The 144,179-nt window shown below is 39.0% G+C and overlaps 3 protein-coding genes across 11 annotated transcripts; all 3 read right to left on the bottom strand.

The window, feature by feature from the left end:
• Positions 1-50,701: 50,701 nt before the first annotated feature.
• CEP135 (centrosomal protein 135) lies at positions 50,702-88,774 on the bottom strand. 2 transcript variants are annotated; one of them, XM_057414138.1, is made up of 26 exons: positions 88,650-88,774; positions 83,355-83,519; positions 82,656-82,846; positions 81,976-82,143; positions 80,620-80,761; positions 78,906-78,990; positions 77,984-78,112; positions 76,150-76,365; positions 75,517-75,582; positions 74,367-74,517; positions 73,218-73,411; positions 72,580-72,723; positions 71,933-72,076; positions 70,869-70,946; positions 70,558-70,709; positions 68,605-68,720; positions 68,380-68,534; positions 67,864-67,919; positions 66,748-66,916; positions 61,103-61,213; positions 59,111-59,296; positions 57,972-58,181; positions 56,791-56,993; positions 53,826-53,930; positions 53,273-53,419; positions 50,702-51,296 (listed from the first exon to the last, which is right to left on the bottom strand). In XM_057414138.1, exons 2-26 carry the CDS (start codon positions 83,465-83,467, stop codon positions 51,275-51,277), a joined length of 3,453 nt encoding a protein of 1,150 aa, XP_057270121.1. In that variant the 5' UTR covers positions 83,468-83,519; positions 88,650-88,774; the 3' UTR covers positions 50,702-51,274. The 2 variants fall into 2 exon arrangements, with proteins under 2 accessions (XP_057270121.1, XP_057270128.1); XM_057414145.1 differs by lacking the exons at positions 80,620-80,761; positions 81,976-82,143; positions 82,656-82,846; positions 83,355-83,519; positions 88,650-88,774 and adding an exon at positions 80,042-80,153.
• A 1,613-nt stretch (positions 88,775-90,387) lies between these two features.
• On the bottom strand, positions 90,388-128,164 carry EXOC1 (exocyst complex component 1). 8 transcript variants are annotated; one of them, XM_057414157.1, is made up of 21 exons: positions 128,007-128,164; positions 123,360-123,493; positions 122,386-122,516; positions 112,298-112,457; positions 111,425-111,445; positions 110,485-110,672; positions 109,312-109,539; positions 108,942-109,074; positions 108,640-108,749; positions 108,074-108,127; positions 104,690-104,839; positions 103,160-103,265; positions 100,214-100,258; positions 98,925-99,088; positions 97,420-97,530; positions 96,879-96,955; positions 96,107-96,335; positions 94,773-94,956; positions 93,552-93,751; positions 91,840-92,034; positions 90,388-91,050 (listed from the first exon to the last, which is right to left on the bottom strand). In XM_057414157.1, exons 2-21 carry the CDS (start codon positions 123,481-123,483, stop codon positions 90,898-90,900), a joined length of 2,763 nt encoding a protein of 920 aa, XP_057270140.1. In that variant the 5' UTR covers positions 123,484-123,493; positions 128,007-128,164; the 3' UTR covers positions 90,388-90,897. The 8 variants fall into 8 exon arrangements, with proteins under 8 accessions (XP_057270140.1, XP_057270190.1, XP_057270157.1 ...); XM_057414207.1 differs by lacking the exon at positions 97,420-97,530; XM_057414174.1 differs by lacking the exon at positions 100,214-100,258.
• A 6,107-nt stretch (positions 128,165-134,271) lies between these two features.
• On the bottom strand, positions 134,272-141,184 carry EXOC1L (exocyst complex component 1 like). The gene is made up of 3 exons (XM_057414230.1): positions 140,831-141,184; positions 136,990-137,120; positions 134,272-135,112 (listed from the first exon to the last, which is right to left on the bottom strand). Exons 1-3 carry the CDS (start codon positions 140,949-140,951, stop codon positions 134,849-134,851), a joined length of 516 nt encoding a protein of 171 aa, XP_057270213.1. The 5' UTR covers positions 140,952-141,184; the 3' UTR covers positions 134,272-134,848.
• Positions 141,185-144,179: the final 2,995 nt, after the last annotated feature.

Genomic DNA, 144,179 nt, shown 5'->3' with positions numbered 1-144,179 from the left:
TTGGATGTTAAGAAAATCATAGAATCATGGAATAGTTTGGGTTGGAAAGAAACTCAAGATCATCTAGTTCCAACCCCCCTGCCAGAGGCAGGGATGCCTCACACTAGACCATGTCACCCAAGGCTTTGTCCAGCCTGGCCTTGAACTCTGCCAGGGATGGAACATTTACCACTTCTTTGGGCAACCTGTTCCAGTGCCTCATCACCCTGACCTCACAGTAAAGAACTTCTTCCTTATATATAGCCTGAACTTCCCCTGTTTAAATTTAAAACTATTGCCAATGCAAAAGATCTGTTACTCTCAAAAAGTAATTTCAGGATCAGGAAAATAAGATTTCAAAACAGGAAGGTGTTTTCAGAATGCTTAACAGGTTCTTAATCACCTGCACAAAAGATATCAAAACAAACTTGACACTGGGATCTCCACATCTTAGATGATGATCAGGACTTCTGCTGTTTGGCAAACCACTAATTTGATTAATTAAATCTGACAACCAGCACACCACCTTATGCCAACAGTAAAAAGCATAATGTATTTTAGATGTCATAGGCTTCTTTTTTTATACACTGTACTGCTTCTATACCAACACCTAGCAAATGTCTGCACTTGTGTACAGATCTTCATCTTGAGTCACTGATTAGTATCTTTTTTTTTAAAGACAGAACAGTGTTCCCAAACAGTTGTGCTTGAGCAATAGCCTTTTCTGATGGTGTCTGTGGCCAAAGAAAGCTGTCGACAGCAAGTAAAGGAATGTAAAGCATGTTTAGCAATACTGAGATCCTTTGCTCCCAAGCCAGTGGACCGCAGAGCAGTTTTATGTCTGTGTCAGCACTTCAGACATTCCAGTGAAGCAGTTGTTTGACAATATTACCGATTTTTCCCTGCACAAATAATTTGAAAAACTAAATGCCCCAAAGCATCCTGATTCCATGACTCATCACGGCCTGCTGGACCCAAGGACATCTTACTTAGCATCCAATGACAGTGCTTTAAGATACTCTTTAGCAGCTCTGTTATTTTATAGAGTTCTTTAAAAAATGTGTCAATAGTATCTCTTGGCATAGCAGCAAGTAACTCTGATGTGACAGATCTGTGTCTTTCTACATAAAGCAATTTGGTATGTTGCAAAGAAAAAAACAAGTCAGCCTTCTCTGGCTTACCCCGACCCTTTGAGGCCTCGCATTATCACAGCTGGGCAAATAGCAATAAGGTAACCCTACATTAAAATTGAGAAAAAACCCTATGTAACTTTTCAAGCAGGTTACACAGGAGGTCTATTTGTTTTTCATGCATCCAATTCCATTTGCCCTCTTGAGCAAATAGATTTTCCACATTCTCTTATGTGTAAAGTCTCTGAGCAAACAAAGATGAACCATGAACAATGAACAACCCCTTAAAAGAATAATGCATTTTCATTTAATCTTGGGATTCTAAATAGAGGTTAGAATATCTTGAGTATTCTTAACTGCCCAAATGACTGAACTCCAGGAAATTTTTAGCTATTCAGCTGCACGTATTACAGACGGAGGCTGAACACCACAAACTGGGGGAGGCTTGGGAGCCTGGGATTTGCTCCTCAGAAGAAGTAAAGAAAGACTGTGATCCAGAAATTGGGGATGTACCAAAACCGTGGCTCAAACTTCAGCACTCTCTCAAAGAGGCCCCCCTAGCTGAGAGAATTTCATTTGTTAATCTGTGCTGAAACAGCCATTGACATGCACCTTCACAAGTGGCAGACACTATATTTTAAAAGAGAAAGAAGAAGAAACCAGACGCCAGAGGAACAGATTCCTAGCTGAGTGGGTGGCAGCACACAAGCAGCACAAGCCTCTGCTGTGGAAGAGAACAGAGCGATCTTGTGGTAGCTAAAGATGTTCTGCTTATATACATTGTCAAGAGTAGAGAGAACACATAGGATCTGATCAGCAAATTTTGGTGTTGCTTGTCTATACAAGAGCTTTAACTGCTGTGTGCTCACAGCTCTAAGCACAATTTAGTGTATCATCCAGGTTTGCGGCAGTCCCAAGTCAGTTATGAAACTACAATCTGGCCACATCACTAATCCTCAAATTGCAGGGCAGGATTACTAACCTAAGGATGACGTATCTAAGCATCTAAAAGGTGATATAATAAAAAGGAAGCAAATGTAATCCTCATATTAGAAGCCTAATTACTTTTAGGAGAACACATCCTTATGCTGCTGCTGTGTCTCCTGCATGGAGACACCATCTCATATCCTAAAAGAAGTGGAGTTACATTAGCATGACCATATGCTTTCAGAAAGGCTTGTCAGCTGAGCCACAGAACTGCTGCTTTGGGTTCTGGAGCTAGATAACTCCGTGCCAGCCAGATTTTTGTGTATGTGTCTGTTCTGCACCACACAGTGGGACAACAGCAAAGAAACCCCAGACTCTGTTGTACAGTCAAACTAAAGCAGAAAAGGAAAGACAGGAAGATTTTCTAGAAATACATCAGAGAGGTAAATGCCATAAGAGAAAAGTGAATTTAAGTTAACGGATTGAATGAATACCAGTATGTATGCATTGATTATGGGGAAAAAAACTCCCACAAACAAAACACAAAGCTTCTCCCCTCTCGCTCCCATACAGAACTGTAAGAATCTGTGAAAAAAACCACAATATCTGGAAGCAAAAATCCTTGTGGCTAGTTTTAATGATGGAATGTGATAAGTTCATGAAAACAATGCATTACATAATTGCCCATCTTAGGTATGGACTACAACTCAAAGGCTAAGGAAGGCAAAATGTCACACATTGAAACCTAAATTATTCCAATAGAGCACCATCCAAGTTGTGTATTGAAAACATGTAAATAAAAACCAAACAAGCATAAAAGCAAACAAACAAAAAATATGACTATAGACATTCTTTAGCAAAAGTTGGAATTTGAGCAGCCTCCTAAAGGAACCACCATTAGGAAATCCCAACTACATTGAATAAATACGTGCCATTTTCTTGGCATACACTCCAAGACTGGCAAAGTGGTGGCTCATGACACCAACAATATAGTAAGGCAAAAGGCTGAAACTTCTCTGTATGTAGCAACCAAACGCCCTCCTGAACAGCAAGAGAAACCCTTCTGCAGGTGACCACTCTGCTTTTATACTCTACCTTTAATTGCCTAACACTGAAATACTTCATATTCTGCACATACATATTCACTGTATTGCAGAATACTTAGAGCTTAATCTTGCTCTGATGCTTATTTTGAACCTTAAAGTAACTTATTCAGAGAGTTTTTGTGTTCTTCAGTTACCAGCTAGACTAAGCAACACGATTCTTAGCTCCTCCTGCAGACCCTGCTTAGGCAAAAGGAGACTTTTCCCATCTCCCGGGGCTCTTTATCAAGCCAGAGGATCATTACCTAAAACATTCTGTTATTTGCTATAATAACAGGGGAAAGTATAGTCATCATGCACAAATTCTATATTCTTCTCTATCTGTTTGAAGGCTAGAAAGTCAAGCTATTTTAGAGTGGCAATTGACTTCTATTTCAGCAGCATAAAAAAAAAAAGAAATGTCATCCACTGTGGGTAATTAATTGCATTACATATTCACATACACCCACATTCGTTTGGAGCAGGAAAATACAACTGACAGCTACACTCTCCTGAAAAATAAAACCCCACCAGATATATTTAGAGTTTCCAGATCATCCAAAAGAAAACAGAACCTAATTTTATGTTACCGACTAGTACTGGAAACAATAACCTTTAACTAACAGGTTTCTTTATAGAAGTTTTTTGGTGAGCACAAGCCACTTTTTGTTTCCTGACTTCACAGAGGTCAGCTCTTCAATGTCATTAAGATCCCTGTGCTTCAGTCAAGAAGAATGTTGCCTATTCTATGTTTTGAGGGACTGCTGTCTCCAGTTCATTTGAAAGAGCTGCTCAGGAACAGAATAAAAGACAGTTTTCACATCCAGAGGGAAGCAGCTCTTAACATTTCTTACGGTTGGGAAAGAAGGCTTAGAATTAGAAATATTGGTTAAAACATCAGCAAATAAACAATGATGTCAACTATTGTTACAAAGCTAAACTGCCATGCCATGTCCTCTTCATCTTTCTTATTTTTTGGAAGGGGTAAAATGTGTTTGGTATGCAAATTTTAAGACAGTAGAATTGGCAATATACTGGCAGTTTAGATTTTTTGCAAGACTTTCAATACTACTGTATTAGACTCAGAGTCCTGTCATTAACCTACATTCTCACTAATATTAATCAGGCTTCTTCCCCCTCCTCCCTAACAGCTACCACAAAACTAAGTTAACTATAGCCACAAATGAAGAACAAAAGCCCTGCTGCTCTCTCTAATGAGCTGTGACCTCTCCAGACTACGCATAACTTTCTGCAATCTCTGAAGCACACCGGACCACCATAAAATTCATGCTCAGAGTAAACCTGTGTCTGTAGAGCCAACACTCTGAACAGCGTCTCACCTGCAAAGGGGCAAGGAGTTTTAATACTATTAATTTATCATTAAAAATAAGTCAAAACATAATAACAGCAAGATCCACTTTTTAACAACACAGATGACTACTTCTTTTTAAAATTCTCAGCCTTGGTCAGTTCTGCACTATTTACACTGACTGGTACGTAAAGGCCAACCCTTTTGTCTGCTCAGCAGCAGATGTTACCATTTTTCTTTTCTCTGGGTGAAGGGCCAGATCATCTATTCCCAAACCCTTAATTTACGAAGTCAGCTATTTCATTTTGAGCAATTAGACATTTAGAAAGACAACCTGTCCAAACTATAACATCTAATGGAACAGTAAATTTATCACATTGAAATACAATTAAAATTCTGGTTCTTAAAGCAGCCCAAGGAAAATACATGATCCTGCACAGCTTTTTCTATCCTGCCTTAGCCAGCTTCAAAGGGGAGGACTTGGAAGGGCCACAGCCCTGGGAGCAGGCATGCATGGCAGTCCCTGTCCTCCTTTTCATTGCTTCCCCCTCTGTTCAAGAGCCTGAGGTTCCTGAAGTGCAAGGAGAATCTAATCTGGTTACTGAAGAGCAAAAAGGCATTAAATCCTTGAGGCTAATTCTCTCTACTTTGTGCACAGACCCGGTCAACGTGTTCTTTTCTTTCTGTGGGGTCAGTAGCAAACAGCTGCAGGTTCTCCCTGGCCACCACTGTAGGCACTCAAAATATGCAGTAAGATTTATATGGACAAGTAGTAGCATCCAAACCTTTCCAAGACTACTTCTTTAGATGTATTTCGTTCTTTCTATAAATCAAGAAAGTGTGTTTTTTTCTGGATTTTCTTTTATTTGAAGGAAAATATTAAAGTCAAAATTCATGCTAAAATTCCTTACAACAAATCAATCTTTCCTTCAAGGAAAGCCATCTAGTCCTTAATCTCATCACTACTGAGCCAGACCACAGAGGGCACACAGATCCAGATGGCATTCTTCAGCGTGGCAGAGCCAGACAATGTTCTAGGGAATGCCAACACATACATCACTGTTTGCTGCCCAGCTTCTCTTTCACTGAACCTCTGTGCTGAGTTTCCCAAGTCTTCTATGGCACAGGTCATGCTTTGTTTGCCTGCCTAAAGAAACCTCTCATGCCAGCTGACCTATAGAAAGCCCCTTCTCTAATTCCTGGAAGTCCATAGCACATTTTCTGAGAATAAATGGAACGTTAAGGATCAGAAAGGCAGCAAAACCCCATGTCCTAATATAAGGATGAGGCCCAGGTAATTACATTCACAAAGAAGATAATTACATTCACAAATTTCTCATGAGACCTCACTTAGAGTATTGTGTGCAGTCACCTGGAGTATTGTGAGCAGTTCTGGTGTCCTCAACATAAAAAGGACATGGAACTGTTGGAACAAGTCCAGAGGAGGGCCATGAGGATGATCAGGGGACTGGAGCACCTCCCGTATGAAGACAGGCTGAGAAAGTTGGGGCTGTTCAGCTTGGAGAAGAGAAGGCTGCATGGAGACCTCATAGCAGCCTTCCAGTATCTGAAGGGGGCCTATAGGGATGCTGGGGATGGACTCTCCATTAGGAACTGTAGTGATAGGACAAGGGGTAATGGGTTCAAACTTAAACAGGGGAAGTTTTGATTGGATATAAGGAAGGAGCTCTTTACTGTTAGGGTGGTGAGGCACTGGAATGGGTTGCCCATGGAAGCTGTGAATGCTCCATCCCTGGCAGTGTTCGAGGCCAGGTTGGACAGAGCCTTGGGTGACATGGTGGTTATCGTGAGGTGTCCCTGTCCATGGCATGGGGGTTGGAGCTAGAGGATCTTAAGGTCCTTTCCAACCCTAACTGTTCTATGATTCTAAGATATGCAGACCTGTTTTGCTGCTCAGAGACATCAGTGCTTTGGAGAAAATCATAATACACCAAAAAGGCTCAACGTTCAATACAGGGAATACAGAATAATTTGGAACAACTACCTTGAGAAGCTGGAAAGGAACCTGTCACCAAGATAGATGCATTTATAAAATGCATCTCAGGAGACAGATTTATGTAGATTGAAAGTGTCAGATTTGAATCAAAAGCATCAGATCTGAACAGAAACCCAACGTAAGACTTAAAAGGATACTTTTTCACTCACCCATGTATTACCTTATATTTCTTGCTAGAGAAATGAATTGCAGAGCTTTCACCAGCATAGAACTGGGTGGGAGCTCTAAGGCAGTTTAAAATAGAGTAACCAGGATCAAAGCCATCATATTTAGAGAGATGCAATGATTGTGACTTGCCTAAATCCATTTGCAGGTGTAGTCCTGTATGCAAATGAACGCTGGCCAGGAAAGCAGAGGAGAAACGGAGAATATTTAAGATTCATTTAGTTGCTGGGCACGATTGGTTTATGATGCCTTTTAGATAAGCCCAGGAATGTTAAGAACAGAGCTACAGGAAGGCATAATCTTTACACATCTATTTCTGTATTTAAGAAAAAGAGCCCTGCATATCTGTTTAACTACCCAGTTAATTATTGCTACACAATGTCCCCAGCCAAATGCACTCCCATTAAAATGATTTTTTTGTTCATAATGTTCCATTTAAACAGCAGTCAGCTCCATTCAGTCTCAGCCTAAACAGTTTCTCTGGACGATAGCCCAATTAAACAGATTTTCTTATTAAGCACGCCCCAATTAAGTGATGTACATCCCTATCAGCTCAGTTTCTATGTGAGTTTTACTACTGAGCAGAGTACAGGGAACGTTCCACATTGTTTTTAAGCCTGGTAGTCCTTGCACAAAGACAGTACAGGTTTACATTAATTTTAACAAAACAACATCAAACGTGCAATATGTAACCTAAATAGGAAGACTTCTACCACAGTCCTCTGTGGAGTTTTGGGAAGAAACCACCCAATCCTCCCTTTAAGCATTTTATTCAAGCAAGTCTCTGAAACTGACTTCTGGCATCTCAGCACTTTCAAGAGTGCGTCTCTATCAAGGTGGAAAGGGGCTCTGCTTTCCCTGGGTGGCTTGTAATCAACTTCATACCTCACTCTGCGTTCCAGAACTATATAATACTTTTTTAATATTAAATTAAATTAAGTTTAATTAAATTTAATTTATTTATTATTTTCCTGTGGGGAAAAGATATTCCATAACAGCCCCACAGTAATTTCTGAAGGTTAAATTCCTGACACTTGGCAAAGAACCTGAAACAAGTATTGGACATGTGTTTTATTTCTACAAGATGATTACACTTAAAGTCAACAACACGCATGCATTTTATTAGATTAGATACTAGTTCATCTGGGGTAATAAAATTAAAAACAAACACTGAAAAGATAAATTAAGTAAAAGCTGTCACATCAGTTAAAAAGTGTTCAGGTGTGCCCTGAGCATTACTCAAGCCCTTACGTGTTGTTTTAGTACCAAACATGACTTTCTAAATCCATTACAAACAACAGGCAAAACAACTGCCATCATTTTGCAATCCATGTCTTTTTTCATTTTTTCAAAACAGACATTGGAAATGCTGAATCAGTTACCCGATAAAACAAACTTTTGACTTGACTTTTGTCAGCTGCAAGTAACGTGGTGCTGGGGAGGAAAACCCAAATTGTCATTGTTTTCTGAAGGGGGTAACAGGTTCCAATTTAACATCATTATGTCCACTTTTCTCATTTTATTATAATAGATCGAGCTTTAAGCATTATTTCCCAGCTTGAAAAGACACGGGCCTTGTGCCAAAAAGTTAAATGAATTACTTTTGTACCATCAGAGGTTGAAACATAACCATCTGGCCCATCAAAATTGCTCTGAATTTTTCAGTATTCTTTAAATGGCACATGCTGAGAAAAATCCTGATCCATGTGAAGTAAGTGGCATGACTCCCACTAATTTACATGAAGCCAGGATTTCATCCAACATATCCTGGTGAGAACATTTTGCATTTCTGGACTAAGCACAAATTTTGTCCTGGCTATACCTGTGTTGGTTGGGTAGAGATTTTTTTCTTTCTACAGTAACAACAGAATCAACATTACAATTTGTGAAGAAATAGTCAAGGTGGAAAGAAACAAACAGTGGCAAGCAGCACGCTTTTCTTACTCGTGTTTGCATAGCAGGAGATGGAGAATTATTCTAGTGAAGGTACACTGAAAGGAAGACACATTTTTTACTTTTGTCAAGTCCAAAGGATTGAGAAAACACAGAAAAACCTTGGTGTAATATAATATCTCATTGACTGTCAGCAGTGCATGGTCCTCTGGTATTCTGAACAGGACAACTGGTATACCACCCTTCTGGTAATTAATGAATGCACATACAGGCACCCACACATTGCCCAACGATCACAGTCTATGAAAGCAAATTATGTGTTCTAAAGTAAAACAGGTAAAGTACTCTGCTGCATAGTAATGCTTGCAGTTGTTTCAGGTAATTCAATTTGGCTTTACTTTATTTACAGACAAAACTCTCTAACTCTCAAAAATGTTACATAAGCAATAGTTTCACATGCAGTGCCACCATTTCTAGAGACTTTATCCCATGCTTCACAGTGAGGTGACACAGGCAGGCAACTTAGCACAGAATTCTTTTTGTGGTGTCACAATAAACAGATGAAGACAGAAAACTGCTTTCCATGGTCAGTTGTGGTTTATTGGTCAAAGATATAGGCTATTTAAAGATTATTTATTTTACTGTTTATAGTAGAAATAAAGTAGCAGCTGTTTAAATGTATATAAGCATAGACACATGCATTTAGAAGTATATTTATACAAGGAAGGTTGTTTTGTAAATAAGGTTACCGTGCATATTTTTAGATGCAAATCAATTCCATTTTCCAGTCTACTGGTAGGATTAAATTTCTGACATTGGTGAAATCAAAGACTCTTAAATTTAACTTGGTGATTCATAATGAAACCCTTCATTTTAATAGCAGTGGGATGCCACCTATTTTATTCTGATTTGTTCTGAAGATAGACGTTAGAGTGTACCTATGATGAGTGCTAATAACAGATTTTAGTAAGCCTACCAGCTAATGATACTTAAGTTGTGCTCTGGGAGGTGGGGAGGCTAAAACTTGTGGCCACAGGAACATCTCTCAGCCAGAGTACCTTTCTTGCATCTAATGCAGAAGCACAATGTGAAAAAGCTTACTTTTACATGCATACCTTTTTGACATTTCCAATTTCTAATGAAAAAGATCATTGAGTTTCTCAGAGAAGAGAAAAATAGATGTCTTTAAGCATCAAAGAACTACTGAATAATAATTTTCCTCAAAGAATAGAACAAATGCTGAATTTTGAGAAGCAACCTGACTTTTCCTCACAGTATTCTTTTTTTTCTTCAATAAAGATTTTTAGTTGCTGTTATAAACCAAAAATTCCAGAGATGTATTTAACATAGTGTCATGGGTCCGTAGGCATTGGTGGAGCATCTCATAATGAATACGCCTACTGTTGCCTAGTAAGTCTAAGAATGCGGCACATCTGTATGTCATCAACAAACACATAAAGCTGATAATTATATTACTTTTTTTTACATTTTAAATATTTTTATTTAAGCTTTTATATGCTAGGATTAAACATTTCTTGTAATTTCTACTTTATTGCTAAAGATTAAAAACAAGTGAATTTCCCTCAACCTGTCAGCTAAAGCCTGGTTCAACCTGTTTTCCTTGAGGGAAAAAGCTGTTAACAAATGAAACAGAGAGATTCCTATAAACTTGATTAAAATAGCAAACAGTTATTTTTGCTGCTAGCTTTACATTTTAGCAGCATTATATTTCTCTGCAGGTTGATATTGTTGATATTTATGGTACAAGAAAATTCAGCCTATAATCATGGAAACTAAGGGCTTCCAGTCTTTCCTCCCGAATAATTCTTTTCTATAAATAAAGTTGACATTTATTTGTAACTTATATAAATGTGCCTATAGATATTAGCATATCTATACACATATAGACCACACTCCTTTTTTAGGATCTGGAGTTCTACAAATTAGTGCGTACTATATTAGGCCAGTTTCCTATGCTTAATCAAGATACACAAGAATATCTTCTCATGTAAAATATATGGCAGTCCTGAATAATTAAAAAAGGCTCAAATGCTCTGCTCTCTTTGATATCCAGATATTCCTGTCAGAGGAAAATACAAAGAACACCTCTTCCCCTCTTTAGATTTACAAAAGAAAAAAATCCTAACCCAAAACACTTCTGTAGAATCTGAATTTTATTTAAACCATGTACAAGCAATCTGAGGGGGAGAAGGAAAGAGGGAGCTGCTCCGGAGTGTTGTGGTTATTCCCAGAACAAATATTATGCTTCCAGAATTCTAAAATAGAGGAGACCTTTAGTTATGGTCCAGCCATATTAGGACAGAGATACAGATAACTTTGCCCTGAAATGACACAGTAGCATGAAAATTAAGAGGTAGTTGAATTAGTGCTTGATTTAAAATATATATTTTCCTTTTTTCAGTATTGTGCAGTATTCTCCCATTTCATGGTTTTCACCTAAATCTCAAATTTTAGATTTTCTTCCATCTATAGAATTATGTCATAGAATCACAGAAACACAGAATGGTTCGGGTTGGAAAGGATCTTAAATATCATCTAGTTGTACTCCCTCTGCCACTGGCAGGGACATCTCCAACTAGACCAAGTTGCTCAAAGCCCCTGGCCATTGAGCACATCCTAGCCTTGAACACATCCACAACTTCTTTGGGCAACCTGTTCTAGTGTCTCACCACCCTCATAATACAGAACTTCTTCCTGGTCAATTGCTGAGGTGAGTAACTCGAGAGAGGATGCCTGCAATACCGGAGTGGTGCGGGGAGAGATCAGCGTCCAGGAGCCTCAACTCAGAGCGACAAAAGCCATTGAGGAGGGAGCCTCAAGTCCTCAACAGGACTTGCCCAGGAGCCGGCAGCTCAGCTCTCGCGAGCAGCTGACTCACCGGGGGCAGAGCCAGCAGGCTCGGCAGCAGCTGCGAGTGGTTAAAACCTGCCCGGGGAGCGCGGGAGACCAGGAGCGCGGCGAACAGAGCGGGCGGGCTGGCGAGCAAGCGGGGTGACCGCCTGATCAAGAGGACTCGACTGGAGTGCCGGAGGAGGAAGAACTGCTTGCTTGTGCGAAGAGACATAGGCGGACCGATGGACCAGATAGATCATGGTCACCACTCAGTCAAAACCTGTAGTGAGGAATAACGTGGGTACCCAGACTGAGCCTTCCTGCAGACATGCGGCCGTGCAGGTCTCCAGCTGCAGTGAATGCCTGAGCCTGGCACTTGTATCGGAGAGAGCCAGTGACACCGCTTGTGTGGGATGTGAGCAAGGAGATGACCTGCTAAAGCAGGTGGTTGAACTGAGGGAGGACGTAAAAAGGTTGAGAGCTATCACAGAGTGTGAAAGTGAAATTGACCGGTGGAGCCACAGCCTAAGGCAAGGGCAGAGAGAAGTGGTTGAACAAGTGATAGATCCCCTTCCCTCCTACCATCAGACAGAAGGAGTGAACTTAAGGGACAAGGAAGTATGGAGGGAGGTCCCTCCTCGGAGAGGTAAGCGAAAACCCCCACAATCCCTTCCTTCCTCCCAGTTGCCCTTGAGTAACAGGTATGAGGTCTTGGAGCTACAGGGCCAGGTTGTTGTGGTTTAAACCCAGTCAGGTAATTCGTTCGCTCACTTCCCCCCCTCTTTCTTGCCCTCCCCCTGCTCTCGGAGGGACGAAGAGGAGAATCGAAAAGAATGCAACTCCCACGGGTTGAGATAAGAACAGTTTAGTAACTAAGGTATAACACAAATCACTACTGCTACCACCAATAATAGCAATGATAAAGGAAATAACAAGGGAAGAGAATACAACACCTCAACACCAGCCGACCGATAACTCGCCCCCCCCAGCCCCGACCAAGCTCCGACTGATACCTCCTCCAACCCTGCAGTCTCCCAGCCCTTCCGGCTAACTCCCAGTTACATCCTGGGCATGATGTGCTGTGGTATGGAATACCTCTTTGGTCCGTTTGGGTCAGGTGTCCTGTCTCTGCTTCCTCCCGGCTTCCCCTCCTCCCTGGCAGAGCATGAGGCTCACAAAGTCCTTGGCCAAACCAAAAACATCGCTATCAGCTCTGTTCCCGAGCTGAAAGTCAAAACACTGCACTGCACCAGCTACCAAGGAGGAGAAACATGACTGCTACTGCTGAACCCAGGACACAGGTAAATGGTGATGAAGGGGTAGATCCATCTAGTAAGTCACCTAGGGCTTGTCACTCACCCCCATGCCTTAGAACTTCCTCAATGAAGAAGAGTAGTAATTGTGGGTGACTCCCTTCTGAGGGGAACAGAAGGGCCCATTTGTCAACCTGATCCATCCCACAGGGAAGTCTGCTGCCTACCTGGGGCTTGGACTGGAGATGTTAAAAGGAAGCTCTGATCTGGTGCAGCCCTCTGACTACTATCCGCTGCTGGTTTTTCAGGTTGGCAGTGACGAAATTATTACAAGCAGGGCAAGGGCAATGAAGAGAGGCTTCAGGGCCCTGGGACGGCTGGTTAGAGGGTCTGGAGCACAAGTGGTGTTTGACTCGATACCTGTTACAAGCAAAGGTGAAGATATAAATAGGAAGTGACTGCAGATTAATGTATGGCTATGGGACTGGTGCCAAAGGCAGGGGTTTGGGGTTTTCAATCATAGGCTGCTATATGAGACACCTGGTATGCTGTTGGCAGGTGCAATACACCAGTCCCAGAGGGGTAAAAGGTTTCTGGGGCAGGAGTTAGCAGGGCTCATTGACAGGGCTTTAAACTAGGTAGGAAGGGGGAAAGGGAGATAACTGGGCTGTTGGGGACAAGCCCAAGAGAAACATGCTAGGGCTTGAAGAATGGCAGACTAAGGAGAACTCTCAATCTATTGTTTCATTTGAGGGAAAGGGTAGTTGTTTAAACCCTGTCCTGCAGGGGAAAAAGGGTACCTGGGCAAGAGTTAGTAGAGCGCACTCACAGAGCTCTAGGTTAGATTTGAAGTGCGAGGGGGTTGTAGCTGGGTTTGAACTAGTGGGGCAATGTTCTAGTATGAATGAAGACCAGAAGGCCTCCCGCCTTCCAAGGGTGCCACTAGCGTGCTCAGCTCGCTCCCTGAAATGCCTGTACACCAATGCACGCAGCATGGGGAATAAACAGGAGGAGTTAGGAGTCTGTGTGCGGTCTAAAGGTTATGACCTGGTGGCAATTACAGAGACATGGTGGGACAGCTCACATGACTGGAATGTGGTTATGGATGGCTATGTCCTTTTTAGGAAAGATAGATCAGCAAAGCGAGGTGGCGGAGTTGCTCTTTATGTGAAAGAGCGACTAGAATGTATTGAGTTCTGTCCAGGGGCATATGAGGACCACATGGAAAGTCTGTGGGTGCGAATTAAGGGACAGGCTGTTATGGGTGGCAGAGTTGTGGGGGTCTATTATAGACCTCCTGATCAGGACGAAGGAGTTGATGAGGCTTTCTACAGGCAATTGAAAGCAGCCTCACGACTACATGCCTTGGTCCTTATGGGGGATTTTAACTACCCTGATATTTGCTGGAAGACTTACACAGCCAGTCATTCACAGTCTAGGAGGTTCCTCCAGTGCATTGATGATAACTTCTTAATGCAAATGGTGGATGAACCAACTAGGAGAGGAGCGCTGCTGGATCTGGTACTCACCAATAAGGAGGATCTGGTTGAAGTAGTGACGGTCAATGGCAGCCTGGGCTGCAATGACCATGAGATGGTGGAGTTTAGGATCTTGTGTGGGAGGAATAGAATACCTAGCAAGGCCACATTTCTGGATTTCTGAAGGGCAAACTTTGGCCTCTTCAATTAATTGCTAAGGGAAGTATCATGGCAAAGGATACTAGGTGGTAAAGGGGCTCAAGATAGTTGGTCAGCATTCAAGGACACTTCTTCAAAGCTCAGGATCAGTGTCCCAGTGAGTAGGAAGTCAAGTAGGGGAGCCAAGAGACCAGCATGGTTAAACAAGGAACTGCTGGGCAAACTTGTATGGAAAAAGAGAATCTATGGATTATGGAAGGAGGGGCTGGCCACTTGGGAGGAATATAAGACAGCTGTTAGAGGATGTAGGGAAGCAATTAGGACAGCTAAGGCCTCTTTGAAACTTAATCTGGCAAGTCGGGTCAAGGACAATAGAAAGGGCTTCTTCAAATACATAGTGAATAAAACTAACACAAGAAGCAGTATAGGCCCACTGCTGAATGAGGTGGGTGCCCTGGAGACAGAGGATATAAAGAAGGCAGAGGTGTTGAATGCCTTCTTTGCCTCTGTCTTTACTCCTGCAGACTCTCCCAGGGGGACCAGATTCCTATAGCCCCTGAAGGAGTCAGGATAAAGGAGGAGTTTGCTTTGGTAGATGAGGATTGGGTTAGGGATCAGTTAAGTAATCTGGACATCTATAAATTGATGGGTCCGGATGGAATACACCCGCGGGTGCTGAGGGAGCTGGCGGAGGTCACTGCTGACCCACTCTCCATCATCTTTGGTAAGTCGTGGGAAACAGGTGAGGTGCCTGAGGATTGGAGGATGGCAAATGTCACGCTGGTCTATAAGAAGGGCAAGAAGGAGGACCTTATAGACCTCCATCCCTGGAAAGGTGATGGAACAACTTATTCTTGACACCATCTCTAGACATATCAAGGATGAGGGGGTCATTAAGAGCAGCCAACATGGCTTTACCAAGGGGAAGTCATGTTTGACCAACCTTATAGCCTTCTATGAGCAAGTAACTAGGTGGATGGATGATGGTAGAGCGGTAGATGTGGTTTTTCTTGATTTCAGTAAGGCATTTGATACTGTCTCCCACAGCATCCTCATAGACAAGCTAAGGAAGTGTGGGCTTGATGATCAGCTAGTGAGGTGGATCAAGAGCTGGTTGGAAGGAAGAAGGCAGAGAGTTGTGGTCAATGGGGCAGAATCTAGCTGGAGGTCTGTGACTAGTGGAGTCCCTCAGGGGTCGGTGCTGGGACCAGTGCTGTTTAATATTTTCATCAACGACCTGGATGAGGGAACTGAGTGTACCCTCAGCAAGTTTGCTGATGATACTAAACTGGGAGGAGTGGCTGACACACCAGAGGGCTGTGTTGCCATTCAGCGAGACCTGGACAGGCTGGAGAGTTGGGTGGAGAGGAACTTGATGAAATTCAACAAAGGCAAGTGTAGAGTCTTGCATCTGGGGAAGAACAACCCCAGGTACCAGTACAGGTTGGGGGCTGACCTGCTGGACAGTAGTGAAGGGGAAAGGGACCTGGGGGTCCTGGTGGATAGGAGGATGCAATGTGCCCTTGTGGCCAAGAAGACCAATGGCATCCTATGGTGCATTAGAAAGGGTGTGGTTAGTAGGTCAAGAGAGGTCCTCCTCCCCCTCTATTCTGCCTTGGTGAGGCCGCATCTGGAATATTGTGTCCAGTTCTGGGCCCCACAGTTCAAGGAGGACAGGGAATTGCTTGAAAGAGTCCAGCGCAGAGCTACAAAGATGATTAAGGGAGTGGAACATCTCTCTTATGAGGAGAGGCTGAGGGAGCTGGGTCTCTTTAGCTTGGAGGAGAGGAGTCTGAGGGGTGACCTCATCAATGTTTACAAATATGTAAAGGGTGAGTGTCAGGATGATGGAGGTAGGTTTTTTTCAGTGATATCCAGTGATAGGACAAGGGGCAATGGGTGTAAACTGGAGCATAGGAGGTTCCATGTGAACATCAGGAAAAATTTCTTTACTGTGAGAGTGACAGATCACTGGAACAGGTTGCCCAGGGGGGTTGTGGAGTCTCCTACATTGGAGATATTCAAGGCCCTCCTGGACAAGTTCCTGTGAATGTACTCTAGGTTACCCTGCAGGAGTGTTGGACTAGATGATCTTTTGAGGTCCCTTCCAACCCTTAGGATTCTGTGATTCTTCCTAATCTGAATCTACTGCTACAATAATTCATTGTTTGTATCAGTCTCTTGCCCTTCTTATGCTGATCTAAAGAAAGCTGCAATGTCCATATAACTTTCAGGAACATTAGATAATAAACCAGAATAAGCATGAATAAGTGCCTGTTAAACATTTAATTACAGCTTAAAAAGGCAGAGGGCAAAAATATTGTTACTGGCTTAAAAAAAAAATAGGAAAAAAAAGAAAAAAGCCACAGGTATTCCCAGAAGTAGTGACAGAGTGCTCTGAATTATGGGTGTTTTGTTTTGAAACAGAAGCTCTTAGAAGAATCAGGATCTGACATCGAAGCAGCATTAAAATTCAGTTCAAGAGAAACTGGGTGAGCATTGCTTGGTGACCAGGCAGGTCCAGACAGCCTTCAAAACCAATTACAGCATTATCTGCATAAGCCTTTATCTCACTGAATCATAACATTTCTTGAAGAAAAAAAGCAACAAAACCCTTTGTACGCATCTGTTGACAGTCAATGAGGACTTCTTAAGGAAAAGGAAACATTCAGAAAAACAGAAATGCACAGAAAGGAAAAATCACACACAACCCATAGATCTGAATTTTCCCACAACATGTTCTAATGTTGGTAAGCTGTTCAATTCCATTACCTTGTGGCTCTTAGGACTGGAGGGTACCTGAAAACTAGAACCACATTTCTACTTCATTACATTAAATCTCTACCAGGGAGTTTGGTGGCATGCAAGTCAGAACTGTACTCAGCATCAACAGCATCTGTACCCAATGTATAGTACTTCATGTCCCTGCTGTGCAGAGGGGTTTGGAACTAAATGATCTTTAAGGTCCCTTCCAACTCAAAGCATTCTATGATTCCATGATGGTAAATTCAATGGTAAAGGGACACACATGTAGAATCATAGGTTGGAAAAGACCTTTAAGACCATCAAGTCCAACCATTACCCTAAGGCTGCCAAGTCCACCATCATTTTCATCCCATCCACTAACAGACTTGGCCAAAGTCAGATCTGATGTTCAGCTGCAGTTCCAGAACTGTAAGAAAAATCCTACATACAAACAGAAGCAAAGGTCATTTATTTGTAACTGTTTTTAAGCTAAACATTTTTAAGCATTTCAGCACTAAACATTCCCAAGCAAACACAGCCAGGATTACCACACCATTTAAATCTCATCTCTGAGTGGCAGCCTTATGCACCCTGCTGATCTCAGAGCTCTTTTCCCACCTTCCCCACTGTCAGCCAGCTGACAGTGCAGGCAGGCAGCTGGGCTGTAACATAGGGGTAGCTACCACTGGCTGCCAGCTCTGTAGGCACTGACCCCATCACCCAGCAAGACATCAGTCAAAATTTCCTAAGAACAGGCTCTTGTGTCACCTGATGGCATAATAACCCAAGGAGAGTCATAAGAGGCAGCAGCTCCTGGGCTAGCCTGCTCCAGCTGGGTTGCCTCTCAGCAGGTTCCCACGGGCTTTTGGAAAATTGCCCTTTCTTATCTCCAGTAAATGAGTGTGCTAATTCTTAAAAAGCCTAAAGGATGCTGTCCCACCTAGCGGGAGCATCTCTGACCTCTGCTCTGCCTCCCAGGCAGAACAGGAGAACCTGCTATGAAGACACATTATGTATTTCTAGTAGAGTTTGTAAAAGCTTTTAAAATATCCTGAGAAAGAGATCTGGGAAGGATTCCACAGGTGGTTTAAATTAAAACATACCAAGATCCTAAAAGCTTAGAAAAGTCTTTACTGGAGGGGAAAAGTATTAAATAAATGCTTCCTACATCTTAACTGTTAGCATGTGCAAATACTAGCTTGTTATCTATTAAATTATGTTAAGAAGATGTAATTGGAGGGAGAATCTGCAGCATGAAAAGATAAACCTTCTATCTTTAATGCAGTAATTATTTAACATTTATTGGCTGGAAGCCAGATGCATTCTCATGTTTATTCTAAATTCCAGTTTAAAAGGCCTTATTTAGCTATTTGAGTTGGTGACATTTGCCTCTTCCACACTTTCATAAATTTCTTCAGACCTGCTGAAAATCCAAACCCAAAACTTTGTCAGTTCCATGCAAGTAGTAAAAAGGTAAATTTGAAGTGTATCTGACTCCAGTCTCATTTTCACCTCCCAGCTGTATCCAGTGCCAGATCTATTACCTGCATGGCTGCACTCTTAGGGAATGGGAAGAAGGTATTTTTTCATCACATTTCCTTTGGTTCTATCTTTTTCTTTCCAAAAACCATAAACCCTCCAGAGCTGTTTATGTCTGAAAGACAAAACTAATACCTGTTTTTAAGTCAAAATCTCACTAACCACTCTATCTGGCACAGTGGAGTTGGAACCTCACTGACTTCAACTGCTAATATCCTTCATGCACAGCCTGAACAGATATTAATACCATATCTAGTTCAAGTCTTTTTGGACACTTTCAGTTTAGCTGTCCTATTCTTCAAAACCTACACAGCCTCTTTTGTAAGAGTCAATCTTAGTAACATCCTAAAACCTGATAAATTGGGAAATTTTGAAAAGTAAGTCCTTAATGGTCTATCTTATCCTCCAGAATAGTAACACAGCAGACAGAAAGGGACGCTCTCCCCTCATGTGCTCAAAGGTATGACAGGTCTCTGATGCAGTCCTTCAGCATGAGCACTTTCCTATAAAAGCAAGAATATGCTTTTTGAGTCCAGCCTTTCAGTTCTAAAAGACCCCCAATCAAAAAGCTACATTGAAGAATATTAAGCTACTTGAGTTTACCTGAACAGATAAAATGTTAAATACAATTTAATCACTTACCTCCCAGGGTTGCCTGTCAGCTTAACCAAAGCAATTTAATTAAAACCAACAATTTTCATTAGAAGGTGCTGTGGAAGTTCAATCACTTACTACCCTAGACTAACAAAAGCACTAAGTACTTTTTAAGATAAGACTGATTTCTGCTAACTCCTAATACAATTCATTGAAGCTCTCCTGTCTCCAAAGCACACCCTGGCAACTGACTGGTGACAAGTAGCTCGGGCCTCCAGAGCTACTTCCAGACTTCCAAAGGACCTAGTGGGTTACAACGGCTATGTTAGGCAGGTGTTCCTGTAGTAGGAGAGATTTTGGGTTGGACCTATCCCTCTCTACTTGCAATGAGAGCCAGGGTCATCTGCGGTTTCATGCTGCTCTGAAATGGGAAGGGAAAAGAGAGGAATATGGAGAGAATGGCACCCTGGGCACAACTTTCCAGAAATTTTTGTAACTGTGATCCTGCAAGCAGGAATACGAGACCACTCAAAGACTGCCACCAAGTAGGATCTGCATACAGGCTTTGCTACAGTCTCCAATTAGTCTCCCAAAGGGTTAGCATAATAAGATTATAAAAGACTGCACTGCTTCCTTCACTACACAAATTTCATCTCCCTTTGGAGTCATCATTCTTTAACTGAAGATAGTAACTGGGGGAGAAGAAAAAGCAATGTTAACTTTTCATGAGCATGTAAGCGACCTTCAAATCAGGACTTTGGAATGTGGTCTGATAAGATTGTTTTTTCCACATTCTGCATCTTCTGCAATTAAAGAATAGGTTTTTTAAGATAAACAGACTTCTAGGCAGTTAATTTATCTTCCTATAATCATTATTGTTATAAATTTCTGCTTTCAGAATAAGGGAAAAACATTGCAATTCTAAACCATTTCAAAGTATAAACAGATTAAATTCCCATGCACCTCTGAATTTCTTGACCTGTGAGCAGGTTTGTTTTGTATCCTACACAGTGTAGACATAAATGATGACTGCTGTTGCAGGTAATTGAAACTAACAGCATAATACCTCCAGGTAGTATGACATTCTTCATATATTTATTATCTTGGTGAAGACCCATCACGCTAGTAATACATTTCACATTTGGGTACAAAATCAGATATAACTTTGGACAAGATGATAATGACTTCCTAAATGTTCCAAAGACTAACTTCCTTAGTGAACAGAAAACAGCCTGCTTTTTCTAATCCAAAAATACAAAAATACAAAACAGCACTTGTTTAAATAAAGGATTTCCTACTTTAAACTGTGTGCACAAGTAGGTAGTGCACTAATCAAAGGCAAAGAAGAAGCAGGAAGAATGATTAGCGCAGAACAGGACACAAACTACATACTTCTGATGTATGCTTGTATTCTTTAAGCAGATTTTAAAGCTTTTGTAGATTTTGAGTAGTTTAGTATGCTGGTAGAGCATCATTCTGACACCTTGATTAACAAAATAAAGAAACAAAATACTCCTTATTGTGGTTGTTTTATCATGCATTCAAAAAAGCTTCTATACTCACAGATGGTGTTACCTGAAGTTAGTACATTTAGCACCCCCCAAGCATAAGAATAAACAAGATGTTATTTCAAGAACAGTTCCAGTTTTGGAACTAGGACTTAATTATTAAACTTCCTGGGCACTTTACTGAAAACTCCCACAGCAGACATAGAACTCTGATGAAAACAACTCACTGCTCATGGAAAGGGAGGCACAGCAATGTGCAGCAATATCAGCAAGATGATCTGAAAGTATATGAAGCCTGTGGTTTGGAAAAGGGCTCTCACATTCTGATTGTACCACTGACTCCCTAATGACGTGGGCAAGTCTTATTTTTACATTATTCCCTCTCATTTTTACTAATGGTTACGTGGATAAAAGTATTTGTGATAAAATATTGCTACCCTCGATATACTAAGGATGTGTTGCTTATCACTTATGTAACACCAGGATTATTTTTTTTAAGAGGATTGTGTAATATAAAGGATTAACATTCTTCAAAACAGAACGTATATGCAGTACAAGAGCAGCTAGAGGCAGACTGGTGGACTGATCAAACACTGTTTCTTCTGGCTAAGGTGTCATCATAAATCCCTTTAACACAGCCAGCACTGAGTAAGCTAGGGCTAAAGGGAAGTGCACAAGGTAACTGCTGTGAAAGACTGAAAATCTACTTGCTCTGCTAAAATAAATATTTAAATAACATTATTAAATATAATTAAATATTATTAAAACATTTATAATTTAAAATTATAAATTATAATGGAAAATATTTATAAATTAAAATTATAGATAGCAGTGTTAAAAATAATAATGATAATAATAAATCAGTGAAACATTTAAATTGGTTTTAGTGCGGTTTTTCTTTGAGTTGGTGTTTTCTTTTAACTGCTGCTGAAGCCACTAAATATTCTGCTGTGAAAACAGGGTTTGGTTAATAAAACATTATAAATTGACTTCTTCCCTCACGTTGCGTGTGGTTATTTCAACACCCTTCCTTTCTGCTGGGACAGCTGTCAGCTCTGTGCCCATGCCTTGCTGGAACGTCAGGAATTTCAGCTGACAGAGAGTGCTGCAGTGAACAAGGCTTTATAGCCCCTCTGAATTCTTCCACTTTCCAGCAAAAGCTTTGCACTCACCCACCTTTATTTTTGTCGCAGTTGCTAGGATGTCTTGGCGACAGACACTAGAAATATCTACAATTTGGAGACAAAGCCGGAGGCAGGTGTAATCCATGCCAACCTGACAGGCAGGCAGGAGGCTCGTGCCACTGATCCCTGCACCAGTGCAGGTCCCTTATTACAGCAGCGCAAGAGCTACCTGGGATAGAGTAAATCCCACTGCTACCATCTCAGCCTCTTTGCACCGTACCGAACCCCCACCACCTGAAAACACAGAACAGATCTCAGCCTCCCATCACTGGGGAGGGAGGAAAGGTGCCTCTAATTTGGGCACCCACCCCAGCCAATTGCGAGGAGTACTGGGTCTGCCCAGTAGGTAATTCCCCTCATTGCTGAGGGTCAATATATCAAAGCAATATAAATAGATCATCTCTACTGCTCAGGACTGTACTTGCTTTGACCACAAAATCTGTCTCCTGCGTGGGCTGCTGTGACCAAATATCACAACTCTTTGCAGAGGAGCAGAGGTGGCCAGAATCAGCTTCCAAACACTGCAGAGATGCTTCCTTGGTGAAACTCACACAGAGACTGTGCTAGAAACCAAGCACTAACGATGTATGCACTTGTTTAAAAAGCACATACAAAGAGGGCTTTTTTCTTTTAAATGTTGCTCAGACTTCTGCATTTTAAAAGGCAATCACAATAAGGCAATTATTTAGAATGAAACGATTTTTCAGGGTGATAAATTAAAATAGTTTCATTAAGTATTAAACATCTGTTCTGAAGGAACTGCCCCTTATTTACATAAAATCTGTGTGTCATTCTACAAAATGAATGCTTTTTGTGTTAACAGGGTTGTGGAGGAAGAGCTTTGTCATGTTGGATTCATACAAACAACCTTACTTGTTTTACTTTCTTACTGAAAAAAGTTTCATTGCCGGACTGACTGCAGTAGGAAAATTACAATGTAGTGCTACATCACTGTTAAAAATCCTTTTAGCTTCTAATATTTGATGGAAAAATTGTTCCGAGTATAAAAGAACAGATGCTGACAGCCATAGTGATTTTCGATGCTCATGCCAGTGAGACATATTTACTTGAAAAGGCTATTCATAATATGAATAGTGCTTCATCTGAAGAGAACTCCATTATACAAGCTAGTATATATTTGCAGCAAAAGGGACCCCCACACACACACCCATTCATTTTTTTCCCTTTGTTCAGCTTTACATGTTTTACAACCTCTTTTTGTTACATGAGCTGCTTTGCTGCTCTGACCACTTCTTGTTTACACATTGCCTAAAACAACAAACATTTAGGCAATTCATAATATAAATGGAGAAATGTATTAGCAGACTGGTATGAAACCCCACAATATTTAAATTTTTAGAAGATAAAATTCTAAGAAATCTGATCTATATATCCTTTTGTGGTATAGTTTCCTCCTTAAACGCATCCGTAGCTGCTGACCACCAATGTACAGGAAAGGAGCGTCAGCTGTAGGACTAGTGTAGATAGATCACTGGGGGCTTGACACAGTTCTTTCAGTCATGGTGTTCAGCTAGGCTAGACAGCAATGACAAAAATATATTATACCATAGTAAGCAGAGAAAAAAACCCACAAAACCTCATCTTTAACATGAAAGTTCAGAATATGTTCGAAATAATTATTGGCTAACAGGCTCCCGATTTAACTAAAAGTGTATTCCCAGGATGGGTTCAGTTCTTCTAATCCTGAGGTTAAGGATAGCTACAAAATCTGAAATGTACAGAATAGCATAATTAAATTGTTGTTTATCTGCACCTGTTGAAGATTTCTGTCCCACTCCTTATGTAAGTACACAGGAAGACTTAACAGAATGATTTTCCCCAAGAGAAGTAAAGTTGTTTTCACAAACATTTATTTCTTGTATTTTTTTGTATGCATCGCTGCACGTAAAAGGTGCAGCACCAATATTTTGGGTTTAAAAAGATTAGATTAGAAATTGGTCTTACAATTAGACTAAGAGCAACAATCATGGATCTAGTCTCTTCCATCACATGTGCAATACTTTATTTTGATGTAGGTATGATGAAAGAAGGAACTAAGAGGCAGATTACGCTATCAGACCTAAAATACTACTATAACACTATGTGGCTATATTAAACAAATTTTAAGAAGCCAAGAACTGACATGGTAGTGAAGCATGCTACTGGTAGAATAATACTTGACAGGTATTTGATTTGCAATATATGTATTGCCTTACTCTGTCCCTACTGAAGGTCGGTGACCTGGCAATCAAGAGCACAAAAGCAATTTTCTTCTCCTATTCCTGTATTCATCCTGCTCCTAAAAGGTGACTGCCAGCACTGCAACTAACCATACTGCAGTCAAGGCTGCAAAAAGCCCATTTACATTTGTCTTTGAGGTATGTGGTTCATGGTAAATGACTTCAGTTACATATATGGTGAAAATTGTGCAAATATGAATTCTAATATGAAGATATTCCCTTTTCTCTGTCATACAAGCACCCATTTTCAGCTGAAAATACAATACCCACTGCCAAATAGACAGCATGTTTCCTTTTTTTAATAGTTATTTTGTGGAAGAATACCCATTTCAGCCTAGTAATCTGCACCTGCATGTAATATTTTAAAAGGAAGCTATGAAAATCGCCTTGTATTTACGTGGATAGAAAACTCCCAGTGTTGGTAAATTATTGAGTAAGGCTGATCCCCTTTTAAAAAGCTTAGGGAAACACCACATTTGAATTACCCACTGTCCACTAAGAGTAAAAATCCTTTTTATACTGTACATTTTTGATGCCTGTACTGATATCCTACTCAAGTCAGCAGTCTCTATAAAAGGCATAGTGACTTTTTCCTTGGGGGGACAGAATACATTTATTTAGACTCCAGTTTGTCATACAGTGCAGTCTCGTGCCCCAGAGCGACTTGACTTATTCTGTTGTCTAGCACAGCACAATAGCTGCTTTCAAAACCAAGACTACTTTCTCACATTATATGTTGTCAACTGCTTTTGCAAACAGCCAACTTGAAATGCTGTGGATTGAAGGTCGCACGACAAACTGGGGCTGCTTGACTGCAAACCTAACTTTGAAAGCTGGGTCACTCCCAATCATCTAATCTGTAATGTGCAGAGCAGATGACTTAAGCAGAGAAGTTGTCATATAAAACCAGTAATGGCTTGTGATGCAAGCTACAAAGTCTGCTGATTCTTCCCACTATTTTGAAAGCTCTTCATGTGCAATGGGCAGCTCAGCTTTGGTGACTCTGCTGTTTGTTGTCTTGCATCATTTCCTTTTCATACCTTTGTCTTACTCATTACATACCTTAAATGGCTGTCTCAGGCATAAAAAAGCAAAAGGAGTGTTTTATTAGTCCAGCAACACTAGATGCATCATACCTGTGAAAAGACTCTGCTTATACTAGACAGCAATGCTGCTCCACTGAAGTCTTGGTGAGCACTGCAAACCTTTTCTGAGCAGAAAGAGGTCTTAGGAGACCAAGCTAAGGCACAGACATTTGAATTAGTCTTCCAATGACTGGAAGTTCTTGAGCAAGAAATAAATAAATAACTGACATTACTGTTAAGAATCCAAGGCTAAGACCCTTAAAGTATGACAGAATATTGTTCAGGCAGGAAAATATATCAGGCTTGTTATGGAGATATGAAGAGTGGATGTCTGTTCCCACATGGAAAATAATGGATAAGTGAGTTAGGGATTAGTTTTCTTAAACTCTGATGCTCTTCTGAGTTTAAGGCCCAAAGCTGGTACTCCAAATTCTCTGCCTTAATCTAGATTTGTTTACGCAATTTACTGAGTTCGCTCTTTTTCTGTTTCCTCCTTGTAAAGACAAAATCAGCTTGAGGTCAGCATAACTAAAACTGACTTCTTGCTCCCAGGCATATCACTGTGAACTCTTACTTATTTTAGACAGTAAATTTAACATCTGTTTTGGACTGTCATAACCAAGGCACCACTTCTTCCAAATCCTAGCAAGGATCAGATCCCTCTTCATCTGCAAACCCAGAATTCTTATCTCAGTCAAGCCTTGTTATCTTTCATACTGACCAGAGAAATCTGGTTTCTCTATGTGCTAGACCAGTGTTTTCCTGGTCTAGCACAATGCAGTTCCACCCTCATTGCTAGTAGTGGCTGGGGTGGTAGTTTTTTACCCTACCAGTACAAGTTTGTTATGTACATTAAACATGTGTATGTGCAGGCATATACAAACACGTAACCCAATATGCACAAATATCTTTAACGTCTGCTTTGTTTTTACATATGCTTTTTACATACGTCTTCAAACGAAATTTATTCCTGTGGACTCCATCTCTACACCACCAACATATCACTTTGTTTGGTCTGGAAGCACAAAGGCATTAAATAATGTAATCAAACTGTTGCGTTACCAGATGAAGTGGTACAGATATTGCTGCATATATTTTCACAGATAATCAAGCAGAAGAACATGTTGATTAACTACTAAGCCTAAAGTTACGCTATGTGTAAAAGCCAAAACTACAAAAAGGCACAGTTCTGCATTTGTCAGTCTTTGGTCACAGCCAGCCTGGTATTCCTCATTTGACAACTTAATGTCCCAAGTTATTTGACATCCCCTGCTGGGCATTAAGTCACCTGTATTGCTTTTCTTGAATCTACACATAGATAAGCTTTGTCTGCATGAAAAGGAAAAATGTATTAAACACTACATGGGCTTCAATTTTGGTGCAACCCAGATCAGCTGCAAAATAAATTCAGTAAGTGAAGGTAAAATAGAAACAACAACAAAAAAATAATCAAGTTATCTTTCAATTAAATCAGCTTTAAAATACCTTCAATACCTTCCCAGGTCAAACTGTCACTGACTTTTCTAAAAACTCTTTTCTAAAGCAGGGGAAGATAGATCTTGTGAGCATCATTCTTCAGGGTGCTTCAGCAACTAGTAGTTCCAGAAAAAATACAACTCCTGCTTGAGACAGCAGACCTATTTCATATGATAACTGTTTCACTTTTCCCTTTCTTAATGAGAATTTAGCTTTTTCAAGAATGCCATAGGAATCAGGAGATCTACATCTCATTAACAAATTAAATATTCTTCCTGGTTACGTTAGTAATGAGAATAAAAAAGGGTAATGCTTAGAAAACAGCTGTTTATGCACACATAAGCATAGGAGGACTCCGGCTCTTCTGCTAATATTAAATAATAGAATTCTATACAATTCTGCATTTTCTAATGCTCTGGAAAACTCTCTCCTTGATTCCAGATGTCAGCAACCTCCATAATTACTCTTCCTTACTCAGTACCTGAATCACCAGCTCTTACCAATAGGAGATCTGCCAGTTCAGGGAGAGCAGAGCACTGCATTACAAACGTGCAACCTGAAGAACTTGTGCATACTTTTCAGTAATGATGAGCACTGTAGTTTAGCCACACAGGAGGACCACTGAAAGCAATTAAATGCCCATTGCTTTCAATGCAGAGGAGTTTAGTTATAAAAAGGGACGTACATGCTTATGTTCCTAAAAGTAAATGGCTATTCCTGGGGGAAACTTTCTACCCAGGAGGAAAGGCTGACATTTTGCAATGGTATTAGCCTACATACAAACATCAAAGCCACCTCCAATGACTCAGAGAGGATGTGCAAATGAGAGACTGTGACCAGGAGGCTGGAGAGCCTGGCTATGGGGTACATGGCATCCCTCACACTGCCTCAGTCAACCTGCCCAGGCACCGGACCTGCAGAGAAAGGTTTTCTTTTTTGGATAGATCAGGACAGCCCATTGTATTTACTGTATTTGCTTTGGAGAACAAAGGTGTTAGATCAAAAGTGTGACTCAGCAAGTGTGAATGACATGGGTCCAAACTCCTCCACCTCCTGATGTAGTTTTTCAATGATCCAACACTTCAGAAAATTAGCAGAGTGCTACCCCAGAAATGTCTACATAGCCTTTAAGATCAGTCACCCATAATTGGGGCTGGCACGTCACCAGCCATCTGTGAACCAAGAAATGTGTCCTCCCTGAGCACAGCGCCCACAGCCTGAAGCCATAAGCCCAGATCCTCAGGAAGACTCTAAAGCAGTCACACATTTTATGGGCTGGAGGGCTTTTGGCTGTCCCTCCAACTTGCAGACCAGATAGAGTTCACATATACCTACAGGAAACTGGAAATAACCTGACAGGTTTAATTACCATCTCCCCTTTGCTAGCAATGAAAACATGGTTTATACTGCTGGGGAAAATATCCCTATATTGTTTCTTATATTGCATGATGACAATAACTGGAATGACAGTGATGCTGTATTCAACTGTGCGTAGTTAAAACCAGACATAAATGTAGGAAGAATAAGCACAGAGCAAAAAAAATCTGTTGCTTTCAGGAAAATGGGGGGAGAATCTGAATAGGTACAGCCTACTTGATTTTTTAATTAGGTTTATTAACCTTAGCAGAAAAGGGTTTTATGTGTTACAAAAGAAAAAAGCTGTAGAAAAAAAAGAAACAGAGATACCTAAACAGACGTAAATATATATATATTAATTTTACAAGACACAGTAATAGTTTAGGTCATCAGGAAACTGGTCACAAAAAGCAATGCTGACTAGTGCCTTTGGTAAATAGGTCTATTATACATTATCCTGACAATTATCTGAGATTATTAATGCCTGTGTCTTAAATAGCCTATGTTGACCAAAGAATGCCCTTCATGATATCAAAAAAGCGTGTCAAGGACTCGTTGTAAATGGCTTTATGATCAGGAAATCTGTCATGGTATGTGAAATATTAAAATGCAAAGTTAGTATCCCCTTAACAGATATTAGAATTCATACAGAAAAAATATTATTCTCTATATTCTACATTATTTTATACACATATTCTATGCATAGATTTTTCTCTATTCTAATGTCTGCCTAGCAGACATGCCTACATGTCTAGCAGACATTAGAAGTTATAGAGAGAAAAATGTTTCCTAAAGCAAAAAAATTCTTCTCCACTAAACTGTTATCTAATATAATGTACTAGAGTTAGAAACTTCAAATTGCTATACCACGTATTAGCCTACAAACCATTTCTTGTTATAATATTGAAAAGCCATAGCAGCAGTGTATTAAGTATGGTATTAATGAATTAAGTAATAGTTGAGCCAGAATACAGGCACTAGATAGATAATCAGTCAGAGCTGGATTTGCCTTAAGCACTAAATATACTTTATTACACCATCCAAAGTGTTTTTATATGAAGAAAAAAAAAAGAGCAAATAACCTATATAGTGAGAACACTTCATTTTTTTACCATGAACCAGTTTTGCATTCCCCCTTTAGATGTGTTTTTTATGCAAAAGAAAGAAAAAGTACCCACTTTGTAAACAGATGTCTATTTTCATTGGCCTTGATCCTTACTGTCTGCTGTGAGGTGCAGGGCTTATTTATACACTAAAGCACTGGGAAAAACCCAAGTTTCACAGAGTCAGTCCCAGTGTTTCCCCCATTAGAAAAATGGTTTGGTTTTAGATCAACCAGTCTCCCTAGGCATAGAATAGATGTACACATCAACAATACAAAGTACTAATGAAGAAGTTTGTATGGCAGAATTAATGACTTTTGATGAGCATTAGTTCTTTAAATATTTAGAAAATAAATAATATTTTGCAAGGCAAATGGGGGACTGTTATTTGACTGCCGCTAAACAAAAAAATAGTCATAATGTTGAACATTATGACACTGGAATCCCAGGAAAGATGCAAAATGTTACTGCAGTTTGTAGAAGATAAGACCACAAATACTATTTTTTGAGACAAGCCTATGCCGAATAAGATCAGATTATACTAAAGGTAAGAGAATGAAGAGGTACGTATTGCACATTAGAAAAATCTTCAGCATTGCCTCATCAGAAAAAGGAAAAGAGAAATCAGGCACAAGTTACAAGAATAGCAGCAACTCAGAGAAAGAATGAAAGCACCATGGTCAGTCAGGTGGAGACAACATTATGTGGCTGACAAGAAAGCAAATGTATGTGCAGCTCAGTGCTGCTGCTTCTTGTATTTTTTCATAAACTTAACAGAGCATTTTACAGGGAGGATAAAACCTGCTGATCTGTGGAGCCATCCCAGCAGTGGCATTCCCTCATACTCAGCAGGGCTTTACTGCCTTTTTATCAGATGGTTTGTCAGGGAACTGGGCCAGCAGCTGCTTGTGCCAGGACCTACACAAAGAAGAATGTATACCATACTTTATATACTTCATATAGGATTTTTTCCACTTCAGTGTGAAAGCCATCATGACATTTATTGCTGGCTGCATGCATTTTGCTCAAGCGTAAAATAAAGATATTTTTATCAGGAGGATCCAGGTTCAGCAGCACAGACCAAGAGGTTGCCTTGAGAATCACCTGAAGCTGGAAAATTCTATTTAAAAGCCCAGTCTCAAAGCCTGCACGCTGCTTTCTCCCCAGCCTGACCACACACATCAATTTCCTATGGCTAGCAATTGCACTGAGAAGCCCACATACTTCTCCCTTCATGGGAAGCAGCGACAGAACGTCTGAAATATATAACGTCTTTCTTGTACATCGCCTTGTACAGTGAGGTTGTCCTCCCTGTTTTTTAAACCTATTATCCAGCTGCAAGTTCATTTATTTACTTTTGGTATTATTTTAGCATAGCTACTGAGCAGACTTCCAGGTCTTGATGAAATATAAAAAAAAACAATAAAAAACATCTAGGAGCCAGATCTCTACCCAATTGCAGAATGCCCCCGAAACCAGGTTCACAAGACACTTCATGAGTTAAACTGAAGGCTGCAGTTCTGCCACCATCACCCATGTCTAGGATCCATACATGCAAGCTGTTGTACTTGACACCAGTATCAGCTCTGATACGTGATATATGCAAAATTAACTAAGGAATACTAAAACACTGGCAGACGTAATTACCAGGGAGAAAAAAATCATTGCAGTGCTTATGAGACATTCGAACTTCTTTAGAAAAGGGTGAAAGGGTCAAAATGGAAGCTGGAAAGTGATACTCAACTAAGGAACTGGCTACTCTGACTCTTCTTGTATCCATAAATTTAGCAGTATTCTGCAAAATTCCTATGACTTGAACATCCTTCCTGGCAATGTCACTGACAGTGGATGACAATAGCGTTTTGCTTTCTTAAAGCTAGAAATTGCCATAAGTCATTAATTTCTCTACTAAAATCCAAGAGATCACAAAGCCAGAAAATGCAGGCCATGAACACGTAGATTCACCGCATTGCTATTTCAGCACAGGGGATCTCTGATAGTGTTTAACAGAATATCAAGGGTAAGCATCACTGGAATGTTTTTGAAAGGCAACCTTTGAATTGCAAAAGAAGAAAAGAGTTCACTTTCTTCAGTTACCAACTGCAGAAGGTGTCAGCACACGGTATAATCAGTCTGTATTTTTCTGATTTAAATCACTCAATGAGAAGTCTGAAATCAGCCACTGACCATTTCATTACTCACATTTTTATTTAGTTTAATTATTGACATTTGACTGCTTAATCATTAAAATTTGATAACTCATTATTACAAGGAGTTTTTTTCTTCAACTTTAAAAGATAGTTTGGAAAAAAAGCCCAAGCTGCCTCTTTTCTGCTGATTGAGACCAACAATGCATGGTCCTACAAATGTAATTAACAGGGCTTAAATAAATCACAGCTGCAGTCAGGAAAAGGCATAAAACAGAAATCCAGGTGACCTCTTTGCTTGTAGATTGACAGGTTAACAAAAACTGCTGGGCTTAAACACACAGGAGAGAACTGAAACTTTTAAATGATAAGAGAACAATGGGTAACTGCAATTAATTGCTGAGAAGTGCAAAGCTGGCACCGCAGTCCCCAAGGGTGCAAAGAGTGGAGGCAGTATTCAGCACGAGCTCTATCCATAGAGCACTGAGACCAAAAGCAAACATAGAAAGCAGCATACACGAAGGTCACCAGATAACAATTTGAATGATTAAACACTGCTAGACACCTTCCTGGCACAAGTCCCAAAGCAAGGTTATCTTGTCAGCATTTGCAGGTCTACTTGTGACAGTACAGCTACCTGTTTCTCTTAAATTCTGGCCCCAGCAAGGTTCCCCACTGGACCAAACCTCAGACGTGAGACCACTGATGGCCTTCCAGAAACAGCAATAAATGCATGCACAAAAGAGTAACTCAGCTCCCCAGGTGTTGAGCTGACCCCACCACCTCACTTTCGTCACAGAAACACATCCTCCTTTTGCCTCTTTGCGCAAGCAAATGTGGCACAGCCCATGCAAGCACCAGTGACCATATAATGAAACCTTGCATGTACTGCCTCTGTTTCCCACCTGGTGAGTATCTCTCCCTGTCGAAATCCCCTTTTCCAGCACTAAAAGTCTGGGGTGGCAGAGCAGAGAGGTAGCTTTTAAGCAGTTGCTGTAAGGCTGATACTTGCACAGGGTCTGCAGAGCTAGGGTTAGGCAGGCTAATGCTGGCCCATGGAATCACAGTCTGTGGAGCCCTTTCCCTAACATATTATCCAGGATAATATTAATTGTTTATTACATTCTATTTTGTTAGACAGAGCCTTGGGTGACATGGTCTAGCATGAGGTGTCCCTGCCTATGGCAGGGGGGTTGAAACTGGATGATCTTAAGGTCCTTTCCAATTCTTACCATTCTATGACTTAACAATACACTCCTGTATTTATATATACACAGTATTTTAATAAATGCATTCTTATAATAATTTCATAGGTCCTAATAATTAGAACCACAAGTGTAGACTTTACATTTGGAAAAATACTATTAGTGCTAGAACTCTGTATTTGTATCTTTGTTGGGTATAAAAAGAACAAGCAAAAAAACCCCGCAGGATTCTTTGGGGGATGGGGATTGTTTGTTCATTTGGAAGAGAGGATAGAAGGGACTTACTTAAACTGATTTACTAAATGGCAAAAGTTAAGAGTTTCCTAGGGTGTTTCCCATATTATACCCATTTTCCTTCTGATTCATTTCTGTGGATGAAACAAATGCATAGTCTGAAAGTGCTGAACTTACAATGTTCTAATGCTTTAAATTAGGAACTCAGTATTATATCCTAAATTACACAGTCCTGCCAAGCTGCAGTCAATATTAAAACAAGCCTTGTCAATAGTTTTCTTGGAATATTTTTTGCTTTGCTTACTAGAAAACAAGGCTGAGAGTTGGGTTTTGCTATAAGAAATACTTTTTCTTTTGGAATCTAATCCAATTTCCTTCAAATTCAATTAGGGTTATCTAAAATATTAAATAAAAAATATTTTAAAATTCAGTTTTTCTGAAAATCCCAGACGTGTCAGTTTTAGGTATTTAGAACATCAGCTGGCTCTCAAAAATAAAAACTTTCATATTTTGGCTAAATGATTCCGAGACCTGAGGCTTTCGTGGCCCGAGTGAAGAAAATGCATGCGAGTAAAGTGAATTACAGACAACAGCTATAAACAGCAGGAGACATCTGTTTGACAGCCTCTGATTGACCAAAACTGCACAAATTTATCCAATGATAAACAAATGCATATGATATTGCACCCAAAACATTACTTAAAAATATTATTATTCATGAGATAAATACTAACAGGTTAGAGAATAGAAACACTGAAGCTGACTTAATGGGCAGTTAGGCAACATTTTTCTTCTTGTTTAGAAACAAAGGCTTGATTTGCCAGAGTAGTTGTGCTCTGCTCTGAAGACCAAATGATTCACTTCCTCACAAACCCAGTCAGTATTGTAACATCAGTATGCTTCATGCAGGCTGTAGCAGTGCAGGTCTAGCTGCAGTTCTACAGTATATAAATATTTATAACCTACATATATCTGTGTCTATGTAGAAGATACATAAAATTATGTTAATTAGCATAGCTGTGCAACTGAAGTAGGGGCAGGCTTAAGAATGACACTTTCTAGCAGCCACACAGCATGGAAAGACTTAATGGTGCTACTAACGCAGGGAACTTGCATTAGTATTTTGCATGAGGCAAAAGTAATGAATTGAAATTTTTAAGAGCCACACAATAAAAGACCATAATCAACAGCAGAGTCTGATACAATCTGTAAAGAACTGAGGCGAGGATGGTGAGGCACTGGGACAGGTTACCCTGAGAAGTTGTGGCTGCTCCATCCCTGTCAGTGTTCAAGGCCAGGCTGGACAGGGTCTACTGGAAGGCGTCCCTGCCCATGTCAGGGGGTTAGAACTAGATGAGCTTTAAGGTCCCTTCCAAAGCAAATCGTTCCATGATTCTATGAACTGACTGCATATATGTAACAGAAAATCACTGCTTGGGCTTTTGTGGATTTACTTGTTGGACACTTGGACTCCACTGTGCATTGCAGGATAATGTTACACTTGCCACATACAATGAATATCTGCAAAAAGACATATGCATGACAAATTCAATATGCAGCTCAGTTGTGTGGCTGGGCAAAACTCAGCAAGTTTGGTCCCTGGAAGAAGTGGGCTTAGACCTCTGTGGTCAGTTGTGCCCTGTGTCATGGGAAAGTAGAAATACCAAAGGGCGTAAAACTCAGAGACACGAAGGTTCCCAAGGGTAAAAGTGGCATGTGAGACAGACTTGTCTCTGGGACAAAGAAACCTTAATGGGAAGCGCCAGCACTGCAGTGGACCCTGGAAGCAAGGAGTATGTTTTCATCACTGGCAAAAGTACAGCCACACATGAAATGATGGAAAGAACAGTGTCACTAATTCCGGGTTCCCAATTTAAAGTATCTATGCTTTCTTTTTTTTGTGACTACTTAATGCTATGTAGTTATTCACACATTTAAAACATAACTGTCGTCTGCAGTCAGTTGTAATGTTAAGCAATTTTATTAACTGGATTTAATTAAAATTAATTAAAATCAGTTAAACTCCTAACTGAGGCACTACAAACAGAAGAACACGTGAACAGGTTAGTTAAAGTGAAGTAGAGGTACATGGAGATGGAAAGTCACTTACCAAGAACTGAAGTTTCTTCAAGGTATATAGTTTTCCATGCACAGTCACATACTCAGTGTACATATGTAAACAAACTCTTCAGTAAAAAAATCCTCTGACTCCAACATAACCCATAGGAAGCACACTCATTATCCCTGTGTGTCTCCACGGAAAAACAAGACTGACTTTAAAATCTCAGTTCCAAAATCAGTTCTTAAAATACTCTCCTACTCATGGTCCCTTGGCTTGAAGTGATTCAGATCATCTGCTGCACCAAGCAGGCCCTGCGAGACAAAAGTTACTGTCTAATGATCTGGTGCTGGATGAACAATACCAAGTCTCAATAATTTATTGACAAAAGAAGAGGGTAAAGAATAAAAAGGCCTTCCCACCAAAATATTGGAGGGGACTTCCCACAATCAAAAACAGAGTTCAAATCTGACTGCAAAATTGTGATCGGCCTGCCTCCAGGAGTCTTTCCAAGTCATGACAGTACAAAGCCACATGTAACACTTGCATATTTGTGTATATTGCAAGGACCACCTTAGTATGCAGTCATGTTCACATAAGCACAGACTCCTGTCTTATCCAGTGCTGACAAAATGTCAAGTGTAAGCAGAGTAAGCAGTAGACCTATCTGCAGGTCAGCTGCCAATTGTCAGATCTAGGACAATACTTGCAAAGCCTGGCTTGCAGTGCACAATTAAAGGAGATGTTTCTCATATTCAGTATGACAGCCAAAGAACAAAGTGCCAAAGCTAGAGTGAGCTGCAGGAGCAATCCTCCTGCCCAGGAGAACTGCCCTTCACTGACCAGTCTCTGCAGTAGGGATGAAGAGCCATCCCAAGCACCTGAAAATGGACAACTATTGTCACAAGAAGAGAATCTGAGAGCAGCCTAGAGCTGAAATGGCATTACCCCATACTGGCTTTGGATATGGACTACAGCAAATCAAAACTGACTTCCCAAACCAGTCAAACTGCAATTAGTAAATAAGCACCCTGCAGATTAAATGACGCAAAATGCAGCTCAACAGCTAATGCCACTGTTACCATTCTGTTTGGCAAATAAAAGCATCTGGCGTCCTATCAAGAGTCACAAATGGTTCTTCATCATCTCTTTTGCTCTGACAGTGTAGAATGGTTCCATGAAAACAGTGGGGATGAGAAAAAATGACTTGAGTGACCCTTCTGGCTTACAGGGCATCTGCCTCTTACTGACACAGCCCCTGAAGAGTGCCAGGAAAGGTGAGCTTTAACGCAGTGGGAATCCATCCTTTAACTGTTAGAAAGGGTGTTCCAGCAGGCAGGCATTGAAGGGGATGTAATCCCAGGCCACACGGAGCCTTTCTGAAGAAACATTTGTGTGTTTCAAAGCTTACCTACTTTTTGTTTGCTCCATCTTATCTGAGGAAACACAATCACCCGAAGCATGGAGTTTGTCAAATATCAGGTGTTGGTATCAGGATACAAGACCCCAGTAACTCGTGACAGTGTTCAGCAGGCTGTGGGGGTGGTTCAAAGATTAATCGATTTGCCAGGAAAAACAGGGGTTTTAGTACAACCCACCCTTGTGCTGTCAACAGGGGATGTTGGAACAGGGTGGCTGGGAAGAACATCAAAACCCACATGAACAAGCTGAGGGTTCCTGTTCTTCCTCAGAACATGAGTTCTGCATGAACCAATGACTGCCAAAGCTTCTGGGCTGAGAGCAGTATGGCACCATTCATCATTATAGTCCCCAGATGGACCAGCGTAGGCTACTGCAAAATATCTACCAAGCTGGGAACAGGATCCTGAATGAACAAGAAGAATCAGCCTCATTTTTTTTTCTTAGCAATTTACGTAATCTGATAATTCTGTAAAGTCCAAGATTTCTCCTCAAGAAAGGTATGAAAAAGTGCCTTATTATGAAAAGTGCCTTATTTGACACCAGAAGCAGAAATGGGAAACAAAAGCTCTTATCTTTCGATCTTCCTGGCATAAAGGGCCATGTCATTTGCAAAGGCTGGGGAAGTACTAACGCCCAGAACACACTGGGCTAGGTGGGAATTAGGACCTGATCTTTTATGCACATCTGTGCTGGTTTGGGCTGGGGCAGAGGTGATTTTATTCATAAAGCTGAGGGAAGAATCATAGAATCATAGGATCAGCTAGGTTGGAAAAGATCTTCAAGATCATCAAGACCAACCATTACCCCAGGACTGCCAAGGAGGAGGAAGTGGGGGACATTCAGAGTGGAGGTGTTTGTCTTCACATGTAACCGTTACACATGATGGAGCCCTGCTGTTCTGGAGATGGCTGAACAATTGCTTGAGATGGGAAGTGGTGAATGAATTCCTTGTTTTGCTGTGCTTGTGTGTGCGGCTTTTCCTTTCCCTCTTAAACTGTCTTCATCTCAACCCACAGGATTTCTCACTTTTACCCTTTTGATTCTCTCCCCATCCCACTGGGAGGAGTGAGTGAGCGGCTGAGTGGGGCTCAGTTCCTGGACAGGGTTGAACCACATCGCTATTAGCAACTAAAGAAAAAAAAAACCAAGTGTTTTTGAAAGTCAGGATTGCAATAGCAAGTCTTAATTAGCTTGTGGTGCCTTTAGCTAAGCTTTTCATTTGTGTACATGGAAAATGTTTTAGTTAAGCCACCTTCTGCCTCAATTTCCTCAGGTATCTTCCTGCTTCTGCAGAATATACCACAGAAGCCAGAGACCACGGCTTCCTTCAGTACAGAGCTGTGACTGACACTGAGGGCAGATCCACTCTGCACTCAGTAAAGCTTAGGTTATGAAAGAGAAAGAAAATTCAGTAATATCATTAAAGATTGAGTTAAAATAAATACGCACAAAGAGTCTAAATCTTTACAAGGGAACTTTCATTCTGGCACTTCCTTTCTTTTCACTTGCAAACTTGGCAATCCCCTTTGTCAAAAGGAAAAGCCAAAAAAAAAGGTGATGTGTTTCTGGGCATCCTGATCTAGTTCAAGCTGTCTGTGCTCATTGCAGGGAGCTGGACTAGATGACCTCTGAAGCTCTCCTCCAACCCAACTATTCTATGATTCTATTCTATGAAAAAAAGAAAAAGGAAAGATTGAATGATGATCCTTTTGCATCTACATCTTTTATTCTGTACACCCAACCAGGAACAATATGGTGCAGCATGGTCCTTAAGACCCCCGTGCCGATCTCTTTTACCAGTAACAAGTGGTCATTCTCCCCTTGGAAAGACCAAGAAATCACATACAATGCGTCTCCCACACATGAATGCTAAGCCATTACCATGGGCTCTCAGCTAAGGTTTAAGAATACCATATTATCTTCAGAAGAAAGACCGCCATTTTCCTCCAACTTTTAATTACTTCTGTCCCATAGTCTAAAACGTGAATTTCCCAATCATGTGATTCCATCTCCCTTGGCTCTTTGTCATCTTCTCCCTACTTTTGCAAATCCCAGTTTGCACTTGTCAAGACTTCTGCTATATTGGCAGTCTCTGCCAGCAATCTGACTTCTATACCTACTACCTTACTCCATACCCTACTCTTCACCAAGTCCCAGTCATCTGCCCCAAAGTTTTATCTCCCCTTCACCGTTCTCCATGTTCCTTGTTCATGTTCTGTCCTAATCATTACATTGTCCAGTTTCTTGTTTAATCTGTATCCATGCTCTTCAATCCTCCTCTTTCCTATGTTACTTGGATCTCAGGTTCCTCTCATCAAACCTGGCCCTTTGATCCCACACACTTCCTGCCCAAGTACCAGCAGAGGAACCACTAAGAAAGAAGAGAGGAGTGGATGTCAGATTTTGAACAACAGAATACAGGGAAAGCTCTGAAACTCTCCATTCACTCACCTGCTCTCTTTGGAGGCATAAAAGGTCAAATGCAAGCAATCCTGCCAGCCACAGCATTTGTTGAGGGGAAAACAACCTGGTCGACATCAGGGAGCATAGATGTTGTGGATGCATAAGGCTAAAAGAAACCTCAAATGGTAGTCTGTTCCACCATACTGCTCCAGAAAGAATTCAACTATATTTATGTCGTTCCTGACTAATATTCAAACAATTTTTAAGGATGTTATAATCTTGAAAATCCCAATACAATGGTCTATTCCATTGCTGCAGTTTCACTAATGCTGAACCCATTACATGTCATCTGGTTGAGCACAGGCATGGAGAGCATTGCTTCACACCAACTTTGTGACATTTGCAAGCTATCATGTCTTTTCAGCCTGACACCCTGCTTTCATTGGAGCCGGAACAATTGCAGACCTTTCAACCTTCCTTCAGAGGCAGTATTTTTTAACTATTTCATTGTTTTCATTCCTCTCCTCTGGATTCTCTCCAGTTCATCCATGACCTTATTGAAGTCTGAACCCCAGCTGGATGTGGTGTTACTGCTGAGAAGGTCTATTGCATGGAGTGGAAGTACCAATACTCTTGTCTTCCGTGCTGGTTTTGTCTTTATAGCAGAAACCCTGAAGTAATCTACCATAAACAACTTCTCTTCTAAAGAATTGCAACCAAATCCATTCCTTATACAGTTGATAACTGAAATATCTTTGTCCTGTTGTATACATTAATTTTAATTCCACCTCCAGTACATTCACAGTACCTCTCCATTTAGATGTCAACTGCAGCTGCAGCAAGCACCCCTGAGGCCACTGTTGAAAATACTCTGTGGTACTGGTTGCTGGATAAATGTGTATCATGATATCTCTCATTTTATTTCCACAGTTTTCACAGGTGAATGTGCAAAATCTACAATATTCTGAAGATGCGAGACAGAAAATTTGGGCAGGCTTTTATGAAGGCAGTAAAACCGCAGATCTTTAACAAGAGGACACTGCGTTAGCAGAATCTGAAGCCTTGGTACAAACTGGATTGACAATACTGTTTCCAAAAGGTCTTAGGATTTCGATTATTTTTTTTTTTTTAACAAGGCTAATTCTTCATCATTTAGCTGAATTATAATAAGAATTAGCCTGAGTCATAAAGACATGTGACAGATGACAACCTACATGGTTAAAACTTGGCAAAGTTGTAAGCAACAGACAAGAGGTTTTACAGTGGGGAAGGCAGTTCAGCTCTGTCGGCAGCCACTCAACCCAGCTCTATCACATGTGTGCCAACAGATACCCACAGACACTATGGATTCACATGGGTTTCTATCCCCATTTTTCTATTCTTGGCCAAAATGTTCACTGTGATTATAGCTTTTTGGGTTTTTTTCTCCATGCTAGAGAGTTTCAAACATGGGTTTATTAAAGGCCACAGGGAAAGACAGCATGTTACTTTGAAGAAAATCAACTTTCTTTGAAGAGCAACATGAAAGGCAGTATCTTGTATGGTTCAGTTTCCTTTAGCCCTTTCTGTCACACTTTCTCCCCATTTCAACTTAACAATAAACATAATCTCTTCCATGCAGCATCCTCCTACAGAGTATCAACACAAGTCACCAGACTGAGCTGCTTGATGAAGCTGCCCCAGTCTGACTGCTGACTTTCAAAGCATGCCAAGTAACGAAAAAGACGTTCAAGCAGGTCAGCAAAGGTGCACAGCATTTTATGCACCCAAACACTGAAGTCCAAGGAAAGCTTTTACTTATTTGGATCATTTTCATATTTTTTTAAGGCAATAAAAGTGAAGAAAATAAATTTTGCAGATGTGTTATTATTAAAATCATAAGTTTAACCTTTTCAAAGCATCATTGGGATGTGCAGTTTTGACTTACCTGATTTGACTATATGTGTTGGTTCTCACAAATGAAGGTAGTTAACAGAGAAGTCAGTTACCCTTACTTCAATACATCATTCAGTCCAATAAACTAAAATCAGCTGAATATGACAGTATTTTCTTAAATGGGCTTGTTGGAGGCTGTAATTTAACATACAGCATGCATATATGAAAGAGAAACAGAGCTAATAAAAGCAACCAACAGAGCAGCTTAAAGATTCATTGATGTAGTTCATACTTTTATAGTAGCATCTGAATCATCTTCACTTAATGTATGGAGCAACCGCCACATAAGCCACTTCCCCAGGATACCATGCAGCAAGATCTGTACATTTTCCTTCCCACCAAACATAGCTAACAAACCCCTGTGATTCAGCCCATGTGACACACTGGCTATTGAATAGTATTAATTGTTACAAGTTACTTTCATTTCTTTTTGTAAGACTGCATCAATAGAAGTATAAATGCTGAATGTAAAGTAAGGTTAAATCCTATAGGCTTCTGACAAAGTATATTTTAGTTCTTAAACAAAGAAATCATGTGATATGGAATGTGAAGGATCAAAAGGAGTGAAGTGATAGAAAACAATAAACACAATATCTACACAACAACTTGTTGTTTCCTCAAGACAGGACTCTCAGTGTCTCCATGGAAGCAAACACACATTTTAGTCATCATTAATTGATTTAAATAATAGATTAAAAAAAAAAAAAGGAATTTGGCCTTTCCAGTGGAAGCACTAATGTAACTAAAGATAACACTGTGACTTCAGGTTGCCTCCTGTCACATTATTCAAAACAAATGAATCCTATTCTAACGTGCACTTGATTGATAAAACTTTATTAAATCTTGTTCAAATACACGGGATCAATGACAACATATAGGTGTTTAGAGCATCTCAGCACTTACATCTGCTGATGGAAGCTATTATGCAACTACATTGCCCTGAGTCTGTTGACTCTAAGGAAATCGACTGTACTTTTCTAACATGCCAGTAGTAGGCTTATCCACATTTGCTGTAACTCTCTTGTTTGGGCCTTTATGGATAAAGGCTGTGCATTGATTTTGTGCAGGGAAAGAAAAGAAAAAATTCCTCCTAACAACCCTAGTCAGCAATTTTCAAATATGAATAATTCAGAATACAAAATAATATGTCTTTTTCTCCTCTTGGCTTGTGAGGAAACGTGTCAAACCAGCTATTTAAGCTTACACTGCCTCTATAAAAATTCTCTTTATGTTCAATTTCATTGCAAAACAACCACCAAATACATTCATACTCATAAGCTCATCACCACATTTCAGTCAACACTTATTATGCCATGTATTTCTTATTTAAAACAGCTTACCTGACATATCTACAGTAGGAATATATTGAAATAACCCTAAGCTACATTATTCATTCATATATATATCAATTTTCAGTGACTGAGATACCTGGTAAAACAGTATTTGGAGTGATGACGAGGCAAAGCAGAAGAAACCATGGAAGTTATTCTTATTGCTGTAATCAGACATGTGAAACTAAAAAAGCTGGTTTTCAGTACGCAATTAAAATAAAATATTACTGCCAATGTAACAGTCCCTTTTAAAAGTATATTTTGATTAAGTTTTTCAGAAACTGGAAGTTAAACAAAAAGGGTATTACCTAATGTATTACCAGTTCACCACTGCCACTACCTGCATAACCTCACAACAGACCAAAACAAGACCTATGAAGAACAAACTCAGGAAAAAAAAAGAAAGAAGAAACTCAACGTCACAGCACAGAACACAGCAAGATGTTCAGACTTTACACCAACTGTGCTTGCCACCGAAATGTGTTTGCAAATTGTTTGCACTTTTAAAAATCCCATTATATAGCATATAGGGAAAAATAACCATTGTTCATAAGCAATTCTCTCTAAAATGCAGGATTGCCCACGTGGATGTTTGAAAAGGATCCCTAATTTTTTAACAGGATGCTCTGAGATAGATTTTCCTATTGGAGGAATAAGACCCAATAACCACCCGCAGCAGTCTCTTTGCAAGTGCCATATTTATGAATAAAGATCTCAAGGTAATTCTTGTAGTTATCATTAAACCAGGACATAAATAAATATACAAAACACTTTCCTATGAAGCCTGGATACACTTCACAGTGTTACATTCAAGCTCGTCGTTGCAAAGAAATATTCAAAACTAAACGCAGCCTCTAATGCGATAAATTGGTAGCAGCCAGGGAAGAGCTGGAGTTGTCAATTTGGCAAGTTCCTGACCTGGATTCAAACCACAGAATGTAAGTTGTATGCAGAACTGCTAGCTACTGCCTGCATTAAAATATATCAATGCCTTTGTTAAAGAAACTCACAATAACATCTTTGGCCAATGATTAGTGTTTTGATATAGTTGAAAGACCTAATTGTCTATGCAAAGTGCAATTAGAACTGCTTCAGCACTGGGAATTTCTTGAACATGCACTGCCAAATGTGAAATAAAAGTCAGTTCTGACTCTAATTTATTATCTTTAATGTGTTAAATACAGGACCTGCTACGTTACTGCTGTCAGGTAGCTTAAATAGCTCGGGCTCTAAGGAAAGAGATCTTGTACAATTGCTGTACACCTATTTAGGTAAGTACAGAAAATCCATTTAGGAATACAATAAACTATATTATCTACATATCCATTAGTGACAGAGTATCTGTTATTAGGCCTTGTGGCTACAAATGACTCTTCCCTTCCTCAATGCCCCCATCCCCCAGCAGCAGATCACTTTCAGTGCCATTATTGTCAGGCATATTAAATTTTCAGGACACACAGTTGTGGTTTCCAGGTCTCTCTTTACCCCTTGATCTGTGTTTTTGACCGGGCGTTTTTACACTTAAGATGACAGAGCAGAGGCACAATAACGTTTTACGTACTACAACTACAAAGAAGCAGATTTGTCATTGATTCATGGCAACACCCGCAAAATTAATTGAAAAAAAAACCCAAACCTTCATTCATCAAAATTCTCTTAATGACACGGAAAAGATTCGTGTTAGACGCAGTTCTGTCTCTAGATCAGACATTTTCTAACCGAACACATTGTGCCAGACAACAATTTCCCACGCAAAACGATATTACCTCTGGCTTACCTGCTCCGGTTCTTAAGGAAAGGGTGAGAAAGAGGCGATGTACCGCTGCCTTTCAGCCGTGAAAAGCAGCAGATTTCCTAGCTCATCGCAAAGGGGTGCTGCCTTACGGGAGCTTAAACAAAGCAACGCTGCTCTGGAGCGGCATCGTGTGAAACCAAGACATCTTTCTGACAGCTCCTGCTTTCCAGCAAAGCTGAAAGAACACAGGACGCCCTGGGGAAACGCTAACAAAGGGAAAAAGGGGAAGAACGGGAAAGAACCAGCCCAGCCGTTGAACTCCCGGGCACCAGTAAGGCAGCACCTTCAGAAGGTCTCCCGCACGCCCGCTCACACCCCTCCCCGAACAAAGGCAGCTCACCGCGGCAGGTAGCAGCTCCCGGGGGTTGCCGGCTGCCCGCCCGCCCCGCCGCGGCCGCTGTGGCCCGGCGGAACGCCACATGTAGCGATGGATGTGCGCGCAAAGCGGCGGCACATCGGCAGGGCCCCGCACCGCGCCGCCGGCCAGCGCCCGGCGAAGCGCTGCCGCCGCACGGGCGGAGAGGCGGGAGGGGGCGTGCGGAGCTCCGCGGGAGCGGCGGGCTGGCTCCTTCCACTGCCAGCACCGCAGCCACCTCTGCCCGCGGCGGGGCGGGGCACGGGCTCAGGGCCCTACCTGCGCTCCGTCTCCCCGCTGCCAGAAGGGACGAGCCGGCTGCTGCTGCTGCTGCTGGCGGTGTCGGTGCCGCCGCCCAGCCCGTCGGATGCCGCCCCCACGGCGGCCGCCCCATGGCACTGCCGCTGTCGCTCACGGGCGCCCCGCAGCGCCGCGACCCAGCCCCAGCCTCTTCCCGAGTCCCTCCACTCTCGACCCAGCGGTGGTGGGCTCCTTTTGTTGGGAGCGAAGGGGTAAAGCTGGATTTATCCGGATTCACGGGGATCCCGCTGGTCTTGGCACCGTTTAGCGCCTTCGCTGCCCACCGCGCTGTTCGGGCAGAGGAGACCCGCAGCTCTGGATGCACCCGGGCTCCGAACCCGACTTTGCTCTCATCTCACTGCAAGACCAATGCCTGAATTCAGCACCTGGCTAGCCCTATAATCAGGAAAACACTTACCCCCTTCATTTACTAAATTACGGAACTACAAGGAACAAAACAAACTGTTCCCCAACAGCCTCCCATCTTTCCCATGTCCTTAAATCCAGCAGGTGAATGGGTTAGAGTGACCAGCAGGTTGAAGGATGTGACCCTGCCCCTCTACCCTGCTCTTGTGAGACCCCACTTGCAGTACTGTGTGCAGTTCTGGTGGCCTCAACATAAAAAGGACATGGAACTGTTGGAACAAGTCCAGAGAAGGGCCACGAGGATGATCAGGGGACTGGAGCACCTCCCGTGTGAAGACAGGCTGAGAAAGTTGGGGCTGTTCAGCCTGGAGAACAGAAGGCTGCGTGGAGACCTCATAGCAGCCTTCCAGTATCTGAAGGGGGCCTATAGGGATGCTGGAGAGGGACTCTTCATTAGGGACTGTAGTGACAGGACAAGGGGTAATGGGTTCAAACTTAAACAGGGGAAGTTTAGAATGGATATGAGGAGGAAATTCTTTCCTGTTAGGGTGGTGAGGCACTGGAATGGGTTGCCCAGGGAGGTTGTGAATGCTCCATCCCTGGCAGTGTTCGAGGCCAGGTTGGACAGAGCCTTGAGTGAGATGGTTTAGTGTGAGGTGTCCCAGCCCATGGCAGGGGGGTTGGAACTTGATGATCTTAAGGTCCTTTCCAACCCAAACCATTCTATGATTTTATGATTCTATAATCTGGTACTTGTATCAGCAATTCTAGGGCTCTTCCAATTCACTTTTCTATGTCAAGATTTTACCCGTACCAGCCACTGCTTTGCCAAATTTCCCAAGGAGAACTCAGTAAAATCAGATGATACACTTAGTTCTATCCACACTCTGCTGCTTTTTGAACCAGAACTAATTGTGATTTGTGATCTTCCACTGCTGAGAAAGATAATATGTTTTGCTAGCCCAGTCTCCTGGTTCAGATGCTCCCTAGATGAAAAGGTTTTGGGGATCCAGCTTTGGATCCTGCCTGCTCCCTATCTCTTTGCCCCAGTCAGCAGCAGTCCTTATGGTATTCTTAAAATGATCTGGGTCTCACAGGAAACTATCATGCATGCTGGGTCAGACTAAAAAGCCATCTTACATTCTTATGTCTCTGACTGTGTACAGAACTGGACATTTTAAAGGAAGAATGTAAGTCTAGGCAGGTATTTACTGATACTCTCCACCCCTTAGTGATTTGCAACTTAGTGAATTCCTGGGGCAGAAGTGATATTTGTGCAAAAAGCCAGTTATGTGCCTCTGGGATAAATAGTAATTTCCAGAAATCACTTTTTCTCCTGCAGCATTCTAGTGATGATCAGTCGCACGAGTCATGAGAGGTGCAGCCCATTCCCTTTTCAGTCCCCTCACAACTAAAGCCAGTACCCAGCGTGCAGATAACTCTGAAATGAAGCTCATGCACCAGATCCAGACTTAGATGGTTGATAAGTATATTGCTATCTTTACATTAGTAATTACATATATGTGTATCTATACCCAAAATGTAGGGATATAAATCACCTCAAATATGAGAGCTGATTTTTGCAGCACTCCTCTTGACAGATTCTGGGCTTGCGCTGCTATCACAGCACTTGCACATTTCTAGGCAGCAGAGTGGTACAGATAAAAAACTTCAAAAGCAGCCACCAGAAGAGGTGAATCCAGTCATTGCTTTCAGATCAGTCAAATTACTCAAAGACACCAGACCTCTCTTGACAGAGGTTGATCTTTTCACTTTCATGGAGAGGAAAATGAGCTAAAATGAGATTTATTTATTTTTTTCTTCATAACTGACAATTTCTGGAAAGCGATGCAGTCACAAACCTCAGGAGCCAAGTGAGCCAAGTGAGGCTTCAGGAATATGCGGCTTTATAAGAAATCCTTTCACTTCGAGTTTATTCGGGGTATCGAGAATGCCTGTGGAGAAACACGAAGCTGTTAAGCCTGTGCCACGGTCGCTAAAAAAGGCACGGTTCCACTAGGTGGCACAAGTACACCACTTAAAAGCAAGGAGAAGGCGAGGGATGCCCAGCTCCTGCCCAGCATTTTTAGTTCTGCATTTATGCAAAGCAAAGGGGTACAGATATAGATGGCACATACAGCCACAGTCCAGTAACCCACACTTCCCAAATAAAACCAAGTTCAGATTACCAACGTGTTCCTTTGGATTTAGAGGCTCAATGAAAATCTCCCTGAAGAGCAGTATCTTCTGCAGACCTTCACTTACGGCTCACTAACCATGCTGCAACTTGTCACTGTGTTCTCATTCAGGAAAACACTGCTGCCCCTGCTCAGCAGTATTAAAACTGAAGAGATACAGCCACTGACACTCATTTTCCCCATTTTATTCCATTTACCATCACACCATTCTAGTTAGTTTAAGCAGACAGGCTAATTCCTGCACCACCACCTTGAAATGGTAAAGGACAACCCCCCAAAAACCTGGTAGAGCAGCTCTGCTCAGATGATGTTGAGCAAGCAGCACACACAGGCGCTATAGGCAACTATCATGTGATAAGTTCCAAAACTCACCATCTACCCAAGCTCTAATGTAGATAAATCTAAAGTTGAGATAAAACAATGAAAAACAATTATTTTTATACTCATAAAAATGTGTGAGAGGTAACATCCCAGCCTGCCACAAGATAGATTGGGGTGGGTTTTTTTTTGCCTTTGCAGCTAAACCACAGCTGGTAACACTGCAGTGTTCCAGCTATTGCTGAACAGTGCCTGCACAGCACCAAGGCTTTCCCTCTCCCCCCATTTACAGCAGCTTCAGCTCTAGGAATTGATTCTGTTACAGTGTCGTGGTTTAAACCCAGTCAGGCAACTCGTTCACTCACTCCCCCCCTTCTTTCCCTCCCTCTACTCCGAGAGGGACAGAGAGGAGAATCGAAAAGAATGCAACTCCCACGGGCTGAGATAAGAACAGTTTAGTAAACTAAGGTATAACAAAAATCACTGCCGCTACCACCAATAATAACAATGATAAAGGAAATAACAAGGGAAGAGAATACAACACCTCACCACCAGCCGACCGATAACTCACCCCACCCCACCAGACCAAGCACCAACCAATACCTCCTCCAACCCCGCAGTCTCCCAGCCCTTCCGGCTAACTCCCAGTTACATCCTGGGCATGACGTGCTGTGGTATGGAATACCTCTTCGGCTAGCTTGGGTCAGGTGTCCTGTCTCTGCTTCCTCCTGGCTTTCCTTCCTCCCTGGCAGAGCATGAGGCTCACAAAGTCCTTGGCCAAACCAAAACATCATTGTTATCAGCTCTGTTCCCAAGCCGAAAGTCAAAACACTGCACTGCACCAGCTACCAAGAAGGAGAAAAAATGACTGCTACTGCTGAACCCAGGACATGCAGCTACTTCCTTCATGTCCGAGGATGAAATGAAACTGCAACATCTGTATACATGTTTTGTAGAGAAACAGCTCCTTTGCTATTTTTATAATGTTATTTCCCCTTACCCCCAACTGCAGATAACAGAAAACAGACTACTTGAGTATTCTGACTTTTCCCCACAGTTTAGTGTCTGTTCCACTCTGCTTTCAACTCACCCCAGCTGAGGGCTAAAACAGGCTGTGATGCTTCCCTGGGCTTTTGATCTTCCGGAAGGTGAGGACAGCACCTCTTGGGGGGGAGTCCAAGAGAGTCATGCTTATATCCCAACTCACATAAGGCTCGTTTCTTACATGACACATAGGGTCATGTGTGAAAGAGATTCAAATCTTCCACAAATTTGTGCTTGTTTTGTACTTCATGGAATGACATATTCGATTTCAAAGCAAAGTTGTGTAAGTATTACTTGCATTGTAGTTGCTTACGAAAAAGTATATAAATAATAGTAAGAGAAGGTAAAATGACAGCTTTACTATAGTGTGAATATCACTAAGGTTTTAGTTTCAGAAAGCTGCACAGGCTTTGGTCACTGAAGTAATACCAGTTTTATTATACCACCTGTCCTCAAATCCACTACTTCTTCATAATTGATATTCATGTACAAATTACCAGTAACTGAATTAAAACTACAGTTTTAATTGTAATGTCAAAATATACATTTTTATAAGATGAAATACAGTAATTTCAATAAAATGGAGCACGTGTTTTGTTTTTAAAAATTCAGATTCCAGTCGTAAAGAGTTTACATACAAAATAAGATATTTTAAAGTCACGACTGAAGATGCTGAGAGCAGAACATGAGTTCTTTTCTCATTCTTAATGAACTGCTTCATCCTGAATAATTAGCATCAGTGGAAACTGCTGACTTAGTTACAAACAGTATTGATACGTAAGTAACATTTAGAGATGACGCTTTCCCCATTCCTGCAACTGGGATATGAGAGACCTTAAAGGTAAAAAGTGTGAGGTACACCCCTGTCAAATACATGATTCCTTCCAATAGCTCAGAAGCTTGATGAAGTACCAGTACTTTCAGGTACTTCTGAATGGTGTTATAAGTTGGTTTTAATTAGTAAAATTTAATACATATAGGAACATACTAAATAACAAAAATGACAAGATACAATATTGGAAAAATTAAATATATAGCTTGCAACAGCAATTATTTACCTATGAATATACAATATAATATTGCCAGTCAACACACTAGTATTTATAATTTCTAACTGTAACAATCTTACTGCAAAATAGACAAAATCTAAAAAAAAAAAAATATATATATACACACACACGTGTATATATATATATTTTCCCCATCATTTAATATGCTGCTTACACCTTAGAAATGCTTGTAATATTAGCTGGTAATCACAGTTTTTCATTCAACACTATGCAACTGTTGGCCAGTGCAAGGATGTAGAAGACATGCTCCCGCTTCTCATTCTCTGCATGATACCTATGAACATAACATGCCATGTCAACCTGAATGGTTTATAATTATTAGAAAACTATATGTTCCTGAATAGAATGATGAGATACACAATTATCTGCATCATAAGATTGTGGTTGCTAATTGCATTTTACATCATAGTCTAAATCTGAAATGCTCCTTTCCTCAATAATGCCACTATTTTAAACATAGTTCTCATTGCATTTACCTAATAGATGTGTAGTAACATAAAGGCCTATGTGACCTCTCCAACAGCTTGAATTTAACTGTGTAGGGTTTCAGGTTTTATTCTGATCTTTACAACCAAAATTTGAAAAATATCTCCAGATAGATACAATTGAAAAAAATAGTTTATAGTATTTAAAGGAGTTCAATACATCTTAAAAAACAGTATTTTTCTCTTCATTTTTTATTCAATATTGGTGTCGTGCCCTTGGCCTCTGGAGGTAACTCCTGTCAAGTGCAAAGGAAAAGTATCCCTTCAAGAAAGAAAATTAACTCTGCTGAAACCAGGACAATTGGGGTAATGTTTAAGATGCAATTTCACACAAAGATTAAACAAAAGGAGATAAGTAGTGTGGTGGTTTAAACCCAGTCAGGCAACTTGTTCACTCACTCCCCCCCTTCTTTCCCTCCCTCGACTCCTGGAGGGACAGAGAGGAGAATCGAAAAGAATGCAGCCCCCACGGGTTGAGATAAGAACAGTTTAGTAACTAAGGTATAACACTGCTGCTACCACCAATAATAACAATGATAAAGGAAATAACAAGGGAAGAAAATACAACACCTCATCACCAGCCGACTGATAACTCGCCCTACCCCACCCAACCAAGCACCGACCCATACCTCCTCCAACCCCGCAGTGCCCTAGCCCTTCTGGGTAACTCTCAGTTACATCCTGGGCATGACGTGCTGTGGTATGGAATACTTCTTTGGTCAGTTTGGGTCAGGTGGCCTGTCTTTGCTTCCTCCTGGCTACCCTCCTCCCTGGCAGAGCATGAGGCTCAGAAAGTCCTTGGCCAGACCAAACATTTGAGCAGTAAATAAAAACATTGGTGCTATCAGCACCATTCCCAGGCCGAAAGTCAAAACACAGCACTGCATCAGCTACTAAGAAGGAGAAAAAATGACTGCTACTGCTAAACCCAGGACATTAGTTATTAAATGACAAAAACATTAAGAAAAATTAATATATTTTTTATTAAGAAAAGGTACAGTAAACAAAATACATTCAAAATAGATCACCAATACTTTTAAATACCATGAAGAATGCACACAGAATACACTTGTTAAATGCCCAAATACAGGAAATTATCATGAGTAAAAAACATATACTGGCTCAGCATTTTTAGGACAATCATGTATGTTATTCTATGTTAGCTCACACTAAAATAAAAAACTTCTGTAACTGTGTGAGATAAGCCAACAGATACAGAATAGGAAAGTGAAAACAAAAGATTGTCATATCAAGCACTCATTTCCTTCTCATAATTACTATGTTCGCAAAATAGTAACAGAGCTTAGCCAGCCTTGACACAAAACCTGTCAAACCAGTAAAAAACAGTCAGTCCAGTCAGTTGGGAAAGCAGAATTTTGCAAAGTTGATTACTTCACTGGTGTCTCAGAAATTTCAAAGGTAATTACTGATTTGAAGAAAACAGAGGTAGAATATGTGTCAGCCTTCATACTTTAAACAAAATAAGACAAAGCCCCAGTGACAAGGTAATGCTTCAGTTGCTCAAGCACTGCTTACTCCTTGAAGCTCACATTTCTGGCAGAGAAAGACAAAATTTCAAAATAAAGCTATCACATTAGTTAGATTTAGCCTCTTCACGTTTCCTTCTGATGTTCAGAAATATCAACTATTAGTATATTATCTAAAACTGTACGTTCAGTTCATTGACTCATTGATCAAATTCTTAACTAAGTACATGGGAGACAAGAAGGAAAAGATTTCTTGAGAAAATTAAATTAGATAAGAGACAAACAGTTGTAATGCTACAGAACAGTTACTACAGAGTACACATTACTGTGGTAAGCTCACAGGAAGAAATAAGTAGGGTGAAAGACAGTGATAATACTACTGAGATCATTCTAATTTAATAATCCATTGATAGGTTTAAAAGGCAAAATAGTACAAAAGTCAAACTGCATATAAATTATGCTGTTAAAAACAACTTTAAAATATATACTTCATGAAAATGAGTTATTTTCTGACAAGATATAGTACAGAACTGTCATTGTTAAAATTAAGTGTGCAAGCAGGATAAAAATAGTTCTCTACATGGCATCATTCTTCAAGTACAGCAACTGGACTACCTTTATTGCTCTTGGGACTCATTGTAAAGCAAGGAAGACTAAAGACAATTCTCTCCTGATGATGTTCATTCTCAAAAATGTATTATCTATCATTATCTCAATCAAAATGGTGATTTGCAATGTAATAGGGTTTGCCTAATGGCTCACCAGCACAGCAAAAAAAAAATCCAAACCCTGCTGTTTTATCCCCACTATCAATACCTCATTTGCTACAGTTCCCATTTTAGCTTTGTCCAAAAAAATCACAGGAAGAAAACTGTTCACAATGTGGATCATGTCACGCTGACCTCAGTTCTCAGGAAGCATGTGTTTTTGGTAAGATTGCGAACAAGCCATATGTATTTACCAACAAAAAGTCTTATTGGTTTGGAATTCTGTTTCTTAGATTTTAGTAGTTAGATAGTTAGATTCATGAGCTGTTATAGAATCATAGAATAGTTAGGATTGCAAAGGACCTTAAGATCATCCAGTGCCAAGCCTGCTGCCATGGGCAGGGACAACTCACACTAGACCATGTCGCCCACAGCTCTGTCCAACCTGGCCTTGAACACTGCCAGGGATGGAGCATTTGTCACTTCTTTGGGCAACTCATTCCAGTGCCTCACCACCCTCACAGTAAATAACTTCTTCCTTATATGTATTTTTATAATACACTATACAGCTGTTATAGAACACGTATTTCCTAAGACAATCACTGTTTATCTCTCCCTGTCCACTCTTTTTCTGCAATTTATTATGCAGTATAGGACAAACATAATATGATGTCAATAATCAGACCTATAGCCCATAACTGACATCATCTAAAACAACAATGATCTCTAAAACTAAAAGCATGTCAGTGAAAATGAACAGGTGAGAGGTTGATTTTGATTTCTTTTTTATGGACTCTAGTGACCATGAGCATTCAAGCACTAACAATGAAAAATGTAATAATTATTTTTATGCACTTCTTTTGGAGAAAGTTTAGTCTAATGTGTAGGGTTCAATGCATTTTAATTAGACTCACTCTTACGGAATGTCCTTCCTTCATTGCTGTACTTCAGAAAATTTCATGGCATTTCTCTTAATATGAACCATTAATTGTTTGGAAATAAATATTAAAAATAATAATAATAAATAAAAATAATAACAATAATTGGCAATAAATATTTGGATATAATTAATGGTAGTAATAATCAGGTCATATATATGTGGAAGCTGTAGCTGGGGTGCAAGACCATTAACAGAAATGTCAATCCATTACATTATATGGTCTTTGGAGAGCACTTTGCATCTATTGTTTCCAATCAATATTTTATAGTAAGACAGTCAACCATAGAACTTAGTGTGTAAGGTGGAAGAATTTAATATTATTTTAGAAGTACTATTTAGAAACAGTTTAAACCTAACTCTTAAACTGAAACAATCCGGTGAAATCAAATTGCTTACTTTTCAGATGCTGCTTTCTCAGTTGTCCTTACACTGGAACGTTCTGGAGAATGTGAGGGAGACCTTAATGTTGAACTGAGAGGAGGTGAAGCACGTAAGGACGATGTAGAGAGCCCATGGCGACGCATTTCCTGAACTGCACGCTCTCTACCAACAGACAGCAATTTCAGTTACATTACACTTCAATACTGCAGGATGTTAAAGGAGGGAAACATAACTTTTCCCCCCATATTCTCACTCGATGATTTTCACGTACTTTGCAAAGCACCTTGCTTTCTCATAATGCTGTTCAACTTTCTTCTTATTTTTGTAAGAAGGGATTTTTTTTTGGATGCAATAGTGAACTCACAAAATTTATGAGGGAATTCAGAAACTGCATAAGGTTTTTTCTCTTTTAATTAAGCAGGTTTTGAGATGAGAATATTAGCTTTTGAATGACAACAGGAACACGATTTTTCATAATAGCCCCTTTCTCACTATTGACAAAAAGCAACAGTTTTTAAAGTGAGAAAGAAGGAACAAGTTGCCTCACTGAAAAAAAATAGCATCTTACCGTTCAAATCGTTCAGTTGTCAGTTGCCTTTTTAAAGTATCACAGTCAGTCTGCAGCTGTGCAACTTTACTTCGAAGTATGGGAACCTCTCTATTACAGCTGTTTCTAAAAAGAGATCATGAGAAGCAACAAAGTTTTCTTTGAACACAGTTGGCTAGGAGGTTAGAGGAATTAAAGCAAGATAGAATATAGATAGATTCAATGTATTGCTTCACACAGACCAAATGAAAGACAAATCAGAGGCAGTAAGAACAAGTGAATGCAACAATGTTTCTGGAAGAACCTAAGGTGAGAAGTCAGAAGCCAGCAAACCAATGATGTAGCTTTACTACAATACATTGTGTTTTTTTTCAGGAAAAGGTAAACACAAACATTTATAAAACCAGAAAAAACAATTCAATCATTAATTTATTGATTTACTATCCTCTGTTGCAATGTGAGAAGGTCTTTACATGTACACTTAAGAAATAGAAGTACAAAACAGTAACTATAAGCTAAAAATCCGAACAGCAGATACGGCTTTAGTAAAAATTGTACCAAGTAGGCTGTACCTATCTGGCCATCAGACCAGCAAAACCCAGAGTCTTAAAGCTTCTCAACTGCACCCGTAGTGTCTGTGCCTAAGTGTTTCAACTGTGAGAATTGAACCAAAAAGTACCCTCGAAAATCTTAAGTAACATAATTAAATAGACTTATTAGCAAATCTTCAGCTTGGATGACTTAACACTTGGTTGCAAAACACCATTAATTACATTATAAAGCAAGGAAAAAAAAAATCATTGAATGTAAAATAAGTTGTCTAAACCAGAATCTAGACAGTTTTGTTATTCCATAGTCTTCAAAGCCAACATGAGAGTGAGTGCTCAGAGCCACTTCTGGAGGAGCAAAGATGCACTAGTTTATTGTTATAGCATTGGACTTGAATTCTGAAAAAGAGTTCCAGATCTAGCTCAGTCACAGACTTCCTGTCTGGCACCCGCTGGTCTCTGACTCCAGGAAGATGCAAACTACTCAAGGAATTTGATCCAAAAAGAACCGCAGAATATGTTTTCCTGTGTTCCCTACTCATCAGTAAAATTCCTAGAATGGTATCTTGATCCAGTACGTTGAGAACTGATGCAGTAGACAAGAGGTCTCGATGATATCTTATTCTAAGTCCTTCAGAGACAGGCATATGCTTTCAGGATGAAGGTAAGAATTCGGGGCCAATATCATTATTGTAAAATAAAGAAAGAAAGCAAAGACTTTTGTGAGTTCTGAGGTTATTCCATGTCAATGATATTTAAACAAAATTTAGATAATGAAGTAAATAATTCAAAAATGTACATGAATTTCATAATACACAAATATACCCCCCTTAACTTCACTGCTCCAAACAGACTAGTCTTTCTTCTAAGAGAGTGTTAAAAATTATTTCTACTCTCAGCAGATGTGCAGGATGAGAAGCTGCAGTTAGCTCTAAGGAAAAACACTGGCCACATTTAGTGTAGGTGTCAGATTCAGTTCCGTTTATATTTCAAAGGAACAAGAAATGATACAGGCCTTTTTCCTTAACAGTTAATATTAACAGCAGCAAAAGTACTTTTGCCTTTTTAAAGCACCGTGACTTCACTGTGTCATTCTTCCTTTAATCAAAGTAAGGACAACAGGCAACTTCAGTAGGTAAGCAATTCACATTTACCATGTATTTAAACTACTTGGTGTGTTTTTTGTGAGCAGTACATATTAAAATTCTACTTTCAACTTGCTTTGAGGTCATAGAATCATAGAATAGGGTTGGAAAGGACCTTAAGATCATCCAGCTCCAATCCCCCTGCCATGGGCAGGGACACCCCACACCAAACCATGCCGCCCAAGGCTCCATCCAACCTGGCTCCTAAAACCGCCAGGGATGGAGCACCCAGAACTTCTCTGGGCAACCCACTCCAGTGCCTCACCACCCCCACAGCAAAGAACTTCCTCCCCATATGCAATCCAAACTTCTTCTGTTTAAGCTCCAATCCACTACACACACACACACACGCACACACACCCTATCACTACAGTCCCCAGTGAAGAGATGGAACTCAATGAAGAGATGTTTGATGAATCCACATTGTTCTAAAGGAATCAGGACTTCAGGATAGTTTCCAATAAAAAAAAACATAAACCATAGCTCAAGACTAAGAAAATTTGTGTTCTTTTAATAGTTAAATTCTTCAAAGCAAATAAAAATATGGCATTTTGCTTAAAAAGCAGTTGAATTAGATTGCTTCCCCAAGCTAAGAAGAAAATCAACCTGTGAGAGAGGTAGAATATATATTTATATGTTGAGAATTGATACACTCTGATGCAGAAGTTAAATACCCAAATCATACTGCAATGCATACATACACTTACAAACGTACTCAATAGTTAAAAAAAATATAAATCACAAACTATCATGGGTTGGCTGGTTCTGTGGTGGAAATAACATCTGCAACAGATCAGCTACCTTGCCATTTGGTAACTATGTCCTCTAAGAGGATCAGAAGGACAGGATTTTAGTGACTGCACTGAAAATACAGCAGAGTTATACCAGACAAGTGAACTTCAGGAAAAGTATCACACCTCCTGTGTCTGACTGATGTAAGAAAGAGTTATGACAGAGAAAGTGAAGCAAACTTTCTGGAGTCAGACAGGGGACAAATCCAGAAAGAAACCAAGTGCCTATTCTCAAGACTGTGAAAACTCAGTACAAGTAGGTACAAGCATTAAGTTTAATGCTTATATTAAACTGCTGTCCACCAGAGTGCTGATTAATGAAGGAGATATGAAAGAGCTGTAAAGAAACTTTAAGATGCCATGAAAGTCCAGAAGGCATTGCTGCAAAAATCTGTTCAGCCTTACTGAAAATCAAGAATTTGACTATATGAGTAAGCGTCATCAGACAGAAAAAGTTTCTTTGTAAACTACGTAACACAAATATACACTTGTTAAAACTTACAGTTTGCTCTCGGCGAGTGTTAGCTTGTCTTTCAATAACTGAATTTCGGAATCTTTCTCATGGGATGTTAAATGGTTCTTAAATTCTTTGTCTCTACTAGTAGCCAGCAATGCTTCAAGATTCTGAACTGTAAGTCTCTCACTGGATAACTGCTTTTTCAGCAACTCTACTTCTGATTTTATATCTTCTAATTCACCTAGAACCTAGGGCACAAATTTTATGCATTACTAATACACTGGTTTACAACACACAGTTCTCTTTCATGAACAGTTGATACAAAACCTAAAATACTTATAAGTTTCATAAAAATTAACAGGAAACTGAGCTCACAAAACAAACTAAAGCCTACAATTATTTAAAACTATTAGTTTAGTTTAAAACTATTCAAGCTTTGCATCTGTCAAATATTCTACTAGGAGCTGGATTACTGAGTCCTGGGAATGCTTACCTAAGTACCCATAACACTAATTGACTTCTAACAGCAGTAGGCTTTTGCACAAGTACAAAACCAGTATTTACTATACTTCATTCTCTGTGACTAGGTTAGCTCACAAGTAGCTTCTTGGCTTTTGCTGAAAATGTAAGTAATGCTCGTTTTCCTCACCATACCTATGAATAGAAACAAATTCTACAGGGATGAGAACTACTGTTCTCAACATCTTGAATAGTATAGTAACAAGAAACCTGACCAAGTCACTAAGTAAAGACATAACAACCAGCTGTAAAGAAAAAGTTCAGAAACTATGGATGTTTAGAACAGTTTAAACCATTTCAAAATATTTGATAAACTTCAGCTCAGTCTAAATTTCAATCTAATTGAAAAAATTCATTAAGGAAAAATCTTTAATATCTATATAAGAAGTGCAATACCAACTTTTTAAAGTTCAAAATTTGAGTAAATTAAAACAGTACATAAAACCAAATAAATATAATTTGTCTCTGTGGTATGGCAGTTTTTGTTGCCACATTTTGTAACGATCATGAAAGAAACTCTTTGCTTACATAACCCACAGATACAGATCTGTATACTGCAAAATTTTTAATTTACATATAAATGCAAAACTAGTGATGTAAATTAACCTACCTTTCTCTCAGAAGCAAATCATTGCTTTCTCCAAAAAACATTAAAGACAGAGGAAAATATTTTATCATAGCAAATTAAATTTGCCTTTGCTGCTTACCCTTTCATAATCCATGCTTTTGGTTGTCAGCTGTCGAGATAAAAGTTCTTTGTTAGCCTCAAGTTTCACGCAGAGTTCCCTCACAGAAGCCAGGTCCGCCAACACAGAAGACTTATCCTGATTTTCACGTTTAACATCCTCTTCCAATTTGGACATTTTTTTTGTAATGGAGGAGATCTGAGATTCATATGCTTGATGTGCAAAGATATGCTAAACAAAGACAAATACACATACCCCTTCAGTGTTAAATGTTGAGTAAACAGTTCTCTGCTGGATAACAGGTTTGTTAGGTTCTTTTAACACCTTCTTTTCCCTTCAAAATTAGCTTTTCCTATAAAATTAACTTTATATTACATTTCTTTCCTCTCATCTCCCTAAATCACAGCTAAGAACAGCTAATAAAGCATCACTGCAATTTGTAATCACCATCTTGAAGAATTATACAAGTACTATATATAAGTGGAATGGGGCTGGATTCCAGCTTCAGAAGAAAATTAAAAGCTTAAACCCCTCAAAATACAATCAATTTTTTACTCAGCTTTTGGGCTAATTAAAAGCATGAGACAAAACATGGTTAATCCACAACTATTATACCCTACCTTGATCTTCATAAAGTTGTTGCTTCTAAAAGTTAAACATTGTTATTTTCTATGCTATTGGTCTAAGTTTCAGCATTAAGCCATCCTGATTGTGGCTCTGGACTACTATGACCAGATTTTTAACTTTAGTCCAGCCACCAATGCTTCAAATAATTCATTCAAAGCTTCAAGGAAATCTAAGAACCAAGCTTACAAAATACCCATAAAGTTAGCTGACAAAATACTGATAAAGCTATATGCAAATATTTTTAAGCAACTAAACAAAAGGTTCTTATAGAGACAGTAACATAACACCATTGATCACCCAACAAAAGAGATCTAAAAGTATTAAAATACACAGTGTGATTCTAATTTTGGGAAAACAGGGAAAGGAGAAAGAAAAAACATCTAACCAAAATCAGTTACTGTTTCTACATTTGAAACATTCATGTATATGAATTATTTTCCACTAAAGCGTTAAAAATAGTATGTTGATTTTATTACAGCGCACTTGAATGTATCCCACTTTCCTTGACAGAATTTCATTGCACAAGTTATTACCCCTTGAATCTCTTTTTCCAGAAGCTCTACTTTCTCTTGGAGATGTCTCCGATCTGTATCTATAGAAAGGAGTTCAAGTCGTATTGAGGTGCTTTCTCCTTCAGCTTGATGAGCCTTCATTTCCCAGTCTTCTGCTTGTGCATGGACCATTCGGAACTTCTCTAACAATTCTTCATTTTCTTTTTCCTAGATGAAACAATAAATCATTCTGTAATGATCAACATGCCTTCAAGTTGCTTGATCTTACCAAATGCCTACTCCCTACAATATCTTCCTATTTTCCCCAGAAGAAAGTAGATTTTTCTCCATTTTCTTAATCCCACTATCTGGCAGCTACCAAAGGGCATCATCCCTTTTGCTAGTCCAAATAGTAAATAAATATAATGACAACATTCAGTTTTCTTAAATGGAAGTATTTACATTTAGTGGTTGTTAATGAATTTCAAAGTTCCCATGGGAGGGGTTATTTTGGTTTTCGCAGCATTGTCAAGGGTCACGTTACTGAGATGTACTAATCCTAGTGCTGTCCTTTCCAATAAATTCCAGCAGGAGTCAATTTTAAGCAATTTTACTTACTGCATGTGCTCTTACAAATATTTATATTACAGGAGTGCCTAGAAGACTGATAACCTATTTGGGCACATACACCTAAGCAGTCTATCATAAAAGTACAAAACTGCAAGCTTTAGTGCTTATTAGCTATGCAGTGATCAAACAAATGTTGCTTCTGAATTTTCATTTGGCCCAAATACAAGTGCGTATTATAAGGCAGTGTTTAGTTTTCTGCTTTATTTAGCTCCATTCCTTTCTTCCCCTGTTCATGTAAGGCACAATGGGATAAGCATGTTGCTAGTATGAGTCAAATTTATCTGATGAAGAAGGCTATTCATTTAGAAATTTCTTCCGTGTTTCCTGCATAACTTGGAAGGTGCAGATGAACAAGGCAGTGCATTAGGAAACAGAAACACATAATTAAGCAACAGAACACTGTGCAGAAAAGTAAATTCCCCATCTCACATTTGGATGTTGCCTGTGGAGACACTAGACAAATCCCTGAAACCAACCTTTCCTAATTGGCCACTGGCTATATATTCTACAGTTTTTTAGTACCTGACTTAAATAACTGGTTTCTCATTTGCCAAAGATGGGGCCACATCTGTAGCTGAAGTGCTTTGGACGTATGATATATTATCAAATTCTTAATAATTCAACTTCAAGTGTTCTAATTTGAGAGTTCTAAGCTAACATACTACTGACCTTCATTTTTTCTCTATACTTCATTTTCTACTTGTAAAAAGTGGATGACTTTGCATGCATTCACCTAGACATGCAACACAAAGTCATATCAAAAATCATTCTTTCCTATTCAAAATCACATAATGGATTTTCCAGTTCATGTTGTCTTGACATAAATTCCATTTGTTTTAAATGATTTTAAGTTTTAATTCACACACTTTTGAATCCAAGTATCAGGATAAAATACAGTTTAAAAGAGCACTGTTTTGGTAGTACAGCTAAAACTCTTATCATTCAGAGAAAATATTCCAATGTGCTATTCCTACACTTTCCTGCAAAGCTACATATAAAATTTCTCTTTTTTAAAAAGTATAAAATATTAAAAAAAAAATTTAAGCTGCTTGCTGACTATACTCATGAAATAATACCAGATATTTTATTGGTTGCCTTCTCAAAAAGCAAAACAATGTTCAAATATGATTTGTTTGTCATTCTCCAGTGCTATAGCCAACTGAAACATAGTCAACAAAATTGTGATGTGCAGTATTTATCAGTGCTTCAGATCTAAGGAGGTTTTATATTAATCCAACAGTAGCTTGAAACAGTGCAGAGGAAAAAAATGCAAAAAACAACAAAAAAAAAGAAATGGGACAGGGAGAACAGGACCCAAACTATACATTTCTTGATTTGTTTTCTAATGATACCATAAACCCAATGGATTTATTGAAAACAGTAATGACTGCCTACAGATTATACCTTTGAAGCCATCAAGGTCTCGAACCTAGAAACTTCTGTTATGTAATTATGAACCCTGGTTTTCATTTCTTCTTTTTCACGTACTGCATCTTCAAGCTCCGTACTGATAGCCTAAAGAGATTACATAAAGGCAAAACAGTGCATTAGAGTGAATTAATCACTATATATTACTGTACCAGGCTAAATCAATGTAATTGCATATACCCAGATTTTACTGTATTCTTTTAAGTAATTTAGTCAAAGCCCGTTGGGATTTGTAGGGTTCAGAATATTCCATACTACCTTAGATACAACAAAGAGTTTTCGAGGCAAGAATAATCACAGAAAATAATGAATGTCACACCAGTTCATAAAATCTGCAACTTTCCTGATGACATACGTTACCGATCTTTGGAAAATTCAACATACAAAAGTTGAGGAGCTGGGATTTTTCTAGCCTTAGGCTTCATTATCCCCGAGTGAAGGAAAGTTTTGTGTCATTAGAAAGTCAACTTTATAAAAACCAGAACATTTATTTTAAAATAGAATTCAAAGATAACTAAATGGATTATTAAGATCATATTTGGACATCCAAAAGGCACCTTGGAATAAGTTTGAGATGTTGGAATTGCTAATTCTGGCTCTCTCAGGTTCAGGTCTCACCTTTCCCTGAGTCCTCTAGCCTAGAGAGTCAAAAAAGCATGCATCTTCTTCTATTCCCACTATCAAATGTGGCAGGAAATGGATGATATTGTCTTATTTCTTTCCCTTCTTTTTTTTTGTGGTATATTAATATTCATTAATGGCACCCTTTTTATTGTGTGACTTGTTTAGCATATGCTGAAATCAGTTTGCTTGTCTCTGTGGTAGCCTTCCCCAGCACACCGAGAAAGCTTTAGTCATCATATTATGGTAATATCACAGAATCACTGAATGGTTTGGATTGGAAGGGATCTTACAGATCTAGTTCCAACCTCTCTGCCATAGGCAGGGACACCTTCCACTAGGCCAGGTTGCTCAAAGCCCTGTCCAATGTGGCCTTGAACTCTGCCATGGATGAGGCATCTACAACTTCTTTGGGCAACCTGTTCCAGTGCTTCAGCACCCTCACAATGAAGATTTTTTTTTCCTAATATCTAATCTAAATCTACAATCTTGATACCTATTAATGGAAAATCTAGCTCTAATAATACACTCACATATTTATGTATTGCACAGTAGGTTTTGCAAGAACAATTCAGGGCACTACCTCAGTTAAAACATCTTGCTATATTGTACTTTCTAGCTTCAGATGCAGCCAGCTTGACTGAGGGGAATTGAAATAAATGGTTTAGCTAATAAGGTTCTCATTATTTTCAGTGTTAAGATTTAGTGAATTCAAACATATATTTGTATCTCAGCATCAAAACCATACAAGGCATTTGAGTCTCCTGATGAGCTGCAACATCTGTATTGATGTAACTGAATATAAGTTGAAACAAAATTCTGAGCTAAGTCTTTAAATCACATTCACATATTCTCTATGTTCTTTCTAATGTTTAGCTCAATAAAAAATGCTACTTACCCTATAAGACACTGGACATTTATGTTATATACATATAAGAGCAGATTTTGGCTTCTTCAGGAACCTGCTTAGTAAGGTTCCATGGGATACAGCCCTAGAGGGCAGGGGGGCCTAAGACTGTTGGTTGATATTCAATGATCATCTGCTACAAGCTCAGGAGTGTTGCGTCCCAACTAGAAGGAAGTGCAGCAGGAGGGCCAGGAGACCTCCTTGGATGGATAAGGAGCTGCTGAGGAAAATTCAAATGAAAAAAAGAGGCTTATAAAAGGTGGAAGCAAGGACAGCTGGCCTGGGAAGAATACAAAGATGTTGTCCAGGAAGTTAGGGATCAGGTTAGGAAAGCTAAGGCCCAGTTAGAATTAAACTTCACTAGGGATGTGAAAGGTAAGAGGAATGGATTCTGTAATTACACTGCAAATAAAAGACAGACTAGGGACAACGTGGGCCCTCTCCAGAAGCTATCAGGAGAGCTGGCTACTCTGGATTTGGAGAAGGCTGAGGTTAATGACTTCTTTGCCTCAGTCTTCACTGGCAAATGCTCTGACCAAACCACCCAAGTCTCGGAAGGCAGAAGCAGGGATTGTGAGAATGAAGACCTTGCGCCCACTGTAGAGAGGATCTGGTTTGAGACCATCTTAAAAACCTTAACATGCACAAGTCCATGGGACCTGATGAAATCCATCCGGGAGTCCTGAAGGAGCTGGTGAATGAAGTTGCTAAGCCACTGTCCATCGTATTTGAGAAATCATGGCAGTCAGGTGAAGTTCCCGATGACTGGAAAAAGGGAAATATAACCCCCATTTTCAAGAAGGGGAAAATGGATGACCCAGGGAATTACAGACCAGTCAGTCTCACCTCTGTGCCTGGCAAAATCTTGGAGCAGATTCTCCTGGAAGGCATGCTAAGGCACATGAAAAACAACAAGGTGCTTGGTGACAGCCAGCATGGCTTCACTAAGGGGAAATCCTGCCTGACCAATTTGGTGGCCTTCTATGATGGGGCCACAGAACTGATGGACAGGGGTAGAGCAGCTGATATCGTCTACCTGGACTTGTGCAAAGCATTTGACACTGTCCCACATGACATCCTTGTCTCTAAATTGGAGAGACATCAATTTGATAGGCGGACCACTCGGTGGATAAAGAACTGGCTGGATGGCCGCACGCAAAGAGTTGTGGTCAATGGCTCAATGTCCGGCTGGAGACCAGTAACGAGTGGTGTCCCTCAGGGATCGGTGCTGGGACCAGTCTTGTTTAACATCTTTGTCGCTGACATGGACAGTGGGATTGAGTGCGCCCTCAGCAAGTTTGCCGATGACACCAAGCTGTGTGGTTTGGTTGATACACTGGAGGGAAGGAATGCCATCCAGAGGGACCCTGACACGCTTGTGAGGTGGGCTGATGCCAACCTCATGAAGTTTAACCCTGCCAAGTGCAAGGTCCTACACCTGGGTCGGAGCAATCTCAGGCACAGCTACAGGTTGGGCAGGGAAGAGATTCAGAGCAGCCCTGCAGAGGACTTGGGGTTGTTGGTTAATGAAAAAATTAACATGAGCCAGCAGTGTGCACTTGCAGCCCAGAAAGCCAACCGTATCCTGGGCTGCATCAAAAGGAGAGTGACCAGCAGGTTGAAGGAGGTGATCCTGCCCCTCTACTCTGCTCTCCTGAGACCTCACCTGGAGTACTGTGTGCAGTTCTGGTGTCCTCAACATAAAAAGGACATGGAACTGTTGGAACAAGTCCAGAGGAGGGCCACAAGGATGATCAGGGGACTGGAGCACCTCCCGTGTGAAGACAGGTTGAGAAAGTTGGGGCTGTTCAGCCTGGAGAAGAGAAGGCTGCGTGGAGACCTCATAGCAGCCTTCCAGTATCTGAAGGGGGGCTACAGGGATGCTGGGGAGGGACTCTTCATTGGGAACTGTAGTGACAGAACAAGGGGTAACGGGTTAAAACTTAAACAGGGGAAGTTTAGAATGGATATGAGGAGGAAGCTCTTTACTGTAAGGGTGGTGAGGCACTGGAATGGGTTGCCCAAGGAAGCTGTGAATGCTCCATCCCTGGCGGTGTTCAGGGCCAGGTTGGACAGAGCCTTGGGTGACATGGTGGTTATTGTGAGGTGTCCCTGCCCATGGCAGGGGGGTTGGAACTTTATGATCTTAAGGTCCTTTCCAACCCTAACTATTCTATGATTCTATATATTGTCCACACACACATTCTATTGCACAAGGACATCCATATCATGCACTTGGAGCTGCGAAGCTTTTGGTCTGCCGTATCCAGCTGGTGCACTAAACCAATTCATTATTCCTCAAACTATGTGAGGGATTAACAAGACTGAATGCACTTCATGCTCTCCAAGCCATGGACTCCGGACTTGGAGAATTCCAAGGAAGAAGAGATGGTGCAATGATGATTTTGAACATTGCAAATGGGCTATACAAGTCTCTTAAGCTCTTTAAAGAACGTGCTTTTACATACCAGTAGTTCGTTTAACTTGCAGACCCCTGGAGAACATCTCAAGATGAAGATCCCGCAAGAAGAATAATGATGACAGTCAAACAGTTTAATTCACTGAACCTCTCAACCCTCTCTGTCTTGCAAATTTTTTATTTAAACTACACCATCAACTTGAGATAGCTCACCTTTCAATAAAATTTCAATAATACCCTATGGAAACATGTAATTCCTCAAGGAGTTAAAGAGTTTATTTCAGCTTTGATTCTGTAAGTGATATAAGTTTAAGTTGTGCCTTCACAGCATGCACTTTACAAGGGAATGTATTTAGCCATCAGTAGCTGAGAGGGATAGTACACCTCCCAAATGGAAAGCTAACCATGAATGCACATGATCCAACTCAGAGTCCACTGGGCAGTCACAAGCCCCTTCCCACCTGCCCTCTGACCTAAAGCTACTGCCTGGCTAGCTGTTAGCAAGGAAGTACATTATGACTCTAATGAAAGATGAAATCATATAAAACTAATGCAAATAAAAAAAAAAAATAAAAAAACCTCTGCAAGTAGTCAAAAAAAGTACCTGAACAGAATCTCCACAAAAGGCAAAATCCCCACATACACAAAGCTGCATTATACAGCTAAAGTCTGTAAGATGCCACCTCACCGTGACACCTACCTTACCAATGCAAAGACAATCCAGTAAGAACATTTCTCCAGGGAAATAGATGGCACCTTTGAATTCACCATCTAAAAACCCCACACAAACTTGACACAATGGAAAGGGTACCCCTCCTATTCTCATCGACTGTGCATCCTTATCCATTCCTGAAATCAGTAAACAAATTCAGACTATTCAGGACTATCATACCTTAGAAGTAAGTTTTCTTCAGTCCCTCTGCCTTGTATCTTTGTAAGCCCTCTTATACTTTTCTTATATTAAAGCAAAGTTCCTGCAGAGCAGCACACATGAATGGCAACTAAGCTTGCCAGAACTGGAAATTAAAAATCTGCCAATATCACTTCAAAGCCAACATTACTAAGGCTCACAGAACACAAACATTAAACCTACATTCCAAAACATACAATTTCAAAATGTGGCATACCTCACTCAGTATATCCAATGCTTCATGGAAACTAAATGGGTGAAACTAATGTATCACTATGCCCCAGAATAAATTCAGATGTGCTAGCAATCTCCTCCCTCTCACTTCAACCTTACTAATAACCTGATACCTGCTTTTGTGGTTTCTTGCTCCTTCTCAATAATCCCTGATCCACAGATAAAACCCAATTTTTAACAATTAAATACCAGCTACTGATATAACCAATTTCATTATAGCATAAATGTAATTTCATTATGGAATAAACAATTATGTCCTAGACTTAATTAGATTTCTTTTTTAATCTGGGGAAGGGTGACTAAACTGAAAGCTTGTCTGTTTCTCCCTCACTGTACTGACTAAGCTGAAGTATCTAAAGTAATTGCTTTTACATGTTCTGCCCAGTCATTTTTAATATCCCAGTGTTCAAGAAATACGACTAATTAAGTATACCAAATCAAAATTGAGGATACAGCAGTTTTGATGCACCCCTATACATAAGCATGCAATAAATAGTTTAGTACTTCAGCATTATGTACTGCCTTCATACCTGGTTTTCTCTGGCCATTGTAGCTAGGTCATCTTGCAGTCGTCTGTTTTCTTTCAGAGCCATTTCCTTTACTCTTCCCATCTCTGCAAGCTCTACGTGGGACGTATCAAGCTGGCGATGTAAGCTAGATATCTCACGGTCTCTGCTGCTCAGCATGTCCTTTATCTGGCTATCAAGTGAAAATCTTATTTAAGTTGTCCCTTCTTATATTATACCACATACTGCTGAAAATGATCAGATGTGGATTTTGGATATGCAAAAGCCTTTTTTATTTTTTTAAAGGGGGGGAATTCATGCTTTCTGAGGGCTGACAAATAAATCTAAACATAAACATAATCTAAAGCTGTAAAATGTCAATATGCACAAATAAAACTTAATTAAACTTCAACTTTGAAGATGCATCTGGTGAGATGTATCTTATTATGCAAACAGCAATCACAGATACTTATGTTCATCTGTGTTTGGTAGTGATTACAGTATATTAGCCATTGCATATTTTATAAACCATAAAGGATGAAGACAGACAGCTTATACTTGAAATGCCACAACCAAAAGACTAAGAAAAAGATTAAACAAGCTACCAGAATTAAAATGTGTGAATTTATGTAAGTTTTGCCTTTTTTTTTTGCCACAGATACTTCATGCATCAATGTATTAAATATTCAATTACACTGGTCTTCAGGTGTTTAAATATTTTCTTTTAAAAAGCTATAGTTTTTAAAGTCACTCATGAAAAGAGGCAAGAAGGAAAGATCAGATGAAGCCCAGCTAAAATCTACGCACATATACCACAACTGAAATTGCACTGGTAACTTAAGTTGGAAGTATTAGCTTGCCAATAATTAGGCATTCAGATCTGAGTTTTACCTGGCTCAATCTAATATCTAGTGGAGTACTTAGAATACTAAAAAGCTACTTCCTAACTGAGAATTAGGAAATGTTATCCATTTAGGAAAATAAATATACACAAACAATGGTTAATTGCTGTCTTAACAGTACCTTAGCAGCCTGCAATATAATTGCAGGAGAAGTTTCTTCAAAAGTTGGGTACATCTTTCTCAACACAGTATGCTCCTAGATAAAACTACTGAAGAAGGCATCTTAGTCTTTACTTACTCATTTGAGGATTCCAGTTCAGAGAGGGTTAGACGTAAATGAGCAATCGTTTTTTCCTATGAAAATAAAAGCCAAAATTGTATTATTATATGGCAACATAACAGGATACTTCAAGTTAAAGAACTTTACATTTAAACCTTTCTTTTAACCCTTCACCAATAATAAGTGCATCTTTGCATATTCAAGTTTCCAAGCTTCTTTACTGAAAAAGGATTTTCTTATCAAAAAGATGGAAGTCAGCTACAGATTCTGTCACATCAGGCTAGAAGCTTATATCTCAAATACCTCCAAATGCAAAATGCAAAAATATACTACTTTATTTTCTTGGAGTGTTTAGGGAAAACACTAACAATAATAATTTAAATGCTGTTGAGTTGGCAAATGACTTTTTGGACTCAGTCCAAACATAGCATTCATTCAATGCCTTGAGCTTTGCATTGGCTTTGCCATACAAGCAAAATGTCTGTTTTAAAAATCCCCAGATGGACTGCAAAGTAGTACTTCTGCTGCACATACCTTGTTAGCTAAGTTGTCATCTAAGCATGCAATTTTTTCTGTTTTTTCATCTACGGTTTCTTGAAGACTATCCTTTTCTTTGTCCAAAACAGTGATAGTACTTCTAAGCACATTGACTGCTTCATCCTGGGAAGTGCTCCTCTGGTTTAACCTATCTATAAATAAAAGAATAAGTACTTTCTATTTTAAAATCAGGAAATAAGCATAAACATAACCAGTGATTACCTATTTTCTCCTCTAGCTTTACAATTTCTTCTTGAGCTGATTGCAGTTCATTCTTTTTGAGGGCTAATCGGTGCTGTAAATCGTCAACAGACCTCTGGAGTTGGTCATTTAAGAGCCTAGAAAATCAGTACATAGTTGAAAGAAGTTTGGGACCTATTCAGGATCATCAATTTATGGCTTTTAAAGCTGCTTGAAGTGCTGGAACAGTTTCAGTGTTCCATACCAACCAGCAGCACAGGATTGCGTCATACTAACCAGAACTGTCCCTCACTCTCTGGAAGAGAGAGGACTAGTAATTATTGCCAAGATCAACACCACTTGGTTGCTCTTGGACCCCTGCAACAAGTTCACCTCAACATCATTCCAAAATGGAGCAATAGAACCTTGGTGGAACAACCATGATAATCTGAAACATTAACTTCCTCTGAATTCTGTTACTCTTCATCAGGTAACTCTTATTACTTGTGTCTTTTGGCTCTTTGCTGTATAAAGATTTTGATATGTAGCTCATAGCAGTGATTATAAGCCACACCACTTTTTAAGAAGCAATCAAATTGACAGCTGTAGTTCTGATCCTACTTTAAGAAATACAGAACCTGAAAGATGTATGAAACCATCTATCTACATACTTGCTTTGCTCAGAAAAAAGTATTAGTAACCTATGAAAAAAAAGAAAAAAAACTGCAGCTCCAAAGTAACTAAATGGATCACTTACAGGTCAAGAAATAGAAATCCCTCTGAAATGGGATTCTACAAATGCTAGAGAAATTTTTAATTTACTAAAAAACCCACCAATCCGGTATACAGCATGTCTGCAGATAAAGACTGCTCTCACTCAGCTTAGAGTGAAACTCTGGGGGGGAGTGGGGAAGCGGAGGTGCCAAACACAGCTATAACAAATTCCCATCATGCACAAAGCAGAACCAAATGCTGAAATTACTGTACTCCTTATCTCCTCCTTTTTAGGATATCAGAGGATATCAGTGCTTTCCACTAAAATTACACAGAACCTAATAAGGTATTTCACTTTTATGAATGTTGTCACAATTTTACCAACAAATACACTAATTGTTTTACTAACAATCGTCATTTGTGAAACGGAGAGCATGAGATGAACTCCAAGGCCTGCTTCCCAGCTTCAGTTTATGGCTATTCACCCTGCTATTGTACTGCTATACAGTGCAGTATAGTATTGCTCAGGTTGAGGGTGGAGGGGGTGAGCCACAAGCCCTGGTTTTCCTTGTGAAAAATCCAAAAGATCCTGCAAGTTTAAATAGGCCTTGAAAATACATGGGTATACTTGATCCTCCGGTTCTGAACAAGTTGATCAAATTCTCACAGACTGTGTGTCCAGGGATCACAAGATGTCAACTCTCAAAACTGTAGTAAATGTGTGCGAGCATCAGCATATGAAAGAGAGTGACCATGAAAAACACAGTGCAAGTAAAATGCCATTACAGAATGACACTCCATGAAGCTCTCAATTGTGGAATATTAATGCCTAATGCTTGGCTTAAAATTTTCAGTACTCCTGACAACTCTGTAAATATGACACAATTAGGTCCTACTGTCTGCAAAGACATATGTCTTCCTTTTAGCAAACAGCATTTGAATACCTTTTTAGAAATTTCCTGTTCTGATACATTCCTAAGCAGAGAACATGCCTGTTAGAGGAAACAGTTCCAGAGGGAGGAGAAAATTTTCATTCATAATTGGCCATAAAAATTACCAGTATATCCGGTCATCAAATAAGTCTAGGAGAAGCTTGCTGTAAAAGCCACCACAGCACCTTCCTTACTCATATTTACTTTTTCTTAAGACAAAAACAGTACAACATGATTTTGAAAGTATTTTATGGTCTTTCCCAGAGACTCAACTCTGCTGTATGGTCACAGAACAAACAAAAGTACGTCAGTGTCTGTGAAAGACAGCCACATTTTGTATTAGACTTACTGAAGTGAGCAAATCTCAGCTTTAAATTGAGAAGAATCATCATATGTCTGGACAAGTTTACTGGACTTCAATTTTAATTCATTTTCCAAAGAGTTTATTCTTTCTTTCAGGACAGAGATTGTAGCCTTTAGTTCACACCTTTCCATCTCAAACTGCAATTTAAAAAACAATAACCAAATATGTTATTGTAGAAAGCTATCACAACTTGTCTTTTGAATAAATTTAAGTTGAAAACAGCTACCAAATTAATTGCTTGAAAAGTCTATCCTATTTTAAAATGATAAAAGCTTACTTCCTAAATATGTACTTACTCCTTGAATATTATTCTCCAGTTCCGAAATATCATGCTGCATCTTTGATTTTTCAAGGTTAGTTGCTTCTTGCTGAATCTGAGATAGAAATATTTAAATTTAAACTTAATGTATCAAAAAAAACAGCTACAGGCTATAAATCTTGCCCAACAGCTGAGGGTTAGTTGAGCATCACCAACTGAAATACAGCTAGTATACAAATGTGACTTCATCTTACTCCATAGTGGATAGCTGAGAGTTCCTTGAGCTTTCCTGCACAGCAGTGTGTGCTGCACACCACAGGAATGTGTGCTGTACACCAGGATCTCCCTTGAGTAGGGACACCCCCAAGTGTTACTCTTTGAGACTGAGAAAATTCTTATCATTTAAGATATTTGAAAAGTGAATTGGCAATAAGAGCACTGAGACTTTTAAATCTTAGCTAAGTGACACAAAGGATTGATTGTACATATATATCCCTTTAGACATAAACCAATGACCAAGTCTGGGACTAAGTCTGGATCCAGCCACACCTAAACTCCTCTCTGAGGAGTTGAGAGTACAAGGGGCTCCTTTCTGAACCTCATGACTCAACAGGAGGGTCTCCCTGACAGTTCTGTCTGTCTCTGTCTTCTATGCAGTAAACACTCAAGTGTATTTTGCCATTAAATCTTGTTAAACCACTGCTGCATTTACTATTGAGCTTTGTTAACTCAGTCATATCAATAAAATAATCTTGCAAGTGAAGTGCATGACATCTTCCACCACTATCTTTGAAGCAGTGCATACAAACAGAAATATTCTGTAGTTGGGGCTTCATTATGTAGGTTCTTTACACAAGGTGATGCCATGCTTGCCCTAGGACACTTAGAGGCATGTTCTTCTTCCCCTACACCCACTTAGGAACTGAGTTAAAGGAAAATTCAGACAATTCATTGAGCTCTCTCAAGTGAGTCTGAAATCAGGTAAATTCAAAAGTTCTTCAAAATGGGAACTGACAGATAGCCAGACACAAATACAGCATTATTGTATGAGCCTCCCCTATATACCACCTCACTGTAAGCAATGAAGCTGTAAAAGCGCACCTTTAGTTTTTCTCTGAGGCTTTCTTTTTCTGCCATTATTCTTCTAAAATCAGCCAGTGCATTGTCTCTTTCTTCTTCCACATGACTTTGAGAAACTGAACTTTGTTTTGCTTCTTTTCTCATCCTGTTCAATTCATCCTGAGACTTTAAAAGATTATTGTTTGTTAGCATACATGGATTGCAATTAATATAGCATATACACTAACAAAAAAGAAAGTTTCAGTGCTATTATAGTCTTATTTTTCTCTAGATAATTAAAAATATATTCCTTATATCACACAGTGGCATGACAACTTATGCTGCCAACATACTCATCATCTTCTTACTGTTCCAAGTATACTTCTTCCTTGCTTTCTAGCCTCTATCCTTACCCAACTTTCTCATGTATTCCACTGGGCTTTTTTCCTGATCTTTCTCATTTCTGAATGCCAGTACAGTTTTATAATGTATTTAAAATTAACACGGTAACTTTGGAATACACATTTTATTAATAATTAATAAAAATAGGAATATATTTTATTATTTGGGTTTTATTCTAGTAGGTCTATACTCTTCAATTTCTATTATAAAGTTTTTTCATTTTAAGCAATCATACACAAGTGTTAAATCAGTTATTTCAGTTCCAATTATAAACAATATCTTCTTACCTGCTCATAAAGAATATTCAATCTATCTCTTTCTGTAGTCAACAACTTGACATTGGATTGAATCTCTATCATGTGTTTTTCAAATCTGTCTAACATGGATCTTAGTTCATCTCTTTCTCTGGTGATGAATCTAAGATCTTCACTCTGCAAGGTGATTTAATAAAATTTACGTTAAAAATATACACATTAAAATGTTTGGATAATTAATAAAAAATAAGAAAGAATTCACACTACTAGTAATACATGAAAAATACATACTTAATGAATTCTAATTGTAAATAATAAAAAAAAAAAGCCTGGCATTGGTGGTATAATTTGAACAATAAAAGCTATCAAGGAGAAAAAGCAAAAACAGCTAATAAGATGTCAATATCTTTCTGTCTATCATAGGGTTCTATTTATTTCAAACAAACTGATCCATAATTAATCAATATTTTACTGTAAAATGCACATAAGAAAATAAAATGCTAGTTAACTGGAGGTTTTTTTCAGTTACTTTTTTATGTTAAGAATGTAATTAAAAAAACTACTACAGACATTTACTGCTATTGAATTTGAAAATATATTTGATAGCTCCTTAAATGGTTCTATACTATTTTCATTATTTTTTCATCTTTTCTTGACAGCAGGAACTTTACCTTCTCTGAAGTCCTACGGCTTGGGCTAGGCCTTCGTTTTATCATTTTCTGAAGATATTCTAATTCTTGCTTGTAATAATCTCTGTCTTCTTCTAAAGTCTTTATAAATGCATCTAGGCGAGATGGAGCTTTGTTTCCCAGGGCTATACCATATTCTAATCTCATCCTTTCTAATTCTAGCACAAGTTCTCGTTCTGCAGAAAAAGAAATAAAAGCGTTTGTGTAAGAGCCTCATGACGTGCATTTGGGATGGCCTAACCACTTGGGCAGCAGTCTGCTGAAAAGTATGCATGAGTCATGGTTGACAGTAGGCTAAACATGAGTAGCATGCTTTGCACCTGCTAGAGGCATAACAGCATATTGGGCTGTATCAATGAAGACACTGACCAAGGGATGTGATTATTACCCTTTACTTTGCACTCATTAGATTCCATTTACAATACTGTATTCAGTTTTGTTCTCCTCTAGCACAAGATACTGATGAACTTCAGTGAGTCCAGGGGAGGCCCTCCAAGCTGGTTAAGGAGAAGAATATTTGCCCTGAGGAGAATGGCTGAGAGAACTCTGTTCAGCCTGGACAGGAGCTGAGGACCCAAGAGCAGACTGACAACACTAAGAGGGGTGTTACGGATAACATGGAGCCAGTTCAGAGGTGCACAGCAGGTAAACGAGGAACAATGGTGATTAATTGCTAAAGACAGTTACAAGCAATAAAAAAAAAAAATGTTTACTCTGAAGATAAACAAACATTGGAATGGGCTGCTTAGAGATGTGGAATCTCCATCCCTAGAGATTTTCTAGATCCAACTGGATAAAGCTCTCAAGGAACACAGTCTGACTTCATTCATTCAGAAAGACAGCAAATAAAGCCAGTATTGCATAAAAGAAATTATTTTTTATTAAACTGCCATAGTATTAGGCTGTCCAGTGAGAACATAGTAAAAAGATCAGCTTTTTCAGTTCTCACATTTAGAATGAAAACACTTTCCTGTGACAAATGTTTTTGCTTCAACTCTGACTGAAGACCTACAGTCTTCTTTTAATTTACATATATCAAGACTGTTATTAGCTATCTCTTAACTAGGTAAGTTTTTCTATTTCAAATATTACAGGAAGATAATTTACAGGAATCTACATGTGATGATTTACCTTTTATTTCTAAGTTCTCTGTTTTTTCTGTCAGCCTTTGTTTCTCTTGTTCAAGCTGGTTTAACAACACTTCAAGATTCTCTTTATCATCTGTTTTTCCAAAGAGCTCTTCACTCAGTCTCTCATTCTCCCTACGACATGAGCACAACTCCTGAAGTAAGAAGCATTGTTACAAAAATTAGAAGTGCCAATAGATACATTTGGAAAAAAAAAAAAAAACACTTTATTACATTTTTAATATTCAACACTGTTTATTTCTGATTAACCTGGATGTTTTCTGCTTTAACATTTGATAAAGGCAATCACTGTGTTTTTATACTACTTTTTATTACATCAAAGCAAGCATTAGTTTGGACACAGTTTGCAATCAGTATCAAAACAAACAAGATTAACCCTTGTTTAAGTCAAGAAACCAACCAGGAGGATAGTGGGATACAAATGTGAAAAGAAGTAAAAACTAAAGGAAAGAATAATTTTAAATGGCATTTAATAACACTGCTGGCATTGAAGTACATCACTATATGGTATCTCAGTCGACCCATCCCTGCAGCTAATCAAATGTTATGTTTCATGTCTTTCTTATAATCTGGTGCCCTTGAAATTAAGTATTTTTGTATTGTCAAGTTCAGTAGAAATACTAAACCAAAGCACAGTACTCGACTATTACATAACTTGCTATATGATAGAAAGAGTTTGGTCTTCAAGGAACTGACAATGCTCATATTTTTCATCTGGGTTACTATGCTTTGTTTGAGTGAGTCAAGTATTACACAATTATTCACATAGCAATTAAGAGACAAAGCAGCTTTTAAATGAAGAAAATGCTCCAGGATGTCATAAGTTGTTTGTGGTAAAAATTATGATGTCATAGGAATTACAACTTCAGATAGCAGAAATAAGGAAATGTACAATAAGGACACAGTGAACCACACTGGCTAACAGTTCCTGCAGTTTATTTTTCCAGCAGTATGATGTAGCTTCTTTAGCTCTTTTATTTATTAATTAGGAATTTATTACAATAGCATTTTGGGGTACCATAAAAGTTTTGTTAATTGTTAAACTGTTAATTTTTATAATAAGTACAATAATCATGTGGATGACAGTATGACAACAATGCTACAAAAAAGAAAATGAAAGTATTTTTACTTACTGATTTAAGCCTTGTTATTGTTTCTTCAAGATCCTGTATTTCATTATGTTTTCTTTCAATTTCTTTCTATCAACCAAAATTAACCTACATGTTAAAAGTTATATATTCAAAATGACAATTCCTTTGTTACAAAAAATGAAGGAAACAGAATATTTTGGTAAGAAATAAAGTATAGTTAGTTACTTTTAATCTGCCAAATTTTAAATAGTAAAACACCTAAGAATGAAAGCACAAAATACTTGTGCATACACACCATGCTCTTTTGAAACACAAGAATTAAATAAATCATTGCATGACTCCTCATAGAAAAAAAAAAGTCTCCAAACATAGACATCACTGTTGCAAATATCTATTACCTATCAAGTTTTAAGTACCTGAGAATTTTATTTCATCCTAAACTAACAGAAGAAAGAAGACAGAATGCTTAACTAAACTCTTATTATCTAATATGGTAAAGAGACATAATTAATCAACTTTCAGTAAGAAATTCTGTAAAATAAAAAAATTAATTGGGAAAAAAAAAAGCTCTTTAATCTTCCTTTACAAGCAAATAGGTCATTTGTTGCAATTAAAAGACATAAAGACACCTAAGAGCTGAGCAGATTCTTCACATTGTAACACATTAGTCATTACCTTTGCTTCTCCAATTTCCTTATCTGCAGTCTCGAGCACAATTTCCTTGTGTCTTTCCAACTGCTGTGCTAAGTGGTCTATTTCGTTCAGTTCTTGACACAGTTCTTCATTTTTATTGCTTAAATGCACTACCTCACTAGTCACATTTTGTTTAGTGTCCAAGAGGTCTTGAATGCGATTTTCAAGTTCTTTCTTTGTTTGTTGAAGATATTCAACCTGAAAGACATGTTTCATTAAAACATTAATCTTTATTGTTAAACTGTGGAGCAAGAGTTCTTCCCAGCCTTCTGAAATACAGCATCACTATATGCATGGTAAAAAAGGGACATCCTGTTAAAAATTGCAAAATCTTATATTTTTAGAACTTAATGCTTATCAATATGAAAAAATATTATTTTAAAAAGGTGCAAGGTGAAGGAATCCATTACTACACTGTTCTTTATCTAGTCTCCAAAACCTGAGGTTTATTCTAAAAACAAAAGCAGAGATCTGTACATAAACCTGTGCTGGGCAACAGTCTAGTATACCCAGTGTACTCAGTCTTCCCAGATTTCACAAGGTAAGAGGACACGTTCTTTTCTCCACCTTTGTAGTATGTTTGTTAGGCTTAGTTTCACTGTTACTCCTTCATGAAAGTGAAGCTTTAAAATAGATTCATAAACACTATCCTGCCCCCAACATATCCCAGCACCTTAAACACAACATCCTCAGACATCCTGCTCTACAGACACTGTTTTTCCAGTGTACCTTTCCCTAAGAATTAAGATAGGCAGTGATACAGTGTAACAATAAAAAACGTATACAGTAATTCACACTACCCAGGAGTCTAGAGTATCTTGAAAGAGTCAAGATAACAGAGGTGCTCCACTTCCATCTCCACACAGCTTTCCTCAGAACTTAAAAGAAGTATTACTGTAGAAACAGAAGAAAGTCAGGACCCTCTCAAGCCATCAATACTACAGAGATATCCATCCATTTATCGTCAGAGAATAAAAATGGTATATTGGCACTGAACCTGAGCAAATAGTCTTGATGGCCCCAAACTAGCTTTATGCTCTGGGCTCACCCTCTGTACAATCAATTTCTGTTCAGCATGACTTACTAATTCAGGATCACTGAACACAGCTGTACTGCTTCCAATTCATAGATCATTCTGTATTTTTGCAGCACTGAACATAAGCTAATAAACTCCGCAACGTAGCTCTCTTGCCACTGTACATCATGCACAATCAGTATAAAAAACTTCTGGTTTTCAGTTGGAAAAACAGAGAGCTGATGGTATAAATCCAGACATAGGCTTTACTCGATCTGTATTACAGCCTGTCTTATAATACTTTTTAAAAAATCCTCCGAGACCAACATTGAATGCATGTTAACATGCACAGTAAGCATGAACATCTTTATCCTAAGCTTATCCTTTCCTTGCAATCTATGTTGGAGTAAAAGTGGGGACAATTTCAGTTAAATGAGGAAGACTCCCCACTATCTGATGAGATTATCTGCAGGACTACTCCTTATAAGAAAATAATGGGAACCAAGGGCTCTAAAGGGTACAGGAAACAAAAAAGGTATTTTCAAGATTAGTGAAAACATTTTCAGAATACTTTTTGATTAACATTATTATGTACAGATGTGAGTTCATAGAATTCTTTACCAAAATTATTCGAATAGACTTTTAAAACAAGTCACCTTTTAACACCCAAAAAGCAAAGCAAGTTAAATCAACTGGTTTTACATCTAATGGTGATTTGTTTTAAAGAGCTAGAAGTTTTGTGAGTTTTTTTAGATTGCTCGTATTGTAGTTTTGGCTACACAACAGTAAGAAATCTATTACCTGCAAATTCAAATGAGCAATTAGCTTCTCATTACTTTTACTTCTTGATTCGAGCGATATAATCTTGTGAGAGCGCCCGCCATCCAATGCTAGCACAAGGCGCTCTATTTCTTTGTCTCTGAGCTCAACCTTTGAGGGAAGAAATACAAAAAAAGTTCTTGGTATCTTCTATAACATTTACTAGAATCTTTGTTCAAATAAACACCCATATAAGATTGAGTAAAAAGCTATGCACCTAATAATGCAATCTTAATCTTTAATATCCACTTTTTTTGAATTCTGGATTTTTCTGAAAATAAGAAGTGATTTCTTTGAAAGCAAATTAATTGGAACACTGAAAACGGGGAATATTGGCAGAGGAAAATGAAGATGCGAAAAAATAAAAGATGGTGTCCACTACTCCACAGATGTTGAAAGACATAACAACATAAAACAATTGAAGTAATTCCCTCACATAAAAGATTATACGTATCTAATCAACCCACTGTAACTGGATTTTTGTAAAACCAGTTGTTCATAAAATAACTTCCAAAATTTAAAAAATATAACCAGTATAAACAGTGAAAAAATCATCCTCAGATATTTGCAGATCAAATTACTATTTTGGACCAGTTAATGCTTCTGCAATAAAAAACCTTGGACATAAACAAATTCTACTTGTGATCATCAAGTTTAATTTACTTAATGAAATTTTAATACACAAAATCATCAGCAAAAGCAGCAGGCAAATATTTTACCATTGTTGCTGTCTCCTAAGGTAGAGAAGAGAAATAGTTCAACATAGGCAAGTTAGAATAATTGTATTTCACAAGCTCAACAATGCTTTCCCAATGAGCTTAAAACACAAATTATAATCAAAGCCATTGCAGTGGCTACCACAGCAACACAGCAATTAAAGAAAAACCCAAAACTGTAAACACACCTGTTTGCTATAATCTTTCATTCCACGTTCAGATACCTCCAGTTTCTCCTGTAGCTCTGTTACTTCTGACTGAAGTTCATGAATCCTGAAATGTAGTAATAGACAGACTCATGGAAGAATCATGTGCATATAACAATTCACTATTAGTATATTCTCATTGTTCCTAAACATAAATATTTCACACAAAAAAAAACCACAAACCTCTGTTCATACAAAATATTAATATTAGCCATTGGCTACATATTGGCTGCCATATTGACTAGCTGCCTGTCCCCCACTCAGCTGCTTTCTCGCCCCCTCTCAACAGAATGGAGTAAAAATAAATGGAAAAGCTCATGGGTCAAGATAAAGACAGGGAGATCATTTAGCAATTACTGTCACAAGCAACACAAACTCAACTTGCAGAAAACTAATTTAATTTATCATCAATTAAATGCAGAGTTTGATGATGAGAAACAATGACAAACTGAGAACTCTTTCCTCCCATCCTCCTTTTTCCAAGCTCAACTTCACTGCTTCACCTCCAGCTTTTATATCTCCTCCCTTCTCCAAGTGGTACAGCAGGGATGGAGAATGGGAGCTGCAGAACACTTCATAACACTGAGGCTTTCCTGCTCCTTCCTCCTCGCAGTTCCCCTGTTCAAGTGTGAGGTCCCTTCACATGGGATACAAATCCTTCACAAACTGCTCAGCATCGGTCATCTCCACGTGGTACAATCCTTCAGGAATAGACTGCTCCAGCACAGGTCATCTCCACACAGCACAATCCTTCAGGAACAGACTGCTCTAGTGCAGGCCCCTCATGAGCCATAGCTCCTGCCAGAAAACCTGCTCCTGCGTGGGTTCCTCTCCAACAGCCAGAAACATGCCCCTATGGCTGCAGCTTCCTTCTGGGCATATCCACTTGCTTCAGCATGAGGTCCTCCATGGAGAGGACAGAGATGGTCTCCATGGACTGCAGGAGAATCTTTTGCTCCAGTGCCTACACAGCACCTCCTCCCCCCACCCTTTTTCATTGATCTTGGGTGTCCACAGGGTTGTTTCATATTTTTCTTATTCCTGTGCAGCACTGGGTTTTATACCCTTTCTTAAATACATTTTCAGAGGGAAGACACCAGCATGGTTGCTGGGCTCACCTGTGATCCATGGTGGGTCTAGTTTGAAGCAACTGGAACTAGTTGTGTCCAGCACAGGGTATCCACTGGACTATTCTCAGAGAGACTACCCCTTGCAGAACCTCCACTCCCAAAACCTAATACATAAACTCTCTACAGATATTTTCTAAGTAAGAAAAAATAATTGACTTGAGCTTTCATAATACCCAAGTAAAATACAGAAGTGAACTACAAAAAATGAAGAATCTTTTAGTCTTCCAAAATAAATAGGAAAAATCAGTATATTCCTATGCAAACCATTAATTACACCTAGCTTTTTTCCAGAACACCCAATCTAAAAATAGGTATAACAGTAAAACCAGTAATCTTATGAGAAAACCTTTAAGAAAATAAGTGGCTTATTAAATATCCATTGCAACTCTGTCACAGGTATCACTGTCAATCACCAAGCAAAATCCTACTTAAGAACTATAGAGCTCTTAAAACATCATGAAATACAGTTTGTTCGAGGCAAATCTGAAAGAAGGAGTTTGAGGGCTGGAAAATCATTGCAGATATTTAACAACTATACTTCAAAATTTATAAATTCTTTGGATTACCGATTATCAGCCACCTGAAGAAGGTCTGCAATGTAAGGGTCATCTGGCTGGGGAACTGGATAGGCACTAACACCTGATGGGGGGACAGGTTGGTCTATCTGCATACGTTGACGCCTGAAGGGAATGCTTCTTTTTCTGCCACCTGAAAGCCCAAACCCAATGACCTGTTACTTGGAGTTAAAGCAAGGAAGTCTTCTTTTAATACAAAAAGAAATATTCCACTGCTTCCAAACTGGCATGTGTCACCATTCTAATTCTTACTGTAATAAGTTGATAAAAATTGTACATTCTAGACAACACTATTCTTGCAGGTTAGTATCAACTCTGTCAAAGTTCAGTTTTATAACAAGGAAACATGCAAAGCTCAGTATAAGTAATTTTCCCCAGTGTGTAAGACCCTATATATTTCACAGTTCAAACTTGTTGAATCTGTTAGTGATTTACCTTACTAAAAAGAGCTAAATTAAAACATCACAAAAGACATTTTGTTTCCACATTTAAGAACCATTTTATGACTCAACTAATGTCTGCATTGTTAAGTAATTTTTGTTTTTTCACCTTCTATCCTGTTGTCATTTGAGTGAATGGATATCATAGTAAGCAGAGGCGGTTATTTGCTTGCATGGAAAAATTGTATTAAAAATTAAGCAAAACATAGTATTATTTCCAGAGGGAAGAAGTACTCCTTATCACACAATTAAATAAGAACATACAATGTTTATAGAAAGTATAGAAAAAACCCAGGAGACTAGTGACCAAGGGGCAAGTATGCAGAAAGACAGAAAAAAGCGTGGCATTTGTGAAGCAAAGGACACGAAATGCAGAAAGGTGTGGAAAAATAGAGAGGAATTTTAATTTCACCTAACTACCTATTAATTTTCCTTAAATGCCAAAAATACATAGGAAGTTCAATGACTTTGAAAGAAAAAAGACAATTTCAAAATTTCACAAAATAATTCTCACTATTTCCATTAGCTTGAAAAAAATGAAGAAAAATAAAACCCTGGAAAAATAAATTAACCTGAAAGTAACATCCAGAACATTTCGGTCATCAAGACCCTTTAAATAAGCTTTCAAATAATTACAAATATTTTTTGTAATATTTGTTTGTAGACATACTTTGCATTTTGCTACTTTTAGATCTGGTTACATAGATCTAACTTTGTATTCAAATTTGTCCCGAATATGTGATGTGTACATTCAGAATCAAAACATTCAAAATGTAATGTTACTCTATTGGATAGTTATTTTGATGTAGTAACTTCTCTTCCCAGAAGTAAAAAAAAAGATTATGTCCTGAAGAGTAAAAAAAAAGCCCATAGAAAATTTAAAATATATGTGATTATTTACACTCACCAGGTGTTTGCACCACTGCTTGAAGATTTTTCTCCTGAAGCTGCTGAATTTTTTCAGTCTTGGCCTTGTTCTCTTTTTCTAGCATTTTAATTTTATGTACATATTGGTTATTCAGAAATTTCAAGTCAGCCGTTTCATGTTCAACCCTCCTTAAGGAGGCTTTCAAATCTTCAAGGGAGAGAAAAAAAGCAATACTATCTTTCTCATTCATTATTGTTTTTCCTAGTAGCACCAAAACAGGCATAAAGAGAATCCTCTATTATTCTTCCAGAACATGAACTTTTCAAATATGTATACACAAATACATATGCATATACATATTACACACAAAAATATATATTTATATATCTTATACAAATAAACCCCTCTGTAGAATAAAGACACATTTAACACCAGTATTTCATTTTAAATTAAAATGTAGCATTAAAAGGTATGAAAGTATATGCTAAAAAGTTACAACATTTTCATGTTTGATTAAAGCATGATTTCCAGGACCTCAGAAGCCTTCTAACTACAAAAGAAATGTATCTGTATGAACCTTAATTCATTAAAGGCACCAAAGTCAATGACCCCTTGCACTCATTTATAAGTACAGATAAATGAATCTGCAGATCAAGGATTTGGCCGCAATTTTATTTTGGCACAGAAGGATTAAAAAAAATCCGTAATTTCTACATTACCTTTAACATAACGATCAGATTGCTCTTTCAGTTTTAATATTTCCAAATGTAGCTCATTATTTTCCCTGGTAAGTTTAGCATTCTCTGTTTTATAAGGTTCTAAAATAGCATCATAATTGCTGCACTCTTTTTCAGATTTTTCAGCAGATAACTTTGCACTGCGCAAGCTCTCAGTTGTATGAACTAGGTCACTAGAATAAAGAAGCATCAGAATGTTAGAACTGTTATCAGCCTTTACCCTGCAGATGCAAGTATTTATTGTGACATGAGAAATAAAACTCTTTTCCCGAGACCATATTAACTGTAGAACAAATGGGTTCAAAGAAAGGCAAAGAGAACAGTCATGTAAGAAAACCAGAAAGACAGGAATTATTCACTTTAAAAAAAGTAAATAGGAAAGGACAGGACAAATATAAAAAAAATTTAGAAAGCATATCAGGAGTTTACATCTGATAATTCAATAGACTATTTTTTATATAAAATGAGATATTCAAAATTGGCAAAACAATTTTTCCCTCCAAGCACTATGTAAGTTGTAGCACTACTTACCACAGAAGAACTTGAAGAATTAAAAAGGCCAGAAGGTTTCTAGTATTATATGGATATCAGAAGCTACATAAGAGCTTCCTTATATGTGAAAAATCAAACACCACCTACTATAGGATTACTATATTTTTTAATGAATCTCCTTCTGAATACCTAAAAAGCTTTTCCACCAAAGGTAAACTCTCCACTCCCAATGGTTGCCGATAGCCCAGCTGATCTAGACGTTTTCTGAGATTAATGAACCTTCGTTCTGCAGTTGTCGTCATTGTAAATACACCTCCAAAGCAGCTCCTGTCACAGTCAAGAAAACTAGGGCACCTGCAAAAGATTGTCTGTTACAGCACCTGTCCTTTAAAGAAGGAATAATACAGGAAAAAAATCATGGGGGGGGGGGGGGGGGGGAGAAAAATTAAAAACCACATTTTTTTTATTGCAGGAAGTATGGTATATGTGTCCTTAAAATTTAAGTAATCCAAAAGAGAATCATAGAGCAACTAAAACGTTTTAAACATATTTACATATTTCTTTAAATAGCTGTCTTGGCAATTACTTTTCTCTTTTCCAATACCTTAAGAGTATGAAGATATTTTTTTCTTTCCAGTGTGTAAAAGCAAACTGTGAAAAGATCTTTCTGTGGAAAGACTAAAAAGTAGACAGTGATTTTTTGAATGATGTTCATGAAGGTATCTTCCACAATGCAAACTGACAGATTATTCTCAAAAAACACATATACTTTTTACTTTCATTTATAAATCTTGCTTTCAAAATTTTCAATGCAGTACATATATCAGACATTTGCAAAACTGCATAAAAAATGTCAAATTTTAAAGGCAGATTAACTTCGAACATCTTTCTATGAGGGAAAACAGGAAAGAACTACCAGTGTATTGCAGTCCTACCTGCATCGTTGCCTGGAAAATATAGTTCGAAGATCAGAGGCTTTTTTTTTTCCTTCATGTCTGGTTAGCTACCTTTTTATTACTAATCTGACCTAAAAGGGGCTGGAGCAGCACTTCTGCAGCTTAACCTAAATGAGAAGTTTGGTTTTGCCATGTCCCCTTGAGGGAGGAAGAATTTTTACATTGTTAACTTCTTCTGGATTTAGAGATAGAATGAGAAAAGAAACAGAATACTGATGCTGATACTCCTCAATATGTGAAAACATCTCTGAAATAGGTAGTTTTTTTTTAAATTTCCCTCACAATTCTTCAGAAGTATCAGTATCAACCTACTGACTGTAAAGGCCTCAGCAGCCAAACTACCAATCTGAGGAAGTATTGTTTGTAGCTCATATAGAGGGGATAGAATATAGATATAATTTAAACAATGCTGTTTCAAAATCCTCCGATTTTAAAAATACATTAAAAAAATATATAAGCAAGTATTTGAAAACAAAATTATTTATAAATAATTAAAGGAGAAAACCTGCAAGCTCTTCTCCTGACTGAGACTGGAAAGTAAGAGCTCATCTTACTGTATCAAAACACTACAGGTAAGTCTAACAATGGGATTGTGGTTGCCAGGCACTGCTCCATGGGTGAGAGAAAAATCACATTTTATGAGCTTAGCATCTGTCCCAGGCACTGCCAAAATATTTCCTTGGAGAGGTTATGTTCAGCTATTAACCAAGCAGTAGCATATAGAACAATCCCTTACATATATTGTACTGGAGTGGTTGGAGGAGGAGGTGCGCTTCATTTCACTAAATGGTAACTGTAAGTGTGCTAAGTGGAAGTCAGCACAATAATGCGCACTAAATGCTTCATTCTCCCTTGGCAGCCACAGATTAAGGTTAAAAGTGATGAGATCTTGGTATTGCTGCATTCATGTTGAGGATTCTGTGTTGAATTCAGGAAAATGGTGATTGTGTTACTGTATCTAGATTTAGTCTCAGGCATACATCTTATAGAACAGAATCATAGAATAGTTAGGGTTGGAAAGGACCTTAAGATCATGTAGTTCCAACTCCCCTGCCATGGGCAGGGACACCTCACACTAAACCATGTCACCCAAGGCTCTGTCCAACCTGGCCTTGAACACTGCCAGGGATGGAGCATTCACAACTTCCTTGGGCAACCCATTCCAGTGCCTCACCACCCTTACAGGAAAGAACTTCCTCCTTATGTCCAATCTAAACTTCCCCTGTTTAAGTTTTAACCCGTCACCCCTTGTCCTATCACTACACTCCCTCATAAAAAGTCCCTCCTCAGCATCCTTATAGTCCCCCTTCAGATACTGGAAGGCTGCTATGAGGTCTCCACGCAGCCTTCTCTTCTCCAGACTCAACAGCCCCAACTTTCTCAGCCTTCATACAGGAGGTGCTCCAGTCCCCTGATCATCCTCGTGGCCCTCCTCTGGACTTTTTCCAACAGTTCCATGTCCTTTTTATGTTGACGACACCAGAACTGCACGCAATACTCCAAGTGAAGTCTCACGAGAGCAGAGTGGAGGGGCAGGATCACCTCCTTTGACCTGCTGTTCACGTTCCTTTTGATGCAGCCCAGGATACAGTTGGCTTTCTGGGCTGCAAGCGCACACTGCAAGCTCAGGTTAAGTTCCTCATCACCAACAACATATCACAACAAAAGTAAGCTGATAACTCTTGAGACTATCATCTCTTTAAAAAGAACTACATGAGTTAAAAAAATTAAATTAGTTTAAAATCACCCACCAGACCTGATTTTAAAAGCTGTGTTTTGGAAAGCCCAGTGCTATTTCTACTAAACACATCGAGATTGTGAATCAGGAAAATTGGGGTTTCTGGAAATATAGAATGAATATATGAACTGTTGTACTGATTCATTTGAACCCAAGATCAGTCTGACCCAATATCCCCTTATCTCTGTCAATTGCTACAGCAAGATTATAAAATCATAACCCCTGAGCTAAATCTTAATCCTACATACCCTTCTCTTTCTAGTGCCTGTAGTGCAGGAAGTTGGTGGGCCTAATGCTGAACTTAAATCATTATGATAGTAGCTGACAGACCTTTCTTAGATATGCCCGATTGTTTTCTTAAATCTCTTGCACTTTTACATCAGAATAGCCTATAGCAATGACTTCCCAATTTTAACTGTATGTTTGGAAAATAGTATCATAAATTGAGTGTGTGCACATGCCACCCCCCCCTTTATTATTATTTGTATTGCAAGGCAACACTAAGCGATCATTCCTTACTAATGCTTTCAATTATTCATCATTGCATTTTTAGCAGATCTAGTTTTAAAAACTTCTAGTAGCTTGTACAGCTTGTCCTTTTCCCGTGTTTTTTCTGGCAGAGATCACTCTGAGCAGCCATACAGAAGCCATAGATTCTTTAATGTAGCCTTCACTATTCATAATGATTCCCAACATACCATTTGCCTTTCTGATTGCTCTAAAGCAATAATTAGATGAATTCACTGCAACACCAACATCTCTCTGAGACATAACTGCCACTTTAGAGCCCATGATGTGTATTACTTTGTCTTTATTAACACTGTTCCTTAACTCCCACTTTATTACTCTGTCCAGTAATATTCTCATGTAACTCTTAAACTGCCCTTAACGTGTCCATGTAATGAGCAAATTTTGTCCCTTGCTGTTTAACCCATTCTTTCAGTTCACTGATCAGTGTTAAACAGCAGAAAATTTTTTACACGTTCTCACCACATAAAGTGGCAAGATAATACTTACTACCCTTTCTTTTAGCCACTTAGTGAGCTATTAAACAACCTCTTTTCCATTTCTGAAAGAGACCATCTTTCTTAAAAGTCTTTGGCACAGAAATTTCTCGAAAGCTTTTTGGAAATCCAAGTTTTCTACATCATCCTTACTCAGTCAACTCAATCCAGAATATTCTTTTCTACAAAGAAACTTAATAGTCTAGTGAACCACAATTGAGTCATGACAAAAGGTATGTTGAACTTACTACATTTGCCTGTAAATTTGCTAAGTACTGGAAAGCACTCTTAACAACTTCGGTATTTCCCAGAAGACAGGCTGTTAGCTGCAGAAACAGTTCACATCGTTCATTACCTAAATATTTTATGTAATTTAGTGCCACCAAGGAAGAAAATATAATTTCCATTTTAGATAAAAAACAGAAAATCAGATAAACAAACAAAAAGAGAAAATTAAGTGGTACTTTCAGTCAGCATTTCCAGACAAGGATTTATCAAGACATCTAAATGAGTGCATCTTTCAGTGGTTCATAGAAGAGATACTCGGAGCCAACAGCCATATTTCATGTTCCTCCTTTGTTCAGAGACTGCTAAAGATAACAGCTTTCACTTGCTTCATTTTGCAACATACCTAGACAGTTGTAAGCAGTTTTTCAAGACCCAAGTGTTTATGAAACAGACATATTTAATACCCATGAACTGTTCCCTCCTACTCTAAGTTACTGATGACTGAAATCGAACATTGACATGGGCAACAATGGAACTTCAAATCCAGTCCCTTCATGCCATAAGTACAGAATCAATTTGCATGAAATTGTGTGAAAGAAGCAATGTTTATAGGTATTAGACTAACCATTACAAATGGAATATGAAACAAAAGCTTCAGCACATTAAGCCTTCCTTTCAGTCTGAAAGCAATACAGCAGAATTCATGGTTAGTGTAAGTTAAGAACTGTTCCACATGCAATACTTGTGCTCTCAATAAGAAAATATAATAACAAAAAAGCAAAGCAAAGACACATCTTGGCCATGGAAAACATAATGCAGTAATTGGGGTAAGTCCAGTAATTTACTCAGGTTTACCTAGGTAAAACTACCTAGGTAACAATGGAACACAAAGAAATCAGCACAGACAAATTTATATGCTATGAAATTAATTCCTTTATTGAGTCTATGATACCAAAGAACTATGAACTGGAGTTTCTAGTCTTCGTGGGAAATATCAAAGTGTATTTTTCATTCTTCAGAACTGATATGCTAAAGGCTTTTTTTATTTATTTATGTGAAATACGCTTCCAAAACATCTCTTCCTGTCCTGTAATTACTGATCACATAGTTCATTATGCTATGAAGAGCTACGTTTGTTCTCACCCAAGCAAAAAAGGCACCTAGTGGGCAAACCACTTGACGACGGTAATGCTCCCACACATGCCTCTATCAGTCCATGGGCGCTGAAGGCCCTGGTGAAACGCCGTTACTGCACCTTCGTTCTCAAGCCGCACCGAATGAGCCTGCGCTTGTTTTGACGACGTCTGTTTCCAAGTTTGTTAGCTGGGAGTTCACTTCGGACCAGAAATACAGACACCACGTTTGCTACAAAGTGTCACCTCTTTGCCCATTAGAAAGACAACTCACTCTAGAAAAAACACATTTCTTCTTTAAAGAGTCGCCAGAACCTATAGGTTTTCATTACAGCACAAGAAAAGCCTATTGCTTATGAGCCTGCTCATTATCTATCTGGCTAGACTGGAAGGTTTATAGACATTTCAGCAACCCCAAACTGTACCTACACAAGACCTGTCAGTCCCCGATTCCTTTTCCTCCCTCCGTCCGCGCCGGTCTTACCAGACATACAAGCAAATTCTTGCAAGACGAGCCGCTAAGGAGCATCCGAGATGTTCCAGCGAGGCTTCGGCAGAGCGCGTAGGCCAGGCGCTGAGGAAGCTGCCCGGCCTAATCTGCGCTCCCCAGCGACAGCACAGACGGAAGCTGTTCAGCGCCGCGCTTTCCTCGGGGCTGCTCCAGCGGCCGTGCCCCGTCCTGCCGGAAGACACCCTCGCCTCCTTCCCTTACAGACCCCCGCTCTCCCCCGGTGCAGGCCCGCCCACCCTCCCCACTAGGCCGAGCCACCCGTTTGAAAATGGCGCGCGGAGCCGCCACCGCTTCCGCCCCGTCACCTCAGCAACGGGGCACGCGCCCGCACCCGCGGCAGGCCCGCCCAACCACCGCCAGCCCCGCGCGACCGGCAGCCCTCGCGGGGAGGGGAGGGGAGGGGCGAGGTGACGCCCCGCGCGGCGGCGGGTGAGCTGGTGGCTCCTGCTGAGGGTTGTAACGTTGTAAGTACTGGTGCCGGGGGTTGATTCGTGCTAATGCCTCCCGAGACCCTGCGTGCGCGGGTTTATCGTGCCTGTTGTACGTGTTTCTGTGCTGTGCACACCTCAGCTCTGCCCAACAACGCGGCAGTTTTCTCAGATAAAACGAAGCCTTGAATCGCAGGCCGCTGAAGCTCCAGGGGGAGGAAAGGATTAAGTGAGGTGGGAGCACAGTGATGCTACATCATCATGCTTCCTAGAAAGAAGGTGGAAGCATGGGGTAATAGGAACCTTATGCAGTTCAGCAAGGAGAAATGCAAGGTCTTGCACCTCAGTAAGCACAATCCCAGAGTGCAGCAAAACCTGGGATCTACCTGCCTGGGCAGCAGCTCTGTGGAAAGGCACCTGGGGGTCCTTGGTGGACAAGCAGCAAAATGAATGAACAGTGTGCTGCAGAGAAAGCCAGCAGGATGCTGGGTTTACATTAACAAGGGCATCACCAGCAGAGATAAAGATGTCATCCCGCACAGCACTGGTCAGGCCACACCTGGAAAGCTGTACTGTTTTGTTCCCTGCTGTACAAAAAAAAAAGATATCAACAGGCTGGTGGAGGTCCAGAGAAAGACCACAAAGATCACCAAAACACTGGGAAGCCTGGGAGGGGAGGCTGAGAGAACTGGGTTTGTTCAGCCTTGAAACACTGGGAAGCCTGGGAGGGGAGGCTGAGAGAACTGGGTTTGTTCAGCCTTGATAAAAGGCAGCTTAAAAGCAGCTTAAATACTATTCCAGTATTTAAAGTGTGTCTACAAAGAAGATGGAGACTGTCTTTTTATAAGGAGGGATAATGGGCAAAGTTACTCCTGGGGAAATTCCAGTTGGACACTAGAGGAAGATTTTTCACAATGAGAACAATCAGCCATTGGAATAATCTCTCCATGGAAATGGTGGACTCCTCAGTGTTGGGACATTTTTAAGATTCGGCTGGACAGAGTGCTGGGAAATCATGTCTAGGTCATACTTTGCCTAGAAAGGTTGGACCAGATGATCCTTGAGGTCCCTTCCAACCTAGTATTCTATGGTTCTATGAAGGAAAAAAACCACCACCAATGTGTTGGGAAGTAGCGCAATTATACTTCAATGCCCAGAGACAAGACAATGGAAATAACTCTGCCTTTTCACCTTTTCGAAATAACACTCCACAGAAATAAAGAATCTGATGAACACCATTTAATTAAGTCCTGTAGCCATAGCCACATTACATATCAGAACATGAATTCAGTATTACCACCGCATAAAGTTCCACATTCATACTTTCTAGAACAAGGAAGGGAAAAGATTTGACAGTCTTTAATGCTGACATGATTTTCAAGATACAAAATATTAGTGAAAACAGTAGTATCTTTTTTGCATACTGTGAAGGTAGTGCTTACTACTTTTAACAAGAGAAAGGATTATAAATAAAAGTATCTGAACATTAGGGGAAAGGAAAAACTACATCCAAAGCATTTCACAGAATTAATGCTTCCAAACAGTACTTGAACAAATCCCTAAAGGTTTCATTTTGCCCTGAAGGACATTTGAAGCAGGAGTGTAACTTGATATATATATATGGCAGTTGACTACACATACACCTTTTAAAAACAAACAGCATTTATAGTGTTTGATTCCCTTATAATATACAGCCACAATTTCAGCTCACTTCTCTTTCCCTTTCTAGAGGGCTCAATGAGACTGTGCAATACTAGAACAGTAGTCTAAAATATCCTGTATAGTGAATTCCATAGTAATTCCTGATCCAGGGTAGCAGCGAGCTATTAGCCCTTCAAAGTGCTTGTACTGCCGTATAAACTCATCTTGCATGGAATGCCACACAACCTGCCAAAGCAAGCAAACAAAATGTCGGCACAATACACTGTATGTGAACTATAAACTATTGCCTCATTAATTGATTCTCAGTTCAGGTGTCATTTTAAAACTAAAGCTTGCTAACAAAAGTTCAGTGAACTGAGTTGCTACATTAAGAAAAAAAAAAGTTTTTCACCCATTAAGCTTAAGATCTTTAATGTTTACATGACTCCTACCAAATTTGCAAAGCAGAAATACTAAAGAAGATGAGGAAGTTGTCCTGAAAGCGGTATTGCTTTTGTCTTTAAAAATACCCCAAACCAGAACAGTGCTACTAATTCATGTTTCAGACTTTAAAAAGCTGTTGATAGAAACTCAACTCTTAAACCTACTTACCATTTACTATAGTGAGAAAGTTTAGAGAGTGTAAGAAAAAAATAATGTAACTCACAGAAAAAGATGTAAATGAAAGTATATTCTGCCACAGTGTACCAGCTAAATCTCCCATCAGGCTAATAGTTCATTCAAATAGAGTTCTCTCTACTTCCAGTATATTTTTGCAGAACAGAGATCACCCATTAATGGTCAGCTAGAGAATCACAAAGGAAGTTTCATTCTGAATTCTACCACCACAGTTCAAATCAATGTTACAACAAATAGAGTGGGATTAGCAAAAACTCTGTTCACAATTTGTGTTTTTTCAGAGTTAATGCTGAAGCTAGGCACTCCTCAGAATACATATGGAAAAGCAATAATAAAGAGCCTGTGTGTAAACAAACGTTTTTAAAAACAAGGTTTTGAAGCCATGTTTTACTTTACCTGAAGCAAGTTTTCTTCTTCACAGAGATGTTTATCTACTTTCTTGTAGAGATTATCCAATCCCTTCTTCACTTCCTTACCAGGATATTCCTTTATAACTTTACGAAGCTCTTGCTTATTAAAAGCCAGTTGATAACTTACTTCCTCTTCTCGTATACCTTGTGCCACACGAGCTTCAACACCTTCAAAAAAATGCTAACAAACAATAATATCATTAATGATTATCACAATCTGAACTAATAATTTGACAAGCATATGCATAGTTAAGTCTGGATTCTGCTTGACAACTGTTGTGGTTTCCAACCATTTTTATTTTTTAATTGGGCATGAAATAGTGCTCAGCTATAAGCATTAAAGCAGAGCACAACAATACAGCACTTCACAGGTACTAGCATAAAACCAAAATTAATCATTTCTAGAAGCAACCAAGCTTTTCTTTGCAACCTTGTGAGAAATACTGAAGCAGCCTCAAAATCCACAATTAATGAGGCTATAGCCTGGGAAAATAGTGGCTCTTTTGGATAAATTGAGTTAAGCACCTAAATATGAATTTCTCAGCAGCATTTGTTTGTAATTGCCCTCTCTTCTCACTGCCCCTCACCTGCTGGCTCAACATAATAAAAATGGAGGGAAGTGTGCCTATGAACACACATGTAGAGCCACAACTTCATTTGAAACAATGCAACTGTTGAAACACAGTACAACTGCTTCAAATGGTCTGGCCAGAAAGGAGTTAACTTTCTTAACAGCAGCCCACATGGTGCTGTATTTTGGATGTGTGTGTAAAACAGAGCTAGTAACGCACCAGTGTTTCTTGGTTATTGCTGGGCAGGTCAAACCTGGCCAAAAGGGTATTCCTTAGCATGTAACAACATGCTCATCTGTAAAAATTAGGGTTAAAGGAGGGGGCAGGGATGATGTTTGTCTTCAAAAGCAGTTGTTGCTCAGAAATAGGTTGTGCATCAGTCTGCTTGGAGGAGGAATGAATGACTGCCTTTGTACCACTTATTTAATATTTTCCCTACTCTCTATCTATCCACTGATTAAACTGTCTTTATCTCCACCCCCTAGTTTTCTCACTTCTGCTCTTCCTATTCTTTCTCCTGTCCTGCTTGGGGAGAGGGGAACAAGAAAGCAGTTATTACATGGCAGCTTAGGTGCTGGTCAGTCAACGCAAAAGTGGGAAGCATTTTAATTTTCAGAAAGAGAATACATCTTAGACTTTTCAGAAAATGAATGGCTGATATACTGCTTATAGAAAAAGCAATGAACAGTGGGAAAATTTCGGTGGGCAGAACTACATCCGATCCTAAGTCAGCACTGACTTTAACTCTTAGTTTAGCTTCAGACATACCAAACTTCTCTAAAACTTTTCTTATTGTTGAACAGTTTAGAAACTAGAGCAATTTTCTTTGCAGCTGAGGTGGGGAAATTTATCCCAAAGCTCCCAATTACTTTTCCCTTCTCTTTTTCCTACCTCTAAACCACTTGCTAAAGACAACACTAAGGTTTTGTCAGTTCTACTAACTGCCATGAAAAATTTGGTTATTTTCATCTGAGACTGTTACCCTTATGAGTACTACTGCCAGGCATGCTTAAAGCTAAAATAACAGAGATTATGATAGTGATAGAGAGATCGGATAGTGCAAACTAAACACTTGAGAAAGACTACCCTGTACCACTTAAATGTATATAAACTCAAGCATACTTACATTTAATTTCTCAAGAGGCTGCCCAAGTGAGTAGATTACATAGGACTGAAGATGATCAGTGTATTTCTGTTTGGCTTCTTTTTTCTCAGCCTCAAGGCAAGAAATTTTCAAGCGGGAAAGTGTTGCAAAAATATGATGGAAGTTCTCCATCATGACCACATCTCTGGGTGTTTTCTGACTTTCATTGGCTACTTTCTCAACTGAAAGTAAAAGGAAGCAAAATAGATAACAATACCAGGAGGACAACACTTACTATAGGTAGAAGTGTTTGAAAGTTTGCAGGTAAATGCAGAGGTAAATGAATCACAGAATCATAGAATAGTTAGGGTTGGAAAGGACCTTAAGATCATCAGGTTCCAACCCCCCCTCACACTAAACCACATCACCCAAGGCCTCGTCCAACCTGGTCTTGAACACTGCCAGGGATGGAGCATTCACAACCTCCCTGGGCAACCTATTCCAGTGCCTCACCACCCTAACAAGAAAGAATTTCCTCCTTATATCCAATCTAACCCCTGCTTAAGTTCTAACACGTTAAGTTTTAACCTGTTACCCATCCCACCATTTTAACATAAAGGAAGGAAAATTTTTCCAGAGGTCATTGGCTTGCATATATCTGCCCCTTTTCTCTCCCCCTTCTTTTTTTTAAAGCTAAATAAAACCAGTGGAACAAAGGTGTTGCTGCTTTTCAGACTATTGCTGGTGACAGGAAGGACTGGAGAGACCTGCTGTATCAAGCTAGGACACAAAGGACTTAACGTGCCAAGGAAAGGTCACGTTCATAGCCAGAACTCAAGTGTCCTGCACTTCACAAGGCTGTGAAGATGAATGGTATTAGGACCAAATGCCAGGGATCCCATGCAGATTGATCAACTCATTTAAGCTACACTTGGGGCAAAAGACAGGAAACTACTTCAGATTGAGTGTGCCACGTTGCTGCAATCTCCTCTCTCCCTCCACTTCCCTCTGTCATAATGTAAAGTTACTTTACATGTGTGTACAAAGGGAAGCATCTACAGTTTGCTCTTAAAAAGCATATTATGATCAGAGGCTTTTATGTGTTCTACAAATAACAGAGATAATAAATATTTCAGCATATGTATCAGTCACACGGCTTGCAATAGAAAGTCTTAAAAAGAAAAACCTGTAACTTGTGCAAAACTATATACACTTTGGAGGAAGCAATCACTTTAGTTACTATGACAACCTCAAAAGACCTACCACTGACAAAAACAGCTCTAATAAGTTTTATGTATGCTTTATCGAGATCTCCTCGTCGTTCTGCGTTTTTGAAAATCGATTCAGCGAGGGCTGCAAACTCTTCAAATTCAGCAACAAATGGAAGGATCCCAACTTTACTCTTCTTTGAGATTTTTACTTCATCCATCTGCTTCATTTGATTGCTCTTAAATTTAAAAGAGGAACAGATGTTAGACTCTAATATGACTCCAGACTATACAGCAACTTGTAAAAGAAAAATGCAGACATACTGAAAAAAATGACACTTATTCAAACACAGAAATAATTTTATATTTCAATTAATACATCTACTCAGTCTCTCTCCCTTTTTACCCTCAAAAATTTCCTAAGAAATAACTGGAAAGAAAAAGGGAAGATGGGCAAGCAAAATCTTCTGGATTTTCTTCTCCTTTGTCTACATAGTATTAAGGAAAAAAGAATCCAAAAAACCAAAAAACCCAAACTTATCCACCAGGAACAATTACACGTTTTCATTTTATAGTCTAACAAGGAACTTCGGTTTTCTGATTCAGCCACGCTAACAATTCCTTCTGCTACAAGAAGTTTCTTTAATCTTCTACTGAAATAAAATTTCAGTATAATACAAATAAGCATCAAAATATTTTAAGCATTGAACTGATCAAGAATGGTCAGTCTTACTCTGGTGGCCTAGAGTCAAATTACATTTATAACAGAAAGATATACAAAAAGAAGTTATACCAGCAGCTACATTTTCACTGAACTTGCCATATTTCATATAATGGTCATACCGTGTTAGCAAAAAGAAGTTTCTGACAGTGGAAGCTGCCTCTGCTGCTGCCAAAAGATTTACCTTTTTGTTTAAACCAAGTTTTTGTTAGAGGTTAGACAGAAGTAACTGAACACATGGAAGAGATGTCTATCTGGCATATTATGCTCAAAGGGGAAAGCAAAATCCTCCTAAGTTTGCGATGGTTTGTTTTGGAAAGTAAAAAAAGGCACAGACCAGCAGTTTATTTGACTGACTTCAGTAAATAAACTGAAGTTTATTTACTTCAGTTTGTTTAAATAAATAAATTGTCAGCTACCTCACAGCATTGAATAAGTGGTCATATATAGCTAATTATTGAAGGAAACTGGAATGGAGAGAAAGAAGAAATACAACCATCCATTAGTTTATCTTTTTTTAAGATTTAGCCAGTAGAAGAGCAATACAGTTACTCATTTTCACTTCAAATTAAAAGCAAAAATTGAGCTATAAGGAAAGGAAAATTAAACTGGGTAGAAGTAAGTTTCCTGTAATATTATAGTTAGCTTAAAATAACTAAAAGACTTACAATGCATTTATCAAAGTTCCTTTTGACAGTCACCAAAACATTTCCAAGTGTTGTGCTGAGAAAGGAAGCTGGGTCCACATTTTGTGCTGTCCATACATGATGACTCATCTTAACTAACATATAAAGTGAGTTAAAGCTATCGATTTTGTCCCCCAGTGCTATAAGATTATTCAGCTCAGGTTCAATACAACGAAATATTTTTGTCATCATTTGTCGGATCATGTCCTTCCTATTAAAAATGCATAAGATAAAAATATTACTTTGACAGTTTATGAGGCTATGTTACACTCTTTGCTAACATTTTGAGGATAAATTTATTTATTGCTATAGTAGTCTCATTTGAATTCAACAAGTCTCATGATTTTCAGAATACTGCTAAGAGAGAAAATGCTAATGCCACACAGTAAAAATCAATAATCCCAAGTATAAAATATTATAAAAAAGTGTTTTCTGTGTGGAAGTTGCCACACACACAAACTCACAACTTTGCTAAGCATATTTTCCAAAGCACATTTTACATATTACAATGCCTAGTTTCACTTTGCAAGCTATTAGAGAATTAAGTGCCTTTTTTATAAGACTACAGACAGAAACATCCATCTATGCAACTTTTTAAATTTACTGCCACATTCAGTGTCTGGGCACACATTAAGAGTTCACTACTAACTTTCACCAGAAGGGAACAATTTCGATTACAGAGAAAAAACTTTTATGCGCGAAATAAATACACATGTAGGCTCAAGAATTACTAACAAATTGCAGCAGCACATACTCGGACAGTATTGTTTGTGGAACACCAGAAGTGTATGAACGAGATGAAGTTCCTCCATCCATTTCCTCCCCTTCATTCTGTAAGAAGAACAAATGTATATAAAGGAAACTAAAAGCTTGTCTCCAATTCTATATTTAAGTGATAAGTATATCTGACAAAATCAACATAATTATCAGCCCCCATTCCACAAGTAGCAATTACAGGGATTTGCAAGGTTCTGGTATTTTTATGGTTGTGTTCCACCAAATCTGACTCTATCCACAATTACTACCCACTGCATTCCTACATAGCATGATGAAGTGTTTACTGTGATCTTAGGAGGAAACAAAGCCATGGCAAAATAAACATGTCAGTCCTTCTTTAATAAATTTTGTACTGGTCAGCCAAAAATAAAAGATTCTGCCAGCTAATGGAGAAGAACAAGTTACTGATCACGCGGATCACATAACTGCCAGATAAATTCAGGAGTTATCTTTTAAACAGGTCTTTTATGGGGCCTGATGGATTACTCTGCCACCGAAGTAACAAATAAGAGTCATACCATTGCTGTTCCTGAGATGCTCTGATGTTGCTGCAGTTTGAAAAATTTACTAATGAAGTCCTGTTCTGCCAGACACAGAGGCTCTAGTTCACTTAATACTTGCTCAAAAATCTAAAGAAAGCCAAATATTTTATCAACACACCAAATAATATGAACAGTTAGTAATACTAATTTTAACTGTTTGTTGCCTTAGACGATATATTTTCTATCTTCAGTAAGCTTTACAAGACTAATTTCTACTTAATAGAAATGGTAACAGTTTGTACTTGTATCTGCATCTTCAACATAGTCCCATCTCATACATATAACACAGGTAAGAAAAGAACAATCTATGTTTTTCCACAACTAAAAGTTTTCTAGCCACAGCCTGAGGAAGGACTTCTGTGCTATAATGAAAACATTCACATTTTACCAGTAAATCACTGGTTCTGCCACCCTCTTTTCTGCCTGGGTTCCTGAGAGGAAGAAGACAAAATACAAAGCCTCAGGGAAGAAAAACAGGTAAACTGTGTATGTAAGAAGATAACTGCCCAGTAGAAAAATTTTCCATATATCTCTGCTACATAAACCAACAGCAAGTTTTGCACTGAAACAGAAGCATTCATCACAATTTTTAGATTTAATCTAAAATGAAACAGTATTTTGGCAATAATTCATTAAAGTAATTGAAGTTTATTCATACAAGCTACTGAAATTGTAAGTCAGGTGTTAGACATGCTTCTAATCTGTCATCTTTACACCACACAAAATTTATTCCACAAGTATTTATAGTCACAGTCATGTGTTCCCTATGGGTGTGAGATAAAAGTCAGAAGTTGAAAGAATTAGCACAATACCTGTACTGGTATAAAGTTGTTTTTAAAAAAGCTATCATTTGAATGCTAGAGAAGTTGCTGATACAGATGTGTAATAACTTAATTGTTTCATACAATATTTCCTCCCAGAAAAAGACTGAGCAAGGGGCCATGATCAAGTCCTGGCTAAAAGAAGATTATGCTTTCTTATCTTTCACTTTTGGTAATATAGTGGCAAAATGCAACAGAACACACGAACATCTGTATGGAGAAAAATAAAATCAGTTGGAGAATCCATCAGTTCAGTTCCTATTTGCTTAAAAATGTGTATTTGGCCTAAAATTATTAGACCGTATTGTACGCTTTAAAGATCACATGCAGCATATAAAATACCTGGAATCTTATAATGAGAGAATAATACTCTGATCTACATATTTCTTAGAAACTGCCTTTTTTAGATGTGTAGTGCATACAGAATTTGAAATTTACATGTTTTAAAATTTAAACAGTACAGATTTTTATACAAGGATTGGCAAGACGCTTCTGTCTTGGTGAAATGCCTAGCTCCTACTTTCTGCAAACTAGGATAAAAGAACAGAAGTACCTTGACTTGGTGTGTATTGGCACCATGCACCAGGCAACGAGCCTGCATATGGGACAACACTTCTAATACAAAACCTGACAAAAATTCTATGCAACATTTTGCCCTACCTTGTCAAATTTTGTTCTATCGGCCACATCAAGGTCAGAGGCAGACATGTTTCCCATATCCAACAGTGAGGATGACTGAGACCTACGGTTTCCCGAACTCTGAACAGAGAGTTTATTTAGGCTGGAAGTAGACCCAGTCAATTTTCCAGAACTTCCATGAAGACCTGTGGAATAGACACTATGAAGGAGGGAAGCAAAGGCAGGATAAAACGTTCAAGAGCAGTTCCGTTACAGAATGCAGGAGATTAAGAGTTGCTAGTAGTCCTACATTAAAATCAAACAACTCCATTTTTGTCTAAGCTGCAAATGCTTTTACCATAAAGACATTATTTTCTCCTGACAAGGTAAATGAAATATCTCAGCAAATTTCAAACTACAATGTAGATACATAAGCTCTCATTGTGAAGTATGGGAAAAGGTATAAAAGGCACAAAGCTTTGAAATCCAGGAACACTGGGATAGATATTCTCCTTGAGAACTTGAAAGCAAAGACCAGTTATGATCTTTGTGAATGTACTTTGGGCAAAGGCTGCCAGAAGCAGAAGAATTAATTCACAGGATTGAAAATATTAAAGAGCTTTATATACACCAAGACACTTTTTGTTCTTTCTGCTGTTAACATCTTTTTGTCTACATGGCTTGCTCCAGCTATTTTGCTGGACCTACAATCCTATAGTAACCCTATTGTTAATGTTCTCCCCTCCTTTTGATCATGATTAACATACGGATACTTATTCCTGATATTCTGGGGCCTTCTCCTAGGTGAGGAGCATTTTATTTTTTTTTCCCAATTTTTCAGAAATGTTGGAACAGGATGGGGAAATCTAGTAACAAGACCAAGAAATCATCAATATTTTGACCCTCATGTAAACTTTTGACATCTCAACCATAAAGAAACTTAAAAGCAACCCTTTCCTTTAACTGCTATGTTGGCATCTGACCTAGGGACACAAGACAAAGTCTATAGATCTAATAAAAGTTGTCACCTCAACCTATTGGAAGAGTTAGAAAACTAGGACAAGCTCTTAGGCAGAGACATATTTTGTATCAGCCAGTGGCGTGGGGAAACCAAAAGTTGTTGCTTTAACCTGCAAACCTCCTCTACTTCTACACTGGGCCATTTTAGCCATGCTTCATTTTTGCTTTTCAAAAACAAGATTCTGCTAATGCTTATTTCATTCTGAATGGAGTGCTTCAGTGTTAAGTAGATTTTCCACAATGCAGCACTACATCTTTACATTGACACACATGCATTGACAATACCAACTAATGCAACTAGTTATACTCACTCTCAGTTTCCTGTTTGACAGCACTTTCTTTTCGAGGCAGTGTAGCTGGGATGGATTAGGTTGCAAGCATCAAAGACAAAGACAAGTTAAAATGCAGTTTGCACAAACCATGCACAAGATGCAAGTTAAGCTCTAACTGGAAAGAAACATGCAGAGAACTATAAGCAGCAAGTAACTACATGGCAAACACATTTAGTTGGAGAGGTACTATTCCAGAAATTCAGTGTCTAAGCTACATGGAAAACAAAGTAAGTTTCTAGGTAGTAAACTTGGCTTTGACTTACATAGTATGTTCAAAGAACATTTTTGGTAACATATTTAGAGTCCTCCCAAATTGAGAAGTCCATTAAATTAGGGCTCTGTTTGTCAAAGTTAATATTGCAAAAGACTCAGTTTCCAAAAAATCTATCATCATATCGATAACAGACATGAAATTAAGATGTACTTACGTAATTCTGTACTGAGTCAGATATATTGGCCACCTCTTCAATTTAAAAAACACGCACCAATACTGCAAAATCATTTGCATTGACAGACTGGCTAATCCTTTCTGTGGTTCGCAAATCAGGATGTTTACATAAAGAATACATTTTTTGTATTCATGCTGCACCAAAAAATGATGACTGCAAATTTGGAGAGGATGAAAACAATAAATACATAGGAAAAAAAAATTTACAAGGTGGTTTTTATTTTTCCTGGTTTTTGCAGAATAAAACAGTTTCCTCAAGTGGACTTCAATGTGAAATTTAGGGTAAATGGGCATTTGCAGTAAATAGAGAATCCCTAACCAGTAAAAGCCATTTGCATACATACACTAAAAGCAGTATGTGATATTAAGAAGATACTGATGAAGATGGATGCTACAAGCTGCCCAAAATGGAGCAGGCAAGCAGAACCTACTGTAATAGAATGAGTAAATACTTCCAAATGCCACAAACATGTCTTAAATACCAGATGTTCTCAAGTAGGCAACACTACTTACAGTTACAATGTCCAACTGCAAAAAATTGCAGCCTGGTTTTTTGATCTTGGAGATTTTGGCAGTTTTTAAATAAAAAGGTTTAGGCCTGATCTATTTGGCGTATACATCTGTCATGCATTGGTCCCACTTCTTCATCATCCTCAATTTCCAAATGCATGGGACTGTATTAGAGAATGTGAAGAACTGCAGGCAAAGATCAGGCCCTGGACAATCGGGGGAACCACAGTGGCTTTCAAGAAACCACAGCATATAAAAATATGGCAGTAGTAGTACTCTTTCCCACATTGATTTTTATGGTATTTAAGTATCAAAGTCTTGGCTTCATCAGAAAAGAAGAGAAAAAAAAAACAAACAACAAACTACTTAAGACAAGTGTGAATGCTCACGACCCAGATTTTTTTTTGCCATAAAAATGCAGACAAAGAACCTTGCAGTAGCACAGAATGCCAGAATTCTCCCAGCATTGCCTCTGCATTTAGGGCATTCAAATAGCAGTGCTATTCCCAAAGCACAAAAAAAAGGCAAGAACACACACCAACACAGCTTGGAAACAGGTCATCTTTAGTGTCTGCATACAACTGGGGCATTATGCATCTACACTATTCCTCAAATAAGTTTACTATTAAGAAGTGATGTATTTTGAATTAATGAACAACTAGTAATAGTACAGCCACTATCTTCAACATAGAAGCCTTTGAAATTACACATCATTATAAGCGGTTACAAAATAGCTACATTTGCACATATACGCAACAGAAGCCTTCTCAAGGTGCAGCTCTTATGCTGGTGCACTGAAGGACCTCTTTTCTCCAAAATGCCTGATCACTCCCTAACATTTACAGAAGTTAGGAAGTTGCTACCAAAACTGTCTCCTCATAACTGCAGATCAAAAAGAAGTGCCAAGACAAAGTGTTTATAGACTATTTTAGAAATTAATTTCTATTAGGATAAAGTGGTTTTTTTTCCCTGCAGTAAGACAGCTTTTCAAGATTCATGAATTTATCTGTTCTGACAACGATACATTATGGCACCACTTGCTGTCCAACAGCTTGCTAAGATATATCTTTCCAGCTTCCCCTCCCTCAGTCAAGCCTCACCACTCTCCTGCTTTCTTCCTTTCATTTCTTTTTTTTTGTTCTCTACCATCAAACTCCAAAGCTTAAGTTCAGGATGCAAAATAGTCTTGGCAGAACTCACTAGTTAAAGCCGTAAATCATTTCTGAATTTAGAATTTAGAAACTGGTGAACTGTGGCAAATACATACGTTTTAAGCATGTTTTGAAACCAAGCAGTTTGAAATATAGAATAGCCAATATATAAAAGCACCTGTAACACTGTTGCTTTCTAAGTATTTAAATTCTTTTTTTTAAAGCTTCATTACCATTCTTACACTAGGCTACTTAACCCTAGCAGGAGTACATACTCACTTAAACAGAAAGACCTACAAGTTAACGAAGTATGAAATCTGGTCTCAGACTATAGGTAATTCCCACTGAAAAGATAATGAAATTGACAGGTTTCCTTAGGCAGAATTAGTATTAAAACTAGCTTCTTCAAAATCCATTCAAAACTTATTAAAAGCAAAAACGACAGCAGAAACAACACACACGTGCTGCTCAACCTTGCTTGAATTACAAAAGTTGATTTGTCAAATCTGTTCTACTAATAAAGGGAGATAGTCCATGTAATAAAATATGGCTGGTAGTTTGTTAAAAAGTGAGTGTAGACTTGAAAATCTGACAAATATCGTATTTTATCTTTCTGCCTTGACCAGTGTCACAGATTTCAGTTGTGCTACTTCAGCCTCGTGGAAGTCAGAAGTTCACCAATTGTATTTTTCATCCAACTTCTTCTACCTTACCAAAAGTAAACAATTTTACACCACTATAAAATTGGCTCTAGGTACTGTAGTATTTCATTAGCAGATAGTAAGATTCAAAGATACATGCCCCCTGGAAGCTTACCAAACTTTTTTCCTTCTCTGGTTGTGCCTGTCATCTTGATCTTGGCAACTTCAAAGAAATCTTTTATTTCCCTTTCATACAGTCGTGATAAATAATCCATATAATTCTTAAGAGAAAAATGTAAACCAGTTAACAGGTATACATATTGACTTTGTTATCTTAAATAGTTCTTAGAAACCAGCAAGTATATAAGTTCTACTAAAAAACAAAGTAGCATAGACAAAAATGTATTCATGACATTTAAGCAGGTTATTTTCATTCTCCTAGTGAGTTCGCTGAACAACAGACACTACTACTTCTCCTCCATGAGGAAAGATAAGCAAGTTGGTACATGCAAGTAGGATTACTAGTAGCAGAGCATCATAAAGTTCAAGGGTAGAACAGACAGAACTCAGCACCATTCTCTGTAGCCTCTTTTACCAGACTCTTACAATGGTCAAAAAAGGCAAACAGGATGCCAGTCCTACACATCTTCCTGAGTACATGACTCTTTATTACTGTTCTCAGAAAGAAAACAAAAGAGCAGAAAACTTTGGGAGGCACAAGCTCTGTGTGCCTACTTACTACAAGATTCAGTCGATCTCAAAATAGTTTGTTTGCAACACTGCCAAAAATAAGCTCAAATTTTAGAAGGGCAACTAAGTTTGAAAATTATCTGGTTTGTTTAGATTTTTAGAACAAAAGTTACAGAATATTTTTTTAATCAAGGATCACCCAGTAATATTTTTCCTGTGTTCTTCAAACTTTTGTTACTTAGCACACATAATTCATAAATATTTAATTCTCTTAATTTTTTATTATAAAGGTAACAAAGACATCAGTCATTCACCAATTATTTGCCTTCACTGGAGGCAGAAGAAAACTACTTCAAAGCCATTTTAAGAGTTTAATTTAAATCTTCTCTGGCTGAGTTTTAAGAATGACAGTACTTTAATAAAAAAAGATCACTTGGTCTGTAAGGACTAACTTTCCCTTGGCTTCTATCTAAACATTTTCTACACTTCTATAGTAACTTTTTCACTCCATGTCCATTTTGAACAAGACAGTTAAAAGGTTTTTTTATATATATATATATATATGTGTGTATATATATATATACACACACAAAGCCAGTGTTTCTATTTCATCTATTTGCAGAAGTCTGCTGAAGCTTTTGATATTTCCAAGTGAAATGAAGGTCATTGAAACAAATATGTTACGCAGGCAATAAGTACATCAAGATGAAATAGCTTAACTGCTTTTCTTACGAGACTGTAAAATGGCAAACTTATTTTACATTAATATTTATATCTTATGAGACTTCAGAACAGAGACACAGAAACTTGAAGGAAAAAAAACCCACAGGATGCAACAAATACCAAAAAAAAAAAAAAGGTGAAGTTTCCTATTCCAAAGAGGATGAAGAGCATTGAATTAAATTTAGTATAAGGGAATATTAAGGGACACACGCACACGCGTGGGCAATTCTTTTGACTCTCAAAAAAAGTATGTTACATACATTCTCTAGCATCATTTGAGCACTTCACATACCTTCGTTAGCCCTTCGTATTTTCCATAATCTGTGTTCTTAAGCCACTCCATCAGCTTAGCATATCGAAGTAAATCTCTGTGAAATGGGTGGTGATTGGGTAGTGTCAATTCAACAGAGTGCTGGGCAAGAGTAGAACTCTGATCATGACCCTTGATAAAAGAGAGTATTAAAATAAGTCTGGAAGCACTATACAGATCTACTAGAAGTTTCCTGAAAAACTTAGTATGAAGACAGCATCTCAGTCAAACTGAGGAGCATTAAGATAACTTGCATAGAAACAAAGTCTAGAGATGCAGATTGGAATGAGATCTAATATAATACGAAATCTGAGATATTACAGCTGTTGTAGGTACTGCATCTCAGTAAGCTTGTTCATTGTAAAGCTCTTTGTTTACCACTTCACACTAAATGCAAAGTACACGCGAGTGAAGGTACAATGACAAGTGTTCAATTGTTTCTGAAAAATTATAAGAGATTATGATGTTATCTTTCTAAGGAAAAAACTTAAAAGATATTCCCATACAACATAAGACATTCCAAGTCTCCAGTAATCAACACATGGCCTAGGTGCTAATGATAAGCTTTATGCTACACCTCTGAAAGTCTACCCCAAGTCAACCTACTTTAGCCCACTTTGGCCAAGCCTTGGTCAAGTCTTAAAAACATCAGCTCACACACATTCTCTCTCCCTCCCCACAAATGCAGGTACGCACACGCTATCAGTGAACATTTACTAGAGTTAAACAGTTTACAACATGCAGCATAAACCAATCCATTTAATAGCAAGCTACTAATTTCACTCTCCTCATGTTTTCTGGCTCCTGAAAAACGCTATCCTGTAAGTGAAGATCACATAATATTGGTTGAACAACACATGATTTAGCTTTTTTAAGCTTTTATTTGCTTGAAGTCGCAAGTTTCCTGGACAATTCCAGAAGCAAGCAAAGTAACACCACAGCTCAGCCACGTAGCAGAACACACAACCATTAGCCCTTGGTTAGCGAAGGGGAGAAAGTGATTTATTTCAAAATGGATTTAATATTTTCTGTAAAGCCTTTTTTACTGGGCTTGTAATAAATATAGCAACAGAACTCCATCTTAAGTATAGTTTGTGCTGTGGCAGCACAGTAAGATTGTCCTAATTAGTTTCCAATTCCTGTAGTATAACATGCAGGTGTTTTATACAGGTCAGGTCAGGACAGAAGCAGCATTCCTGGGCAGTTACTTCTTGGATATGACAAGTTGGCAGAATATAAGCTACACAGTTAAAAAACTGCCTTTCCATGTCTAAGTTGTAACAGAAGCCAGTTTGCATAGCAGAGTCATAATTAAAGCAACGTTGTCTTACCCTTCCCTATTGTATTAGGTACTAATCAGTCTTTGATTAAAAAAGCCCCAAAAGAATCCAAAATACATTCAGATTATATATATACGAGACGAGTCTTGATATTATTTGTGAAAGACTAACATGCAAACATGCTTCTGTGCAAACATGCCAGCTTCTGAATAAAGCTTTGAATTCTACTTTGTAGAATCACAGAATGGTTTGGGTTGGAAGGGACCTTAAAGATTATCTAGTGCTTGCACTCTTCATAAAGCTAGATGACAAATCCCCTCCAAAGGTAAGTATCTCTTTCCAAGCCAGCTTTTCCACAGGACTAACCATTCTGGTTACCCTAAATTATGTCCTGTTCAACTCTGCTCCAAAATACTATGGAGCTTCAAGGTGTTCCTTCTCCATCTAATTAGCAAGCTTCCTCTCACTACACATAACATTTATATGATCTGTTACTAAATGATACTGCAAGTTTGTTATTAAAGTATTTCATAGTTTCAAAGCTTCAGGCTATTTTGCATTTCAAAGGTGAAAAGCCCAGAGTTGCCTTTGAATTCAAGGCTGAACCTGGTTGTTAAAACACAAACAAAACCAACACAATAAACAACCAACCAACCATAACAAATCGTTAAAGTTATAGACACACAGTAAGGTTAATCAAATATTATTAGGACACCATAAAGACAAGTACGTTAATTGCTAGTAACAGTTACTGCTGTTTTTAACACTGCAGTGAACAGCAATCCAAAGTTGCATTTCTGTTTAAAACCTTTAAGATTTACTCTCATTTTTATGTAAAGGAGATGAAGCACCTCAATCTTACAACAGCATTGAGTTTGTTTGCTTTTAAGAGAAAGAACAATTTCATACTTCCAAGATAATATATTTTGGCCAAAATGTCAATGCAACTTTGGTTTTCCATCTAATGAGTTCCAAATCAGAATATGTCTTGCTTGTATTAGCAGCTACTTAGACATCATGTTTCTGTTTGCCGTTTTAAATTAGAAATCAGAAAAAACAAAGCAGATAAAGATATGCTTTAATTTAAAGAAGTATTCTAAACAAACAGTACAACTTCAGATGTTAAAGTCCTCTAGTTAGACTTTTCAGAAACATGGACAAAAATCTGTTATGCCTCCAACACTTGAATCTGTACCTCAAAATGAAGAACACAGACTTCTTTTACAAGAAGCAGAAATGCTTTGCAGAGGCTCATCTCTTGCAGCTAATGAACCTGCTTAACCTTACAGTGAGGTCACATATTTTATCTGCTCTATTTTATCTGATCTATTAATCAATACCTCACAGCTAATAGCACGCCAAAACTTTTCAGAGTGAGTTTATATGAAAGACAATGTGAGACCACTGTTAGTACCAGAATTTAGAAATAAATAAATTTTAAAATTCCAAATTGGCAATAGATTCTCTGAAAACTCTCTTTAGAAGTATTTCATCAAAAACACATAGTATTACATAGTAATAATCATCATCTTTTACCGTTTTTAAAAATAAAACCCTCAGAACAGAACATCAGCAAAGGCATTCTGTTGAACAGCTACTTTCATATGCAAGACAAATATTCACGTGATCTCAAATGCAATTTTCTATACAATTATCCATGATGACTCTACTCCATTTTCTGCACACAGACTAATACATGAAAACTAAAGCTTCTAAAACTTTGATTGTTTTAATATGCATAAAAATCAAATGATTTTTATTTATAAATATTACAATTTCATGCAATTGCAATATCTGTACAGTTGTTTGCATATTACAATTTCCTGAAAATATTTTTCCTCCGTACATTTCAATCTGTCTCTTAGCAATTTCTGGAGATCAGATCAGAGGAATGTTAGGTCACAAACAGATAAACAAAGTTTGAGGGCTGATAAAAATAATGGAAGTGAGAAGGGGCATAAGTCTGATGCTCTGCAATCAGAAAGGAAAAATTTCTTTTTGTAAAGCCAAAGATGCAGCTGCTAGTTAGGTAAGTCAAGCTCATAAAATTAGTTAGAAAAGCTTGTAACAAACCCAATGTACTCACTGGAACTGAAACAGAGTGGGACCTGTTACAGAGTTGAAGAAAGTTCTGAGCAAACTAATTGGAGATAAAGAGATACAGAAATTAAAAAACTGATGCTAAAAAAGACTTTAGGAAACAAGTCTCAGGACAGTGATTTCTGAATATTTCAAGATAATGCTCAAAAATCAAGGTTTAGACATTTTACTTTGTATGTTTGCTGAGGTTTTTCTATAGCCCTTGAAGTTCAGACAGTGAGAACTCCAACATTCTCTGACACCCTTAAAAAAATTCAGTGCTTTTCTTCTCAATTAATAAGCTTTAAAATTAAAAGAAATCCTTATATATCACATGATGTATCTAATTCAGACAGCAAATCCACTGAAAAGAGGTGCCTTTTTTTTTTTAAATGTAAGAGACTTCTGTAGGCAACTATAGCTTGGCATGCTTAGTAATATCTCTGCCTGAAGTGCTTCTAGCAGTCCATTCATTTACTGAGTATATTATAGAATATGCCCAATTTTAGGTGGATTGTTTTTCTTCTCAGCAAAAGCTGGTGACTGAAAATGTTAAATAGTAAGGAGTAATACCTGCTGGACAAATACGCTGTTCAAATGACTGGCAAGTCTCCGTGCAAATTGCTCACGCAAGTCACTAAACCGCTGCTGTTGCTGTTTCACTGCGTGAAGCATATCATGTCCTAAAAACAAAAAAGAACTTCACAGAGTACAAAATACAGAGAAATATATTGTATATGTGAGCCAAAAGGATCAGAGGTCACTATTCTCTCAATCTACACAAACAAAACCAGAAACTAGTTGCACAGGCACGTATGATAAAGGCAGTACCATGGTACGTTTTTAATATTAGAATAGTTTAATAAAAACATTACCTGGACGAAGAGCTACATTCATACACTGTAGAAGGGCATCTGCTGCATTAGTGCAGGCCTCAATGCCTCGAGAAGATGTCAGATCTCCCTCCTGAAGGGCCTTTATATGACCTTTAGCCAAATCCATGTGATTCTACAAAATAATAGATAGTACTGTTCATAAGCAGGTTAGCCTGCTATGCTGCAGAACCAAGAATGATAAATGATTCCATCACTATAAAAACTTACTGAAGTTAGTGCAGTAATAAAACAGAAAAATAAACTCAACATTTTAAATGAACCTCAAAGGCAGTTGCTAAAGAGGGTAGTGACCTAAAAGAATTATATACCTCATATGAACAACCACAGTAAATGCAACAAAAATGCTTACCACTAAGAACTCTATCTCTGACAGTAGTTTCACATTATTTGTGTTGCTGAGATGAATTAGGTGGTTGCTTTCTGAAATCTGATCCATTTGCTCTTTTACACTCTGAAGCATTTCTTCATAACTGCTCAGCTTTAGCTCAATTTGGTCAACTTCCTTTAGAGCTTCATCCAGCAACTTCATCAAGATATTCACCTGCTTCTCCGAGGCCATAATTGACTGGATATTTGCCTGTACAGAAAATTAAGCCACAACATTTTAAGAGACATTTTTATATCTCAGATGCATTCCGAGATCTCCTTCTGTCTCTGTTACTTTCAAACACTCTCCAAAACTCTCAATGAGACAAAACAATATAAGCGTGTAGTACTTCTCAGTGTTACTAAACATAGCAGTTCCTTAGTCTATGACACTTCTTTATTCCATTAAGATATAAACCCCAAAATCTACTCAGTTCTTAGAACGGAAGTATTTATCTACACAAAAATAAAAACCAAACAGTAATCCCTAATACACTGGAACATTTTTTTGTTCTAGAAAAGCGCCTTAGGTGACAAGGTCACATTTTCTGTTACAAGATGACCTATCTCTCTGACAACAGCCATTTTCAAAATACAGAAGAAACATACAACTTAACAGTTTGAGGAGATTGTTAACTGTTCCCTCAAGACTGTATCCTCTGCATCTCCTGAAGGTTTCCAATTGACCTCTAGAATGTTGGGTTGATTAAAAAGCAAAGTAGCAAACAATATGGTACTGTTACAGACAGCTGAATAGGACAATGTCATTACACTTTTCAGTGTTTCCTAATTACACCGAGAGCAATATTTTACGTATAAGAGATCACATCCATTGACAGGAACATCTGCTCTCTCCCTTCCTGCACCCCGCCTTTCAAGAAAGGTAATTCAAGAGGCATTTCAAAATGCCTCCCTTTTTTTTTCTTCTCAACTCTTCATTTGAAAACCTGTGACTCATCCCAGAAAGCCTGGAAGGTAAAGAGCAAAGTTGAAGATCTTTAACATCTGATAATAGAATGTAGCTCTGCTTAGGAGCAGATACACATTTAAGTATGTGACAGCACGTATTAGCTACCTTTTCAAAGAAAGCTACACAGTCAATATCAATGAAACAGTTCAACATGCTACCACACTGAATGACAGAAAAAATGTTTACCCCATCTAGCACTTGTAACTCTCTTGATAACTTCTCTGCAAAGGCTTCAGCATTAGAAATAGCATATTCACATCCTTCCATCATTATTTCAATATCCTGTTCCTCTCTGGCATTTAACTCCTGGTATTCATCCACAGCTTCTTCATCACCTCCTGCTACACTTTGATTCTCTCCACTTGGAACTGATTCTTATGTAGAGAATGGAAATAAAAAACACTATCAAGGGCAGAAAGTCACAAGCATTTTAAGAGTTAAGTACATACTTAAGTATGTTCAACTGCTTTTAAGTAAATGAATCCATTAAAGAACTTTCCTAACAAGCAGCTGCCACCTTTGTACACTTCTTTCAAGTCTCAGTCTTCCATAGGATTCATTAATATTTCCAGAACTGGTTCCCAACAGTGACGTTTTCTAAATTATGCAACACAGGCTAAATACAAATGGCCACCTTCCTATATTGCACATACAAAGAGAAATTTCATCTCAGGTTATTCACCTCTCATGCTGGTAATCAACATCAGAATATGTAACAGTGTTAGCAGTAGAAGTTAGATTCTCCTTTGGTAGACAGAACATAGGAAAACGTACTAAAGTTAATGAAGAAATGTATCATTGAATAACGATAATAATATCTTAATGCTCAAAGTAAGTCTCACAGGAGGAAGATCAGTACTGAAGTGAAAATTAATAACAATGTTGTCATAAACTATGATTTCTCACAGCAGTGCTTACTTTATTCAACAAGCCATTTAAAGGCTGACAAGCATTTACAAAACATTAATGCAGTCCAGCCAGAAAGTATTTAGGAAATTTGAAACACTTCTTTTATCTCTAACAATTTGATAAGCTATACAAACCACTATGGAAAAAAAAAAAAAAAGGCATTTTATTTAAGGAAAATTGCTTACAAAGCAAGATAAAGGAAAAAGGTGTTACGCACCTTCTGCAACTTTAGGCAGTTCTGAAGAATTACAAGGTATGGAAAAGCAGAGGAAAGGAAGCAGAGAATGTTAGCTAGACAAAGCATGAACAGTGGGTATATTTTTAAGTGGCAGTAAGTTTGACAACTTTAATATTGCACAAACTTGAAAAGTTAGAGGTTGGTTAAAAACAAATTTCAGTTAACACCAAGATACAGGAATGCTCCCAGTTCTACAGTTCGAATTCAAGTTCTTCCACACTAGCAAATCTAGTATTTAATATCTACAGTTTAACTGCTTTGGACAGACCCGGGATACGATACTCTTACTCACTGGGCTTTACTAAAAAATTTTACTACTAAAAGATAATGTAACTGCAAAAGTATTTAACACAGCATGAGCAAACAAGATACAAAGCCTTCTCAGCAAATCTGTCACATAAACTGTAATAGGGTCCAGCAGAATTTAACACAGGCTTCACAGTTTAGAAAACTCATATAAACCCTCATAGCTTTAGCATGGTACTTCGTGGTAAGAAGCATCGCTTTTTAAAGTGCTTTTCTAATTCAGGAGAAAATGAGGACAAAAGCAGATTTGTTACACATTTAGACCCACCAGTTCTTGCAGGTATATTTTATATTGTTCAAGAAACTGAATAGCCTAGAAATACAATAAGTTTATCAATATTTAGAGCTTCATTAATGAAGTGTTTTGTCTCAGTCCTCTAACAGAAAAGCCATTATCTAGTTGCCTTGTTTATCTGAAGACTTTGAAAATATACAAAATTAAAACTGAATAGGAAAACCATCAGGATTAGGATTTTTATGTGTATCTGCTTTACATCAATAATTATTAAACTTTATTAAACTTAATATACTGTTGTAGACATTTACCTTCCAAAAGTTGTGAACTAACATTAGTAAAGTCAATTTTCTTTCGAAGATATCTCTGATTGAGTTTCCAGATACATGAAATGAAGGTGTTCTTTTCCACTGTGCTGCTGGCAACCCATTTGTACACTTTGTCAAAATGCAAGTCAAATTCAGGACTCTCCTGCAAAAGATGGGATATGTTACAGGCCCAACAGTCATATGATTCTCTGAGCAGCAGAGGTTGCTTACATATTTAGCTATTGAGAAGACAGGATAAAAATTAAATTACACAGTTGCCAACCTAATACACGAGCTCCAGCACCCTGATGCACCTTAATGAAGATGCTAAAACATTGAAAGTAAAAAAAAAAACAGAATCCATGCTATGAAGACAATGTTTTGTCAAGCCAGATAAGGCAAAAATAACACATAATACAGTGATCTGTAAATTTCAACAAACATTTGACAGTACTGTCTGCCCTGAAACACTGTCCTTAGAATGACTAATGCCTTGAGTTAGCACTCTGAAATTGAAAATGGAAGCTGGAATTACTGACAACATATACAACACAATTCAAGGAGACTTGAGGGGAATAAGCAAGAGAAAAAACATAGAAGCTTGATGTATTTTTATAGGTATGATACTATTTGACAGCACTGAACAGGACAGAAAAGACTATTTGGTATTTTAACAGTAAAAATCTACTACAGAAGTATTTTCTACTAGATTTATTGCCTAATGAGAACATTACTTTGATAACAATTGAATAAAGTACTTTCTACAGCTGCTTGTGAACTCAGTATGGACTCTAACTGGTAACAGTCTGTTTTAAAGATCACACTACAAGCATTTCAGGTTGGGCCTCCTTCTGATGAAAAATGTTATTGCCTCAGATACATATCAAATTCTTATTTACACAGTTTGTAAAAACTGCTATGGCTATTATTTATTTCTTACATTGTCACTACTATTAGTAGAAGCAGGCTGCACATGAAACCGCACATGATGAGAAATATTTCCTGTGCAACACAATAAAAGCAGTTCTGGTTTGTTCTTCTTTTCTCTGTAGCTTATATCGATAAACATAATTACAGCTGAACCCAGGACACATCCATTTCTGAACAAACAGTATCATTACATAACATTTGAGTTGTCTCAGAACTAGTACAAGAAAGGCCTGTGTCAAGAATTGCACAGCATCACCTTTGGAAATGAAAACATGATGCACTTATCAACTTTAATTCTTACATTTTTTTTAGTATGACAGAGTTTGTCATTCAACATTTGACTTTTGAAAGGAAATTTCAAAGTTATTCATTAGAATGGTATACACATTACAGCATATTTCTGAAAACAATTACTGAATTTTGTCTTGTAAGAAAAAGCCCTGAAAGACAGTATAATTTAAAATGGAACCTGTGGGAACTGCAAGCCGTCCTGTTTCTGCTATGTGGATAATTAACAAAGAAAAATGATTGCTGATAGTGCACCTGGGTCTGGAGCAAGCCAGGGAGTGTTTAGGTGCAAGGCTGGTCTGGGAAACAGCCTGAGGAGTGATTGTTTATAATGGAATTTATAGTGACTGAAAACAGTCCCTGTGATTGATGTGGTTTCTGTTTGGCTTCACAGCTCAGACCCGTATCTGTATGCTATATATTACCATGCTGTAGCGAATGAAAAAGAACTGAACAGGTTGTGAAAGCTCTGTGCATCTGTGTGTGTGTTTAGCCTCTTTCTTAATAGCGCTGCAAATGGTGCCCCGTGTGTGATAACTAGACTGCTTAACATCGCAGTGCCTGCATGATCCAACGGGGAATTTCTGGTACCGACATTCGCCTGTTAAAAGGTCAGCAATCCCCCACTGAATGGGGAGTTACAGGGTTTCATTAAAAAAATGGGACAAGCAGAATCAGCTGAACAGAAATCATATTTGAAAGTTTTACAACAGATTTTAAAATCCTCTGGATATCGTTTGTCTGACAGACAAGTAATGAATCTTTTGTTATGGGTCAAAACAAATTGCAACTGGTTTCCAGCAACAGGATCCTTTCATTCTCAGATATGGAAGAGAGTTGGAGAACATTTACAGACTTGAAATTGCCTTAGTATGAAGGTTCCTGTTAATTTAATAGTGACATGGCATTTTGTCTATTTTGTGTTATCTAATTTACAACCTGTTGAGGATATAATTCAGAAACATGATAAAACAAATGATCAAAATACTGATAATTTGAAAGAGCAAGGACAGAAGGATGAAAATATCTTTTCTGAGAAGCCTGATGATCCTTTTGATCCTGGCTCCATCGATTCAGGAAAGAAGCCAAATTTATACCCGCCTCTGATGCCATTAAAGACATTCACATCGAATAGTCCTCATGCTCCTCAACCTACTCCACCTCCCTTGCTTGGTCTCTATAAAGAATCATTTGACCAGCCATCAGTTAACCAGAAGGTTACAAAAACATTTATGCAAAAATGTATGGGGAAAGCGATAGAGGACGGTGATTTTATTGGAGACATGGCTTTCGCTTTTCCTGTATTTTATAGAACAGATGGGCAGGGACAACAACAACCGGTACTTGAAAGTATTCTGTACATAGTATTTAAGGAATTGAAAAATCAGTGATTGGAATTGAAAAAAATCAGTGATGGAAAATGGAATTCAAAGTCCTTATACACTAGGCCTGCTAGAAATGATGGCTAGTTCAGAATCTATGGTCCCATGGGACTGGAACACTCTAATGCGAATGATTTTGACACCTGATCAATACTCAGTATGGAGATTGGAATATAGTGACTTAGTGGCTTTACAGGTATTAGATAACGCTCAAAGAGGAATACCAATTGATGCTGACATGTTAACAGGCTCTGGGCAATGGTTACACCCTCAGAATCAAATTAATCTAAACCCTTTGGTATTCCAGCAAGCTGCCGTACGGCTGTTAAAGCCTGGAGGCGAGTACCTGAATTAAGAAAGAAAACTAGGGTCTCAGGAACCCTATGTGTCTTTTATAGACCGATTAAACAATGCTATACAAAGGCAGGTTGGTAATCCTGAGGCTGCTCGTGTGCTTTTATTTCAGCTAGCATATGAAAATGCAAATAGAGACTGCAAAGCAGCTTTAGCCCTAGTCAGGGAAAAATTTACAGACATTGCTGAGTTTATTAAAACATGTCAGGATATCGGTATGGAGACTCGTAAGGCTTCTATACTGGCTGCTGCATTATCGAAACTTAATATATATCAGCAAGGACGGGAAGGACATATTAATAAAATGTGTCCCAAAAAGAAACAAAAGCAGAAAGAAAAAATGCCATCTCAACTCTGTCCCAGATGCAAGAAAGGACATCACTGGAGAATCAGTGTAAATCTAAATTTGATAAGCATGGAAATCTTTTGTCAGGAAGCTCCAGGGGAGGCATGGCAAAACCCGATACCCCTCAAAACAACAGGGTTTTTGCAGCAAATGCTCCATCTCCAACCTTCCAGCTGCTGCAACAGGCAGCGCCAGGTTGGATGTGGCAACAAGTGCCGACACCAAATTAGATTGCTCCACTGTTAAAGCTATAGCTATGAATGCCTGGGGACCTTTACCAAATGGATTTATGGGGTTTTTGTTAGGATGCTCAAGTACAACTCCACGAGGAGTAAAAGTTCATCCAGAAGTAACAGATTCAGATTATACAGGAGAAATAAAAATTTTAGCATCTGCCTTAAATGGCAGTTGTAAAATTCCAAAAGGACAAAAACTTGCACAACCTGTTTTGATTCCATACTGTGTGCCAAAAGAAGAAATTAGCACAAGGAACACCTCTGGATTTGGAAGCTCTGGAAAAGCTGAGGTCTATTGGACCCTGGAGATTAGTCAGAAACAACCTTTATTGAATTTGCAAATAAAGGATAGAGTCTTTAGTGGATTAACAGACAACTGGGGCAGATGTTTCGATTATTTTACAATCTCAATGGCCAACTGAATGGCCCTTTGAAAAGACTTTAGCGACTGTAGCCGGAATAGGAGGTATACAATCTCCTCTTAAAAGTAGTCAAGTCCTCAAAGCTACTGCACCGGATGGTGCTTTAGCTGACTTTCAAACACATATACTGCCAGTTTCTACAAATCTGTGGGGGCGAGATTTGCAAATGCAATGGAATTTATAACTTAATGGAATTTATAACAGATGGTGCAAATTTATCCTAACGGTCACTGATCTGAAGCCCCTGCTCAAACTTTCTGCTTAACAGAAAAACCACTTTTGGCTGACCAGTGGCCTTTAAAAGAGGAAAAATTGGAGCAAGCACATTTATTGGTTGAAGAACAACTGAAAGCAGAACATACTGTTGCATCTACTAGTCCATGGAACACACCCATTTTGGTAATTCCAAAGAAATCAGGGAAATGCCAACTTTCGCGAGATCTGTGTGCAATCAGTAATGTAATGCGACCCATGGGGGCTTTACAACCAGGTTTGCCTAATCCTACTATGATTCCAGCTGAATGGTTTCTTTGCATTATTGATTTGAAGGATTGGTTTTTTTACAGTTCCTTTGCATCCTGCAGATTGTGATCATTTTGCTTTTTCTGTGCCTTCAGTCAACTGTGCTGCTCCCATGCAAAGATATCAATGGACTGTTCTGCCACAAGGAATGGTGAACAGTCCAACAATCTGTAAGCAAGTAGTTTCCACAGCTGTATCACCAACTAAGAGTGCATTTCCTGAATCAATAATTTATCATTATATGGATAACATTTTGGTCTGTGCAGAAACAGAACAATAGTTAGAAACTACTGTTAATCATTTAACAGAAAATGTATGTTGTTTTGGACTACAAATTGCCCAGGAAAAAAAATACAAAGAATGTCACCCTGCAAATATTTGGGGTGAGTGCGAACTGAAAGAACAATAAAGCCTCAGAAGCTAAAACTGGTGAACAAAATCACAAATTTGAATGATTTACAGAAGCTCTTAGGTACTATTAAGTGGGTGCGTCCTATGTTGGGTATTACTAATGCCGACCTTGAACCACCCTTTGACTTATTACAAGGAGACTCAGACTTGAATTCTCCTCATCAACTTACCCCTAGAGCTATTGACGCTTCGAATATAGTGACTGAAAAAATTGAGATGCTACATGCAGATAGAGTGCATTTACACTTGTCGATTTCTCTGCTCATTGTTAATATGCAACAAAGGCCATTAGAAGTTATACATCAAATCAACAGTAACTCTGTTTACTTTTTGGAATAGGTTTTTTTACCACATACCAGGGAAAGACTGTGACAGAACAGTTAAATATGATTGTTGACCTAATCACCAAAGGCCATGCAAGGGTTCAATATTTAACAGGCCGAATTAACTGTAACAGACTTTCAGTTCCTTTTTGCTCAGTCTGCGTCTTTCCAAATACTGTTAGCAGACTTCATAGGCAAAGTTTTTCATGGTACTTTGAAACATAAATTGCTAAAAGCTCTTTCAGATTTTGATATATAGGAGCGATTCATAGTTCAAATGCAACCCATCCAGGAGGCTAAAACCATGTTTGTTGATGGCTCTAGAAAAACTGGCAAAGCTGCTGTTGTTTGCTTTGAAAATGATTTCTGGCAATCCTCTGTTATACACATGGATGGCTCTATGCAGCATGTTGAAATTGCTGCAGTCTTAACATGGGCTACAGTTGTTCTCTGCAGAATCCTTAAATATTATTTGTGACTCAGAATATACTGGTCGACTGTTACCACACCTTTTAGGGTGTTAAAAGAAATAGATAACCATGCACTTCTTGACATTTTGCTGAAGCTAAAACATTGTCTGGGAACTAGGAATTGTTCTGTTTTTATTGGACATATTAGATTGCATTCCAGCCTGCCTGGCCTTTAACTGTGGGTAATGACATAGCAGACTCCTTAACTGTTAACACTATGCAGTTTACTTCTGCAGCTATTTCACACTCCTTTTTTCATCAGAATGCCTTTGCTTTGAAGAAACAGTTTAACTTGTCTTCTTCTCAAGGCAAGCAAATTGTCAGGTCATGCCCTGACTGTCAGTCAACAGCTCAATACTCAATTGCCATGGGTGTAAATCCTCATGGCTTAAAGCCAAATGATATTTGGCAAACAGATGTTACACACATTGCTTCCTGTGGTGCCTTTAAATATGTTCATGTGTTTGTTGACATATTTTCACATATGATTTCAGCCTCTGCCCATAAAGAAGAGAAGGCTTGTGATGTTATCCAACATTCAACACGTGCATTTGCTATTTTAGGAGTTCCTTCCCAGTTCAAAACTGATAATGGCCCTGCATATGCCTCATTAGCTTTATCACGATTTTTAAAGCAATGGGGTGTCACACTCATCACTGGTATTCCCCACTCCCCTGCAGACCAGGGGACTGTGGAACCACACTGTTCTGAAATCCATGCTACAAAAACAAAAAAGGGGAAATATAGTCCCTCAAGAACAATTAGACAATGACATCTCTACACTGAAGTTTTTAAACTGCACTCAGCCTTCCATGAATACTCCTGTCACTGCAGTACAATGACATTTTGGCTCTGACAGCCTGCCTTCTGAATGTGCTAAAGTGTGGTATGGGCCTGCAGAACTGGGAAGCGCCTGTGGAACTGATAACCTGGGGGAGGGGGTATGCTTGTGTTCTGCTGCCTACAGGTCTGTGATGGTTGCCTGCAAAGTTTGTCAAGCCATACCATGAGCTGGACAGACAAATTGAAGAAGCTGATGCCTTAGATGCAGGAACTTATCTTGAAGACCCCAAGCAGAATGAGACAGAGAAAGAGAAAAAGGAATGATTTGCAAAACATCACTTGGGGGCGACTGAAAAGTCTACATCAAACTGCAAGTACTATGATGAGTGCTGTAGGCGCAGAGCCCTCTCCAATCAATACTTTCCTACCTTACTTAGCAATCATCGCAGCTAATTCTGCTATAAATACATGCAAATTAATGAAGTCTATAACCAGACCATGTTTAATGACTCCAATATGTGTGCTTGCAACGTTGCTATTATTAGAGGCTGTGATTTTGTGTGTAAACCACCTGTATTTACTAGCCAGTTGCTAATAAGAAACTATACCTTGTATCGTATGGATTTGTCACTTGTAAAAGAGATGTTAGAGTGTGTAAATGTGCAGTAGCTGCTAGAAAATGCTAAGGCAGAAGCTAGAAAGATCCTAGCACATCACAATGGTAGTGTTATAAAGCAGGTAATGGAACGAATTAACAGGGTGGGAGAACATCACTGGTGGGAAATTTGCTTTGTCTGGTCCCCCACTGCCACTAGCATCTTCAACAAGCTGCTGCACCCTGTAGTAGTTATATACTGTGTCATGGTTTAAAGCCAGCCAGACAGCTTGTTCACTCACTTCCCCCTCTTCTTGCCCTCCCCCTACTCCTGGAGGGACAGAGAGGAGAATCGAAAAGAATGCAACTCCCCTGGGTTGAGATAAGAACAGTTTAGTAACTAAGGTGTAACACAAATCACTACTGCTACCACCAATAATAATAATGATAAAGGAAATAACAAGGGAAGAGAATACATCACCTCACCACCAGCCAACTGTTAACTCGTCCCCCTCACATACATACATCCATATACACACACAGACCAAGAGAAAGAGATCATTTTCGTTTTTTTTAACCCTATCCTGACTTTGCACAGCACTGCACCAGCTACCAGGAAGGAGAAAAATGACTGCTGCTGAACCCAGGACATACTGCTAATGTAAATCTGTGTGCGCTTTGCCATGGTAGCAACTTGTTACTGGATAAGGCAGGTGAAACTGCATTGACAACGAGGTGCAAGGACTGAGGCTGGCCAAATGCCTCCTACCATAGTCAAGAGCAAGACTAGGTCGGCCTCTGTGTTTGCCACCAAGAAGAAGCTTTAGCTCCGCTGCTGTCTGCAACCCAGTAGGCGTTGAGTGGTGGGGACACATGCCATGCCAGACCTTGATGTGAAGGATGGCTTCTTCTGTTATAAGAGGGCCATCCAGGAGGGAAGGGCAGGCCAAGTAGCCTGCGGCTGGCACAAGAGATGATTTAGTCCAAATCCCCTGCTCAAGCAGGGTCACCTAAAGCAGGTTTCATCACCCTAACAGTAAAAAAGCAAAAGTTAGCATTAGTAACTATTATAATTAATAATAATATAATCAGTAACTATTGTATTTGAACCTCCCATCCTTAAATGCTAATGTCAAGAAACTGCTCTTGAGTGATTTAAGACTCCTTAAGCAGAGAAGGGGATAAGGAAAGCCAAGGACTGTGTCTTTGGAAGTAACAGCATCTATCTCCAGGTTCCCAAGACTCCCAGTACGTCTGGCCAACCCATTGGTGAGACCTTGTCTTTGGAGCCTGGACAGCACTGCTTTGCTTTGCTTTTTGTCCATGTCATCTGGAGACTTGTTAAGAATCAAAGCCAAAGTGCTCACCACCTTCATCGTGCAAAACAAAAAAGGGGGAGATGTGGGAACTGCAAGCCATCCTGTTCCAGCTATGTAGATAATTAAAGAAGAACTGTTGATAGTGCATCTGGGTCTGGGGCAAGCCAGGGAGTGTTTGGGTGCAAGGTCAGGCTGGGAAACAGCCTGGGGAGTAACTGTTTATAGAATGGAATTTATAGTGACTGAAAACAGTCACTGTGATTCATGTGGTTTCTGTTTGGCCTCATAGCTCAGACCCGTATCTGTATGCTACATATTACTATGCTGTACCAAATAAAGAACTGAACTAGAACTAGTTGTTAAAGCTCTGTGCATGCGTGCGTGTGTGTTTAGCCTTTTTCTTTACAGATGCTGTAGGACCCTTAACCTGAAAGAAGCAATTCTCCAACATGGTATTTAGGAACACCAAGGAAAATCTAGAATCTACCCAACAAGTATATGGATAAATGACAAGGTATATTTAACCTACACTTGGGGAGGGGGAAATCAAAGAATTTCCAACTTCATAGTTTTCTGCATTATTCTTCCAAATCACCAGTTAAAAGAACATAAAACCAGACGCAAGAGGATGGAGAATTTTCACCTCTGCCTGTTTGTACATCTTAGAACACCACCTCAGGACTGTACACCTTCCAACAAATAGCCAATGTCAAGATTTAGAAAAAAGATTATAAAAGCTCACCTTCAAGCTTATATGCTGCTCATTAAGAATGGTTTAAGTGTCCTAGCAAAAAACATTACATGTAGCTGAATGTCATTAGTAAGATGACCATATATTTTTTTAAGACTTGAAAAAGTACTGGTCCTTAGCACAAACACTCCACAGTGACTGAGGGATCACTACAATAAACAGGTGTCGTGGTTTAAACCCAGTCAGGTAATTCGCTCGCTCACTTCCCCCCCTTTCTTGCCCTCCCCCTGCTCTCGGAGGGACGGAGAGGAGAATCAAAAGAATGCAACTCCCACGGGTTGAGATAAGAACAGTTTAGTAACTAAGGTATAACACAAATCACTACTGCTACCACCAATGATAATAATGATAATGGAAATAACAAGGGAACAGAATACAACACCTCACCACCCGCTGACCGATAACTCGCCCCCCAAGCCCGACCAAGCTCCGACCGATACCTCCTCCAACCCTGCAGTCCCCCAGCCCTTCCGGCTAACTCCCAGTTACATCCTGGTCATGACGTGCTGTGGTATGGAATACCTCTTTGGTCAGTTTGGGTCAGGTGTCCTGTCTCTGCTTCCTCCCGGCTTCCCCTCCTCCCTGGCAGAGCATGAGGCTCACAAAGTCCTTGGCCAAACCAAAACATCTCTATCAGCTCTGTTCCCGAGCCGAAAGTCAAAACACTGCACTGCACCAGCTACCAAGGAGGAGAAACATGACTGCTACTGCTGAACCCAGGACAACAGGACAGATATTCAGAATATTGCTATTCAAGCATATCTAGAGTACTCTTACTCAGGTTACCAGGGTTATATCCTTGGAAAAGCATAAGCAGCACAGGAACGTATCATGCTAATTCCCAATTAACATGTTAGCAATCTAACCTTTACAGCAGTCAGAATCAAGGAATTTAACTCTAACTTGGAACCAAAAAGATGTTCTGAGCAGAGCACTAAATAAAAAACAGTTACACATACTTTAACAGCATCTTTGGCATCAACAACAGCAAGATCTCGAAGTGCCCATGCAGTCTGCCTTTTGTAGAAATCTCCCTTGTCAGATTTTTTCACTTTTACCACATTCACTTGCACTGGTCGTTCCGTCGTCACTGTTAAATGAAGTAAAAGAGTAATTTCAAAATGCACAAGTTATTTCAACATCTATTTCTGCTGTTCTTCAACTTCTGAAATTGGTTATCTGTGGGGAAGTTTTCATAATATTTATTTGATGAAAATAGGCCCTTGGAAACATTTTCATCCCCATATCCACAGCTCAGTTTAAGTCTCAGTCAACCAGATATACATCTCTATACACATGAAGTAATGAACCCAATTTTCAGATGCATCATTGATACAGCAGACCTCAGACCATGGCCACATAACTGACAAAGCACAGAGGTAATTGGAGATTATAGTCAGAATAAAAACATTTTCTGGGATTTCTCAGTCAAAAAAATATTCTAACAAGCTGATTTATTGATAGATTGACCTAAAGCACCTTATCTTTTGAAGAGATGGAACAGAATACACATACACTCAAAAGAGCATTAGAATTCAGTTCAGTTACTGTGCTTTTCCAGAGCCCTCTGCCTCTAACCAGCACTCTATATTGCATTTTGTTTAGGCTGATCAGCCTAGATACCTAGCAAATCCCCTCTTAAGCAGTATATAAATGCTGCTTCAAAAGCCTACCAGTCCCACACAACTTTGATTCTTTCATTTAAAGTTACAAGGAGATCTGAGAATGAAAGTACAGGGTTTTGTTTCTTTTTTAGTAGAAACAATAATGGAAATATAAACTACAACTGATTTTCTCCATTAGCAATGGGAAGCACCTGTTTTATATAGGGCAATAATAAATACTGTAAATAAAGCTAAGACAATTGCACTGAATAAAAAAAAAAAAAAGGAAAAGGTGAAGACAAGAAATACAGTGTGCTATTACTATGTACCTGTGGCACACAAAAAGCAGTTTCTCTTCTTTTTGCCTGCTTTGCACACATTCACAATGCTCAACAAGCGTTCATCGTTGGGAGTGAAAATATCCCTCTGTAAAGCATGCTTGATTGCAGTCATTTTCACTTAACTGAAAGATTTGAAGAAGTCATAATACATTCAGTCACATTTAGCAGAATACCCACCACACCACCACCAGTCATTTACTTATAGCAGCTACAGTTTTCTGGAATTAAATTTTACAGGTAACTGAATCCAAACAAATATGACTTAGGTAGCAGACCAGCCAACTTTAGGAAGAAGTCCAAGATAAAGCTTAACATCTTATTTCAGTTGGACAACTATGATTTATCAACACTAGAATGATTCTTCCATGTAATTTAATAGAGAACAAAAAGCTTCTTAGTAGTAAAAGGGAATGTGAGGCATGGACAAAAAAAGTTGAAATTAGAATCAAAAGACTCTAACTAGTGGAATTTTAGAATGGGTATGAAACCCAGGGATCCAGTAAAGATCTCTAAGACAGGTGCACCAAAAAAAACACACAAAATTTGACAGGGATGACCTTAAACAAAACTTAAGCTCCAGAATCCATCAAATATACCTAAACCCTTCAGTTAAATTTTCAAGAGTCTGATTCAAGGTTACATGCTGGGCAGACTAATTTGAAAACAATGTTCCGTTTAAAAGGAGAAAGTGTCTCCGTCTCCCTGCTTTGCAAGAAGATTTCTGGAATATATTCTGGATACAGTATATCACAGCAGTCATTCAATTCACCATTCAGATGCCACAATTTCAAGTCTAACAAATTATTACTTTTGAGTCTTTGTGTATCACATACATATACTAATTGTCTTCTGGTAGAGGGAAAAATCTGATTGAGGATCCATGTCCCTGCATGCTTCCTCACTCCTTCCTCCCTTGATATTGGAAGAGAATTTCTAAATTAGTACTTTATCCCATCTTATGACAACATTCCCAAATATCCTACTCAAAAATCTTTCTTAAACCAGAATAAATACATCACATTCTGTTTGGTGGCAAATAGAAACCCCTAACCAAGCAAATAAAAACCTCAGTGTACTAGAGTCTTCTGAGGTTTAATACCTCTGTAAAGAACATCTGTGGTGGATATCTATTGCCAAATTCATCACTACTAATCCCTGGAGAGTTACTAGAAACTTACTATTAACATATGAGTGGCACTGTGTGTATATATATATATATATATATACACACACACAGTGTTACAACTTTATTCAGCAAGTAGGCAATACTTTATTATTATTATTATTGATAAAAACATAAGACATTGCAGAGGATCCATGCAATACAATTAAATAACTTTTTTCTTAAGTCAGATTTATCTTCTGGATATTGAAGTTTCTTTCATAAAAGCCTCCTTATAACAAGAACAATTCCTGGAAGACACACACTATGGGGACAGATACACAACTAAGACAGTAAATCTTTGAGCCTCTAAAAATACAGCACTGTGTTTCTTTGTTTTGTGTTTTAATGTTTTGCAAAGACCTGTTTCCCTCTTTCTGCCACGTACTTTTAAATGTAACAGGCTGTTCTCTTTATCTGCAAATGAGTGTCTGTCAATTGTTACAGTAATGCAGAATAAAGAAATGCATCTTTGTAGGTGGCAGAAATGTCAGCTTCAGGGTCATTCAAATCTAAAAAGGCCACCACCGAATTTTGCAAAAATAAGTCTTGACTAGGTTGATGCCTTCTCTTGGATGTATGGACTGGAACTCAGGAACTGAACACTAATTATGGAGTTTCTTCTTTAGCAAGGAGTAACAGGATATATAAAAAAGACAAAGTAATCACATACACTTAGTAATAAATGCAGAGATTTCTTCCTGGAATCAAATGCTGACCTTAAACCTTGTAGTCTAACCAAAATCTAAAAAAAAGCAGACTTTTGCTGAAAGACAGTAAACAGACACTATTTCACTCCTGTAGCCTGTAACAGCAAACACAGGAGATTGTTCAAGGCCACCAAGGAATGCCCTTGACGCCTTCTGGTACAGTGGCAGACACAGTTTAATGTCACTGACATAGCTGCACACCTGATCAGACCATCACACTGCATAAATGAGAAGCATCTGCCAGTAACAGCAAAAGTACTTTCCTAACACCTAAAAGTTTGCTTTCTAGTTTTTCTCTCATTAGGAATAGAGTTTTCAGGTGATTTCTGGGAGCCAGAAAGGTAGAAAAGGAGGCAGAGATTGGGGGTGGGAAGAGGTGGAACTGGAGATGTTCACAGGGTTCCCCCTTCAAGCGATGAATCTCTGCAGTAACAGCAGCAGGAGAAAGTAAAGGGTGAAAAGAAATAGCTGTAAGAAAAGAAATAGCTGTAAGAAAAGAAATAGCTGTAAGAAAAGAAAGCTGTTCAAATTTGTGCTCTAACAAGTGGCTTGTTTAAAAAACATCCACTGAGAGTCCCGATTTTCTTTGGCAATGCCTCTAAGTATGCAACACACTCAGATGAAAGCATTTGTACTTCTAAAATGTTCATTTATGGTGAAGAATTTGCAGAGGTAAGACAGGACCAACATTAAACTAATCATGCACCAAACAAGAATAAAATGCCAAGGAAGTCACAAACTTCTGAAAGAGACATACAAGACGGATTTCAGCATAATCACCTGGCTCCCTAGCAAAGTGCAGTCTAGTCCCCGCTAGATCCAGGGCAGAGGCAGGGGGGGATGAATGACATACACGACACAACATCACCCAATACTCAAGCTTGCAGAGCTCAATCAAATAAGAAAAGCCAAACCAAACCAAAAACAAAACCCTCACCAAACTAAAAAAATTAAGACATTAATAACATTCACCCAATTCAGAACAATTCCTCACACTACACAGATTCTAGGTAGACTAAAAAAAAAAAAAAAGAGCAACACTGTGACATCACATTTCAGTGGTTTTATTTAAATACAGAAGTTCCAATATTAGCCTGAACTTGTGCCTCAAAATTCTACAGGGTTAATAACAGGATTAATATACAATACATGGTACATTGCCTGATGCTCAGATGATACGTGGAGTTAAATTTTAGGTTGCATTTTTCTCTTTTGGATGCCTGGGCTGCTCCCTCTGACAAATACATAGCAAAACTAAAAAGGTTCTCTTGGCACTTGAAACTAAAATGGTGCTGAATTTTCTTTAATGTCCCACTATACCTCAGCTCAGGTGGCCACCACCACATCTTTCATTTTAGTGAAGATTAGTAACCCCAGGGTGTTGGGAAAACAAGGCCAACACACCAAGCTGGAATCAGTACTGTCAAGTGTATAGATGTTGGGGCATCCAAAGAGATGCTGTTTATGTGACAACCTCATGGCAGTGTAACACTCCATAGCTGCTGCCTAACAATTTTCTTCCTCTTTCATCAATTGCTGGGCCCATCTTTTGTTTCCCAAACTGCATCATGTTATCATTCCTGTTACTCTTCAACAGGCGTGTAAGATGAACACACAAAACACCAACAAGGTGCTGCACTTCAGAAACATCCTCCTGATTTAGGATTTTACTTTCTGCTCTAAGTCACATTCAGACTGCTGCAACTTGCTAACTCTCCCACATCACTGCTACACAAACTGTTTAGGTTGTGGAGAATGCACCTTTCCCATAAAACAGAACACATTAAATCTGAGATCAAAGATTTGGTCTGATGTACAGTCCAACTTCTGTTACAAACTCAACCACCTTCAGAACGTGCCAGGACCAAGCACATCATTAAATTCCTCATACATGAATCCCACGGTCCCAAAGGAACACAGAATTAAGCATAAGGAGCTAGAGATAAAGCTGCTTACTCAGAAAAATGCTTCAAGAGAGCCGAGACCACACCAGACTCTAAGTCCCTTTACATATTTCTGCATCTTATTTTCTTTTTTCCAGCATTGTTACTGACAAGGCCTCAGCTACATGAAATCTATCAAGGAAACGACATCACAGACTGTGGAACGTGATATGACAAAGATACGACATCAAAACTGAGGATGTGCAGGACATGCAATCGTGTCTCTATCGGGCCTCTCCAAAAGCAGATAAAATTACAAATCATAACAGGTCCTTGGCCAACCACCATCAGGAATTCAAAAGTACACAGCTCTGTGTGCAAAAGGAGTACGTGTAGGAGCATGTGAGAAAGACAGTGATTATTGTGCTGACTTGATCTGTTCACAGCACACCGGGGCACAACTGATGACTTTCTGTTCCAGAACACTGGAACAATGTCTGCATGTTCTTGAGGAGGTGAGATTGCTGAGTATGTGAATATCCTCTTTGGCTGCATAGTCAAGATCCTTGACTGTAGCTATAAAAAGGACAAGAAAAAAAGGAATAACCGACTTCAGCAGATCATGCACTGAGCCCGTGTCTTTCAGTCCACCGCAAAAGACACAGCCTGTCCACGAAACATACGGGAAGGATTCTACACAGCAATCTGTTAAAACTACTTAGTTAGCACTGTTTAGCCTCCCTCAGCATGTAAACAGGAAAACATGCTATTCCTGCATCCTGCCGGGTTACAGCATGAGAGCACAGCCTGCCTGTAACATCCCCTGGAATCAATCAGCCAAAAGATTACCCACTTAAGAGGAAAACTCTTTAAGAGTTACTTATAGCACCGGCGGCCTCCCACGGGCCCGTCCGACAGCAGCTTCACGGCCTCCGAGTCCCGCAGCAATCGCCCCAGAGACAAGGCTCCGCGCAGCCGCCGGCGGGAGGCAGCGGCCACCACTGCTCCACGCCGAGCCCGGCGGCCCCGACACGGGGTAGCCGCGCAGCGAAGCGCGTCCAAGCGAGCCCCGCGGCGAGCCGCCACAGGCGGGGCAAAGGCTGCCGGGGGCACCTCGCTCTCGCGCGGGGCCAAGGCCGGACGGGAACCACCAGCCGCTCCGGCTGCAAACACCCAGCACCTGAAGCGGCCCACAGCTGCCGCTTCCGCTCACGTGACGCCAGCAGCGAGACTGCAGGCTAGGAAGCCCATAGAGCTCCCACAGCGCCCTCTTCGGAGAGGATGAGCGTAACGCGAGGTGCGGCTTCGTGGCGTGAAGGCGGAGGGCAGCGGCTCGGGGTTGAGGGTGCCGCAAAGCCTTAGAGCAGGCTTTGCGTTGTGAGCCCTGAAAGCGGTGCCGAGCCGTCCTGGGCACTAAAAGCGTGCTATGGGGTTGGGCTGGAACGGTAACACCGAGAACTCCCGAGCTTCTGCGGTGGTGAAAGCACCTGGGAGGTTGCTAGGCAGTGCCGTGGTGAAGGGTGATCCTGCTTCTTTCCACTGCGGCTGGGCGTGCCTTCCTGAGGCGGCTCCTGCCCGACTCCAGGGTGGGCACCTCCCGTATGAAGACAGGCTGAGAAAGCTGGGGCTGATCAGCCTGGGGAAGAGAAGGCTGCGTGGAGACCTCATAGCAGCCTTCCAGTATCTGAAGGGGGCCTATAGGGATGCTGGAGGGGGACTCTTCATTAGGGACTGTAGTGACAGGACAAGGGGTAATGGGTTAAAACTTAAACAGGGGAAGTTTAGATTGGATATAAGGAGGAAATTCTTTACTGTTAGGGTGGTGAGGCACTGGAATGGGTTGCCCAAGGAAGTTGTGAATGCTCCATCCCTGGTGGTGTTCAAGGCCAGGCTGAACAGAACCTTGGGTGACATGGTTTAGTGTGAGGTGTCCCTGCCCATGGCAGGGGGGTTGGAACTGGATGATCTTCAGGTCCTTTCTAACCCAAACCATTCTATGATTTTAAGAGCAAAACTAACATCCTTTCAACTTGCATCTGTGTTCTCAGCTGACCTCATGGCAAAGCTATTATTAAGTATTGTATCTTTTAGGAGACAAGCCTATTCACAAAAGAATTGGAGGTATACTGGGGGTTGCGAAATGCATTCAATACATTACAATATGACAGTAGCTTAGGATTTCAAATGACAGTGAAGTCCATCTCTGATCAGGTGCTTTAATTCGATTTGGTCACAGCATTAATATAACTTCCATGAAAAACATTCAAATTCTGGCTTTCCTCCTAAGTAGAAGCACCCTTAGAAACTGGCAGCCTTTGATGCTAGGGATAATTCAGAGGGAAGCATTACTCTGTGAGTAGTGATCATGAAATTTAGGACTTGGCATCTAACCATGAGAAATTATGTCCAAACCTGGCTGTAGCTACTGGTACCCACTGCTGAATTCAGTTAGAACTGAAACTACCTGCCAGTTCAAACTTTGCTGTGGTGGAGGTTCCCCACACCATCAATACTTTTAACTCATTTTTAGTGTTATTAATGTAAATTAATATAGCATTTCTTCTGTGCTTGCATGCAGAGTTAAGGCTGAAATCATTGCATATTACTTGAACTGTTTGATATATTCATGTTAATACATAAGCATGTCTTTAGGGTATGGCTGATAAAATGTAGTAGCCAGGCCATGACCAATAAGGAACAATAGAAAATGTCTTTTCCAAGCAATTGTTACACATTGCCAAAATGTAGGTTTTTTTAATATGTAAAACTGTGTTTTCTTCATTTCTGTAAATTTTTTCCACTTGGCTGAAGGTATTAAACACAACTGACCAATGGAGTCTTGCTCAATGTACTTCTGTTTTCTGATTTAGAAATCAATCTGCCGTATACCCCTACAATATATAATTTATGAGGGCCAAGGTTAAAAGAGGAGTTACAGTTTGGTAATTTCTCAATTCAGCCACAAAATGTAACTGTCTCTGGCTAGATCTATACTGGATCTAGACTGGACAAGGCAGCCGTAAAAGATTGGACAAGGTTTCTTAAAGCTGTGTTATTACTCAAACCTCTCCTAATTTCCTGTATTTAGCTGTTAATTCTGCTAAAGAGAAAGAAACAAAACCAAACAAAACAAAAAAAAACCACAAACAAATAAGCAAACAAAACCCAAAGCAAAATGTAGTTTGTTAATGCTAAAATGAGTTTATACCTGTTAAAACTGACATGAGGTCATGTTCCAGGATGCACAGTGACGTTCACTCCCCTCCTATTTCAGCTTCCCACAGATGCTCCTTAGAAAGGGCCTTTGATCTTCCAACAGTGACTTTAAATCATGACAAAATATTCTTAAAATATGTATTACAAATAATGCAATATAATCCTCAGCTTTACTGGAAGAAGATAGATTTATATGTTGAAAGTGACTGAAAGTATTGGGGAGCAGGTAATGACAGGTAAATGACAGAAAAAGTGGTATAGGCTTTCACTGGGAAGAGGTGGATTACTGTATGTGTGACTGTGAAATACAAAGGAGAAAAATCAGAACTAATCAGCAGGTACAGTCCAGAAAAGCCTCCCTGCTCTGTTTCGCTTCCAAAATTGTTTTTAAAATTCTGCATTGATCTGTATTTGCTTAATTTAAGATGCAGGAAAAGACTGGTTATCCATGAATGATAAACACAAGAAAAGAGTCCTTCTGGTTTAAATATAAGATCATGAGTCTTAGGTGGTGAAAATTATCTTAAATCCATGAATTCCAATGGAATGTCACCAGTGTATTTTTTATGGATATGGGAATCTCTTGTCTGAGTAATGATGTTAAATGGTTTATATAGCATGGAGCTACAGCAAACTGATGTGTTTCTTTTTAAGTATAGAGTAAGACAAATACAGTATTGATAGATGCTACATACAAAATATTCTCAAATTTTTTTGTCGTAAGTTTCCCCATATTCTTAATTCTGATGTTGGTTAAAGCGTTTTTTAAAAAAATACACTTGGGAAAACAAACATCATCAGTTTTTTATGACAGCTACTAGTCTCTTTCTGCCTCTTAAATGAGTGAGCACAGAGTTCTTGTCATGGTTTAAAACCAGGCAGGTAACTTGTTCACTCACTCCCCCCCCTTCTTGCCCTCCCCCTACTCCCGGAGGGACGGAGAGGAGAATCGAAACGAATGCAACTCTCCCGGGTTGAGATAAGAACAGTTTAGTAACTAAGGTATAACACAAATCACTACTGCTACCATCAATAATAACAATGATAAAGGAAATAACAAGGGAAGAGAATACAACATCTCACCATGATAACTCGCCCCCCCCCCCCCCCCAGCCCAACCAAGCACCGACCGATACCTCCTCCAACCCCACAGTCCCCCAGCCCTTCCAGATAACTCTCAGTTACATCCTGGGCATGACGTGCTGTGGTATGGAATACCTCTTTGGTTCGTTTGGGTCAGGTGTCCTGTCTCTGCTTCCTCCCAGCTTACCCTCCTCTCTGGCAGAGCAAGAGGTTTACAAAGTCCTTGGCCAAACCAAAACATCCTTGTTATCAGCTCTGTTCCCAAGCCGAAAGTCAAAACACAGCGCTGTACCAGCTACCAAGAAGGAGAAAAATGACTGCTACTGCTGAACCCAGGACAGTTCTGTTTGCTCATTATCACTCTTCCTCATTTGAAGGGTGCCTATTTTTACTTTTCTATGGAACAGATATAGCTGATAAAAATTTCTGACTTCTGAAGAAAGTCCCCATTATATCCACAATCTCAAGTATCAGTTCATGCCATCATTTAGTTGAAACCTTCTGTAAGATTGCTACAAATGCATTTGTGATAATCCTTTACTTCTGTAAGTTTCCTCCTGTTCGGTTTTGGAGAAGTCTTCCAGGAGCAGCAAATGAATTCCCATATACTGTATTTCAAACTACATTCTGTATATCCAGTGTCAGGAAATGTGATGTAGAAAACAATTCTGCATTAATTGAAAGATGGGCTATTTAGCCTGTCAGGTCTTTTCCGTTTGTAATTTAGTGTAATCTCCATGTCCTGTGCTGCCATTGCACTGAATGATGTGAGTCTACTGCACCTCAGGACAAAGACTTTCCATAGCGCAGTCAGACCAGTCAGCAATTACTCAGTGTCTTGGTATGTGACATCTTACAAAGAACTGTGTAAATGTAAGAAGGCCCTAGATTAGGTCCACGAAGACCTAATCTAAAACTTTAAAGTGTTTTTTCTCCTGATAATAACTTAAATAATTCACCTGGACAATGTCCCTTTTTCTCCTTTCCTTTTGTTTAGTCTAAGCACTTAGTGACGAATGTCTGAAATGTTATGTTATCAGGCAGAATAAATGCCAAACAGGTTTTAACTGTGTATTATTCCACATAAAATGCAGGACTATTTATCTTCTAATACAGTCAGTTTAATGTTTATACAATAAAAGAGTAGAAACATACAAACTACTGATGCAAGTCTATTAAATAGGGTTTAACGTTATAGCCATTTTCAGCTTATCAGAGCTGAATTTCTGGTCAGGAATTCACTGTACCTGTACTCTACTTCAAAAGAATGCTCTGAAGTGCTTATCATTAGAATGTCTGTGCTTTTTATTTCAAGATGAACAATAGAAGCTCTTCCACACAGAAACTATTTCCTTGTGACTATTAAGCACATTACAGAAAACATTGTGACCTCTACCGTTAGTACACCACCCAAACAGAACTATGTATAATAGATAACAGTAGTCTAAATTATACTTGCTATTGAAGATGGTTTTGTGGAACCTGCTTGTTGGGCAAATACTCCTTATAGTTAAGGGTCAAATGTCACAACACAGATACTTGCGCTGTTTTATCCCACAGACATGCCATAAAGAGCAACTGCATTACATAAACAATTACTATAAATACAGTCCTTTTCTCTAACAGTATTTAGGTGGCAAATATAAGACTTCAGTCTTTACAAAAAACAGAATATATGTGTTACCCACATAAACTGCCCTTGCAATTGTCAAGATGTACATGATTACTCAGATTTGGGTTAGAGCAAATGTAATTTACAACCTATGCCTAGAGTAAACCTATAGTTTCTGAAGATCAGCTAATCAAAGGTATGTCCTTTCCTATATATAAGCAATAGGATAACATTTAAAAATTAAAGTAAAAAGCTGTACATTTTATACAGTTTTTCAAATATATTCTCAGTTACTCGAGATTATTTCAATTTTGAATCCATTTATGCAAATGTTTTCAAAGGAGGGAGTTCATATGGAAGACAACAGTGAAATACAAGTCACAGTACCCTTGTGCGCCTGTCCCATTTTACAGGTGGCAAGTACTGAGCAAGGACATTAACCAGCTTGAGACTTCCTAGTCAGCTTTAGGTATGTAGCTGGTTTACACCACAGCTAGCCTTCCTATTCTCTTTGCTGCCGAAAGGGAAATCAAATTTTCTCCTGCAGTATGTTCTAACCAGAAGCTTCTCTGAATGACCTTCTGGGTTGGCATTTCTTTATTGAGTATGCAAAGAGCAGGCAACTAGCTTAGCTGACTGACTCTCGGCAGTATATTTGTGCTTCTTACTGTCAAAATTGCTCCTCTTCAGCTCTTGCTCTATACAGCTTTAATTCATCCTGTTTCTACTGTGATATACTGTCACAAGTCCAGCCCTCATTTTTTGTTAAGGGTGAGACATTCCAAACCACTCAGTAGGCTCCACCCCATATTAAATGTAACTCTTAAGTACTAATATGTACTACATGTATGTAGTGCACCGAATACGCTAACACATAGCTAGAAGCTGGACAAAATTACTCTCAATTTTATGAATTTTTAAAAGTCTATCACTTGCCTACAAAGTAATTGTAGTAGTCAACAACTACTGTTTACATAGTAGTTTGTTAACTCTTTGTCCAGAAGTAGAGACATAACAATTTCTGTTCTCTAACCAGGCCTGTTCATATACATAAGCAATAAAGTGCAAGAAAGATGTTAATGATACAAAAGAAAAGAAGTTTTGAAAGGCCTGACAAATAAAGCAATTCTCCTTAAGAACATCCCCTTTCTGTTTCTAAGACAGTATCGTAAGTAATGGGAAGACCAAAGAGAGTACTTAATGTTGAGGGAAAATAACGTAAGTGCACAGGTGAGAAGTTGGTCCCATGATACCTGAATACAAAACTGCAATTCATCAGAGTGAGGGTTTGATTCTTGTATTGATGCAGGTGTGATCCCTTTAACAGAGTTCTATATTTATATCTTAAATTTATATCTACATTTATATTCCATTTGAAAATGGAAATGTGCAGCATTCTTATACAGGACTAATTTGGTTGCTTTGTTATATCTACTTCCACAACATAAATTAACTGTTAATGCTCTTAATGCTTTAAAAATATTTCAGGCTATTAATGAAAGATAGTTTATACCTCCATGAACATATGAGAAAATGCTGAATTCTACTTACATGAGCAATCACCACTGACTATGAGAATTACTGGTTCTATGTTGAAAGTCTCATATATTTGTAAGTATTTGCCAGAGCGAGGCCCTCCTAATATATATAAATGAATGGTCAATCATTTACGTAAAAAGTATGTTCCAGTTGTTACTTATATGTTAAATTAAAAAGCAGATACTGCATGTCACTATCTTTTTGATCAGATGATTTATGAAATGCTGGTTTGTGAAAGTCAACCAGTTGCCTTAATATTAGAAAATGCATCTTTAGGACAAAGGACACAGGGAGAGACACAAAAGGTTGGAAGCATAGAAGCATATCCTCATAAGTACCAAGCAATCCCTATTGTTGGATGACCAGATTGAATCATCATTTAGGTAGGTGTCATCAAAGTTCACAATCTTCAAGTCCTTCTTAAGGTAGATTTCATTGAGTTTGTTCAGCGTTCGAGCAAAGGTATATTTAGATGCACAGCTATATGCTTCCAGGTTGTAGACTTTGTGGAAGTGCATATCAAAATACGGATTATCCTAAAGAAATGGAGACAGAATGAAATTATTACATGCTTTACAGGTGTTAGAATGGCAATCTGTTGTTCTCTGCCCAGCTACCTTCAGGGCTTTTTCTCCTTTTGATTTTCTCCATTTGAAAAGGACTTTGCCTACTTGTTCTATTGATACTAAAGGATCATTTAAAACTTCACAGAGTGCAATTTATAATTAGCTGCAATTATTTGCCATTAGTAGTTTTGCCTGAGTAGAACTTTCAGAGTTTGGCCAAGCAGTATGCTTCACTTTATTTGGATTATAAAATCTTGTTTTGAAATGAACCAATTTGTCATGTTGCCTAAAACACACTATATGAAAAGCACTTGCCTTGGACTATAACAACATCTGCCTATCAGAAGAAGAATATTGATTGCCCTTCCTGCCTAAATAGTAATTCTCTGTCCTTTCTGGCTCTTTGGCACAATTAATCCTAGCAGCAGCTCACTTCTGTTAAACTCTATGGATATGAAAAACTATTATGAATATTTATAGCAGAGTTAATCACCACATAATTATGAGTTTGAGGTTCATTTATGCTTTTCTTTAACTAGAAATGCGACAGATTTTGATCATACCAGTTGAGGGAGGCTGATTCATCTCTGAAGGATATTTTAGCACAACACTTCAGAAAAAAAGATAAAGTAAATTCATGCAAGCAAGTGATAAGGAAACCCTCTGGCTGCCTTGGCTGGGCAAGGGATGGCAACATATCCAGAAGCAAGATAACTTGGAGAAGGGATGTGAAGTATTATTAGTTTTGGCTTCCCCCCAACCTTGGCTTAAACTACAAAGAGCTCACAGGATGCAGGGATACTCTGAAGCTGAGCTCACATCCTCCATCTCCCAGGTTCCTAGTTTTAGGCTTGAGAGCGATGTGTGTATTGTGCATAAGGCAGAATAAGAATAACCAGTTTGTCATTCTCCTTGGAACAAGGCTCTGAAACCTCTCTTGGGGGCTCTTGGTTTCTCTTTCACTAGCATCATTTAACCTAACTTCTATTTTATGTTTGTTCGAAAGCACTTTGAAAGGGAAAAAGGTAATTTTTTTTTTTTCCTGGACTACATTTATTATGCATGGACAACCATTAAAATGACTTCTTATACATGCACCAAGATATTCTCCTCAGCGTATTCTTCTATCTTTTGTAAAATAGGATTTAATTCTACTTTTGGCGTTCTGTAATATACTACTGCATCCCCATTTTTCCTTTCTGAACTTGTATCTGAGAGATGAGGACTTTTTTAGCAGTAAGTTCAGCCCCATCTAGCCAAAGCAGGTTTATATTTACACACACAAATATACAAATATTTAATTGATCCAAGTATTGTGAGATTAAGCTATGTGAAAGAGGCACCATTTCATGCACTGCTACACCAAACAGTGCACTTTTGTGATGTTGACTTTGTCACACAGAGAACAGATTCATACCGTCAAATGACAGGATAATAATCTTCATAAAAATATTTAACAAAGCTTTGTTTTCAAGCACACATTAAGATCTATGGGATTAACTCCAATTTACACTGGGAGCTGCAGGTGAAGAATTTTTATTCCCAGTTATGATGAACAAATTAGAAAACACCCAGCTTCTCCCTCCCTCAGATCTCAACTGGAAAGATGAAGAAGACTGCAACAGACAAGAAAAATCTCTTCTTCCTCTTTCCCCACAACAGTGCAAATGCAATGTGGAGCCTCTCATAGGCAATAAAGCCGAAGTTCTGTGAAGGTTTGATTTATTTTGGTTTATACATAACTTTTTCATATAATGCATTTTAATTGCATTTTAATATTGTATCCCAAATTGCAACACAAGAAAAGTATACGTTATTACATGTATTTAATAATACATAACACTTACAGTGTCTGCTTCTTTTCCATCAATCATCTCCAGATCTTTCAAAAACCATTTTTCAAGTATTTCATATTTCTCCTCTAGATCCACTCGCAAGTGTTTAACCATACATATTTCTACTTCTTCACTTTTAGTCACTAAAAGAAAAAAATAGTTTAGATATGCAAGCAAGTACTTCCAAAAGGTTCTGGTAAGAAAAGACTCAATCAGGCTACATTTTAGATAATAACTTAAATAATGATGTACAGCTCTGCATAGGGTTAATCTGGATTTAGCAGTTTTATTTTGCCCAAGTAGTAGGAAAAGCACCACTTTCTCAGTATGTGAAACCTGACAGCTTTTAGTAGATTCAGGATTTACTTGCTCGTCATAGAATCATAGAATAAATCATAGAATAGCTTGGGTTTGAAAGGACCTTAAGATCATCTGGTTCCACCCCCCTTGCCATGCATAGAGATGCCTCACCCTAGACCATGTTGCCCAAGGCTCTGTAAAACCTGGCCTTGAACACTGCCAGGGATGAAGCATTTACCACTTCTTTGGGCAACCCATTCCAGTGCCTCACCACCCTCACAATAAAGAACTTCTCATTATATATAACCTGAACTTCCCCTGTTTAAGTTTAAAGCCATTACCCCTTGTCCTATCACTATAGTCTCTGATGAAGAGTGTCTGTGAAAAGAGAATTTTGTCTGTGCAAAAGCCTTTCATCTGAATTCACAAGCAGCCCAATGACAGCCTAATTCTGGCCCTGGATCAGTATGGATAATCCACTTCTACTTACTTCAAGGGCAATCTTTTGGGATGCTGGACTCAAACCAAAAACTTGTAGAACTGCTACCAGGGCTCTGTATTTACATGACTTGTGCTACACTTTTCATTCCATGGATGAAGTTCTCTTACTTTTTTGAAAAAGCCATTACTTTTTCAAAGCAAAAGTTTCATTTCCCTATAAAATACGTAAGTAGGCCATTTAAGAAAAACAACATCAAAAACATTCCTTAAAGCTTTGAGTTGTCCAGTGTTGTCTTTGCAGAATTCACTATTTTCTGACTTAGGCAGGACATGAGAGTAAAAAGAGCACAAAGACACTCTTTGCAATAACTACCATTATTAATTGATTACACTGAGTACTGTGTAGGAGACTGGATTTCTGTAATACATGATAATGAGAGTGAAAAGCACTGGAGTCTGAACAATCTCCTGCACATCCAGCATGACGGCTGGAGGGCAGGCCACTTCCCCCCAGCCATCCAATAGCTTAAAGTAAGGGCAAGATGTCACCTATGCCTGGCAGGATCGTTTCAACATCACAGCACGAGGGTACAGATACAGGAGCAAAATTCTTCTATTTCCAAATACTTCCTGAATTTTTTTAAAAACTACTGTGAAACGTAACTAATTTTTTCTTATTCCTGTTAAAACGTCTCTTACCTGTTTATAAGAAAGTTGTTATTAAATAAAGACAAACAAAAGATACATGTTGGAGAGATGCCTTCTTTCCATTGCAAAGAAAAACAGTGGAAAATATATGAATTTATTATAATTTCTCTCAGCCTATAGCTTCCCTGCCTGGGAAATACAAATAACTGTCACTTTTTCTCCTGGTCCTATCAGACATAGGTGCTCAATGATTTTTAACCTGAGGATCACCACTGTGTTGTCTTCTGTGGAGAAGTTACAATGGTTTCTATTTGCAAGCAAATCTAGTAGGGTAATATTAGAAAGTTCTCTTCATAGTTTTAGTTTCTGCCATCTTGTTTGCTTGCTTGTGAAGGAATATGTTGTCTCCCTCAGCGTTAAAGCAAAAGGAAGCAAGCCCAAGAGCCCCGACTCCTGCTGTAAATACAAGGGGATGTCCTAGTGGCCCCCAGTTCCCACATGCTGCCACTTATCTACCCCTCAGCCAGCACCAGAAATTGTATGACAGAAGGACAGAGCACAGATGTGTTAGCAGCAGTGAAACCAGGAGTGTGTCCTGCCCAGCGGTGAAACTTGGGTGGACTATTCTTAACAACAACAGCAACAAAATATTTCTTACTTTCCCTGCATTTTATATATTGCTTGTTCTTCACTCAGTTAATAGAATTAAAGACAATGTAATTTTTTCATAGAACATAAGCTGAGATCAGCTGATTCAGTTCTATTAAACTCTGAAAGCTTTTGTTTGGGGAGGGTTGGGAAAGGTATTGAAATGCCTTCATAGAGCACCAACATTTCTTAACGTCTTCCATGGACTGAACACCTTTTTCAGGGTCTCTTTTGGACAACATGATGTTAACCTTATCATTCTTCTCAGGCACACCAATAATGGGTTGTGAAAATAACAGAATGTGGTTGCATTTCCATTTTAAATTCTTCCAGTGTTTATAAAAGTGTTTAAAGAAAGTCTTCATGGAAGAACTGGGACTTGCTATTGTGAAAAGGAGGGGACATAATCTTGGACAAAAATAATCTTGCACAAAAATAAGATTGTTCAATTATCCACAGTAAGATTCTGTTGTAACATAGATTTCAAAAGGCACAGACTTCTAATTTTGCCTATAGTTTGACTGCTTTTCTAATTTTTTTTTTTTATATGGTAATTTGAACTCAAGAAGCATAGACTGAGGTTGCATTGCAGGGATAAGATTTTAGATAATGTGTTTTGCTCCTACAGAATCACAGCAGACTGCAGCAGCTAGCTAGCAGCCGGATGCAACCCACCTTTCAGAATCAAATTTCCACTCTAGTCATCACTTACTTGACTACGCCTGAATGTATTAAGAGAGTTTGATACTGGATACTGGAGATGTCCCACTCTTAATACTCTATAGAAATATTCCTTCATGTTTCAGGGACTTCCAATCAGTTGATCTGATTAAGAGCTTTCTTTAATGACTTGTTCTACTCTACCTTAGTAAGAGTTTTTAGTAAAGTTTTTAAAGGTGTGTAATGTTATTTCTCCTCTTTGGGTGCTTGATAATAGTGAAAAGGTTATCTACCATATGCAACTAAATATACTTCTAACAGATAGTTTGAAAAACTATGAACCAGGTTGGTGTTTCTGTACATTTAGAAGCTTTATGACATTCAGGAATCAATTTCTAACAGTTCTAAAATACAAAGCCTATTAAAATTACATGTGCGCAGGGAACATGGCTTGCTCGGAATTTCCAGTAATCTGTGAAACAATTTAAACTTTCTGAAGACTTCAGACATTTAGAAAGATAATGATAACATAATACAGTTGACATCATCCCATATTGGATTTTAACCCAATCTATGTCTCAAGTGCATAAGTTATTTCTACCTGTTATATATATTTTGAACCTGAAGAGGAAACAGACTGGAAAGAAGCATTTGCATCAACCTATCTGCTTAGGGATGAGAGCGCCTCTCTTTTTTAGCATCTTTCAGTGTTGTGAAGTAAAAACAAAGACAAATAAGCTTTTCTAAAACTTTGTTCTAAAAACGTTTTGAAAGAGATATATTTGAAATTAAATGTAAGTAGACAGATAAGTAAGTTTATCTTGTTTCACTCACAGCTCGTGCCAATTACTAATTCAGATGTGTATTTATTTAAACCACGAGTCTAATTTATTGTTCCCGGACTAACTGGGACAATATGTGGGACAATAGACCAAGACAAGGAATGATGCAGAAGCTCTAGAAGTCACAAATGTTTTCCGCAACGTTAACGTATGGTTATGATTTCTCATGGAACGCCTAATCAGAACTATAGGAATGGCTTGCTCGTGCAGCAGCAGACCGCGCATCCTCGCACAACCCGCACACCTGCCGCTGCACCCTCCTGTCGCAAACCCGCTGGTTCTCGCGGGGCACCCTTGCCCCGCCGCCCCGGTACCTGCGGCGCACAGGTAGCAGCGCCCGGCTCCCGTGCCCTCCACCTCGATGAACTCCTGCAGCCGCCGCCGCCGGGGCCCGAACAGTCTCTTCGCCAGGTCCTCCTTCACCAGTGAGGACATCGCTCCCCTTTCTCTTCCCTTCCCGATGTAGCGGCTTAGCGGCGAGTACCGGCCCCCCGCTCCCCGCAGCCGCCGGCCAGCACCGGGAGCCGGCGGGGCACCACGGCGGAGGCTGCCCGTGGGCCGCGCGGGGCCCCCGGCCGCAGGGGAGGCATCGCCAGCTGCGGCCCCGGCGGGTCCACCCGCTCCCTCCCTGCCAGCCCTCTCCGCCGCCGGGGACAGCCGCCGTTAAGGCTCCGCTCGCCGGCGGGGGGAAAGGCAGGGCGGCGGATCTCCCCGCCCCACGCGTGTTCGCCCGCCTCCCCGTGCAGGAAGGACTGCCCCGGCGAGGCGCACCCCGTACAGGGGGACGGAGCTGCCTCGGCTGCCCCGTAGGTACCGGGACCGCAGGGGGACTGAGGAAGGAGTTCCGACGACCGCGGCGGGAGGTACTGCCGTTGGGGCTGGGCCAGGTCCCTGCTGGGGGGGGAGAACGAGCAAGGAAAAACACGAGGCAATGGCACTGAAGGCAGTTTGCCGAGAAAACAGTTGACAATTAGTGCGATTCTTTCCATCAGTAAGTAAAAGAGTGAATAGAGTTTATAAAAGGCATTAGACAACCGTATGGTGGTTACTGGTGTTAACTACGCTAACAGCTTTATGGCTATTAATAGTGTTAAGGGGAAAATTACTTTATGCCACTCCTTATAAACAGCAAATAAACTCACCTCCACACAACAGGAGCCCTCAGAGAGACAATGTGGCCAGGGGACCAGAGGAAACCACCATGCTCAGCATGTCGATATATGTGAGGGGCCTTTTACAGCAGACATTAGGATATTTGCAGAAACTTTGGTTGCTCCTGGCACTCTGCAAATGTGTGTGTCTTTTCCCTTCGGAGTCATTTCTGACTGCTTATAGCAGTTGGATGTTCTCTTCTAATTCTCATGCTCCAGCTTAAGATGTCTAAACACCCTATTGAGTTTTTCATTCTTACAGTCTTGACGTAACTTAGAAAGGAATCTAACCTTAAAATGAAATTGAGTGCTGAAGTGAAGATTTACAAGAGGTAAAAATCTGAGTATCTAAAACACCAAATTGTTTTGGGGTTTTGCTTTACGATATTATTAGACTAATTTAGTGCCATAGGTCTACATGATGCTTTTGCTGTTGTGAAGCAAAATGGAATCAAGTAGAATGATGTAGATGTAGAATTTGGGAGGATAGTCCTCTCCATAGAGGACTGAGGGTACTAGCTACATACTAGCTAGATGAGTGGGAAAGGGTCTACCCTATTCTTCATGGTCTTTTTTCCCCTAGGTAGATACTAGCTAGATGAGTGGGAAAGGGACTGAAAAGAAACCAGAAGGGTTTGGCTTATTCAGCTTCATTTTGGTCTCCAGTGTTTGGAAACACAGTTGTAATCCTGCTTTGGGAAAGTAAAGTTACTCTAAATTCCAGGTTTTGGACGTATTTCTCTAAGGACAAATTTCTTCTCTTACCTTTAAAGGCTCATTTTAGGAAACAAGCATGATACTTAGGTCCAAACTGAGACAACTGCACGCTAAGAAAGAGCCTTGGTATGAATAACTTCCACTGGAGAGCTGAGGCTCAGGGATGCCCACACCCCTGCTCACAACCTTAGTGACCTGCCAACGCCTTCAATATGGGACTGATGCAGGTCACAGTCCCTCTTTTACTGGCAACCTTGCCCCAGACTTCAGTTTGTCACCACCACTGTTAATAGTGTCATGGTTGGAGGTTTCAGTGCCAGAGTCCTCATGAGGGAGCCGATTCTGACTCAGCCAGTTTGTAGCTCATGTTGCATCAGAAAAAGACCTTCAGCTCAGTTTTTCCCTTCTGAAAGATTTGGCTGGTACTGGAGAAATTGCCTACCTGGTGAGTGAAGCATCACTGATGTCTTGGAAGTGGTGGAGCTGAGACAAGAGTGGTGCACAGCTCTGGTCTTTCTTGGTTTAGATTTCTATTTTTCATAGTTTGATCAAACTGTAAGTCATCCTACTTCAGGTTTCACAAGAGAGAGTTTTGATTTATTAATACTCTTAGACTTTTTGTCTTTTTTTTATATTCTTGCATATTAATATTGTGCCACTCTGGTCAGCAGTACATGGCTAGTAGAAATTTGTACATTAACAGAACTTTACACTGAAAACCATGTCTGGGCTTTAGGTGGAGCATTAGGGCTATGTAGCTGCTCTCTGACCAGGAGTGATGAAAGTTCTGCTGCTCCTCTACCTCCTGCCTTCTGTCCGTGCCTACATAGATATGGAAAGAGCATAGCCTGCACACTGCCATGAGCACCTGTTGTACATGCTGAATCATAGAATCATAGAATAGTTAGGGTTGGAAAGGACCTTAAGATTATCAAGTTCCAACCCCCTGCCATGGGCACGGACACCTCACACTAAACCAATGCTGGATAACTGTGAGGCTCATGGAAAACACATTCATAAATATCTGTGTAATATGTCCCAAACCATGTACTCTTAAAGCACAGACACAGATACATTGCAGTTATCACATTTGGAAATCTTGAAAACGGGGCAAAAGTTTTTGATAATTGTATAATAATTTTAAAATTTCTAAACACTTAAATATTAAATATTTCTACTTGTTAGATGAAGCTATCAAAAAAAAACCAACAAAACAAAACCCCAAACCTCAAAACCCCTCAAAACCAAAACCCTGCTGTATAGACTTTGGCAAAAGATGCCTCTGGATTCATTTCTGAGCTGTTGTGTATGCAGACTTACTCAGAGGATCCTATTCTGTGATGGAACTGTTTTCTTCATACCACCTCTCAAATCAAATTATATTTCAAACAGTATTATATCGATTAAATTACTTGTGCAATATCCTTTAATGCATTCTCAAATGCTACATTAAACAACCACTCTAGGTATATATGTGGAAAGGTACAGTGGTGATTTTAACACTGAATGTTTTAATAAGAAACAGAAAATCATCATTGACTACTGCTCTTGTTTGTTTTGATTCTTTATTCACCCATCCTCTGTTAGAAAGCATCAGGACAGTTTTGTTGCACCTGGTATCAGGATAATCAGGATACCCGCAGTGTTTTGGATAATGCACATAAACATTTTTTTCTCCGTGTCTACCCTATTCTTCATAGTCTTTTCTCCCCTACTAGGTTTCAGTGGGGAAATATGAACATTCCACTTTGGAGGTGACTCAAAAAATAATTTTCTTCTTCTCTATTTCTCTACT

The sequence above is a fragment of the Pezoporus wallicus genome, unplaced genomic scaffold (genome assembly GCF_028554395.1).
Source record: "Pezoporus wallicus isolate ANWC-B61680 ecotype Strahan unplaced genomic scaffold, APGP_CSIRO_Pwel_v1 contig_5709, whole genome shotgun sequence".
Lineage (NCBI taxonomy): Eukaryota > Metazoa > Chordata > Aves > Psittaciformes > Psittacidae > Pezoporus > Pezoporus wallicus.
The sequence above is the reverse complement of the archived record's forward strand: the minus strand, read 5'-3'. Positions and strand labels throughout refer to the sequence as shown.

Coding starts and splice junctions, on each gene's coding strand:
- CEP135 (XM_057414138.1), bottom strand. CDS start 83,467: ATGACGACAACTGCAGAACGAAGGTTCATTAATCTCAGAAAACGTCTA. Junction 78,991..80,619: donor CTTCAGGTGGCTGATAATCG/GTAATCCAAAGA, acceptor ACTACATTTCAG/GATTCATGAACTTCAGTCAG. Junction 70,947..71,932: donor GCCTCAGAGAAAAACTAAAG/GTGCGCTTTTAC, acceptor TTTCTATCTCAG/ATTCAGCAAGAAGCAACTAA.
- EXOC1 (XM_057414157.1), bottom strand. CDS start 123,483: ATGACTGCAATCAAGCATGCTTTACAGAGGGATATTTTCACTCCCAAC. Junction 103,266..104,689: donor AATACGAAGGGCTAACGAAG/GTATGTGAAGTG, acceptor TTTTCTCTTAAG/AATTATATGGATTATTTATC. Junction 99,089..100,213: donor TGTCAAACAGGAAACTGAGA/GTGAGTATAACT, acceptor TCTATTCCACAG/GTCTTCATGGAAGTTCTGGA.
- EXOC1L (XM_057414230.1), bottom strand. CDS start 140,951: ATGTCCTCACTGGTGAAGGAGGACCTGGCGAAGAGACTGTTCGGGCCC. Junction 137,121..140,830: donor CTGCTACCTGTGCGCCGCAG/GTACCGGGGCGG, acceptor TTTTTCTTTTAG/TGACTAAAAGTGAAGAAGTA. Junction 135,113..136,989: donor ATGGAAAAGAAGCAGACACT/GTAAGTGTTATG, acceptor CCATTTCTTTAG/GATAATCCGTATTTTGATAT.